The sequence below is a fragment of the Nesoenas mayeri genome, assembly GCF_963082525.1.
Source record: "Nesoenas mayeri genome assembly, chromosome: 10".
NCBI classification, from domain to species: domain Eukaryota; kingdom Metazoa; phylum Chordata; class Aves; order Columbiformes; family Columbidae; genus Nesoenas; species Nesoenas mayeri.
In genome coordinates this window covers 15,360,796-15,483,507 of record NC_137560.1, presented here as the reverse complement: position 1 = coordinate 15,483,507, position 122,712 = coordinate 15,360,796, and the positions used below count along the sequence as shown (strand labels likewise).

General features: G+C 44.2%; 1 protein-coding gene across 1 annotated transcript; it reads right to left on the bottom strand.

Annotated features, from left to right (window-relative positions):
- Positions 1–3,967: 3,967 nt before the first annotated feature.
- On the bottom strand, positions 3,968–86,150 carry FRMD4B (FERM domain containing 4B; the record flags this gene model as incomplete). The annotated part of the gene is made up of 23 exons (XM_080350772.1): positions 3,968–4,088; positions 5,549–5,681; positions 6,273–7,078; positions 8,234–8,359; positions 9,568–9,715; positions 11,041–11,097; positions 14,398–14,626; positions 15,892–16,011; positions 16,102–16,235; positions 17,053–17,194; positions 17,694–17,832; positions 18,912–18,988; positions 28,245–28,331; positions 29,270–29,327; positions 30,390–30,455; positions 31,667–31,750; positions 45,490–45,512; positions 46,509–46,565; positions 58,360–58,444; positions 62,117–62,209; positions 63,508–63,602; positions 64,388–64,453; positions 85,989–86,150. 23 exons carry the CDS (start codon positions 86,148–86,150, stop codon positions 3,968–3,970), a joined length of 3,108 nt encoding a protein of 1,035 aa, XP_080206898.1.
- Between the last annotated feature and the right edge of the window lie 36,562 nt (positions 86,151–122,712).

The window sequence follows — 122,712 nt, the reverse complement described above, 5'->3', positions numbered from 1 at the left end:
GGCTGGAGGCAACTCCCCCCGGAGTTTGTTCTCCCACATCTCAGAGTATTTCTGTTCAAAACAGCAGGAAAAAAAGGCAAAACAAAAACCAGGCAGCAATTAGAAACATCAGGCATGGCTTATTTTAGCACAGGGCCCTAATGCCTTTTTAAGGATTCCTAGCGAGGATTGTTTTTTCTTCTTCACCCATCTACTAAAAAGCACTCAGAAACGTTCCATTACTTATGGTTTTATGTGAGTTTTTATTTCCCCCTCTACACTCTCATCTGATCAGCAGCATCTTCTGCCTTCTAAAGAGAGAAATGTTTGTGACACTGTAAAATTGAACACTGTGGGTGTTATAAATCAGTGTTTCACCTCTTGGCTTTGTTCTGGATCATACTAAGTAAGAATTTCTAAATATTTCTTCAAACTGGAAGGGACAGGAAGGATTTCAGAGGAGTATGAGAGGCAGGAAAGCTCTTCTTGTTAATGCTGCTGCTCAGTCACCAGATGTCCTCACTAATCCTGGTGAGGAAGGGCTGTGGTTAAACAGCAGAAGACACAGATGAGGTAGCAATTCAAAGCACAGCTAATCTGTATTTCAGCTCTGAATAAATATGCTAATAATTACAAATATGCCTTTATTACCTCTTTAGCTACATTATACAGACCTGGTCTCCGTGGACAGTCATGCACATGCATCAAAATATCACTATAGAAACACAGTGCAAGCAAATAAGAAGCTAGAGGTCTGCAAAAAGCAAAGTTAAGGGTCCTGGGGAACAACTAGCCAAAATCCGGTGTTGCACAAGCCGAGCTGCATCACCAGCCCCCTTGCTGGTGATGGGCAGGAGGTCCCATGGAGACACCATGTCCTCTGTCTCCTCCCCTGCTCCTCCTGAGGGCAACATCCAAGAAAGAGAAGTCGGATCTTTCTATTCTCTCCTCTCTGGGCCTCCTTCCTCTGTACTTCCACCCTTCATGAAAGTTTCTCAGAGTAAAACCCTTGCAGGGCCAGGCATGCAGAGAATGACAAGAGGGGTTACAAGTACTGCATCCAACCACTGATTTCCAGGCTCCTCCGCAGCTCAGCTCTTGCTTACTTGAAGGTGCTGTCAGGCTCTGAATTCCGACCCTAGATGTTTTGTGCCCAGTTTCCCCAAATACAGCACACAGACCTCAGCCTAAACCCACTTCAAACTCCCACCCTCTCAACACCATCATCCAAAATCGTCCTGGTTCACTTAGAGCAAGCCAGGAGGCCAGATCAAGTACCAGTGTTGTGCCAACACGGATGTGTTAGACTGAGCTGCATCCTGAGCGCTAATGGAAAAGGCAATACAAAACTCAATGGGTATGGCATTAAACTAAAGGAATGCAAACAATGGTTTAAATGGGGCACAGACCTGGTCTCACCCCTCGTTTATTTTTCTAAACTAAAAGCTTTGAGAGTGATGATAAATAACTGCCAGCCTGCACCAATACCATTAGTTCTGGGTAAGGTATTGGACTTTGTACCACTCAGCTTCCTGCTCAAAACACCAGTGTTTTATAAGAGCAGCGAGCACCATTCAGTTAATAAACAGCTTCTGAACAGACAAACTGCAAAAACTACTTGGAGAAATGTAAAAGAATGACAACATGGGGGTATTTTCAGTGGGCACCTCTGTAAGTTCTTAGTAATAGCTATTTTCACCAGCAACCTGGAAATAAGCATAATGAATCAGTGGTGGTGATGAAGCTTATGGACACCACAAAATGTAGGAAATTACAAATAACTCTGAGGAGAGTGAGACTGAATAACTTCAACTGCTTGGTGACCAGGGTGCAGAAGCAGCTGTACATCTAGAAGCCAAGTCGTTCTTCCAGAAAGGTCTCAAGAGGGCACAAACTCAAAAGAGGACCCAGCAGATGAGCAACACAAACCCCGAAAGCCATGTTCCAAACAGGAAAGGCTGCAGCAATTTTTAGGTACAAGGATAGACAAGTAAGAAGTTATTTTCAGAAACACGAGGCCACCTCTGTCAGGGTGTCAGTGCTGAGCTGGGGCTGGCAGTGGGTTCAGGGAGAACAACCATCCCGCGGAGGTGCTGCAGAAGACCAGCTTGGTTCCTGGGGTGCAGCTCTGCTGGAGGGGCCCCACAAAGGCACCAACCACCATCCCTCCCTCCCCTTGTACCATTAAAAATTTGGACTAACAGATGTGTTTTGAGAGGGTTTGAACTGCACCAAGCCAAGCTTCCCCCAGCAGAGGCCAATGACTCTCTGCACCCAACACCACAGGCCAAAATAAATCAAACCATGGGAATTTACTCTCTCTTACTTCAAAGCCCTGAAATAACACACATTGCACTTTTCCAAGCACTCAAGTAGAAATAGGAGGAATGCTGAAGAGGTTTCGGTAAGCATACTTTTTAGTTTATTGACCTATACAAAATAATAGGTCTAAAAAATTCAGAAGTAGTAAAAGAATAAGCAAAAAGAGCTTTTGCATTTCTAGAAGGCTATACAAATATGCAAAACCAAGGAAATAAGTTATTTTTTATTTTGTTTTTGTTTGTTTAATTCCAAATCGCGATTCTAATAATACAAACGACTAAGTACCAGCTTAACAAGTGTGTCCTTCTGTATATATTACATGCTCTGGAATACTGGTAAAAAAGGTCAAAAAAGTTTATCAGAAACTTTTCTATTCACAATATGAACAAGGAGTAACTAATCCTTTGTATAAAAGAAAAAAAGAGCACCATTTATGGAATCCTGAAGCACAGTACAGCTGAGAAACGAGAGAGATTTTACCATATGCAAACAAGTCGTTGGAAATCACACAAGATAACCCATGCCAATTTGTTCCTACAGATGGATGACGTGAGGTAGGTTTATCCCTCTTACATCAAGACTGCAGTCGCACTTTTTTCCTTACACAAATGGTTTCGTGAAAAAGATGTTCTGTCACTTAGTGACTTTGCAAAGCACCTGGCAGTTCAGATGACTCGTGGTACAATCCTAATGCCCCTCATTTTAAGGCACCCACTTGGCTGTTTGTGTTTGCATCCACCTTAAAATACTGGCCCTCACCATCAGATTGTTGACTGTGTGATCACTGGAGCTCCCCACTGTGGATCCTTGATCCACTGTGGCAGAGCAAAATGTAATCATCACCCGCTGAATGGGGATCACTGTGCACCCACCGTCGAAATTTGCCTACTCCTCTGCACAGTGAAGTTGTACCATGGAAAGGTCATTAAACAGGAGGTTATTAATTACACTTTATCATGGAAAAGAGAGTTCAAAGTTCACTGCTTCTGTTTCCAAAATCCACACCGTCCATAGTTTTAGACAACATGTATCAGCAAATTACTTTCTTTCTAGAACTTGCTTGTGGTGCTAACACTCTTAACAATACCCCCAAAAATGGATAAACTCATTCAAACCTCCATAATTAAAAAAGAAAAAAAATCCAGCCTTCCTTCAAGTAATGTTCCAATACTGATTAAGTCACCCTTTGCCTCACACACACACTATCTATCCTTCATAAGCTTATGAAAGTCCTTCCAGGTCATCATAAGCCATGGCAGAATAAAATGTAATTTCTTTCAGACATCAGAATTGTGCTCCTAGAATTCTTGGTTTTTTTTTTTCCATAAGAGTCTCCTTTTCACAGTTTTGCCTTCAACACCTCCCAATCTTCCAAAAAAGTGCTTGCTAAATATAAATACTTCAACCAAGTGCTGCATCTAGTCATAGATTAAACTGTGGCTTGCCCTTGCTCGTGTAGGCTATCTGGATTCAGAAAGAAACACCATTCATGGTTAAGACTTTGTCATTTTGCTACAGTCCCTCTTAATGCTGAATTTAACCTGTACCAGCAAAACAGCCTGCTTCCTTTTTTTGTTCAGTTTGGAAGTTCCATCCGAGATCTGCCTCGGAGTCGCGGCATTTTGTGCAAGGCACACGAGGGTACGAACACGGGGCTGCGGGTCATCTACACGAGCGTCCCGGGCTTAGAGTCCTCGTGCCAGAACAACCTCTGCTCGTTGCTGTGCAAGTCTTCTTCCAACTGGCTCTCGTCATCGCCACCCAGCTGGCTCGTCTCCGCATATGCTCTGTAAGAGAGACACGGCATCAGGGATCAGTGGGAGCTGAGGGTCTTCTTCAGAGCCCCAAGTCCTGCACAAGCTCACACAACCCCCTTGGGCTTGAAGCTGGTTATCATGAGTTTACCCCAGTGTAATTTGGAACCAAATACAAACCCAGTTTTCATGCTGAAATCAGTCAAGTTGTGTGCAACGGGATCTCAGCTGCACAAAATTGTCAAGACTATAAGGGCGTACTGATTGCTCGTCTGCCATAATCACGTTAAAATAGAAAATAAAACAGATGAACAATCAGACAAGTGATTCAGAATATAGAAAATTAATAGCTAATAAATCTCAGTTAAATAAAGCTGCCAAAATAAGCAGAGTTTTCAAAGCTTAATTATGGGAAGTTAAGAATTTAGCAGAAATTTAGTAGAAACTGTATTTTTAAACAGTTAGTGTAGATCTTTTAAATCACTGCAGTAAAAAACCCATGGAATTTAGCTTAAAAACAATGATCTAGCAGAATTCTCTATATCTTTTCTTATACTTTCATTTATTTTAAATCAAAATTTAAAATTTGGTTATTTCACACAAGTCAGCCTGGCAGCAAGTACAAGCTGCAACTCACAAAGCAGGTGGCACAAACCTGGGGTACTTACTGCAGCTGGCTACACTTAGCAAAAGCCTATTTAAACACAATGGCATTTGTGGAGGCAGAGACATTCCCCTGGACAGGAGGTCTCTGTTCTCACTGGTAACAGCTGACACACAATAGCAGGGGGAGGAGACCAAAAACACCAAGTAGAAGCAGCAGGAGAGTTGCAGGAATCTCCTGAGAAGCAAGCAGCCCCCGGACTCCCTGCAGTCCCTGGAAAAGCCCCCATGAGCAGAGAGGTCCTGACAGCAGCACCACATCCCGTCTGGCGTCTGGGTTAAACTCTGCCAAGCTAGATGTGCTTGGCAGATGTGGTATCACCTTTGTACACCAGCACTCAGATGTGAGGTCGAACAGAGACATTTCCTTTCCTTGTTTTTCGAAAAGTTTATCAGCACAGGTGCTACAGCTTCAGAAATAACAAAGGGCTGTGTCCTGCCAGACTGCTGATGAGTGCAGAAGAGACCTCCAGTCACAGGGGTGAGAGGGACCAGGCTCAGCGGGTGCTCTGCCCACAACACCACTCTGAGCATCACAGCTCCCAGGGATTGCCAGATCTTTGATGCTCCAGCATCAGTCAGGAAAAAAGGCTGTGCCAAAAATGAGTTCATCCTTCACTGCAACTGCTCCCCTCTTCCTTGAATATTAGTGGCACAGTTAGTGGTGGTACAGCTGATTTACTCCACACAGAGAAGACTTGCTCTCACAAAGTCAATTTTCTAATTACTCTTCATCCCGGCCCTTCAAAATCAAGCTGATTTTCTCAGAAGCTTTAACAGCCTGTGAAATGCAGGAGGAAGGGCAGAAAATCTTGATGTAGTCTACTTACCGGCCCTGCAAAGGAAGGTTGCCATAAACGTTTCCGTAACAGCTGGCATAAGAGGAATGAGACAACGTATCATAGTCTGAAAGTCCCAGTGCAAGCGGGTTTCGCCAGTTCCCAGCAGTGTTTGCAGAAGATGCTGGAATTTAAAGAAAATAACAGCAAATTAGATCTTTCTCCAGCTAAATCAGCAGAGATAAATGAGGCAATCCTCATTAGCGATCTCTATGGCTTTCTGCAGGACACACAAGCAGACAATGCAAACACAAAATAGGATTTATAAGCCCTGCAGAGAGGACAGTGCTGTGTGGCTGGTATTTTGGAGCTAAGTAATCTCTTTAAAAATACTTTCTGACCCATTCGGTGATGCTCATTGTACTGTATATTGGAAGCCATCACAGCAACTCCATTTACATGGCATGAAGATTTGCACATTGCTTTTAGTTGGTAAACATGCTTGTTTGAACCCATATGGCTCTGTGTGCCTCTTTGTACTACTGTGGTTACAAAGAGTAAAAGGCAGTGTTACCCATAGGAGAAGGCAACAAGCAAGTTTTTTTTCCCAAGCATGGTAAAAGAAGATCCTACTCAGTTCCTCATCTGCCTTTCAGGACAGAGCTCTAGTCTTGCTTCTACTCAGCTGACTTGATCAAGGCAGCAGGTGGGAGTAGAATTTGATACACAGCAGGAACTTACAAAAACACTAAGTATAGAAGAAATAAGACATTACCCGAAGAGAAAGATGACACTCGACTGCTCGGAGAGCACGGCACCTGCAGACCAGCAAAGCCCAAACTCCTTTGAGATCCTCTGTCCGAATCAAAGCCCGCCTGCAGGCTATGACCCTGTTCCTTTTGACTGGAGGCACGTTGGTACCAACCACGGAGATGCTCTGCTACTAAGGCCTTGTGAATGTTTTTGGTTATATGCTCCGTTTTAGCAACTTGCTTCCTTGGAAGCCTTAGGGTTGCATATGGGTTGTGCGGTACTCTGTCCACTTCATCCTCGTGGTAAGACCTGAATTCCCTGTAACGGTCATATCCGTAATGTGCTGATGAGCGATAGGAAGGATTGACACTGTACTGTCCCTCCGTATCACTCTCATAAACATATCCTCCATTGTAATAAACGTCAGATTCGGTGTATGGGGAATATCCAGAAATATAGTAACTAGAGGAAGTCTGCTCCTGACTTTTGTGGTAGACACCATTGCGGACATCCTTCTGGGCAAGATTTGGCATACTTCCTGAATTTGCAGCAGAAATGTTGTGTTTCTTTGACCTTCTTCGACCCCTGGTCCTGTTATCAAGCGTCTGAGTAGCATAATATGGACTGGGAGCAGGTGTCACGCAGTAATATTCTGCACTTGACTGGCTAGTGTAGGATGATCCATCATCGAGGATCTCTGTGCTGCTGCTTCGCTGGGACTTTGAGAGGGTGAAGTCTGCCTTTTCAGCAGCAGTCTCAGACAGCAGGTGGGATTGGGATTCCAGACTTCCACTGCGCTGCCGGCAATGGTGTGGGGAAACATCTGGCCTGAAACAACAGAGGTGTAGGTTGGTTAAAGGCAGTGACATGCAAACAGAGTTGGAAAGAGTGCACATGTGCAAGTCAAACATGCTGCCTTCCCAACCAAAGCACAATACCCTATGTGGAAAGAAAAGACTGCATTTGTATCTGCATTGCAAGATATTAAGCTTGGATGAATTTTAGATTTGCTGCAATGGTAGGAGATCTCATGTAAAAATTTGTCATGGTGAGCAAGGTTAATCTGTCATAGAGATACATACAGCAAAGCTGACAAACTCACATTTTGTAATGATTTACAGGAGGGCTCTCTCAGTTTTTAAGTAGGTAAAGGCTACACAAGTAGATGAGGTAAGAGCAGAACACAGGAAGCTGGGATCCTTGTGGCTCTGTCTCTCAAGGCTGCATTACCCCAGCCAAATAAACCATGAACTCTTGATAGTGTTATAGTATCTATAACCTCTTTCCTTCCCCAGCACAGATTCTCAGCTGTCTAATGATACAGGTGAGCTCATGTTGCAGCTCTCTTTCCATAGTAAGGGCACTGAGTGGGAGCACTTTATCTGGCCATGTAGTTTTTCAGGAGGCTTGTTGTAGGAATGTAATCCATAGTAGACATCTGTTAGCTCATGAACAAGATTCTGCATGGAGACCATTAGCTGGCAGATAATACAATTTCATGAACCTCACTTTGTTATAAAACATGGCTACAAAGGAACCAGAAAATAAAATTCTGGCTATCTCACAAGTATTCTAAAGAGACTTTCTGAACAAGCATTACTTGTTAAAACTCTCTGTAGGTGCCTATCTGAAAATGATCCTTCTCATATTGTCTTTCAGGATCAGATAGGCAATACTTGTGTGCCAGCTTCCACGTCACTCCTAATTTTGCAGACACTCAATTTGTGTGTGCTGTTATTTGCCCAGACAGGGGTTTTTGCTCACATAAATGCTCACAAGTCACAAAGCTGGTGCAGGACTGTGTCAGAATATAGTGGCCAATATTAACCTTGTGCCTCTAATATCCAGAAAAGACATTTTGAGAGCCTGACCTTGCTGTAGGGAAAGCTGCAAGGCAAAGGACCCTTTGACCTCTTTATACCGTTTGCTTTTATTCTTCCGCTGTCCAAGATAAACATTGCACTTAAAACAAAGCTCCCTTACTGTAAGTGGCTGCTGCTGTAGGCATTGCGTGTGAGCACGGGGGTCGTAGGCATGCTTCTCCCCCCGTGGGGCTGGGGTGGCCGCTCCAGGGTTCGGTAAGGACTGCTGTGAGTTGAAAGAGGGTCCCTGTAATGAAGAAGACAACCCCACTTACGTTAAACACCATGCAAGTCACAGCACACAGAACATGTGCACCCTAAGGCTTGAAGCAACAAAATGAAGTACAGAAAACACAGGTAAGGGCATAACTGGATGTGCTTCTCCATACAAAGAACAGAAATGTTAACAGGAAGAAAAAAATCAACCCCTTCTTGTGGTTCAAGGGAGGTCCCTCACGATACATCTGGCAGGAAAAGCTGCTGCCAAAGGACAGAAGTATGAAGCAGAAGAGAGAGCAGGTAACAGAGGAGCAAAGTAAACAGGTTTTAAAATGAAGCACATCACAGCTAAATGGTTACATGTGGCAATAATTCAACTTCTGAACCTCATGTGGAAGAGTGTTCTGCTTATCTTGAGGGACAGACAAGAAAAATGCAAAGATATGACATCGCCCAAAACTTTGTAACATTTTTAAGCATGCCTTCGACAGCCTGCTCATGCAAGACACAGCCCAAGAAATATCAAGAGCAGCGGGAAACCTTCCACTGAGCACAACTAGTGCCAGATCAGACCCATACAACATGATTACACAACAATCAGCAGAGCTACTGCAATCAATGTGCTCCATGAAACTGTTCTGCTAGCTCAGAAAGTGCCCAGATCCCATGGATACATAGACGAACCTCAGCCCATCACCGCAGCTGGCACTAATGGTTGACTCTGCTCTTATGTGGAAAACTGCCCATCAAGAGTTATGCGAATTCTGTATGCTTTGACAATGTACCTGCTGAAATACTGATACCATCAGGAGAGATGTGTACAGTTTGGTGTTATCTGAGGCCATTAAGCACAGTCATCAGGGCAACTACAAGTTGTTTAATTACTACTGAAAACAAACCATAGAAACTGAGACAAAGGGTGACAGTACCCGTGTACATGAGCAATTCCTTAAATACAGGACTTGCTATTAAGTTTCTCACCTGTCTTGAACCTCTTCACAAGGGCTACACGACCCTACAATTTCAGGGATCATGACAACTACTCATGCATGCTCAACCACGCTTTTGTTACTGAACAGGAAACTCAGCTCCCCATCACCAAATCCTGCAGTGGCAGAGGAGTGTGGAGGCAGCCGGCTCTGCTGCAGTGCCTGTAGTAACAGGAGACTTGGCAGGAACAAGACGGAGCTCACACAACCAAGGTGGAGAGCAGGGCGGCAGTGAGACGTGCCTTACCTGGAGTGTCTGGTTTCCAAGAGCTGCTCATTTATGGATGACTTTCTGAGATGAATTCTCTCCACCCCGAGGGACTTTGGTGGGGGAAGCCTTGGAGAAAGCTGCGCAGAGCTGGGTCTCTGTGCTGGCACAGGAAGCGATTCACTGACTGTTAGAAAGGAATATGTATTTTGTTAGCAAAATCCTTGATATTTTTGCCCTATATGCAAACCTGGGGCCCCTAAGCAGAAGCACTTTGCACTACAGAGACAAGAAGCTGTGAACCTAGAAAGACTCTCCTGCCTGCACTGAGCTCTCCTCCACACATGCAGGACATCATGGAGGTTTGTACAGATCTCAGCAGCACCGACTCCCATGGCGATTACACACAGCTTGGGGCTGTGACAGATCACAAACTGGAACTTCCTTGGGAGAACACCTGTTTGCAGCACGATCCTTCCCAGAGCCAAGCAAGCAAGCTCAGCCTCTGCAAAGGCCAGTTCCTCTCCCTCACCTTCCAGCTCTTTACTTGAAAATGTCATTTTAAGAATTAGTTTTGAAACAGAACGTAAAAGGGACTGACTTCAAAAGCAACCAAATGAGCAAAGACAACTGACAGACAAATTTGTCTGAAGGTAAGTAAGACGACACTGGTTTGATCCTTGTTCTCACTTTGCTTAGGGCACAACCCAGGTCCCATCAGAACCAAGAGGAAACTCCAACTAATATCTATAAATGCAGGAGAATCACAGAATCACAAGCCAAAGCCCTGGCTCTACTTCTACTTGTACAAGCAGAAATCAGGTATAACTCCATTTTAAAGCACCAGATGGGTTGTATAGGTCTAAAACTGGGACAAAGTAAGAGCAGAATCCAGCCCTAACTGAAAAGTGAGTAATAATTTAGATAATGTTTGTCCCCAAATGATGATTATCCAGTTTAAGGGAGAGGCAAGCCAAGTCCTTTCCACCTTGTGGAACAGGGTGTGAATGTGTGTGTCTGTGGGTGTGTGTGTGAAATGAGTAAGCTGAGCAAACAGCATACCCATGCAAGATGCAAGCTCACCAGGTAACAGATAAACATAAGCAGATCATTAATATCTGTGCCTATTCTATTTATTTTTTTTTTTAAGTTTTATAGTAGCTGTGAGGACAGAAGGGCTGGGCAAACCCTCCAAGCTTATAACTCCTCCAGTCACTCATCCTCCAGGTCCTAGGGATGCAGCATTTGTTTGAAATGAAAATACTTCAGCTTGTAGGTTGGTCACATTGAAAACAATTGCCTTCTCTGAAGATGACTCAGATCAGCTCAGAGCAGACACTTTCAATAACTAACCCACGAGGAAGATAGACAATGAAAGTAGATCAAGGTCTTTTTGCCTCTGCTACAAAGTAGTTTGCCATTGAAAGACAAAGTAGCAGGTTAAAGGATAAAGTCAATTCAATGTCTCTGAACAGGCACACTTCAATAGGAATAAAAGGATAAGGAACATACCGTCATCATAGGTTGTTGTGTCGGACAAAGAACTGCTCTCAGATGGAATTATATCATCTGTGAATGAAAAAAAACACTTTAAGAAGGGAAGACCCAGCATTAATTTCCAAATGTTACATACAATTTATCTTCTACAGCTTCAGAGACAGCTGCTACTTGTAATGCTCTAATCTGTGTGCTTTAGCCTTCTCAGTCTGATGACAGTCCTGCTTTGGAGTATAGCATGACCCAGTTGTGCTCACTGCAGTTTAGCAAGCTCCCTATGTAATTATCAAAGGAGATTTTTTTTCAACTGCAGCAGGAATCAGGCCAAGATTTACAAAGGTGTTTTCCACCCAACTTTCAACAGATCTCACAGGGTGTTTTGGTGCTTCAATAGGAATCAGGAGCCTACATACACATGTAGATCTTGGCTGCTAGCATCTAGTCTCTTCTAGGTACACCTGAAACCTCACCAGGTAGGTATAAAATGCCTTTTGAAATTTGACTTTCACTTTCGAATGTTTCATCAGCATACAAATTGTTTCAATTTGATTAACATTGATGCAGAATAATTGCACTGATTTCAATCAAGTTATCACAAATTCCAGCAACACAGAGAGCAGTAACAGTTTTGAGGACATTGCAAATTTTTTTGTTTCTTTTACGTTTTGTCATTTATCCAAAATGCTTTACTGCACCTGCCTGTCCTCTCACCTTGCTATTACACACTACCACTCACACAGAAACAGCCTGTCCTTGCTGAGGTTTAGAATAGACCATCGGTGGTAGAAATATGAGGCTGGTGATAAAGAGCAGCATAAGAGATAATTAACCCACAGAAAAATCTGCTCCTAGGCCGTTTCTGGCAAGACATGCTGCTGGTGGGGTAAAAAAATATGTGAACCTCCATGCAAGAGGGAGGGAAGCAACAAAAGACAATGGTGGCAGCCACTTTGTGTATGACACCTGCTTCCCCCATCACTCATTGTGAGCACATGCAACGTATGCTGTGTACACTGTTCCCTCGCTGTCATGCTTTGCTGCGAGGAAAGGTCTGGTTACAAGTTTGTTCAACAGAGCAGCTTTTCAAGAACAGCAACACATCAGGGCTGGCCCCTGCCCTGAGGGGACTTGTCAGACCACTGAGGATGAGTTGCAGCTCTGCTTGCAACCTGACACTGGGAAAAAGCGTCAAGGGAGTTTATTCACATGAATTTGACCACATAGTGGTGAAATATGGAACTGGGCCCAGGGCAAAGAGGAAAAAAAAAAACTAACTAGAAGAAGAAAAAAAAACCCAAAACAAACTGAAACCCCCAAAACAACAAAAAAACCCAACCAAACAAGACAGCAAAACAAAACAAAAAAGACAGCCTAAAGCTATGATGCTGGCTTCAGGTAGGGTCTGCAATGCTGACATATGGGGGAGCTCTGAATTTAAATCTTAAATCTGTGCAACTGCCTTCAAAAGTGGAAGAAACTCTGGGCTACAGAGGAAGCAAAGGAATGGGAGAGTGGAACATGGGGAGTAGGAGACAGTCCAGTATGTCCTTCACCTCCCATCCCTTGGGAGCTCGAGTGAAAATAGCTATGGTCTGACTCAATAAATCAATGTTACTATTTAACACGTCATTTCCAACAAGTCATTCCCCAAATCCACAGCCACAAGTGACTCATGACTGTTCAGCTTTCTGAAACCCTGTCCCTTGAGAACCTGAGAGTACAGTCAGCAATGGTGAAAAGGTTACACATTAAACCAGTTATTGAAGCAGGTGACAGTTCTGCTTCAGGTAGTGTAAACAAACACATGCTGCACTGCAGGAGCCAGGAACTGGAATGGAATGCAGCTAACTCATTGTTGGCTGAGTATTAGCTGTCTTGCAGCCCCTACCTGCAGGGAGACCCCTCTGAGACACAGCATCCAGTCCCTTCTGGCTGTGTCCCCCTCTCTCAGACAGCAAACAAGGATGTCATGTATCAAATGTTTCAAAATTAAGGGCTAAATGTATAAAGACCAACTCCTAAGTTGCCTGTTTGCACAACAGGACAAAAAACCACCTACAGCAGTCAACAGTGACTGGGGACAGATGCTGCTGCCTCATGGGGCTCTTCTTGCTCACTGACCAGGAGCTTCCTTGTTGTTACTACACATCGCGTGTCCCAGGTAATGCAGGACCTCCCACAATTAATATCCAGATTGATAAGCAAGAGAGTAGAAACAGATGTTTTCCTCATCTCTGTCAGTCAGGAACTAGCTGGGCTACATTAAATAAGATCAGCCTCTCAGAATAAGCACTACGATGATGATGGATAGCCCAGTGCTGCTGTGGCTTATGCTGGGTAAGAATCCAAATCAAGCTCTCAAAAGGAATGGGGCATGGTAAAGGTTTCCCCAACAGAAACCTGGCAGTGCACAGGAGAAGGGAAAATAGATCACATCTCAAGGGTCAGTAAGGGGTTATCAACACAAACAGCAGAAAAATCTTGCATTTTCTTTCCCACGTTGCAATTCTCAGGAAACACCGCTCTAACCTCACAAAAGAAGATTTCCTCTGAGACAAAGGGGGTAAAAATAAATCAATTAAACACTAACAATTATCCATATATATTTTCAATGGAGAAGTAAAACATGTCCTAAAACTGTTAATCACTATGGAATATAGAGAACCTGCAATACTTATGAGCTTTTACTATTCCCAGACTCCTTCAGTTGGCTTGGATACTAGCAAGTTTCCATGCTTTATCCTAGGAAACAGCAAGAATCTCACCACCCTCAGGAAAGTCACACTTTCAGAATGGAGCAGCCAAGGGTATCTGCTTCCCCACGCTCATCACTGGCAAATGCATTTAGTTGAAAATCTGTTTGCACCTATTTGCATTCATAAACTCTTGAACTTTGCTTGTGTCTTCTCAGAAATCAGTAATTTTTAACCAAGAAACAAAGCCTTTGATCCTTATTTCCTCTATCTTGCAGCAAAACTCTCAGGTTCTAGCTTTGCTAGAACTGCAGTACTGCAGAAGGGACAAGGATCTTGCATGTGGCAGCTTAGCCATTCCGTGCACTCAACACACTAAGAATTAAGACACCACACCAGTTTCGGCCGAGATGCTCCTGCCAGCCTTTCTAAGTACAGCACCTTCACTCTGTACCGGTGCTGGAACGTGTCTGCACTTGTTCCTAAAGCTGCAGCTTATTCTGCCCTCAGCCTATAAGCAGTGCGCTTAGCGTATCAGATGCAGCAATTGCATCTCTTTTTTCTTACTTAACTGCCTTGGAGAAGATAAAAATCACATAGAGGAGATGTAAACAAAACTTGTAAGTGAGCCAATTTTTTTTTTTCTGTTTTCAGAGTATGGGTAATTAATGTTATTTACCTGGTAGAATAAGAGTAGATTTCTGGGTTGGTTTTTTGCCACACTTGATTCTATACTCATTTATGGAATTTTCTATCTCCTGCAGCTTTTTTACAGCATCAGCATACTCTTGTTTTCTTTTCTTCTTCACATTTTTGCAGAGGTCGGGCTCACTAGCAAGTTTCTTGGCAGCTTCCACCATTTTTTGCTGTATGATAAAATTGCTCTCCAAGTCCTGCAAAGTGGGATCCTGCAAATTTGTAAGATGAGTTATTTGCTTGTACTCTGGGTAGAAATTCTCTCAATGAAGACTGTTGAACAGAAGACCTATTTTTGTGGTAATGAAGTGAAATCTTGAGCACAAAACACAGAAACACAAAATTTTATACACAAGACAAACTAAGCATATGAAATCCTTATATCTTATTTCTCTGACAAGCATAAAATTATGAGATCTCTTGAGAAAGGTCCAAAGTTCTCAAGCCTGAGTGACATGAAACAGACATCTAAATTCAGGTTTAGACCCTCCTGTTACACAAGCCAACCTGCAGCCTGTTAAATCTCCTGTTCCAAGTCCAAGCCTGAAAAGGTCTGTTCAAAAATCTCTGCTTTAAACACAAATGGAAATTGAAGTCACCATACCTACGTAACAGGGATTTGGAGGCTTTAATTAATTGTTTGTAAACAACTTTGAGAGGCTCAGATGAAAGGTGCTGCCCAGATGCTAAGCAACATGTTATTAAATCAGGTCAGTAGAATTTAGTTTCAACAGCATTTAAGCAGTCTACATAAAATAAGTTTGCTGCAGACATGGATTACACCAGTCCTGTAATCCAGGGGAGTGAGTTTTAGGTGAAAGACAGATCCAAAGAACCCAACACCTACTTACTATTTGGATGATAAAACTTTTTAACAAATCTCACAAGGAATGAGGGAGAATGGTATGCGCCCAGAAACTACATATATCCTGACTCAGTGTCTGCCAGCAAAATTCACATTAGCTTCTTGAGCAACATATGGAGCTTTTACATAGGTGGAACTTGCATTAAGCCAGAGATTAATGTCCTCTTGCTGTCACCTGTCACACAAATATGCTCACGGACAGCTGATTTTGCAAGGAGGACAGTGCACACCCCTGCCACGTTCTGGGTTCAAACAATCTCAACATGACACAACTCAATGCTGGAGAAAAGCTCATAGTTATAGGTTGCCAAATGACATTATGCACCTGCTTTTCTCTAATTAGCAGCAAAATGTCCATTGAAATTCAAGCAGCGTGGCCAAATCTGGGGTTCAGGTCAGGAGATTAAGGCTTTTCAGCCAACTTCCTGGTCATTTCAAAGGCGGCATGGCTGAAATCAAGGCGGTACCCATCTATATTTCCCAGTCTATGCAGGCAACTGTCCCAGCTGCCTCCTCTTAAACAATCAGGGAAGAGCTGGATTATTTACAAGCAGCTTTGGCCACCGGTCTGGCCACCCCACCTTTGCTGTGAGAACAAACTGCAGCGCTCACCTCTTCACTGGGGAGCAGGTTGTCATCCAGCTTGAACGCCGTGCCAACACGTCTCCTGACCTGGGGAGGTTCCTCACCAGCACTCAGAGGATACTCCTTGGGCATCTTACCCGTCAGTTCCTGGGGAACAGAGAGGGCTCCATGTGAAGGTCCAGAGGGAGAGAAGGGCTCTCACCCACCCCGACCCCAGCGTAAGGTGCAAGTTCTCACCGCCTCTCGCAGACAGATTTTCTTCAGCTCCTCAACTTTCTGAAGCAGCTTTTCCTGAAGGAGTTTCTCTTTCCTCTTTAGTTCCATTATTTTCTCCTTCTTTTGTTCTTCACTGACCTCTGAATCCTGAGAGCCTGAAAAATACACTCTCTATATCAGAGGATTTGCAGATAAAAGCCTTTTTTTTTCTGGTCAAGTAAGCCAAGATCTCCCAAAGCAGTCCTGGCCAGCAAAACAACACAGTATTCAAAGTACAACATACAGCAAGCAGGTTTTTACGAAATCCGTACTTTTTCAAACCTCCAATCTATATCCTTGCATGATAAGTCCCACGTACACGCCCCCAAAAATACACTGCCCAAACCACAAACCATTGCATTAGTTCTATCTACAATACACTTGATATTTTGGCTTTGACTTTGCTTTCGAGACGGACATCGAGGCTCCTCACTTGGGCTTCACACCTCAAGGCACCCACATGCAGCAGTCAGGCTCTTCCCTTCCCGTTTTTCCCTTCCTCCACAGTCAAGAGAGATATCTAAAGTCCACTCCAGAGCTGAGCATTATTTGGAAGCATTTATCTTCTCTGCTCATTTTTGAGGAAGCTCAGAGCAATTCAACTCCTGGAACAGGTGCTTAAAGTCAGCCTGGATCACATTTCCTTTGGAGTTTGATGAGACTTACAAACATTCAAGGACTGGCTGACTGGTAAACATACCAATTTATTAACGGACCAGGAGTATATGGGTGCTTATCCATTTTTATCTCCTTATTTAGTTACAGGAAGCAGGGAAACAGCAGATTATACCATTGATGTTACCGTTTCAGATACATAACTAATATATGCCTTTACGTATGTCACTGTATTTATGGTCAGCTAACCTCGTTTTCCCTTTTAACATACACAAGCCCCACTGTACTTCGCTACCTTGCATTTACACGAAGTATTACCTGATGAGATCAAACTGCCGTTGCTGGCCATAATAAGCTGGTTCTTTGCCTCCAAAGTCACTAGCTTTGAAACTTTTGGTGTTCCCATCTCTGTCAGATCCATGGCGATATCATCCAAACTTCTGGCTGAAGGAATTTTGGCCTGAATGAGTTAAAAAAACAAAAATCCAGCCTGATCAAGTTACCTCTAATTAACTTCAGAACAAGGGGTCACAAAAGATGATGTTTCACACTTCATCTCCCACAAAATGAAGGGCTAAAGCAACAGCATCACACAAGGCTGTGCTGGCATTCCTCTCCCCCTCTGTCCCCAAAGCCAGAATCATCTCCCAGCTCAAAGCTTCTTTGCTGTTTGCACCATGTTCAAAATGAACATGAGAAGGAAACAAAAGAAAAAGCAGATTAAACACTGAGACATGGGAATTCCCTCTTCTGTAATTACACTTCCACAGCTCTTAATTGCAGGCAGGCTAAAATGGATCAAATAACAATACTGTCAGTCACAGACAGCTCAAAAAGCTGACAAAAATAAATTGTAGTTTTTCTCTGGAGAATAGTTCATTCGTGGAAAAGCATACACCAAAGGATATACAGGAAAGGTGTTGAAACTTATGCCCACAGTAAAATGCCTTATAACTTACTTTGCTTTGCTTTCTGTCCAAGTAAAACTGGTGTTGACTGATTGCCATTACCCAGATGGATTTGATCAGGGAAGTGTTTGCATACCAGGTTTGCACTACCAGTCCACTATGACCAAAGGTCCTTCTTGACACTGAAATTCTGAGGAGAAAATAAATGCAATTTCAAGACAGGTCTTTGAGGTTTAAAGTCTCAAATGCTTCTCTCTTTATCAGGTAAAGCTCAGCTGTTATTTTAAAAATGCAAAAACTCAGATCTCCTTCTCCCCATCACCTGGTGCTGCTGCCTTTCCTCCTTCCTAACGTTATTTTAATTCCACAAAGTTAAAGTTCCTCCTGGTTGAACTTTACAACATGGAGCAGTAGCAACTGCTGTGCTTTTTAGCTCAGCAGCGCAATTGTGCTGCTGAGACCAAAAGTTGGGTACACTACAAACCTAGAAAGGGTGAGCCATGGGATCCTGAAAGGAGTGACCAGGCAGGATGGGGGACCTGGGGGGATCAGCAGAGCATCTCACTGCTCCTCATGGGCCAGCTGGGAAGCACAGTGGTCCTATGCCAGAAGTAAAAAAGACAGCAGCAGGAGAAGCAGAAAGGAAGGTGGAATCAGAAATTCACCCTGGGCAAAGGCTCTTTCTTCCTGGGAGGGACCTGGAGGGGAAGGCAGAGTAACACAGCTGGCAGCTGAGCTCCCACCTTCCTCCCTGTTTGCTTTGCGCCCCTGCAGGCTCCAGCTCAGAGGAGGGAGAATCGCTGCCAAGGCAGGGGAGGGCAGAAGGTGAGCAACGAAGTCCTGCGGGCTGCATTCCCATGTCTCCTGCTGCACAGTCACATTATGGAGGCCTCTCGGAGAAGGGGCTTGTAAAGCGAGCAAATTTGGCGCTGATGAATAGCCCTCCCTCTGCTCTAAGAACTCCCTTGGTGGACACAATAGGAAATCTGAGAGAAGGATGCCCAGAGCTGTAACACATCAGTCACTCCAGCTTGCTCACTATGGCTGCAACATCACAGCACTACTTGTCCATCACCCACAGGGTGATGATCCAGCCCTGTTTTTTCTTTCAAATGCAGGATCAGGCTCAGCATTGCAAAGCCCAGAGTAAACTCAGGTCTGTGTTGAGCTCAGAGGCACCTCCCATCCCCATCCACTAACATGAGGTGACGAATCCCAAGTCTGGGTAAAGATTCATCCCGCTGCTGTAACTGCCTCCTCCATCCTCACCTGCGGGGATCGTGTACTTCCACAGCAAACTTCTTTTCACGGAAATAGAGATTTTCCAGCTGTTTCCATTGAAATAGCTAGGAGAGTTGGGAGAGAGAAGCAGAACACTGTCACTACAAGAATTGTTGATCCTTTCTCCACAAGGTTATTTAATTTCAGCAAATTACAATTCCTGTGTATCTTCAGCTATGGCATGAGCTCAGCAATAACACCACATATAACACCAATTAAGAACATAAATATATAGGATGCGCCTCACGTACAATGCATTGCAGATTCAGAATTTTGCCTGTGACAACATCCATTTCCATCAATAGCACGTTTAATTTCCCTGCTAGAAGATCAGAGATCTTGGGGAGGGCAGCTAAATTCTTTTTCTCTCTGATTAAATGCAAAAATCTCTAAACAAAGTAATTGCATAGACACCTCTGGTTTCTTCCCTCAGTGAGAACTTTCCAAGGGAACAGCAGGAGCTCAGGGAAAACCAAGACCTTTATTTTCTGAAGACACTGAGTGATTCAGCATGACATTTTGGAGCAGGAGTACAATATGTACTGAGAAAGAGCAGCTCCATGAGGAAGCCACCCCACAACACATACTTCTGTAAGGAAATCACAGATTTCCTGCAAAGTGCCAGCTAGGATAAGAGATCAAAGTCAACTAGGGCTTGGCAGCTGCACCCGTGGGATCAGAATTTCATATGAATCTGCTCTTGCTTTACCCCAGCATTAGCCACCCTCTGGGGATGATGATCCATCAGGGTTGGATCTCCTCAGCCCAGCTCTTCCTGAGCTGTTCCCCCAGCCCTGGATACAGATTTCTGCAGCACCACCTCCTGCATCCTCTCCGGCAATGCCAGGGTGTGCGGGCGCACATGGGGACCTGCAGAGGTGTCCCCAGAGATGTCACCTGAAGATCACAGGGTGCAGAAGCACATGCTGTAGTTTACAGCCAGCTACTTTCCAGAGATACAGCCCATGCAGAGTACCTGAGGTACTTCCACCTAGACTGGGCAGGCAGGGCCAGCATTAACTGAGAAAGATCAGCTTTCAATGCCAGTGATCCAGCTGAGGCACCGGGGCCATTACAGTGACCCCCTCCTTCCCCACAGCAGAAGTCCCCAGCACAGGTGACATTCCCGCTGGCCTCCCCCAAAACCCAACGCCCCACAGTCCAACTATGGAGAAACTTCCAGTTTTGTGAAAAAGTACAGATTACGCCACGCTTCATTTGAAACATTCTTAACACAGATCGTAATTGAAACATAACCCAGTGCATGTGTTTGTGGGGAAAACTCTGGCTCTTTCAGTGACCTTTCTCTTTGTTTAGTTAAAACTTTCCTTTTTAGTACTACAATTTATTATTAGATACTACTATATGAAAAAGGCAGCAAGGGGAAATGTCATTTACTAATGAGTCATTTTTTTAAAAGACTGTGGAAGTTTTACTCTGCTGCTCAAGTAAGTTTATATTTGTATTAGAGGCACCCTGTCCAATCACACTGCTTTCAGAAGTGCCCTCTTCATAACTTAGCATTGAACTTTTAAAGAAATACATTAAAAAAATAAATAAACAGAAAACAGCTCATGCAGTATGCCAGCACATTGAGCAACAGCACCCATGGGTGCTCCAGCACGCAGACATCGCCAGCATGACCCCAGCAGCTCAGTCACCTCCCTCCACTGCCCAGCCCACCATGAACGCTCCCATCCCCGCACTCACCTCCCCGCAGCACCAGCCCCTTCTCCCGGGCACCACCGGCCGCTCCAGAAAGCATTAAGGATGACATGAGAAGAGCAGAGCAAGAGGCGGCTGCCGTGCCATCCTTCTGTGCCACTGGCTCCGCTTTCGCCGCCTTCACCTCCCACTGCTGACACACGCCTGACATCACCGCCTCTCCCGGCAGAGACGCCTCCCGACCCACCCTTTCCCTTAGATAAAGACAAAACTGAATGGAGGAGAGAACCAAAGAGGGTTTTTACTGAGGGGCTGCACCCCTTAGGAGCACGCCAAGGTCTGTTGTGGGGCTGAGGTAGGAGCGAGCCCAGCCAGGGGGGCTGCAGCAGCAGCCTGGGCCCCCACGGCAGAGTCCTGGCCCTGACTCACACTCGACAGGCAACAGGTTCGACCAGAAGCATTGCTCCGTGTTCCCGGCTGTCCCGCTCCCACGCTCATAAAAACGATGGGCGTGCTTCAAACATGACCTCTGGAAAAAAAACTGCCTTGCTGCCTCTTATCGGTTGCAGGTGATGACTCCCCGTCCGCTTTATCACTTCCTTTGGGCTTTTCCCCTCCGGATGTGCTTGGCATCCCCGAGGGCTGTGGGTCACCTGTCCTTGGGACAGCAGGGGTGAAGGGGGACAAAACGCGGCTGCCCCACCAGCTTGAGCAGCCTCCTGCTCAGACAGAGGGACACACTAGCACCCCAAGGGTCTGGGCGGACCCTTCCATGAGGAGCTGCCTGTGCAAATCCAACCCCAGCCCCGGGTGAGATGCATCTCTGATCATCCGTGGTGCCAAGAATGACTGAAAAAAAGCCTTTGCATTTGTAAGGAAACCTTCATGGAATTGCCTCAGGATGTGGGTAGAGCTTTGCCCCATTTCCTCCCCACCCAGTGAGATCCACCCCAGCCCAAAAACGAGCTGAAGGTGCCCGAAGCATTTGCAGCCCGGTACATTCGGCACAAAGACATTTGCCACTTTGCCCAAAGACACACAGGACTGGGACAACTCCAGCTCCCCCGTCCTGCTGCTGCTCCAATGCAAGAGAGATGGAGAAAAGGTGCTTGAAATTCTGCACGCAGGACACATTTTTGCTCTTAGAGACTAAAAAGCACTCTGTCCTTAAGCTATCTCATGAACAACATAAGATCGTTACCAACCAACTCCTCTGACAAACCTTCCTGCAGTCACGTCTTCTAAAACAAAAAGACCAATGACTATTTGAATAACAAGTTGTAGTCTAATAATATTTAGATAGGTGCACTTCAAAATAATCACAAATGAATGCATTAAGAAGTTTCTGCCTAACATGTCTGGATTCATGAAGGCAAGAGGAAAAAAAAGCATCCATACAAACAAGGGGAAAAAAAAAGAGTAATAAAGAATAAACCAAAGTAAATAAAATGAAATCCTATAAACTCCTTCAAATAAAATTTTCTAAATTGTGGTCAAAAGGCAATACTCGGGAAACTGTCACTGCACTAGTGTTTTCCTACTCCCTTCAAATACTCTAACTCTGTATAGACATGTCTCTAACTCATTCAGAATTTCAATCTTACCTAAACTATGTGTGTATTAAAAGAGAAGAGTTGTAAAAGATATACATATATCTGGAAATCTGAAGCTGGTTTTTGAGGGCTGGAAGGACAATTAGAAATAATTAAAATGTTTTTGTGGAAGTTTTGCAATGTATGTTCCCTTTAACCAGATGATTAGGTCCACCAGAGCTAATTAATGTTTTCTTAATAGTCTTCCCATCCATTTAGATTGCCAGATCCTTAAAGGCTCAGGAAAATTCCACTCCTATTGAGCACGACTGACTCTCCAGGCAGAATGTGGTCTGGTCAAGGTTTGTTTTCTGGGTTTTTGTGGAGAAGGTGGAGGTGCAAAGCTCTCTGATCACACCTCATTACTCAGGCACTTCTGTGCACCAGCCAGACTTCTAGTAGCCAGCTACTACTTCTGCCAGACCATGAGTTTAAGTTTCCTGCATATTTACTGTGATCCTCTTTGAGATACTACAGAAAACTGAACAAAAAGATATCGCCATTCTAACCCTCTTTTCCCATACAAAAAGAGCTGTAAATTGTAGTCTAATGAGACACAAAGCAGACATAGACTGCTTAAGTAGTGAGGCACCTTAATAAAAGAATCGGCCGTTTTTTAACCTGGCCAATCTTGCATCCAGTTTTGAATAAAATGCGAGTTTGTCTGGGCCTGACAGCAGCAGCTCAGCTCGCTGGCTCAGAAAAACGGCCCCATCAGGATCAGAGGCAGGAGCTGGCAGAGCTTGAGAAACTTGTGAAAGAGCTTCTCAGGGGCCCTATGATTAATATTTCTATCAGCCCAATGCATTTTGTTTTTAAAAAAATATATTTGTTCACTTTTTTTTTAATGGAGTGTAAGTCTGGACAGAAGCTGGTTGCAGGGTTGTGCAGCCAAGCGCTGGTGCACCAGCCCCGGGCACAGCACGTGTCACGCTGCACCCACTATGTTTCCAAGGTTGATGGCAAATTCCAACCAAGAGCTAAATTACCCATTTTCCACCCAAGGGATCACTAGATAAGGCCAGCATGCAAGTGCAAACCATGCTGCAGCATTTGCAGCAGCCCTTCCCTTGGGAAGCACTTTGAAAGCACCTCGTGGTATGTGTGGTGCCTGCAAGGAGGTTCGGCAACCAGCATCCCAGAAATGGCTGGGAAAGGCAATCTCCAGACAAATCTGGCAATTCAGACCAAGGAAACATTAAAGATTTCTGCCTACAGGAATGCACCCCACCTCAGTGAAGGAAATTACCACCCTACCGGCAGTGCTGGAAGACGGGCTGTGTTTCAGCCTCTCTGCTGCAGTTTGCTGCCTGGCACGCTACCTTCAACCAAAATCTTTGTTTTAAATTGCTGTGCCTGGCCTTGGAGGGAAATATTTGAGGATACAGCAGGAGGGCCAAACTGCCCCACCTAGAGCAACTTCTGAGAGAGGGAGGCAGATGGCTCCCACCTGTGCCAGCACAAATTGGTAGAGCTCACCTGGAGGCATCCTTCATCTCTTGCATATTAAGCCAGTCCTCTAAAAATGTCTTCAGTCACATTTTTTCCTAATGCATTATGATCCGTCCTTGCTCAGTTCTCAGTAGCATCAGCATTAACAAGAATCAGAGTTGTCTTGGCACCAAGCTGTCCCAAAATGCATGTTTTGGGGCAGGTGACACTCAAGCAACTTTCCACATATCTGGAAGGAAGTGAATTTCAGAGCACTCTCATAACAGCTCTGTGTTTATTTTAAATAATTATGCAAGCTTGATATCTTACGTCTAAATCAACAGCTTCTACTTGGTGAGAAATAAACACCGTAAAAGAAATCTCTGCCTAATTAGATCTGCCTGCTGAGAAGCCTGTATGCATGCCATTGTGTTCTGAACCATTCAGCAAAGCAGGACAGCAAATTTACACTCAGTTATGGCACTGCAATGGAAAACTTTCAGCATCAGCTCTTCGTATATATCGAATCAAAAGAAAAATATCATAAATATTACCCATTTCAAAACTTGCATACGCTTAACAAAAACACTTCTGAGAACACAATGTGTTCAAGACAACCAGCATTAGAATCACAATTCTTGCAGATTTGAAACAATACCATCGCAAGATTAGTACTTCTCTTCAGACATTATAGTTCATTTATCACCAGGGAGTCGCCCACAGAAACACAATGAAGTGGGAGAACAAGTCAAAAAGCCAGCAAGCTGCCTTCTCAAATTCCTGTTCCCTAGAGGATCACCACATATTGGCTGAACGCAGAACAAACTCAATCCATACCGTAATACACGCTCCATAAACAAGACAATGCATTGTTTATCTCACCAGTGGGAAGAACAGGGCTAGAGATAAAAGGGAGATCTATTCTGTTTTGAAAAGGCATATGAAGTCCTGGGACCTGTTTTATGCTTTTCCTAATTGGTTCAGAGACTGGGGACAGGATCTTGGCATGCCACCCCATAGCAAGCAGGAGGCACCTCTCGGTATTAACTGCAGCTGAAGGGAGAATATGTTTGCAAAGCAGCAGGACTGTGGAGTTAATCCCAGGTCTGAGCTGAAATCTGAACAAGGGTTGCCAAACCCAGTCTTTTTAGGCTGTGTGAGACTTCAGGATTATCATCAACTCACCCAAGTGTAACCTCCAGTCAGTGTGAAGCCACTGCTTCTATCCACAAAAAAAGAGACAATTTTCATAAATGATACAAACCAATAATACTCCACTTTCAGTTTATCACAACGTTGGAACGCAATGCTCTCCTTGGCTCCCATCAGCTCACAGTCCCAAGCAAGGGGTAAAACATGGGATCGCTTCACTAGAAACTGCTTCCAAAGCAATATAAGCTTTCAGGAGTGACTTACAGCAACAAAACTCTTTTCTCAAAACAATCTCAGGTCAACCAGCAAAATATTAATAGCTGGACTCAAACCTACCCAGCCAGCTTTACACACACAGACAAACACAGCAGGTTCTCCTGGTCCAGCCCTGAGTTACACACGTTTCCCTGATGGATGACTGATGGTGCATGCGCAAGCATTGGCAAGGCTGGGCGATACGGATCTGGAGATTGCTTCATCCAAATCTATCTTGCAAGTTGTTTCCTGTGAAGAGTTCTCAACCTTGGACTTCACACAACAGTGTTGATCCAACCACAAAATCTTGGGATAACCACTGTGCTCCAAGGCCCATTTTTAGGTCTCTTTGCCTAAGGACCTACTTGGATAAAGCCATAAGATTTCACTTTTTGAGAAGGGTGGTTATATTTCATGGTATTTCATTGACAGTGCATTAATAGTGTAGTTAATTGTATATACTTTTATTATTTTTTTTAATTCCATTCTAAATATGGACTTGTCTCTTGCCAGATGCCTATAACAAATGCATTAAACAAATACAGCTATGTGTGACAACAGCCATTAGCACTGCAGAAAAGACACAGGTAGCAGAATAAAACTCTCTGGTGTGAATTCAGCTGGAGCAGAGGCACCGACTCCTGTCCAAAGGCTCCTACCTGAAACTCAGTAGATTTCCTACTGCAGCCACTATCACAGAGATTTGCACAGCTAGAGAGATTAGTTGTATCCTTAAAATTAGGAAAAGCCACCATAGTCTTCAATATGTTTGGACTCATCCTTCCCCAGATTTAATCAGCTACATGTATATTTAAACATAACTAACTGAAGAAGTGGAGCACCATAAGGATGCTCTTTCCCAGATGACCAAGGATAAACACAACAGCACTTTTGATCCTCAATACAAACAGCAGGATAACATCAGTGCATGGCAGTAGCGAGTTTGGCTTCATCCCAAAAAGTAAAACAAGAAAATTCTGCTAAATGCAGCAAATCTAGCAACTCTGCTCCAGAAGCCAGGCATAGTTTACATGCCTACTCCCTTCTCTCATGGGCTGCTTCAGAAAGGATTGTGTTTGCAGACTCCTTGGAGATTCAGGCAACCTATACAGACTCTTCTCCCTCTGAAATATATTCTGATACGTTAATAAATATGAACAAAACAACAATACTGGGTAAAATGAAACTTCTGCCTGCCACATCACAGGCAGCATCACCATAGCTACACTGAAATAAACAGCAGTGTGTCAATATTTTAACTCCCAAACCAAGTCTGGATGTGCCTCTCTAGACCCAGCATCTGCTCCTCCTCCTCCCAAAAGCAATCTGATACCAGTTACTTCCACAGATCTCATCAGAATTGCACTTCGTATTTCAAACCTTGAAACACCTTTCACGTAAAGCAACTGCACATTTAGCCATATGTTAAAAGTAGTCATGACTCAGGACAAGCTGTGGCTTATGTAATTTTTGTCCCCTCCTAACAACAGGGGACACAAATCCATACGAATACTATAGCCATATCCATCCCCACATTTTCAAACAGCTTATTGGCATTCCAATATCTGCATTCGGGCTCTTCTCTCCCACCTTCCCTTTTAATCTCTAACCTCTGTTGTATAATTACAGTAAAGCAGACAACTGTTATCATTTCCATTTTAACACTTCCACTGTAGAGGTGACCTTTGGTTTTTATTTTATTTTTCTTAAACACAACTGCTGCTGTGTTCAAAGGCAACACCTTGTAACTAACTGTAGCAGGGTGTGGCTTGGTATCTGGACCCTGCTGACCTTAAAATATCTGCCTGGTTGATGTCGTAAACTGAAATCCCACAAGCACAAAAACTGCTTGGCAAAGCAATGCTTCTAGCTAGGCAGGCTACAGTTTCTTGGAGAGCATAGCTGGTCACAGCGGGACATCCTGGCTAGAAAGTGATCCATGTTTGACCTGACCAGAAAAATCTTGTAGATGTTGCCTAAAAACTCGGAAGTGCTCAAGAGCAAGAAGAGCTCCTTGATGCTCTCCTTTGATGATCAATGGCTGCATTAATATTGACTTCATCTTCTAGGGTTCCTCTTGTATCACTGTCATTTAGAACATTCATGGTAAGAGAGATCTGGGGCTAAAATAAGTGCTTTACTAAACAAAGCAAATGAAGGATCTAAGAGTTCAACCTGGGAGACATAGATACATAAATATACCAAAAGGAACCAAGTGATAGCCTGCTCTGGAAAAAGAGATCAAGTTAGGAGCTTGAAGGGGAATTACTCTTAACAAGGAAGTTTTGATAAGCTGTGTTTTTTGGCACAAATACACTAAACAATATCATTTTGCAAATGTAAAATTCCCTGGCAAGCAGCACATACTTCACGTGAACTTCTGCCCAGATCATTCCTGGGGAAGGAGAACAGCAAAGCTCCAGGTCTCCATCTCCTCCCTGCTCAGATGTTCCAACAAAGACAAGACCAGAAAGAAACCACACACTCAACCCTGCACATGCAGTCCTGGCTCTTCCCCATTTAACCAAGCAGGTTAAATAACTCTTCAAAGACCATCAGGGCTCAGACCTGGGCTGACGGGGGCTTTGACAGAGCCAGTAGTACAACATGGTACCCTCTGCCCTGTCTGAACAACAAAGGAGGTTTGTTGGCAGAGTTGACTCTGCAGGAGACACACTGGGGAGCAGGGAGGTGCAAAAAGAGCAGAAGTACCTCCAGTATTTGGCATTCGCTCCCAATCCTCCCTTATAATTCGTCACATCATGAAAACATATAGTTGTCTAAATAGGTCTGCAGTTTCACACAGTTCCCTTCGTATTACAAGGATTATCAGTGGAGCCTTTTATCACTTCACACACCAAAAATATCTACAAACGTCAAGTGAAAACACTGTTTGAGTACCAAGGCTTGTAGTTCATGACATGCAGAAACCCACTTGCTTCATATTTCTGTAGGTATCCCTGGAGGCTGCCAAAATTCCGGTCCAGACTGTCTTGAGACCACCAAATTCAAGATAAAACATGAGCCAGAGCTCCTAAAGGGAGTTGTCACTATCCACATGAGAGTTTTACTGCCTCAGTGCCAGCAGAATTTCCCTTCTCCCTCCAACCCCTTCTCTTTTGCTCACTAGCCTAATATGCAACAGCTTAAAAAAAACCAAAGTATATTGTGACACACAACACCACCTGCCTCCCCCTTAAAAAAAAATCAGATGCAAAAAACTTACTTTTCTGGGCTTAACTTTGTCTTGTAAGTCGTACTGGCCTATTCCTTTGTAACTTATTCCAAGCCACCACGGGATTCCTTGTTTATCCTGAAAAATAGATATCTACATGAACAAACAGCTACTTAAGAATTAAGCAATTCCAATATTACAGCCCGTTTCATTCTGTGACAAGCACGGGTAGGTAGAGAACAAGGACATTTTTTGCAAACAAATTGACGTGAAGTGGATTGCCGGGGTGAATGTTGAAATGTTCTCCCCCTGCCTTCTCAGCCAGAGGGAAGAACCTATGTGATGGTTGTGCGAAGTGGACAAAAAAGCGACGGTGCTGCTGACACAAGGGGGTGTCACTTGTTGCAGGAGTGGCTGTGAGGGGAGGAGGATGTGGGACAGAAAAACCTGTGGCCAATGACTGTACCCACTAAATGCAGGCACAGACAGCTGCAGGAAGAGAGAACAGCACAAAACATCAGCTTCTCAGGTACCACAGTCTTGGCCATGACTCAAAGTAAGGAGAGATCATCTCTGCTGAGCTCTTCTGCACAAAACACTTTGGCCCAGGCTCTGCTCTACAAATGGGAATAAATGGTGTTTTTCCATCACTCCAAAAATATTTCTCAGCATTTTCCCACTCCAAGTGCACACTCACTAATCACCTGCCACTTAGAAGTACTCTTTTCTACATTGTATTCTTTTCTCTAATCTTGATTAGAAATGTCTCTGAGGAAACTATTAACTACTTCAGATCTACAAGGGATATCCAGTTTAATTAAGCTGATACAAATTTAGCTTCTGATAGGATTATAGAAGGTTTCAGAAAGACTCCTTTCAGTTTTCTGTGGGGCATAATGCTTTGCTGCTCTCTGGAAACAATTTTTAAAGAATATTGAAGGGGGAAAAATTATAGAGGCTGAAAAATGGGGGGGTTAATTCTGATAGAAGAGTACTGAATCATCGAACTACTCCTACAGGAATGTAATCACATGTAATAATCTAAGCAATCACATTATCTATGAGCATTTACTAACCTTTACTCTATAGTAATGAACTCCATATGTTGGCAAAGCTTCCACCACTTTCATGTACCTGTAGACAGATTTATAGCATATCAGATAATTTTCTCTGGAGGGAATAATATCTGTTAACATATTTTTTTCACACATATATGCAGGACATGTCATTTATCACTTGCATATTTTGAAGGTCTTAATAACTGAAGGCCCACGTTTTGAGAAAAAAACCTTAGCATCCTGGCTCAGGGAAAGATGTGGTATTTTGGTCCAGCTAAAGCTAATGGAAAAATTCTCATATAATGCAACATTCAATCTCTTATCAGAAGGTCGGCGAACTGAAAGTACGAATTTTCAACTGAACGTGTGAACTTTTTGGAAAATGTTGGCAGTAAAGACCTGCCTATGATCATTGCACTATGGGTGCTTTGGTTAGGATGGACAGGCTCCAAATTAAAGTGTTCATGCGGTTGTACAACTGTTTCATGAAGCAGTTCAGACAACAACCAGACAATTCTTTCCCTCGTTCCTATTGAAAGAAGCTCCTGAATTACTGAGACAGAGTTACAGCTTCAAGGTACATGAGAAAAACTACAAGTTGCCTGCATTGTGCAACCATGGTATTCTTCTCAAACTTCTTGGTTTGTAACACATCACACTGAGTTTGTCTGCAGGAAGTACGGTAATATTAAAGGTAAATTAAAAATAAAATTCCACAGGCTCTGTTACATATTGGAAGACCTTGTTTCTTGAGATGTACAGAATTTGGCTTTCAAAAGAACATGCATTTGTTTTTGGTTTTGTTTTTTTTTTTTTTTACAGGACCTAAGGTTTGGTGTGAAAACTAATTGATAGCAAGCAGGGTATGGAGAAGAGTCTTCCAATAAAGTAAAGTCCAAATAATTTATTTTATATTTCAGATATCTAAATGAGGACACACAACCTCAACCGAAAGTATGTGAAATCTGAAACTTTGAATAAGTTAACTTTGAAATATAACTCAAAAAAAAAATCTGACAGATTCAAATGGTAAAGCTTGCAAGCTGTAATGACCAAACAAACCAGCCTGCATTTCTACTTCTCAACAACAACAAAAGTAAAAATAATATCTTCACAAATTAACAAGTGTCATACTCACTGAACAATGGCTTGTCCTCTGGTCAGACCTTTTATTTGTGTATAATGCTCAATTACTCTGTCCTCACTGCAAAACAGGCACAAAACCCAACTTAGAGGCTCAGTGACTTTTTTCACATTTGACAGCATCTGTCAAGATTCAGATGCCTGCTCAGCATGCAGAGATACGTCCCTCTGTACAATTCATGCTCTGGTTTATATTCTGTTTCTTACTGATTTCTCCCCCACCCTTTGAGCAGCACAGAGATGCCCTGCTGATTCCCACCGTTGCACGCTGCGTTCCAGACTAGTTAACAAATTGTTTCAGATCAGCCTGCTCCGTTGCAGAATTACAGTACTAATTGTATAAATTCATTTTCACATTCTAAAGGACCAAATCTTCAAAGGATGGTTAATGGTCCATACATAAGACAGAAGAATTTAAACCAGAAATGTTTTCATTCCAGTATAGCTTTCCCCTGACATTTCACAGGTGAAATATATATATCTGTCAGCAATGACCTTTTTGTATTTTTCCTGTTATATACTTCAACATTTTGTTTTAGTGGAATGAGAAATAAAATATGCATTTAAGTGTCAAACACTTCAAAGCAAAGAAAAGCCCAGCAGTATTCATTCTGAAAATGAAAACAAAAAAAGCACAGATCATAAGCAAGTACCGGTATACTTGAAAATCCATCAGATATATACACAATAAACCACCATCACCAAAAAACAAATATAAACCCCACCACAAACACACAAGCGAGGGAGTCAAACTTGCACAAAGGGCATTCCAAGGAAACAATGTCATTGATTGATCCCAGACGCTGTGCTCCTTTACAGCAGATCCAAGCCACAAAACTGGACCGGCTTATTTTCTCCCCGTGTCCTGTTGAGGGGAGCAGCTGGGTGGGCATCTGGCCCAGCTGACCCAGTTGAGGTCAACCCACCACAGAGGCTGTACTGGGTGACAGCTGAAGAGCAAAGTGCTCTTTGCAAACCCAGGCTTGGCTGGAGTTCAGAATTCACCTCTTTCTAACCCATGGTCCCCATGTATTCCGATCTAGCAGTTTCTGATTCAGTAATTTAATTAGAGTGAACTTTCAATGAGGGATTTGCATCCAATCTTGTGTGATTTATAACCTTCTAAAAACTGGAAATGCTTGAACACAAGCAATTAACTCCAGGTCCTACGTCATGCAGGCTGAAAACTTTTAGAAGAGTTTGCAAAACTGTTTAAAAATGATCTTGTCATTACTACTCATAGCAATTTACAGTTTAAATTAAACAGCTCACCAGTAAGCAAGTGACGGATGCTCCTGCAGTGTCTTGGTAGGAAAGACAGGCAGCGTCTTCAAGTCTTTCCTAGTGTTTTCATCACTAAAAAACAAAAAACACACAGAGTCACTGCTAGTGAATCATAGATGCAATCATTAGCCTCAACAGGAGGAAGGTGCTGTATTTGCTACCCAAGAACATGGCGCATTGCCCCGTATCAGGCTCTCATAGCAATGTAACTCTATAGGCCCTCTCACATGACAGTGATGTATATGGTGTCATGCAGACTCCTGTTGTAACTCATTATACAGACACGTGATTCTCGGGCCACCATGGCAGAAGCACCGTATCGGTATTTATTTTGCACACACTCATTCTATTTGCTGAGTGCAGAATGAGCCCTCAACAGCTGCAGAAGAAAAGCCTGTGCTCAAAAGCAAGGCTTGTAGCGCTAATTTTTGCTCTGTCTTTAGCTAAAATCCTACCTCTGGACAATATATTTCACAAAGCAGCATGCTGTTTGTCAAATCTCAGAGTTCAACACTGATCTGACTCAAAACAAAGGGTTTCAGTTCATACACTTCAGAATATTTTCACTTAAAAGGTTTCCTGGACTGCTCATTCTACAGAAAGTTCAATTATTTTGGACTCCAGGCCCAGTCTGGAACAAAATAAAGGGGGCTGAAGTACGTGACTGCAATTTGTCATAAAAAACCCCAGTAGAATATTCAAAAGCCTATTTACAGGCATCAGTAAAATGATTAAGATTTAATTAATGGAGCATCGAAGAATAAATCAGCTGAAACTTGCACGCCTCATTTCTGCAGGATTTCTGCGTGCCTTCGCAGCAGCGCCAACAAGCAAGAACATGACTTTCCTATGCAAGGAATGCATCAGTCACGTCCATCAGCATCCGCCTTGATTTCTGCATCCAGGCTTTCCTCCTTCTGACCTCTGTTTTCATTAGATTCCATGAGATTTGATCTGAGCTACAAGCTCCCTCACCCCCAACACGAGCACCCTGTGCATCAGTAGAGTGGACCAGAGAACAGAAATCTGCTCCATGGGTACCAGGTATAGACCTTCAGAGACGGAGAAGGCAGCAAACCCCTACCACACTTCCATCTCACATGGCAGATGTCACATGGAAGGTACAGTAAATTAAAGCTTTTTGTTCTCCGCGAGCACAGGCTAATCGCTCTGCAAGCTTCTTCCCTGGCTTTGACAATGTGCCTCAACCCTGACTAAGAGAGACCACCTCTGGGGATGAGGAACCGGTTCAATCAACGGCCTATTTATTCTTCAGCGTCTTTGATGAAGTTGCCAAGAAGGGGGTCAATTAGCACCGAGGAGCTGTTGTTGCTGAGCTTTGCCGGGCCAGCGGTCTTCAGTGCAGGAATATGCACTTTTCTTTGCAAGCTGGCCAGCACCCAAGTGCCACAAAGGGGGACAGCTGGGCAGAAAAATCAGGATCTCTCCTCTCAGTGCTGAAATACAGCCAGTGCTCACAAAAGCTGAGGGGATTTTATTCACCCCTTGAAAGCCCATTCTGATGGGATCAAAAGGCTACAGGACATCCTAGCTTGCAGTGAGAAGGTAAACTACCAAGGTTTTGTAGGGATACATAAAAATGCAGATAGAGCACACCCTCCTGAGGCCTCAGAATATAGAGCAAAATAAATAAACAAACAAATTTCCTCAAATTTTTAAGCCTGACACATAACTGCAATGTCTGCTATAGCAGTCAGGGTTGGCAGGGAAATGTAGTGAAGTAGGAGAGGTTTTGGAAGGAAACAATAACAAAATACCTCCTTTTTACCAAACAAAAGGGATGTTCCTCCAAATATATATTCTCAAACCACAATATTCACAATCAGAGGTTTAATTGCTAGTCACTAAACACTTATTTAGCAACCTCATTGCCAGCAAACAACAAAATGCCCAAGCAAAGGCTGAAGCCAGGAGGTGAGAGCTGACCTCCTGAGGCAGCTGGGACAGGTGACCCCCAGCTGTCACCAACACAGTCAGCTGGAGAAGTCCCAGACTCTACTCTGCCAACCATTACAGGGCCAGTAGCCTCTCCATCACTGAGCCTCTGCAGAAATGCCACGAATCCTGGCAGCTGCATCCTACCATGCTCTGAAATGCCACTTTTTGTCCAATCTGTGGCCTCCAGTGTGGCTACTCACCTTCCTGTTTGGTTTTTGAGCCCCTTCCCTCTGGACCTGGTTGAGTAGCAACTTACTTCATCCTCATCAAATGACAAAATGTAGATGCTAGTTAAGCTTGATTGATGAGTAGCAACTCATCAAGATGGAAATGTTTGCCACTGAGTTTAAACCAAGCACTAGCCAGCCAGCACAACCCACTGCCTGACAAGGTCTGTGGGCTCTGAGCTGGGACATATAGTGACCAAAGGGCTGCAATCATGTCTGTGCCATGACTCAGGGCACGTCCCTCCAGCACTGACTCAAGACCCATTGACTCATTAGCAGGCAGAATCCATAGTGCTGTGACAACTTAGAGCAGAACTGGACCTTCCTCCTCTGTTGTTCTGCCAACCTACAAATGCACCCAACTTCCCACAATAGCAGAGAATACACTTCTTTTACAAGGCAAAGTTGGCCCTTCGGACTTGTCTTCCTGAAGGGACACAACCTTATCCTGAGGTTCAGACACACTGTCCTGTCTGCCTGCAGCTAGAGGGAGTTCATAAAAATGGACTTGTAAGGCCTGAAAGTCTCTGACAAGACACATAAGGATTTTATTTTTTTCCTGCATAATTGTAAGATAAAGCAGGAAACAACCCTAGAAAAATGTAAAAGACTTGGGAGAAACAGGGCACAGCTCCTTGCATGCTGGATGCCTTCAGACAGCGCAGGCTGGCACACAACAGCCCTGTTCTGCTGACTGCGTGCCCGAGGATTAGCATTTGGGGGTGATTCACAGCTTCAGGGATAATAAAAGCCTCAAATGGTCCTCCCCCGCCTTCCACAGAGTTCATTATCACTTCATCTGCACTGAGTAGCCCAAGCACATCTCCCCTTGACCTTCGGGATCACTTTCCCAAGCCCTCCAAGACCCAGCCGTTCTCTAGAAGTGACAACTCCAGATAGCAGGAGTGACGGTTTGAATTATTACCTGTTCCTGTTTGGTTTCACAACGGCCACAAGACAATACAGAATTCACAGGGCAGACAGCGCTGGCTCCAGATGTCCAACTGTCTACGCTATCTACCAGCCAAACACACCAGTGTTGTATTTGGCGTGTCCATGGGTGGTTCTCGTCAGGGCAGGAGGACTCGGCTGTCGGGATGGAGAGGCCCACTTGCATTTAATCTGACCTCTGCTATGGAGGGGGCTTCTTGATTGGTGGTTCTTGGAAAAATGTCAATACATAAACTTAAGCTGCCCAGAGTCAATAGGACGGAACATTTTTGGCAAAGCGTTTGTTTATTCCCCAGGAGGAGAGTATAGGAAATTCTCATCTGAAGTATAATTCTTCTCCATAGTGGAACAAAAGAAAACCAGACAGACACTTTCCTTCCCATTCCACCCTCTAAACTGGGAGTTTTCTCTCTGACAGATATTGAGCAGAACTTGGATTGATCTGAGGAGCATAAATTCAAATCTACAGCAGACCCTCCTTACGCCAAACTCCAGCTTGTATTCTTGGTACTGTCCATATTTAATTTACTGTCCCAATGTGAACATTGGGCAAGATGCTGTCCCCATGAACATTCCTCAGTCACCAGTGCCAGCTCTATGGAGATGGAAGGGCAGCATGTCTCCAAAATAACCAACAGCAATACTTAAACACGTACCATACTATGAGTAGACATTCCCACATTCACACTACTATCTGTAGCAGCAAACCAGCACCAATTTCACATGTTTCCGACAAACCACTGACATTTCAGTGAAATTATAGGCATCTTGCTAAAACCCCACCAGAAGTCTGTGAAGGAACCAAACCAGAGGATTGTGCCATGCTTTGTCTAAAGCACAGTACTGAAAATTACAAGAGACTTACATATTTATGTTTGCAAAAAGTGCATCTTCACAGCTTGTAATCAAGTGATACAACACCCCCTGCTAGGTAAAGATTTACTCTAATGTGCTAATTAGGACCATTTGTCAATGGCTGCCCAGGCTTCTCCCTGCACCCAGGAAATTAGCCTGTGGCTAATGCATGGAAGAGCTTAGATGTAATAAAATGTGGTTAGTGAGATTAGCATAAAATGTGAAAAGCAATAAACGCACCCAGAGCAGCAAAAGTTATATATTGGACTACCACACAAAGGCTTATTAGTCCACATCATCTTTGTAAATATTAACAACTTGATAAGGATGCGACTTCAGACAACTTTTAACTGACTGAAGTGATAGTAGGTGTGTCTGCCTCTGTTGAATTGTCCTGATAACGTTTTATAAAGGCAGGAATTTATCAGTAGGGAAAGTCCATTGTATACAGATTATCCTCTATTCTCAAAGCCACTTAACCTCTCATAAATACTTACTCTTATGTTGCTATGTGATCATTAGAATAGGTCAACTCCTGCGTGTTTCTGAATGTCACCATTTTATAATCGGTTAAATCTTGAAATTAATTTCAGGCACATCACTGGTAGAATTTAGTGTGGCCCTGTTTTTAGAAAACAATGACCAACCTCTCGAGTTGACCTGAAAGGTATTTCATGGACACCTAAAATCAGCACACGCTTCAGAGAATCACATGAGAGATACAAGGAAACACAGAGCTTCAAAGCTGAAGGATGACACAGTATACCCTGCATCATGAAGATGCTTCAAAAACTTTAAATTAGGATTTTTCTTCTTAATCTGTTTAAGATATTTAGGGCTACCAAACCAAACAGAAACAGCACACAATTAGAAACTTGAAAAACAATCTAAATTTTCAGATGGCTGGTCAGATTACTCAGATTATGTTAGTAACGATCCTATTTCTTGGGAATAACCACTAAATTCCCTTATTGCACGATTACAAGCAATGCTATAACAGTATGAGAACATCCCATGTCACTGCCCACACCCCAGGCTGGTCCTAAAATTACTTCCTAAAGTGACTGGACTTAGGGTAGCATCAACAAGGTCTTCAAGGTGCTCTCATTCCATGCATTCACAGATGAGAGCCAGCAACACCGACCATCACACTGCAGCTGGACTGCTTCAGCAACAGGTGCCTTTTCTGAAGGTTTTGTTTCCTTTTAAAATAAATAAAACAGTAGACTGTGGCAACCTCACACTCCCATGGAGGTTGGTCTGCCTTTCAAGGTACCACAAGAAACAGGTGTGAGGAGGAAGCAGCAAGGCAAGAGGAGAGAAAAAATGAGTGAGGTTAAAAGTGCAAGAGAAAAGAGTAGGAGGGAAGGAAGACAGAGCAGGGAAGGTACAGGAAGAGCTGATGGATTTAGCAGCTTTCAAGTATGTCAGAACAGCAGGATCTCGGCAGCAGGATTTTGAAATGCACTCTGACAAATCCTCTTTTGTGACAAGTGCCAGACGTTCCCCATCATTTCCCAAGCTTTCAGTTTATGGTCTGCTGGCACCCTCAAGAAAGTTATTTTTCTATTGAAGGAAGACCAGGATCTGGAAAGGCCATGAACAAGGGGCTCCCCTTGGCACAGCACAGCCAGAGCCAAACCTTAACCCACCAGCCAGCAGGGAGCTTTGCCCAGGGCTGGGCTGCAAAATCTGCCACTTGAATACCAGATAGGAACCGCCTGCTCAGAAAGGTATTTGAAGGAGCATTTTTAAGAGCCTTCCAACCCTGTACATGAAAAGAAACACGATAAGCAGTGCAGATGGCTTTTTCAATGCCAGGCTCGTTGTACATCTATGCTGCAGCCACGCTGTGGATTCCCATGCTGTGCTGCAACAACAGCTTTAGTTTCACAGCTTGAAAGGGACCTGCACCAAACACGGAGCATGGCTGGGGGTTGGCAGCCCTTCCCGACACTTAGCACAGGCTGGATCCCAGGCCTGACTTCCAGCTCCAGCCCTGTTCCTTTAGGCTAATTTCTCTGCTTCCTGAACCCTGCCTGACTCTAAGAGAGCAGCAGCAGTGCCCACTGATCTCATGGAGGTTTGGTGACCCAGCTCGTTGGCTTTTGGATGATGACCAAGAGCATCACTGAGAAAAAGCAACATTTCTCATACCAGCTATATGCATGTACCTCTCTATCCACAGACACGAGAGCAGACAAACGACGGTGTGAGCTGCTCCCAGATGAGGCACCATTTGTATTTCTACTTTGCAGATGACAAATGGGGGTGCTGAGGAAGCAGTTTTCCATGGCTACAGAAAATCTGTGTCCTGAACCTGCCCTAAATTCTCAGTTGCTCTTTTACAGCTCTCGATATGAAATATGAATATTTTGAAGATAAAACCCTTTGGTCCTTGAACAACACACCTACCATTGGTGATGGCTGACAGTGCCACGGGTCTGGCACAGGACACCCATGTTTACAGAGCTGCTCAGCCATTCCAACAGCGCGTGTTCGCAGTGCTTCTGTCAGATCAGACGGGAAGCAGAACAGCTCTGCTTTACCTGGGGATTTACTGCAGACCCAGAGCTGACTATTCACAGTTGATACAACGCTTGAAGGATCTCAAACTCTTCCCTCGCAACAACAGACTGTTATTTCTAACATTTACGCTTTCTTCCTGTTCACACAGAAGTCAGATTAGCCATATTAGTTGTAGGGTTTTAACATGTCTGAGTACAGCAGCAAAGTTTAAAGCTTGTTATCACAGCCTTGTGCTGATACAGAGATACATGGAACCACAAGAAAAATAAAGTATCCAAATAATGATAAAGACCTGACAAATCTGCAAAAGCAAAAAAGCTGAGGCTGAAAACCTGTCGTTTCACTTCCTCAAAGTGCAAAATACACCCCATGTGGTACATCCCAATCACTGTGGGGAGGATAGGCATTAAAAAAATAATAAAAAAATCTCTTAAATTTATTTTTAAAGGGAGGATGTTATTCTGAGTCAGATCAGAGCCCAAACTCCTGCTTGCAGCTGATGGTGCAAGACCGGAGAAACTTTCTGCAAGCCTGATGAAGTTCTCCAGATATGCAGCAGAAGGGAGGCAAACACATTATAACACAAAAGCCATAAAATCTAATTTTACAGTTGGAAAAGGCAACGCCATTTAATGCTGAACCTGTACTTGAAGGAAATTCTAAGCCCAAGGGGAATGGCATTTTTTACCTAAGGCTGTGGAGCTTTGCCACGATACTACCCCAAGCCTAACAACTATAACAGCAACATGTCTAACTTGTCCCTTGCATGGGGAACAACTTTGGGGATGGATTTTTTCTGGCACACTTGCCTCATGTCTCATCTGCTTTGGATGCTGAGCACACACAAGTGTTTCCCCTAGCCAACTGGGTTGTAACCACCATAGCATTGCTTCTGTGAGTTAAAAGTGCCAGAAAGGAAAGAAAATAGAGAAAAGAGGAGACTGCGGAGGGACACTTAGAAAAGAGTACAAAACACTATGATCCCTTCACTGCCCCTCAGGAAACTGTACAAACATCACGCATATGAAACAAAAATGCACATTTCTTACCAAATTGCCATAATTATATGTAAATATTAAAGTTACACTGCTGTATACAAGTAGTGAACCCCATGAGATCAGATGATTAAATTACTCAGAACACCCTTTTTTTTTGTTCTTCTCCAATTCTTTGCTCATTTCACCCACAGTGCTTTCACCTAATTCAGCCTAATTCATCTGCTGTGTAATAAGCACACTACACAGATTTCCTGGGAGCCCTTGCAGAACTGCTTTAAAATAGGAGATTGTAAAAACAAAAACAAAAAACCCCCAAACAAACAAAAACCAACCAACACTGGAATTGCATCATTGTTGATAACACATGTTGTCTGCCCTGAGCTGTACGAATCTACAGTTAGCACTAACAGGAAAAAACTCTCTTGCTGTTAGAAATCTAGCAGAAAGCATAAGTGTTAGCTACATCTTCTTCTGTAATTGCACCTGGTTTACACAGTGAATTTCTACTACTTATTGAAAAATAAAACACCAGGAGAGAGCTACATTTTAATCTCAGAACTGCTGCTTAAGTGCTCAGGGAGATACTCAGCAACTCCCTGCCCAGCTCCCCTCCACAGGCTGCCTTCCCTCAGCTACCCATTCCTCACAGTATTTTGGGGTGTAGAACCCCCAAAACAAACTGCAGTGACTTATCAAGAAAAGTGAGACTTGCACACTGCTGTAGAAAAACTACTGCAGTTTTCAGCCAGCTTTTCTTTGAAGAGGGTATACAATTCAACTAAGCAGTGAGCTTTCTGGGAAAGTGTGAATCTGATACCTGTCAAATAGGGAAATCATTGTCACTGAATGAAATACATATAAAATATTATTTTCCCTAAACATGTTTATTTACTACCGCAGTTCATTAGATATTACCAAATAAAGTAAAATAATCAACACCCTCAGCAAACAGGTTCAAAGTCAATAAATCTTTGCTCATCATGTTTCAATTCAGTTACTGCCAAAAAACGAGCTCAGGAAAGCCCGTAGCTGGGTTAGACCAAGACAGAGTTAATCGTTCACAAGCAAGTGCCTCGCAAGGTATTTAAAGAAAAAGGGTTCAAAGTCGCAGCTGAAAGGCAAAATACACAATGACTCACTGGGCAAACAAGCAGCAGTGGAGCGCAACCCCATGCCAGTGCTGAGCACTGATTTCCAGCAAGGCGGACACGGCCCATGGAGAGCAGTGGGTCCCGGTGGAGAAAGCTTCTGCACATATCAGTGCATGGGCATTTAAAAAGTGCCCTTGCATGGAAAAATAAAACCAAAACTAAACCACAGTGCTGCCTGTGACAGGCCCCAGATGCCTTGAGCATGAATCCAGTGGTGATCCACCAGCCCTTTTGTGTCACCCATCAATACATATGGAAGGAAACCCCCAGGGGCTGGAAGAGGCACCCAGGCTATGCTCATGTCTTTGGCCTCCATGTGAGGCCAGCACAGATGTCCCCCTGTAACCCATCCACAATCCCAATGGCTCTGGAAAAGAGCTTCCAAGCAAACAGTTCACAACAGGTCTCCTTCTCCAACAGTCCAGCTGAAGAGGAGCAGGTCTGTGGAGCAAAAAGATTTGTACTGGGGACCTGACACCCATACCATACCCATTCCAGGGCTTTCTTTAGGTTAGCTCTAGCCTGGCCCCACAGTCTGTTAGTGGCCAGCATGCAAGAGGTGGACTCCATTCATGCCACATGGACCCACCTTAAGCCCTCTCCAGAATGCAAACCTGAGAGGGGGGAGTAGGAAAAACTGGGTGATTTGGTCCAAATTTGTGTTTCTGCTCCAATACCAGTCCTGGACAGAGCCACACCGGAGTTCTGGTCATATGAACCTGGTGACATTTCCAAAAACAGGCTGGACAAGCTGCCTCCAATAAATCTCAGGTGTGTCCTGTTTCTGAAGCTGCTTTAATCTTGGGCTAAGCAGCGCAGTGAACAGGTGCTTTGCTATCAGACAATTATTAACTTCTCTCAAGCAGCTATTTTCTAACACTGCTCCATTTATCAGTTCCACATTCTTTTCTACCAAGAGATTTTCCAGTTTGTCTGGCAAAACTGTCATCTTCCCACGCAAATGCTACCCAAAAAACTAAGTGTGCACTCAATCCTAATTAGGAGCAAATTGTTAATAGCAGTTTTCTGCACCTAAACCAAGAACGTAATTTTTATCCTCAGTGAAGTTTTTAAACTCAGGAGTTTCTGAACCAATTACTCCATAGCCACAGTTTCCAGGGGTATCTTTCACACAAACCTTTTCCTTTTACAAACTGCATTTATCACCCATGTAATGATAAACCCTGGTGCCTCGCACATGTCAGCTATCAGGAATTCATTATTTTGTCTGTGTTATGTTATACCAGTCAGGAGTTATCTTTGCAGCCCACAGGCCAGAATCAAAATTGAATGTGTCAGCTATTTAAAGAAAATGGGAACCCTCCTCCAGCAATTTAATTAACTTTCAGGGAGCACGGCTGGGTTCCAGTCCTGGAAACATTACTGGGGAAAATATGATCCAAGATTATCAGTCAGAAAATAAACTTTTTTTAAAAAGTTGCTTTCCTTCTATAGTCTCTGTAGCTAATCTGATTTTAATAAGTATTTTTCTAATGCTAGAAGGACAGCATTTAGGACATCTCAGCTACAAACTGTTTCATCAAGCCACAAAGAAAAATAATACTATATAGTATTGTACAGCATTTTTGAGGGCAGACTCTTAGCCTGTAAACTAAATACAGCTAAATCATTTCTTTCCCTAGGAGGCAAGACTCTATATGTTGCACATTTACAAGACAAATAATTATCAGAATGATCTATTATTTTGCTTACCGGCCAAGACATTAGGTTACTTTAAAATTTAAATAAAATTTCTAAAATATGATTTTTTTTCCCCTCAAAACTGACACATGCCAGAAGCTGCAACTTGAATCAAACTATCATTTCAAAACTCTTGCACAGAATTTAAAAAACAAGATTCTGTAAAGCTAGGCTTGCAGCTTTTTCTGTTTCATTTGCAAATATGAGTGGAGCAGTGTAATCAACCAATACGGAGTTTCAAAACCACCGTTAATGACTAACGCTTTGCTTGAGGTTCTTATTACAGGAGCTGGAGAAAAACTGATGGCAATTCAGTTTAAACAAAGAAGCAGTCAACTGGAAACCATAGATGAGTTGTGAAAAGTGAACACAAGCACTTACATCCCTCCTCTCGAGCAAAACCTGCCCAGTGCAGCATCCCGGACTTGCTGGGAACATGGGAGCTGCAGGACCTTTGGGAAGCACCACTCTGCTCGTGGGAGCCCTGACACCATCCCATGGAAGGGGAAGAAGAACGGCTCAGTGAGCATCCCTATGGCGTGGTCCTCATCACACACAGCGGGGTAATTATCTTGGCTGGGATCACCAGTTCAGGAAACAGGAAAAGGAACTAGATGTGCGGTGAGCTACATTGTGGACTGCTCTCATCTTCATTAACTGTTCTTCCTGCAGCCCAAAGTAATTTCAGATTGCCTTTGAGAAACCAGAGCTGAACAAATCAGGCACAGATGTGATGGACATGCTGTGGGTGCGATTTTGAAGCACATACTCAAGTTTTATCAAGGAGTCTTAAAAGCCAGGGTCCTCTCAAAGTGGAATTTGGGTGGTTTATCTTACATCCAAATGATAAGGCAAATACCCTTGTGCTAACAGCCCCGCCCAGGACACTGGGGTCCTATTGCAAACCACCTGCAAGGGACAAATCCCAAAGACACTGCAGCCTGGTAGCACTGACAGTGTGAAAGTATCAAAGTCCCTCCAGAGTGACCTTTGCGGTGTAGAAATCAAAAGTTTTTACTTTCTCCAAGCGCCCACACATCAGGTTTGCTCACTGAAAATAAACAGATTTCAAAAGAATGTGCTCACCCACTCAGCACAGGGTAAGGGAGGGTGTTTCTCAGGAGATTGCTGCTCTCTGCCATCAAGACGTTATCTGACAATTTGAGCAGCAGATTGGGAAAGGGGTTACTGCAGAGCCACAGGAGTCTGAAGTGTTTGGACCCGGGTACTGATCTGCCTGTTCCCAGCTGAAGTCAGCAGGAACGCTGCATAGCGACCCCACTGCAGAACACATCCCCATGGAAAAACTCCCTATAGGATGTGTGGAAAATCAGCCAGAGATCATCGGTGTTGTCTGGACTGGCCCATTTCTCACTTCCAGAAAGCTAATCTCTAGGACTTCAGGCAATTCTTGTATCTACTGGGAGTCCACACAGCACTAATCCTATATATAAAAAAAGAATTAACCCGCATGTTCTCACGTAAGCAGAAATGGCGCAAGAGCCACATTCCAGAAAGTGATTCAAAGTGAAATTGCCAAACAACAGCAAAGAATGAACATGCCAAACCCAAGAAACTGCAAACGAGGGCAACCGCACTGCACAAGCAGCACCACTGCAAGGATGTATTTGTATCACAGGGGAGACCAGTCCTGCAGTATCTTTGTTAAGATATGCTCATAATTAAGCTGGTGCTTTATCAGTGGTGGTCCAAATGACCACTTGTGATATGCAGAATCAAATTCCTTCACTTCTGGTACACTCACTGGGCTTGGGACAGCTGGTCATGCTCATTTGCTATGGAGACATATGTTTTGTTTAACAGGGGAAACAATTGCTGCAGCTAATTTCATACAACTGTTAGGGGAAGAGTTGCACTTGGAAAAGGAAATCACTCTTGTAGCACAGTATTCTTCTCTCTAATTTTCTTTAAATAATTTTGAAGGTAACCACAGGCAATCTACTCCTTTCAACAAGTTTGTGGAGGCATGGAAAATAACCACGGACACAGTTCTTGGACATGTGAAGCAATAGTACAAACCTATTTATGGCAAATGATAAGGAGTCGGTGTTAAGTTTAAACCACATAAGGGAAGTTTCACCACAAAGGTAGCTTTTAATCTTAACCCCTTTTCTTGAGAATCAAGAACACCAGTTGCTACAGCTTAACAAGTCACTTCTTGTCAAGTGAATGGCTATCTATGCCTAAACTAAGTTAAGCTTAAGGGTGTCTTAGGGTGTCCTTGTGAGATCAGGTAAGATAAGCAGGGTCTTTGTAGAGAATAATGCAGCACACTGTGGCTATAAGCAATATACTGTGGGTCACAAAGCAGGTCTACAGCATGAATAGGAACAGAAATGTCTGTAAAGCCAGCCCAACCAGTCAATCTTAGCGACAAGGGCATCTTTTTGTCCCTGCAGGTGTGAGAGCACACCAACAAAAAGGAGAAACAAGTTGTGATGGACTTCACAGAACCTGTCCTTCAGTGAAAAAGGGACTGACATGTGGAGAAGGGGTCTTGGGCAGCAGCACTGACAGTTATTGGACACCTGTGCACTAAAGGAAAAGCAGAGCCTGTCATGCAGCAGGCTCTGGCAGTCAGACACAACTCGCTCCCTGCATTTCAGCAGATAGCTCTCACTGAGCATTTCAAAAACATGGTTCTTGAAAGCTGTTGTAGCTGAAGTGTAAACACACCTCTCTTCCTATAGAGAAACTCAGCAAGAAGTAAAATATTAACGTGATCAAAGCCAACCTTGCAAATTTCTGTTTGCTTAGAGAGATGTTTCTAAACACAGGTCTTTTCCCTTTGCTATAACAGATCCAAGGGCAACCTCACCTCCTACCCACGACACCCCAAGGCCAGTTATCATAACCAGTGCATGGCAAAAAGCCATTTCCAAGGGCAAGCCCAGCCTGCTGCTGCAGCTTCAGACAGCTAAAACCCAGCAAGCAGGTCACACACCAACTACAAACGCAACTGTCCGGCCAAGTGCAGGAACGGGGAGGCCCCGTGGGGCAGCTGCAGAAGAAAGTGGCTCATTGATCTCCGTCACGGGCAGCTGACAGGCTCAGCATCTCTCCGCATGTGCTGCCGCTGCACAGGCTGTGGGCAAGGTCGTCCAGATGGACCTGAGCTGCAGCGCAAAGCACCGGCTTTTCTCGTAAGAAACAGGGGGAGTTTTCTCCGTGTCCCACGTTCAAGGAGGGGAGCCAAGCAAGATGGCCTGAAAAACTGTTTTGACTCAGAGCCCGCTCACAAAAGGCATTACTCACCCCACGGACTCAGATTTTATCCAGCCCAGCAGCGCATTTCACTTTCTTCAGTCACTGCTCACGGCTGGACTTCACCCCCATTTTTGATTGTTTGCAATACAATGCCAACACAGAAAAACACATCCATCAAGAACACTGGTACTAGAAAGGAAAAATGTTATTACCTGGAATAGTCTCCTTTAGCTTCCTACAATTGAAAAAGAGTGACAGAATTAAAACATGATCTCTTCAAAAGTCCTCGATTTTCCCAGCATTGTTTGTTTCCCAGCTCCCACAGCTCCGTGGCCAGATCCTGACCCCAGTTACACTGAAAGCAAAGTACAGAGGCTGCCTGAATCTATTTAAAAATAAAAAAAAGAACATCGCCCTTTATGTTTCCAGCTGTAGATTATCCACCTACATCATAAATAAAACTACTTGCAAAACCAGGATGAATTTCACATTGCAAATCAAATGTCACCTTTACTGTACAAGAAGTGAAATACAATTCTCTCTGGCTGACCACATTCAGCTAAAGGTTGGCTTTCCAAGCAGGTCAGCAGTTAAGAGGAATTGTGCTCACTCAAGATGAAAACAGTTCAGACAGATCAAGCCACTGCAGCTTTGCTACAGCATTTTGTAACTGAGAATACAACGGGAAAAACAAACAAAACAACAACAACAAACCCCCCACATTTCAAGGGCAATATTTTTTTATCATAGAAAGTGGTAAATAACCAGAGTTTAAGTCTGAGGACAACAAAACTTGATTAAGACAAGACAAAAAAACCTGACCTGATATATATATTTCAACATAAAAAGGCACCAAAAACACATGCTCTGAAAGATTCACAGGCACAATAACAGATTTAGCTACAGTATTACAGTCTTTTCTTCCCATATCTGCAGAACATATTTAAACTACCATAAGTAACAAATTGAATGGAAACCTACCTAAATTAATGACTTCCCTTAATGAGTTTTTCCTCTTGCCTCTCTCTTCCAATTTAAAATTCCTCAAATAAATATTTCTCTCGTCTACGATAAAAATAACTCCCAACTGTTTCAGCTTCTCTTTCCCAAACAACCACCACTGTGCAGTTTTGTCTTTGTAAACGGGGAAAAAAAAACCCAGAAAGGCTAAATCAAATCCAAGTTACCGATATCAGAAACCCGAACGAACACAGGAGGAAGAGGCGCTTACCTGCAAAACCAGGGCTGCCAACTTGAAGACCGTCTCACTTTCCACTTCGATCTGTCCCTGTGCAGGGAGAGAGCAGAACATGAAGCGTGCGGGACCCTCCCGCTCCGCCCGCTCCGCCCGGCGCGGGGGGGTCGGGGGCGGCTCCCGGTACCCGGCGGCCGCTCCGGGGCAGCGAGTTCCGGATGCCCCCCCGCGTCCCCTGGGTGGAGCATGTACACGCACAGTGTGGGGTGCCTTTCCTCCCCAAAACCCCCAACTCTTCCCTCACCCCCTTTTTTTCCACGCCCTCACGTGTTTTCCCTACAAGTCTTTTAGTGCATTTTACTGGACAGAGTGCTATTGCATCTGTGCACACCCTGAGAGGGACCTGACCCTGCACGACACACAAAAAGCTGTCTGTGAACCGGGAAGGCAGGGCTAAACGAAGTATTTTCATAGCTTGCAGCACACCATCTCCTCAGGGCAGAGACCACAGATCTTTGTTGCGATGGTGGTACACACACTCTTGATGCTAGATATGTAATACTTATGAATCACAAGGATGGTATAACCAAGCTTCCTTTGCCTCACACTGACTGTATCTTACAATTTCTGATTCTTGCCAAGTACACTGGAGGTGCAGTGCAGCGTTCAGAAAAACTGCACAGACACCCATGCTGAAACTCTCATGTGTCTTGACCCCAGTCCTGTCCTGACAGCTCTGTGCACTCAGTGACTTCAGAGGCACATAGCTGATAAATGCCACACTAAAACTCTACAAGGATCCTTTTATTCTTGCTTGGAAGCCAAACTATAGTCTTTCAAAGTTAGTTTCCTACAAGCAAAAATCCTGGTCTTGGTTGTGTACTGGGACTAGTAGTAACAGCGGAAGAGTAAAGGAGATGCACTTACAGTTGGACTCTTGTCAAAGCTACCCCTTACACACACTGCATCCTGCAGGCTACACATGAAGAACAAAACTGAGCCCAGGAATACAGAAGTTGGTTGGTTGGTTGTTTTTCTTATTGACCTTCTGCAAGTAAAGGTAGTAGACATGATGCCTGTCACCAAGCCAACACATCCTCTGTCCCCAGGACCTGTTGACTGAGTGAGGGAACACAGCAGACTGAAAGCTGAAATAGTGCCAAAACCAGGGTAGCAGGAAGATCTACAGAATTACATACAGATACAGGGAAATGACATCTCAAAATATATAGGGTCCATCTGCAGCTGAGCTAATTTACCACAGCTGCAGGTCTGACCCACAGAGACTAAAATTCAGAAGTGAACAAACAAATAATTCAATTTTCATGGAAAGGAAGTTTTTTCTGCCAGCTTTGTCAATAAAACATTCCAGCAGCAATGCTCCCCCAGGCTGCTCTGCAACAGCAGACCAAGAGGAATTTCCCCTTCCCAACAGGTGTGGCAACAGCTATGCAGAAGTAGCCTCCAAAACATTCCCAGACATATTTTATTAGAAGAAGAGGAGGGGCACATCACAAATTGGGAAGAAAAAAACCCCTAGTTTTGAGTTCATCCATCCTTCAGATCTCTTTTATGTTGGTGCTTAAGAGGAAAGACAAGGATCGCAGCCTAGAAACTCTTCACATAGGTGCAATTTTAAGGCAGTTTGTTACTTCCAGGTCTGTTTCATGTTAGTCTTTGTCATGCACATCTGAGCTGCCTTTTTTTAGCTTAAATTGCATCTGTTCAACAGCCTCTGAGGCCAACTAAGGCAGCAGGAAGATTACGAGAGATCAGGTCATCCCAGCACTGCACTCTCCTGCATCAGGGAACCCAGACATGAGAAAATGCTATCTCAGGGAACCCTTTGCTCAGCAGGTAAGACTGGCTCTAGTTCAGCAAATCTGTTCCTAGACCACCAAATCCAGGAAAACAGGGCCAGAAGGGACCTTAAAAGCTCATCAAGACCATCTCCCTGCCCCAAGGCAGAATCAGCTACATGCAGCTCATCACCTTTTAAAGGTACAAGAAACTCATGAAGATTTAACTATCCAAATGCAATTCTCACATCAAAGGTCCTCCTTGTTGCTGGCTCCAAAAAAACCTCTGCATCGCTCCATGAGCTACTTCAGCAGCGAGTCTCTGCTGACCCATAGCAATAGCTGCTGTTACAGGGGTGTTCAGGACTTAATAACCAAGCACCTCTTCATTTTTCATCTTCAAAGCACCTCACAGCCATTAACTAATTAGCAATAGGAATTACAAGGCTGCTTTTCTGTGTTTATTCACTTGGCACTAAATACAAGTGTTAAGAAACTCTGGTCACTTCATTAGACTGCTGTGGCACTGCCACAAATGTTAAAATTGACCACATAAACTACTTCATGTATAATTTTAGGAGACCAAAGAGGCTGAAGGGGGACTGCCTTCTTCAGACAATAAATTTTCCATCTTTGCTTTCATAATGAAGGTTTTGGTGTGCCAATGTCCTCAGTTTCAAGCACATTTGTGTTGAGGAGCAAACAGGTAAAAAAGGTCCTCGCTAACCTGACCTCTCTCAAACAAGAGACTAAAGGTGTCTTGACCAGAGCAAAGGGGACAAACAGGACACCCCATGCATGGTGTCACCACCACAGCTCTGTAGCTGTGCAAACCTCAGAACAGAGTGGACCATTATCACATATCACTGTACAGTAACAGTGGCAGGAGACCAGGGCCACTCTGAAGGAGGCCCTGCATGTAAAGAAACAAGGTAAAACAAAACCCCCAAAAACCCCAACAAAACCCAAACCCCACAACCTCAAAGGGCAATCAGGAGAACCCCTACTCTTTAAAAAGGGCTAAAAATCAAAGAAGAAAAAAGAAATGCAGAGAGGCAAAGGGTCTGCCCTGAGATCAACAGTCACTAAGTAGCAGAGCAAGGATTTGAAGCAAGGGATCCCACAGCTCAGCCTTTAGCTAACAAACTAACGCTAGAAAAGTGACAGTCTCTTGGACAATTCCCTCAGAGCCTGGAATTATTTTCCATCATAACGTTTTTTGCCATCTGGTTCCCCAATTGGCCATTGTTGTAATGTAATCCAGCCCTCGTCTGTCAAAGCCCTTGGCTCGACACAAGTCCATATAGTGATACATGTCACTCAGACTGGGCTCTTCCTACTCAGCCAACATTTTGATTTTATAACCATCCTTCTGCCCCCAAGACTTGCAAACAGGGGTCTCTGTTTTAGCATTGCTTTACTGGAAATGTCAAATTTCAAAAATAGATGGGGAAAAATGGCTGTAAGAAGATTAATTTGTAATGCCTACAATTGCCAGGGTGATCTAGGCAGAGACTTCCACAAGCAGTTGGGGGGGGCCCTGGGAGCCAAGGCAGCAAGCACTCTCATGCCCACATGATGATGATGATGAAGATGGTTTTCCTACATTTACCCCAAGTGGGAATAAGGTCACTAGTGCAAGGTTAAGTAAATGGATGTAATTCAGATAATGGAACCTAAGTCTTCTACATTTTAGATGCAAATAAGTTTAAACAGACTAGGGGGTGCAGCTCCAGGGAGAGGATGAAACTGATATTTTTCAATTAGAGTTTACACAGGAACCAATCATTTTAACCAGCGAAACAGATTCAGCCCCTTGTGTAGCTCTACAAAAGGCCACAGGCTTATCTAGATACTGAATTTGGTCTGGCAGATTCAGGTGGTGGCTTTTGTCATACTGACAAACATCAAAATAATAAAAGGTTGGGGCAGATGTTCAACCCAGGTGGCAGTTACTACAGAGCAGGAATAGGTCACTGTCACAGCAGTTGGTAAAACCAACTCCTTGCTTTCAGTGCCCATGGGCAGAATTTATCCCCCAATTCAGATAGGGGCTCAAGTCTTTTGCTACACAGACATAGACTTATGAATGTGATAAAAATCACAAGCTTGGCCATGAATAGGGCAGTGAACCTTCATTAGAAAGAGCAACAACACCAGAATTTACTGTTGTAGAGATACAAGTCTGAAATCCTGATGAAAACAGAGATCAAGAATGATGATGGTCAGATAAGCATTAACTGTGCTAAGCAAATCTTTAGACTGTAAACTCTGATTAAAGCAGATTAAAAAAAGTAAGCAACACACAGGAACTGTCATCTTTAACTCTTTAGCAAGAAATGAAAACCAATAGGGTTTGTTCAAGGCACATATAACTTTGAGAGGCTAAAGACTGACAAAAACATTTCACATGGAGATTTGAGAATTAAGACACTAACACACTCCTTCCCTCAAACCAACCCCTTTACAAATTTATATTAACCAAAGACACCCTCAAATACACACACTATACTTGAATAGCCTCAAGACAGCCACAATATGTAATATAATTACCCATGATTACTGAAAGGTGATTAAAAAAAGCTGAGAGAAAGAGGGATGCAATTATACAGAGGGAAAGGAAGGATCTGAATGCATACAACAAGGTTTTCCAACTGAGGGAGGCAATTAGTTGGGTGTGGACCCAGCACAAGTGAAGAAAGCAATGCCAGTGCCCAATCTGGTACCTAGCACCACTGAGACTTCTCACAAGTGTCCCAGTATCCCCCTGATATGTCCTGACAGCCAAAGGGTGCAAAGACAGGTCCCTGCAGCACAGAAAGTTTTGCAGCTTTTTAGTGCTTTTTAGGTTTCTTTGGGCGCAGAGGCTGCAGCAAGGTGGGCTGAACTCCTGGGACAGGCTGGGAAGGGGTTGTTGGCCACAACCTGTTACACAACACAAGTTGAGCAGCACGGGAGGAACTAGGTCAGGTAAATTCAACAACTTGCTCTGTCGGTTTGACTGTGCTGGGTAATTATAGCAAAGAGACAAACAACAGCAGTAAATGAATAACTAGCCAACTTTAAAGCACCTGTCCTGATTACCAGCATTCACACCTATATCACATTCCTGATGGTGTCACCTGCTGTTCACACTGCCCTGTGATGCACTGGACACTCCATCCCATTCCCATCTGCATCACAAGTTCCAAACTTTGCTGAGTTTCTCAACTGGAACCATTTTCCCAAAGACAGAATTGCCTGGCTAAAAAAAAAAAGCACAGCAAAGTAAGAGTCCAACTCCAGCATGTTATAGAGGGAAAGTAAAACACTAAACCGGCAGGAGGTGCAGAATAGGAGCAAATTAAAGGCTGGTCTTTCTGACCCTACTCAAAAGGACACTTCAGATTTGCACTTATGCTGCATTTACCACATGGGGAGCAGAGTTTGGATGGCTCAGGAGGCCTCACAGCTGCTTCACACCATTTATATGGTCCATGACATCTTTTATTTCATCCACTAAGCCCCACATCCCTTCTTACCCACACAAGAACATAACCTGAGACTGAACACAGCTCAGTGCATGTGCAGCAGCCACTGGCTCTACCCTGGCAGGACAGGCTGCTTCCCAACTCAGTGGCTTAGGCCAACCCAGACTAAAAAAGATCTAGTAGTGCCTTGTGGTGAGCAAAAGCTTCAGGTGTCTGTTGCACTCTATTTTGCTGTCTCTCCCAGCCACCCTCATCCATCTCCCTTGCTTGTGTTTTTGTGCTTCAGCCAACATTTACATGAAACTCCAGGTACAACAGCAGCTACTCCGAGATTTGTCTACACAGTTCAGTGCAACAGAAGCACATTTAGTGCTGCCTTTTTTTTTTTTTTTTTGCATTAACAGGCAGAGAATGGGGGAAGGACATAAAGACTTCCCTGTTTGCAAGCCAGGATATATGGCGTCGTTAGACTTAACATATAATCACGACAGCCTTTCGCTTTCCTGCCACAGCACTATGGTGAGATATCCAACACACACCGACAACAGAACCAGCTGAGCTGTCACAGCATCTTCACCCCGTGGCCAGAAGATCAAAGGTGCAAAACTCTCCATGATTAACGCCAGTAGTTAGTCCCAGGAGGAGATGAGTATGTCAAGAGATGCGAGGTATAAAACTTTGGCTGCAAACCAATTAAGCCTTCATATGCCATAAGCCAGCCCAGCTGAGACACAACCTACACCTCCCCTTGTCAAGAGTCTCAACAGGTCCCTGGGGCACCATCACCCTTTACAGCAGGCAGCCTTGGACCAACCCCAGCCGCTCTCAGAGTTCTGTATAGAGTCCCTTACTATACCCACACTGTGGCCAAGTCCTTCCCAAGCCACCAGCACAGCTCCATGTGAGGTCTCATGGGGTAATAAATGTGGGAGGCCCCATGGAGTTCTGCCAGCTTACATCAGCATCAGGGTCCTGCTTCCTCCTGCTGTCACATTTTGTTCCCAGCCATAGCCATGATCCATACTTCTCAACTGCTGACATGCTGCTGGGGAATGTGGGCCAAGGAGGTGGCTGCCAGCACCCATGGAAAATAACAGCCCTGAAGAGCAGAATACCCATTGGTCCTGCTGATCCTCATCCTGGACTTTACACATCTTGGGAAGCAGAAGAGCAAATACAGGCAATGGACACAGCATATTTTAACAGCCTTGGCTAGAATCAGCCTATACTGTGTTATGAGCCTGTATGGGAATGCTCCCCTTTTCCTAGAGATGGGGAGAATTAGGAAATATCTGTCATAAAACTTTCGAGAGCTCTCTGATATATGACTGCTTTGCTTGCCATGAGCTGGAAGCCAGCCAGACTTTATGCTCACACCAGGGGTCTGTTTCAACAGCTCTTCTTGGTAAGCACTGGTCTGCAGGCTGCCAAGGGCTCACAAGCATTGCTGTTCACAGTGCTATCACAGATACATACTCCTCTGAGGACTTCAATTTCCTTTAACTTTTTTATTTTCCTTTTTCATTTTTTTTTTTTTTAAGAAATTATTGCAAGTCTTTGAAAATAAAAGGTGGGTGAGGGGAAGGAAATAACCCCCTTGATACCCAAATATAGAGAGGAAAAGGGGAACACAGCCAATTTGACCAAGATTTTAGTTTACAGAACATATTTTAAGGACTGGCAAAGAGTCAACCCTATGGCTGCAGAGCTATAAGGAGGTTAGCTCCAATGCATAATAAGCTTGGCAGTGCTTTGCTAGCCAAGTAGGGTATTATTTTTCCAAACTTGGCTGTTTTGAAAGAAAAGACTAATTTATCTTTCCAAATTTATCATCAACATGTGCGTGACCAGTTCTGACCCACCTCCTTAAAAGTACCCCAGCTCTGGTCATGGGCTGTGCAATAACACACTGAACATGTTACAAAGCTCCCAATCCCTGTGCAAATACACGGATTCTGAGATACTCATTTCACCTGAAACTAAGTTCTAGGCTTTCACTGTTTTAAATTCCAGCTGTATTGTAGATTTCAGAGATCACTATAAATCTAAACCAAACTTCTTACAATTCAGCAACAGGAAAGAAGGAGTTTAAATTGAAGTTGTCACCACTGAAGGCAGCAGCTCTCAAAGACTTGAAAGAGAGAGGTGCGTAAGAAAACAGGTCCCAGACATATACAAAGCATCCTTCCAGCCATTGCATTCTCCCAAAATACACATGATAAACAAGCTTATAACTAAGTCCCTAGGAGACCCTTCTACAAACCTGGAGATTTAAGTATTACCAGCTTCCACCTCCTGCTTGGTGGCCCAGGCTGTTCCTGGCAGCAGATGCGGCTTCTCCAAGCTCCAATCCAAAGAGCATGAATGTTGGAGAGCAGGAGCCAGGCAGCTGGCTGGACTACACAGGACAGAGAGGGCCTGGAGACTGCAGCACCAGACCAGGGGAAAAAAATGGGCAGCTCAACATGAAAAGAGAATAGGGTGAGAGCACTGGCAGCATTTGTTATATCGGCTGGAGGCCAAGGTTTATGCACACAGCAGTGGTGAGGAAACACCAGGCACTCTTATGAGTGGAGCCACAAGTGTTGCATTCAGTTCATATGCAAGGAGACATGGGGAGGGCAAGGCCAGCAAACACTGAATGGCTCATGTTGATAAATCCACAGAGGAAGCTTATTCTCCAAGTGTGTAAAGCAGCATGATATTATGCTGTACAGAACAAAATGCTGGTGTTGATGCAGTGGTGGGTTGAGATGGGGTGTGGTGGAAAGGAGCAGCTGTGCAGCAATTCTTTGGTCCAGATGCAGAACAGTGACACTGCTAAAACATGATTCACAAAAGTAAAAATAAGGTCTCAGCCCTCTTGTGCTTTGGGCAAGGGGGAGCCCTTTGCTCCCCAGCTGCTTGCAGGGGATGAGAGCAAGGCTGAGGGGCACCATGCAGGTTGTAGAGGGTGCACAAACCTGGTGTGTAGCATCAAAGATTCCAGAGACACAAAGGAGCTTCAACTATTGTCAAGGTTTAAAAAACAGGACAACCATATAGAAAAGCACAAAGGTGAACAAGTAGGTGGCAAGTAGAAAGAAATAAATTTTTTGCAGCAAAGACTTTGTCTATCTTGTCTCTACCTTGCCAAAATGTTTACAGAAACTGAAGAATGCACAAGCCCCAGATTCTTACAAGCCCTGGTAGGGGCGAATGGTACCAGATACGCAGAAACGAGCAGAGAGGTTTGCAGGAAGGAACGTAGAGTTGAGAGGTGAGGAAAGAGTGCGTGGTCATGCACTGCAGAGCACCAAGCCAGCATTCATCCTTTTCAGGACTGTTATGCAGGTTATTCAGAATCCATGTTTTGTATAATTAATATATTTGATATCCTATATTATTTACTCCGAGTTTTTATTCAGTTAGAAGAAAAGCCTCTCTGGAGTCACCTGGGGCAAGATGGCCAACACACTCTGCCCAGTGGCTTCAGCCTAAACTCAGATGCCAGACTTGATTAGGTAGATCCCATTCTCTTTGATTAAATACAGCCACTTACAAGATTTCACACAGAGGATTGCCCACAGATCTCTCAAAGAATACTGTAAATACATTTATGATGCAGCCTCTGGACCTCATAAGCCACAGATAAATCCCCTCCAGAGGAGGGACTGGCATGAGGCTTCACTAACATACCAAATGTATTTGTCCAAGCCTTGGGTTGACTCTGGTGCTGTGTCCGACATGACAGCAGGAGCTTCGACATGCACCATCTCCTACACAGGGCAATGTCACCTGCTCACCCTGTGCTCTGGAAAACCATCATTTTCCTTTAAAGCACAAAAACCATCGAAGTGCAGGTGCCTACACACTGATGTACTGTCAACATATGCCAATGCTCAGGAATATCAAAAGCGCACAAACAGAAACTCCTTCAAGCATCAGGCATTTGCACCACCCTGGATTTGGGCTTTTCACACACTGTGTCCCCTGTGGGGAACAAGCTACTGTGAAAGCAAAAAACATGACCAGCTTTTAAGCAGTCTTATCCATGCAGGTCTTCTCACACCCCAGTATTGCAGCATTTACCCTCTGAGCTACATTCCCGGCCCACACAGAGCAGAAGCTTCATGTAAACATCCAGGTTAGGATCTGGCCCTGGCAGGGCATCCTCCAGCACACCTTGTGCATTGACGAGCAACCCCACGGTACACAGGTTGGGCATATGTGCTGCTTTTTAAGACACTGAGGTTTCCTCACCCATGCAGCAGGGAAAGGAAAAGAGGAGATAGGGGTAGGGGGAAAAAAAAGTAAAAATAAAAAGCTAAGCTGAGGCAGGTCTAACCTCTCCAAGCTGGATTGACAACTGAGGAATGCCAGAGAACATTCCATGCTGTCATCACTGCACATCTGCTCATATTCAAGAGACTCCTGCCCATCCTGCGCCTCCTTCCCAGCAGCACAGCGGAGCCTGGAAACACCACAGGAGTGGACACACTGGACATCTTCCTGTCCACATGCCATGGGCTTAAATAGAGAACTGGTCCCATGTGCACTTCATGCACTACGTAAAACCTAGAGATTGACTGTAAGTTTATCAAGTAGGATAAGGAGACCTAATTTGAAGGTTACAAGCCACTGGACCAAATGAATCTTGAAAGCAAAAAAACTGCAGTGGGCTTCTACTGAAGCTGGACTGCAAAGCCACCCAGCACAGAAAACACTGCAGACAAGACTGAGGGCTCTCAGCTTTTCCTACATGCTGAAACACTCAGCGCTGCCCACAAAGACTTTCTCTCAGGAGGAAGCAATGCTCCTCATCCCTCTGTTGCCCACAGCAACTGGACATGACTGAAAACCCTCTCTGCCTCTGATAATTTTGCTTGCAGGAACAGGGAATCTGGCACTTTGGGTTGCTACCAATTAGAGCACACACCTTGCAAGCCATGGCAGGGGGGGAAATAAGAACCAGTCTCCATTCAAACCTCTCCCAGCTCCCAAAGTCCTGAACTCAACTGGATGACACACAGTCTGCTTATTGCAGCACTCGCTGCACCAGCAGCACTTCACCTGCTATCAGCACCTCATTTCAGTAATATGAAGTTATGCTGCTTGAATAATAATATTTATCCAGGTCAGAAGTGTCTCCTTATTGATCTGATGAAGTGCATGTCTATCACCAAGTGAGGGCCATTTTTTAATGCTTCTCTTTCCCTTTGCTTTCTCTTATGCTTTATGCATGCACATAAACACATATACTTGCACTCAAATGTTTTAATGTTGACTAATATTTGTTTCAATAGCAGTAGCACTTTTCACATTCCATCCTAAAACCAGACCCATTTCCAATTCCAAAATTATTTGTGCTGTTTCTCTAGTTAAATTACTCCAAGTTTCCCTGAAAGGATGACTAGAAGTTGCCAAGACCCTTCATTTAAAACGCCAGATATGTCAAATAGAGATTTGCTTTTCATTAATCTTAACCAGTGAGGACCCAAGTTCTTCAAGCTTCTTTAAAGCTTCAGCATGTTGTAAAACAGCACCAATTTCCTCTACTCTTCCAGAAAGCAATTCCTGCACAAAGCACAGTCACAACTTCACCATTAACCACTTCCACATCAAGTTTCTGATCCCACCATAAAATAATGAATTCTGGATGCTGAATAAGAATCCTCTAAAATATGAAGCATATTAAAGGTGAAAACCTTGGCCAGCTACACAAGCTCCACCACCAGCTAATGATGCTGGATTGTCTTCCAAGAAAAGGTTGTAAGAACCAAGTAACCCTCTTAGACTGATTGAACCATTAAATAAAAAAAAAAAAAAGCTCCAGATGCCTGGGTTTGACATTAACTGGAAAATCTCAGAAACATCAGGCATTGCTAGAGTAAAGTTCATAGAACTGCAGCTGCTATTGCACCACCAGTTACTGGGGGCATGGCAAAGGTGGCTCTTTTTTTCAGACCAAGATGTATCTGCAGCAGATTGACCTTATTTTTTGAAGTTACTTCAGGATATGGTAACCAAAATATTTAAAAATATTTTTCCAATTTGAAAATTTCAATGAAACAGTGGAAGCTTCTTAACCAGAGAGTAGATACAGAAATTTTAATAACTAGTTTTGATTACTACTTTATAGGCTATATTACTTTGCTAGTTCACTGAATTAAGGCAGGAAATCAGGGAAACAGGAACCAAGTTCATAGCATAAAATCATCCTCATGGGTCTTTTCTTCTCGAGACAAGTTTGACACAAGATGTAAAGACGTGCTTGTCTTGAATGTTTGCTATGCAGTGTATAGGAAGGATATGTCACTGAGACAGAGCCTACCTGCAAAGTTACAACCTAGATTTCAAACAACTTTAAAGCTTTTAAGGGTTTAAGACTTGTTCTAGTTCAGTGAGCAGCCAGCATGGCTGCAAAAAACAGGACCAGGAAACCATCAGTCTTATCAATCTGCTTGAAACGTCAGCATTTAAGTGTAGGAGGAGGGTAAGCATACCAAGTTTCTAATCCTTCAATAAGATCTAGAAATCAGGCACAGGTCCTAGTGAGTTTGCAGGACTGTGTAGGTGGCAGAGGAGCAATAAAGGGGAGATGTATAACAGGGATCTCTGAAGGATGCTGAACCTTACCTGGTGCACACAAGACTTAGCATTCAGAAAGAACAGCTCTACTGTAGTTTTGTCCTTGAGAAAGGAAATGCTTTCAATGTAGAACCTGAAAATTAAAAAAAAAAAAAAGTTACATTCTTGAATAGGTTTCCTCATTTTATTTCCTCAGTGTTTTGTTCTCCAGCGATAAAATGGCACAGAGGAACTATGAGCTACTGCACTTAATTTCCTGCCTATTAAGAGGGAACAAGAAGAAACTCATGGGCCAACAGTACACAGAGAACAACAAACTCCTTGTTCAATTATAGATATCTGGTGACTCTTCATCTAATTTGAAAACCCTGTTGAACACTAAAGGTACAAAGCCCATCCCTCCTACACAAATGAAGCCACAGATATGGAAAATGTAACTCAAAATGGCCTGATGCAGGTCAGGACACCAGCCCAGCACTTTGCTGGAGGAGAGAGGCAAGAGGAACAGCCACCAGCTGAAAGCCATTAACTTTCCTCAAAGCAAATGGGGACAAGCAAAGAGCCACACAAGGAACACTTTGGGATTTGCTCTATTCTATCAGGCGTATCCATCCCAATGACCATGGGAATGCCAAAAACAGGGGTTTACATGGAAGGGCTGCAACTGGTCCAGCCTTTCAGGGACCACTCTGCAACATGCTCACTGCCTTCCTCTTCCCAGGGCTATAGGTGCATCACAGAAGCACACACCAACAAAAGCAATCCCATTCCTGGTTACTTTGACTCAGCCAAAAGGTTAATAGATGGGCTCCAGTTCGCTATAGAGCTACACCAAACAGCCTGTTTGCCACTGGCACTCTGCAACATCATATACAACCTATGTGCTTCTCCAGCTCACTTGGAGCATCAAGCCAAACAGCACTGAGGTGCATTAAATGGTGCAGATAAAACACATCTATAATTTGAGGAGCGTAGAACTGCCAAGTCAGTTTTAAGAGACTAATTTGTGCAAACTTGGTCCTGTCAATCCTCCTTCAGCTGATTCTGAGAGCAGGATACCTGTGCTTCAGCTCCTTATGAAGGCTGAAGGTGTTGGGTCCACACTCTCCCACCCAATGCTAGACAGAAGGTACACTTTTTACTCCAGCCAAAGACTTGGGCCACCACCACCACTGCCCCTGCAGTGCAGACCACAGCAGGGCTTCTCCATGTCTTGCCTTAGATAGCAGGAGGTTTGGATGGCCCATACAGGGCATGCAGCTCACTGTTTACCAAATTAATTTTAAAGCACTCCTCAGAAAACCTCTGCAGAATAAGGTGACAATTCACCCATTTTACAGGCATGCAACCTGTCCAAGGAGCAGACCCAAACACAGCCTTCCCCAGACATATGAAAGGGTATTTTACATTTCTATGACTCACTTTTCATCAATAACTGTAGGACCCACAGGTATTTCAACCCTCTTTTGATTGCACTTGATGTAACTTCTTTTCAAGCAGCTTTGCTAAACTTCATTTTCAATACACTTGAGTGTTTCTCTCCAGAAATGCAGAGCAGAGGGCAGCAGCCTTACTGTTCATCCTTTCCCAATCTGCTGCTAGGCCAGCCCTTCATGGCAGGGACCTTCCTCAGCCTGCTAAAGCCTTCCTCCCTCCACTGCACCAAAAAGGTGATTTTCCCCAACTAATTATCTCATTTGCACTTGCACTTTCACTCAACTAAGAGTCAGACATGGCTGACTTATTCCCAGGAGCAGAATAATAATCCTGGCCCTGATCAGAGGCATGTCCTGGTTACTGATGGTACAGGGCAAGAAAGCAGTAGGATCTATGGATTTAGGGAGAGGGCCTCAGGAAGGCATTGCCCCCTTCCCTGGCCAGGTCTGCATGTGCCATTTCTTCCATGGTACAAGCTGTACACTCACACAGGACAGATGGGTAACACTGGACCACAGAGATAAGGAAGTCCAAGGGATGAGAGGCAGGTTTGGGAGCACCATGCAGCCACTTGTTATGAGAACAGCAGCTCAGGTCTACTTGCATCTCAAACAAAAGTGACACTGAAGCAGTGTTTACTCTGTCTGTGGTTGAACCTATTTCCCACATGCAGAAGGCATGGATTGCCCCAGCAGGAGGGCTGGCCGAGCCCAGTGGACACCCCATCCCTGCAACAGCACCCACCACTGGCACACCACACACACGGCTGGAGACCGTCCAGCCCTGGGGGACGAGAGCCAAGCACTGGGGCTGTCAGATCATCCCCTCCACACCACCTGCCCCACACCCAAGTATGCTTTTCTGTTCAAACCACACAGCTGCAATGTGTATTTCAGCTGCTCTTTTAAGAGTTTAATTAAGGAATAGGCTACAACAAGGCAAATGTGCTCACATGAAAGAAGTATCTGAACTAACCACCCAAAGGATATGCCATGGAGTGAAGTCCTGTAGTCACTTACTTACCCAAAAAGTTGTAACAAAGTAAAGAGCTGCAGGTTTTGAAGTGGCTTTTCTGATGGAACATCCATTTTCTACAGAACAGAGTTTCTAAAACTGCTAATTATTTCTGTATCCTCCTCTGCTTCTTGCTCACTGCCCACCTCCTTGGCTCCTAATTGTTTGTTTTGGATCTCACAACCCCAGAGTAGTCAGGCTTAAAACTAACTTCTAGATGTTGATCTTTGCAAGCCCACTCCTCACACTTTAACTCTTGGATGGGTCTCCACACACCCTGTCCTGTAGAGGATCATCTTACAACAGAGAGGACCAAAATGAGCCAACAGCATTAATCTCAAGGAAATGCTCAAGTCCTATGTTTGCCTTCAAAGCTTTCTTGGGTAGTCATAGATTTGAGCTTCCCAGATCCTCAAGCACAGTGAATATACTGAGGAGTACATAATCTCTTAAAATTGATTTTTTAAAATTTGCGTTGAAAATGAGGAAGGGAAGAAAAACTCTAAACTCCATCACAAATAAGCACATATTCAGCAAAAACAAAGCGCTGCTTGTTTGAACTGCTCCCTCAATGTCCAGGGTGTGGAGGATGTGGCGAGACAACTGGTCCAACCAACCCAACTGCACAAGAGGCTCTGCCTTGGAAGTGCTTCAAATAATTAAGCACACAAGGCATAAATTTTCTGAGATATGAAAAGCAAATGAGGTCAGTCTGCTCTCATTTTCCTCATAGACTGTAAGGAAAACAAAAACTCCAACAATATAAAGAATATGATGCTTGCTCCTTTCTGCCAGCACAGCTCTGTCTCGCAGGACATGGTTTTTTTTTTTTCAGACTCTTAACCAGCAAAGTTTTGCCAGTAAAATCCCTAAAGCAATGCAATTATATTGGCCAAAATCATCACTTTGCCAGGGATTTTATTCTCTCTTGGGGACTGGCTTGAGCTGTGTGAACAAATAAGCCACCAGCAATCCCTTTCAAGTACAGACAACCCCTCAGTACACATAAGAAAAATAAATAAGATTGTGTATCAAAATTTAGCACTATTAAAGGCAAGTCAGGCAAAGATGATATTTAAAATACAAGGTTTTAAACAAAAAAATCCCACAACCACACCCTAAGAACAATATCCTAGTAAGAGCTTACAAAGTAGCAGGTTCCAAACTACTTTACGCCATAGTTAAATACAAAAGAGAGCAGCACTTATCCAGGTCCTAATCTCCTTCTAAAAATAACATATCACTTTGACATTTATTTCCTCTATCAAATCTGTAATCAGTTCTTTTAAACAAAAAACCCTGGAGATGAATAAACCCAAGTGGTAATGTTTTCTTTGTGGAAACAATTACTCACCTAACGGCGAAGTACAAAGTTGCTGGGCCTGGTTTCTTGGGCAAGTCATGGTCCAGGACTCGGTGATCCAGCTGCAGCCAGACGCTCTGACCTCTGCGGAAACAGGTTGGCGAGGCAGTTAAAAACCGGGCAGGAAATACAGAAACAAGGTCTTGTCAGTGCTCGTGTTTACTCCAAGTGTTACTTTAAAAAGCGTGAGATTCAACTCTGAGGCAGGCAAACATAATTTCCTTTTCTCCCAAGTTTCAGATTTTGATGTAATTCGCTTTTGGACAATAGAGAACTCTCTTTGCAGTATATTTCCAGCTGCAGCATGAAATTCATAGCATGGCACCCAGCAAAAATAATTATTTAAATGACCTCCTTTGCTATAGATGGGGACACTTCCATTGACCTCATGTTTTAGCAAGGGGGTCTGATCTGTAGCAGAGGCTGGTTCTTTGCCTGCAGCAGAAATGGGTCTGATCTCTTCTGCTGCCTGGGACCACACAGCTCTGCAGCCATACCCCCCGCCTCCCCTCCTGTTCTGCACCAGTCCCACCCCAGCATCACGTAAAACCTCATTTTGGAACTGAAGGCTTTACTGCAGGCACACTTACTCAATGAGGCAGCTGTATAGAACTGTTCTCTCTGCAGTGGCTGACCTGATTGAAATTAGAAAAAATCCAGAAAACAAAAAATGCCCCAAATAACCTCCTTGAGGACTGCAGAACAGCACAGAAACCTGTGTCTGCCCCAAAAGGCTGAGGCATGGGTGCCCTCCAGAGGCCACACACTCCCTCCAAGCGCCCAGCCCAGTATACCCAAAGGAGCCTCTAGAGTCTCACTGGTGTTTCTGGAGATGCCAACAGATTTTAGGTATTCCCCTGGCAGCACTTCAAAGCTCACCACGAGGGAACAGCAGCAACCAAAAACACCCAGAAGAATTCCATGGCAGCTCTTCTGGGGGGAAAAAAGTAAGCCAAGTGCAAAGAGCATCCCCAAGGGATTTACAGAAGACCTGAAAGGAACTATTTTTTCAACACTTGAAAAGATAAGGATGTGGCAAATATATTTTAGGGAGAGTCCGAAATGAGAATTGCTAGTAAAAATAATATACTGCTGTGGTCAGGGCTCCAGAGTGAGCAACTCCCACCAGCTCCATAAACACCAGAGCCAGTCCTGCAGCTGCACCTCGGCAGGGTGGCCCCAAACACAGCTCCGACGGGATTTGTAGGTGAAGCTTCCATCCAAGACACCGTAAAAAGCAACAACAGAGAGCAAAAGGTAACAAAACTTTTCCTCTTCCAAAGAGAATTCTTTTTGCCCTGACACTGACTTGCCACGGTGTCAGGGACAGGTTTCACATCACAATAATCACACAGCTGTTCAAAATAAATCAACATACTTACGTATCATCTATAAATGTTATCCCAAAATACTCCTTTTCTTTCAGGTTGAAGTGTGAAGCCACCAGATCCAGTAACTCCCGAGACAAAAGTTTGGGCTATTGAAAGAAGAAAAATAATTTAATTCATTTCATTCCAGGCTTTTCATAGATAATAAAAGTTTTCTCTGCAAGTAGTGACATTTAAATACACACAGCCAAGTTAAAACCCTGTTGTACAACTCAATATGGAAGTGGCTCCATCAGACTCAGGGCAGCGGGATTCAGTGTCTCTGTGGAGCTGCATGGGACATTCATAGCACGGAGAGTCAACTATGTACTTAACCCACGACATCAAGCTGAAATACACAGTCTGATCACTGCTTTCCTCTTTCTAGGGGGGAAAATGTGGCAGCTCTGGCTTTCCTGCACTTAAAGCAGGAGGGATTTTTCAGTAAGGAAAACACTGAGTAATGGAAGACTTTGTGATTTGGGTTCTGTTATGGGAATTAAACGCATCCCCAAAAAGACATACTTTGCTGTCCTTCTAAATTACAAAAAAAAAAAAAAAACAAACCAACCAACATCACCACAAGGGGTGCATTTAATACATTTGATGAATTTTGGTTAAAGCAGATGAAAAGTTGAATGCAGAACTGATGGTAGATATTTTGTCCACTGTGCACAAACACGCAAGGGAAACCCACCCACTATTTCAGGTCCGAGAAAGGGCATGCGTACTGAAAGCATGACTGCTTATTCCACTTCTATGAGTTGTTCTAGTAACAGATACAACTCGTCTTCAAACATCACTTATATTTCAGCCTCCAATAGCACTACTAAAGAAAATAAGCAGAGAAATCTGGCACCCTGCTACCGGTACCCAAAAAAAAGGGGGTCTGTACCTGAACCAGCAGCTCCAAGTTCCTGTCATCGAGGAGATGCACCTGGCAGTGCCGGCCCTCTGTCATCTGCAAAGACAGCAACACAGCCCTGTGAGGACAGGCAAGATCTGTGGCTTTCCTGGCTTGCCCAGGACCATGTGTAGTTCAGGGGCAAGGACAGCGTGTAGCAAACCTCTAATCTGTGCTGATAAGGGAATTGACTCTATACTCGAGCTGAGTGTCCTTCTCCAAGGACTCGGTCTGGGAAGCTGCCTCAGCACTCTCAGCTCCCATCAACTTCAAAGCTGGAATTAAGGGTGCTTAGCAGCACTCAGGATTAAATAAAAACATAAATGCTGTGAGAATTTAATTTGAGGATGAACCTGCCTGGCTAGTACCATAGCCACAAGCAGCAGCAATGGCCTTTTGCTCTGATGATGAGCAAGAGATGACCAGGGACCCCTGAAACCTCCATGTACCCAAGCCTCCCTACAGATGAGTCAGCCTAGATTTGGTCCATTGACAGAGGACCTGGTCTCTACCAGCACATCAATATTCTCCCTTGGATAACTTCTCATAAGTATTAGAAGTCATTGCCTCTATGGATTTTTATGTAGGTGCTTGCACACATCAAAACAGGTGCTCAAACTGAATGATTAAGAACAGAGTGAGCTTTGCAACCTCTAATGTTATATCTGGACCATCTATTTCATGTCACATTTCTCTTGCAAACAAAGTGTCTTTCTCTCTTTAAGAGGCGAGAAATTCGGAAATAGCTGCACATTATGACCTTTTAATATCTGCCCTTTGAAATCTAGTACATTTCCATGAAAGCTTTTACATTATTTAAAATTTGTTCTAATTCTGGACCTCTCAGCAGCTTCAGCAAGGACCAGCTTTACAATGCTCTCCAGGTGAGAGCTGGTGAAGGAAACTTGGATTTTATATTTATTCTCCCAGTCTCAGAGTAACTCATTTTCCTGACAGCACAAGCTTCTCATGGACTATAAATTCTGAGCTGCGAGCAGAGACTGAAGGTGGTTTGCTTAGATAGGGGGTCCCAGAGGGATTAGATGGCAACACACAGCAGTTTCTCCTTTCACATCCCTCAGGCTCCACAGGGATGGGGACAAGGACATGGCTGAGCTGTACTGCCACCAGCACCCCCCATCACATCCTGCTCCAGGATGCTAGACATCCGAACCTTATAAAGCCTTAAAAAATAAATACAGTTTATGCCCATATACAGAATATCGAAAAAGAGACCTCCAGCTCACCCTCAGTGCTGCCCTCATTTCAACATGCGGCTCTTTGCACAGCAAGAGCTGCCGAGACACAGTCTCTTCTGTCACTGGTCAGCCCATTTCAGCTGCAAGAAGCCAAGTTAACAAAGCTTTATTGTCTCAACTAATTGATCTACTTTTGACCAAAATCCAGGAGGGAGCCCCTTCCTGAGGAGCTCTGCAAACAGGACAGAGACAAGCATCTGAAGGCACAACTTTGTCTAGTGTTCAGGAAAACAGGGCTTCAGCATGTGGCACCAGCACTGGCAATTTATGGCACTGCTAAATGCGTACCGTCCCATCAGTCACCAAAACAGCAATACTGCTAAAAGCAACGTTTGAAGAGCAAAATGCTTAAGAAAGCCCAATGAAATCCCTTCCTTTTCATTTCTCCTACTCCTATGAATGTGGCTTTGTACAGAAGCACCAGATGAAGAGTGACCTGTCATGCATGCAGAGGTGCAGAGCAGGGACCGCACCATCATTGAGATCATCCATGCAAACCATGGCTGCACCCCTTGGTGCTGCAACCTGTGGAGACCTCATCCCAGAGCTGTACCAGACCCCTGCCCTGCACTCCAGCAAGGTGCTGCTTCCACTGCTTTATCTTTCAGGTTGTGGAAGCAAAGCTGCTGCATCCCAATTCCAGCTTCTAATGTGCTTCCTGCAATTTACCCACTCACTGAACAGGCTGCCTGGAGCCCTTAAACCCATTACAATCTGATCAGGGGTCCATTTGTTCCTGGGAGCTGAAGATCTGCCATCGTGCACTCATAATGAAGTCACATGTGACCATCAATTAATCATTTCATCAGTGCACCCTTCAAGGTGCTGCATATTTCTGGCTCTGACATACTGTTACCAATCTGCCCCTGTTGTGAAGTGTCTGATCCAATAGTGTTTTTAAATCATTCCCCATCTGTTGCTCTGAGATAGCACAAGAGTTGCCATTATTTAACTGCTAGCTGCTTTAGCTTTCACCCAGTGAAATCACATTAATCACTTCTGACTGTTTTAATTGCCTCGGTTGTCTATTGTTAAGTAAAAAAGGTTTCTATTACAGCAAACACATCCACAAAGCCCTTGTGCTGAGGAGAAAGGAAGGTTGCCAGGAAGATTAGAACATAAAAGAAATACCAACCATAATCTGTGCTTCTATTCAGCTATCCAAGGTAATTGCAAAGCACCTTAAAAGTAATTAAACCTCATGACACCCCTGAAGATAGGCAAGATATAAGTATCCCAAATTTTATTGATGAGGAAACATAAGGACACAGCTTAAAAGTCTGATTTACAAATATAGATACATATAACAGTACTTGAGTCTCCAGGAATCTCACCTCAGAAGAAATCATACAGCTGCTGCCCAGAGTACTGCAAAGCTCGATCAAGAAGTTGCAGAAGATGCCAAGGGACTTGGCAATAAAGCACTATTAAATGCCATTGATATGACAAACCTGTCAGCTTCCACCTATATCCCCAGGGCTCCATGTGGCAATGGGCTCATGTCACCCCAGGGGTGCTCTGTCACATGGTGGGATTTGACAGCAGCATCCAGGGTCATGAAATATCTGCTGTTGGCTGTAGCTGAAGGAAAAAGGGGGCTCTGGAGCCCTTTCCATTTGCTGCTTGCACTCCACCACCCCTCCAGCCCATGCACACACACCTGGGGGCTTCATCCCTGCTAAGATACCTTCACCTGGGCTGAGAGGCACAACATGGATACTCACTGCGTGGCACTGCAGCCTGGTCAAGGAACACAAATCTGCTGGAGTGACTACCAGCTTTGCATTTGCAGGCTCCAGTCCCTAAACTAGAGCAGTCCAAACATCAGCCTTTCTGCTCCTCTTGCAGACCCAAAGCTTCAACAATCAGCACCCTGTTTTTTCACAGCTGTGCAAGAGCTCACTCCAAGTATCCCCACCCCATTCCTGATGGGGCAGAGAGCACTTCACTTGGCTTACTCCATACTTAAAACACAATCAGAAGCAAATCACTCCCAGTTAGTATCACAGAGCAACACAAGCCCATCCTGCAGCAGGAATGCCGCCCACCAGAGAGGTCATCTCTAGGAAACAACTCTCTCCTCATATGGAGCTGCCTCCCCTGTGCAGTCAGGGCTCCTATATACAAGACAGTACTCACATTTTGCAAGCCTCATTTGTACAGGGGACAGAACCAAAAGCTTCAGAGCCTCTTGCACCAGCCACAAGATGACCTCACAAGCTTCTGAGTATCAATCACTTTCCACTAGCCCCATATTGTCCCAGCACAGTGACACAGAGGTGTGACATGACTGCAGAACAGCAATGCCACACACTCCAGCACAGTCACAAGTATTAATGGTCTGGTCTTCTCCTCTTGCCTGAAGAAAACCTGGAGAGCTTCATAGAGAGAACTTCACCATCATAGTATCACTGAATACATCAAGGATTTTGGCCGTGGAATAGTGCTTTGAGCTCAGCTACTAGAGACCCTGAGCTCCTGGAGCCCAAGCAGCAAAAAACTCATTTTTTAACTCCCCTAATAACACCGCTCTGATTTATTTCCCTGCAGCACATCCACTCACAAGAGTCTTTCCTCAGGCTCTGGGAAGGGACTCATACTTGGCTATCAGGGCACTGGGCTCCTCGAAGACCCAACACCCTGGGATTCCTCTTGCAGACTAATTTTCTTTCATCTTTAATTCAGTATGCCTTGCTAATCTGAACAATATAATTGATTTTCTATGTAGTTGGATCAATCCATCACAAGATGAGCACAGCTGTCTGGCTCAGTTAAGAGGTGGCAAGAGCAGTATTGAGATATATATATATATATACACATCTATGCTTTCAGTTTATTCTCATTGATTTTGTATTGTCTGTAAAAATGAACAATTTTCTTAAATTTTTGCAGCATGTCCCCAAGTTGGTCTTTTTAGCAGTTATTTTTAAAAGCCTGCTAATATTTAAGCTATTATCCAGTATAAGAAGTAGCAGCCTAAAATTCATGAAGTATTCCTGTATCCCATTCCAAATAGGAAATTAGGAGGGTGATGTAGTGCACAGCCCCATTTTTGGCAAAACTATAATATACTGGGATGCCAGATTCTTATTTGTTTTCCAAAGTCACTCTGCACACAAGAAAGTCATAAAAACTCAAAATTAGAGAGGAATTAAAGGGAGACAAACACTGTTCAATGCAGAAATGCAGCAATATCAAAATATTGAAGCCCTCCTGACTAGAGACAGGTATGGACAGTGGGCTTCCAGCAAGAACATGATTGACCCCAGATCTTCAGTAAGGAAGGTAGATAATTGAGAAGAAACGTACAGTCCATATAATCTCCATGTGTGAAAATGAAAGCATATGGTGAGATCATGATTCTATATAGCATATTAACATGTTCAGAAAGGTTTCATATAGCTGGCCAAAAAAAAATAATAAAAAGATCACAAAAAAACACATCACACATTTTTTCCTCTGTCTAACTTGTGACACAAAAATTAAGAGAAATTCTCCACTTAAAGTCATCAAGGCAGCTTTTCCAATACAGGCCTTTAAAAAGAAAAAAGCATAGAAACAAACCTACTTCTTGGCTGCTTAAACCAATTCCCTGTGATATCCTGAGCCTGAATGTTTGTTTGGGAAAAAACACATATACAAAAACCACACACACAGGATATTTATGCTTTTTCTCTTCACAGAAGCATCCTCCCCATTCGAAGCTGGTTGCTACATGCAATATTTTTAGACAGCCACGTGTGTCATCCAATTAGGAAAAAATAAGAAAAATAAAAAAGTAAATAGACAGGGTGTAAACAGGAAACCTCAAAAAACACTTAAGCAAAAAAAAAAAGCTGACAGAATAACATATCTCCTTAAGCATAGCTTAGGAATGGGAAATCCTGAAGGGTTTGGGTCAGAAGCAAACCCAAATGTGTTGCACTCCCTCCAGACCAGATGTCACCTCCCAGAACTGGGCAAATTAGAGACATCACATGGCGTGGCTGGCCACGTCTGTTGCTGACTTCTATTTTTAAAGCCTTTTTTGTTTTAAGAAGATCTGGAGTCTCCACTACCAGGGAAAGCAAATAAAACCCCAAACCCTAACAACTCTGTGGTCAGAAAGGAGAGGATTATACATTAGCTGCACATAGTTGAGACAAAACTGGGAACTGTTTCTACCATCGAAATGCTCACAGGTCTGTACACACATCCCAGGTGCTCTCACTTGGGATGTGTCATGATTTGGGGTTCAGCAGCCCATGTGCACACACTTCTGGCACGACTGTGTTGCACCAATGTGTAATTCCAACCTGCCCAGAGAAAGGATGACTGTGCCAGGGTCCTGCATCCACATAAATACACATTGCTGGAAGCTTTAAAACAAACCCCTTCCGTCCAGCATAGCTCCACATCTTTATTATTTTGAACCCCACAAACCACAAGGAATCTTTTGGAAATGGCAACCCTCTTCCTCTCAGGACAAACCCTTTTGTTCAGGTACTGGTGTTACTGGGCACCCAGAAGGGCTCTGCCTGGAAAACACCTTAGCATGACATGAAGGATTTGGTCCCAGCTGCAAAGAACTGCACATGTTATTGCAAGGGGCTCCTTGCAGGGTAACCATATGAAATTAAACTTCACTGACAGGTGACTAAGCTCCAGAAGATATTTTACAGGAAGAAAAAGCTGCACTGATGCATCCAGTGATGAAAGAGAAAGGGAAACCATTTTCACTAAATGAATAACTGGCACACAAAGCCTTAAACCTGCAGTTTTAAAAGCACAAAATTGAGCTGTGGTTCATTATTAGAATATGGATTGTAAAAACTGTATCATTTATTCTTGAAACAGGCACATCACATAATCAGAACACCAAAGAAAGCCATATGGATAGAGAAAGCAAAGAACAGAATTCCCACTCACAAGATACAGGTGGTCAGTTAGGAAATGCTGTCCCTTTGCCACACCGATCCAGTGGCCACAAAGCCTGTGGCATGGGGGGGAGCCCAAAATCCTGCCCCATCCTGCTTTCAACCAGTGACTCAGGGAGCAGTGCTGCTTTGCAAGCGTAGGAGCCCAGAGAACCAGCTTTGCACTTAAAGAACTTCATCTCAGAATCCCTACCTGAGCTGCAGTTAACCAACTATAAAACATCGCCAGTAATTTCCTGTAAGGGTTCCTTCCACCCCCCCATTCTGTAACTCATAAGTCTGTAAGAGATTTCAAAGCTTCATATTGAAGCCCCTATACTGATTTCATATTTCATTGGCATTTAGGTGGGGGTTTTTCTTCAGTTCTGAAGGCATTTAGGATCAGCTCCTCAGCTGCCTTGGATCAGCATTGCTTCATTGACTTTGATACAACCAGGCAGCTTACGTCTGGCCCATAAACATGTATGGTTTGACAAAAACGTGAAACAAGATGCAAGAATGTACTGCAATATTGAGTTTCTCTAAGTAGACACATCTCAGGAAAATAAAAGCCTTTGCTTGTCCTTCTGGAAGGAAGGGGCCTGCATGCAGCTGGGGGGAAGAGGGAAAAAGTTATAGTGCTTGAAATGACCTCAGTTTTATGGTGTGCCTGTTGGGAGAGAAATCCTCATCATGTTCCAGGACTTGGAGTTGCTCAAAGCTTTAAGGAATAAGCAGAAAACAAACGAGAGTTTTATACCAGTATTTCTACGGGAACTTTTTAAAGGATCTGCACAGGTCTCAAAAAATACCTTGATGCACACTTGTTAGCCTGTGTGCAGCCCACGGGTCCTCCCTGACCCAGCATAGTTTTCCATCACTCAGTGTCCCACAGTGGGAGGCACGTGGTGGGGACACAGATGGGGGGTTGGAAGCACTCCACCCTCACAGAGGTGTAGATCTGGGGAAGGGCAACACACCCACATCTCACTCTGCACCTCTCCATCACATCCTTTGCTAGCAAGGGGTGCAGTGCAAGAGCCTCCAAGTGATGCCTCCTCTGCCTGGTCACCCTCCCCTCAAGGAAGTCTCCTGGGCTCACCAATACCTCCTGCTAAACACAAAGGGCTGGCTCTGGGTCTGAAAACTCAGGTTTTCCCCCTCTGGTCTCTGCACACATCAGTCTGGGCAGCCAGTGAGCTGCCCACTATGGCACTGCAGCCTGGCTCATGCAGACACAATAAAATTGATGCAATCCCTTCAATAGCGACAGCAGAGCTCCCACCAGATTTACAGGGGCGGACCATGTCTCCAGACATACTGCCTTTCCTTCCTAATCTTCATGTCGTAAAGAAACCTTTGGCTGAAGTCCTGGCTCCAAAGTAGTCAATGAATTTTGCCATTAGCTTTAATAGGGCCAGGACTTTGCTTTAAAGAATTCGTTATCTTGCTATTAACCTCTACAGAGCCCAGTATATGCTTAACGTTAAATAGCCAGCAATGCACTGAAGTGGCTAGCTACGTCTCTCACCCTTCATGCTATGGCAAACCACCTTGCAGGACCCATCTCACCTCACCAAAATGACTCCAAGTACCACCCCTGTCCTTCCCAAAGGCTGCAGAGCCACCCTGGCTCTGCACTGTCTCTTCCCAACACTCATGGGCTATTTACTGTCCAGGGCCATTCCCCACCTCAGGGTGTTCCTGTGCTTCTTGTCTCAGAAGCAGCCAGACAGAGACAGGCACTAGAAGATCAGACTGAATACAACATGCACACAGCTAGTGTCTTAAGAGGAGACCGACTGGAGAAAACTCCAGCACAACCTGGTACAAATGGCCCTTTGATAATGCTTTCCATGGAAATGCTGGCTCTGCTGAAGTTTGGCAAAGAGTTAGAGATGAAACATGCTGCTTGGAACTGGGGGCTGAGAGGCTCTGGGTTGCATGACACCTTACTAAAATAGCCACATGGACTGAAGATATGATGAAAAAACTGGCTCCTGCAGAGCATCAACTGACTTTCATGTATCCCCACCAGCTGAGACAGTAAAAAAAATCTGGCAAAGCAACAGCCCAAGAGCTTTCCCTCACTGCAGGCGCTGAGGCCTTTCAGGGCTGAGTGCCAACACACTTTGCATGCAATTCTCCTTTTCCTTGTTTATTCTACTATTTCTCATTGCAAAGGGTGGCAAATCTAAGGGACTTTTTCACTTGTTTTATTGATGGTTTGCAGATTTGTACAGGACAACAGGCACAGCCTCTTGTGGTCATTAGAAAGATCCCACTCACTAGAGCAGGTTGTGGGATTCTAAGTCTCCTCCTCCTCCTCCTCTCCTGAAATGCTCAAATGCAATGCTCAGAAATAATGGTGAGCAGACTGAAATTTGAAAAACAAAACCAAAAAAATCCCCACACTAACAAACCACAAACCCAAAGAGCAGTGATAAATGAAAATACAGGGAACAAGTAAATTCAGTCTTCCTCAAAATAATAAATACATTATTCCAGCCAGGAGATAAACCCCTTGGCCGAGAGCAAAACATAAACAGGAGAGCTGCTGCTTCTTGGTCTCTACCAGGAGCATGCAATGTGAAAAACTAACCCCTCTACTCCCCAGAAGGACATTTTGCCATGTGGCTCCCTTTCCTGATGCTACCAATGGCAGTTTCACCTACTCGCTGCTGCTCCCTCCCACACAGCAGCACAGGGAATGTTCACTCTCTCCAACCTGTGCATCAGTGGGAGGATGAGGATGCTACAAGCTCACAGGTAACATTGGTTCCCATGGCACAAGGCAGAGGGATGTAGAGCTGCAGAAGAGCTTTTGCCAGCTGTGCTGGCCCCATGCTTTTCAGCTGACAAGCAGCATCCAGACAGCATCTCACCTCTCCTGACACTGTCAAAGGCCACAGGATCTTGCTGGCAGTGTTATCAGTAGAGGCTGAGTCCCTCTGACAGAGGGGGAGAGGTTAGCTATCTTTTTCAAGGAACAGCCCCCTCGTTGCATCAGTATTCTACTGTTAAAGGCATCTTGTACTCAAAACCAAAATGTTTCTCAAAGGGGTTATGTCATTCCACAGGTGCTAATGTTACCATTCCTACCACTTTGCAATGTTTTTAAAATAACAGCAAGAAAAGAACAGACAGGCAACTCTACAGCTAATTCTAAAAATCAGGAAAATTAATAGAAAACAATCACTGCAAAGCTGCCACAAATACCAAGTCAATTAAATACTTCATACAACATCTGCTTTCCTTGGCAGAACACAGCTAATAAATTAGTGTCTGGTGGAGACATGCTTATCAGCAACAGCACTGAGGCACTGCATTCAGGTCATCACTGCACACGAGCCCATGGTGATGTTTTGTTCCAGTGCAATCTCCTGGGAACTCACTAGGGGGAAAATCCTATGGGATCAGAGTTTTTCTGATGCTACCCAACGGAGCAAACACTGTGTCAGTCCTGGCAAGGGCACTGCATGGGGACAGCAGCCCTTGAACAAGTGGTACCCACCATTGGGCAGGTCAAGACACCTGCCCTCCCACGACTGTTCTGTTCTGACCTTCCCTTCTCAACCAGGAGGTTGGAGGCAAATCAGTTAAGCTCCTGCTTCTTTGCTTAAGTCTCTACAACACAAATCTCAGGAGATATTCTGTGCAGAGCTTCTGGTAACTTTTCCTGTGTTTTACTCCACTCCAGAAGCCGTCCCTGACCCACTTGAAACAAACTCAGCCTTCCCTGTTATGGGAATAGTAACAAAAGATTTAAAAAAAGAAGTATATATCCTCTTGGCAAGGGATTTCCCAACCCCAGAGACCTGCATCATTCCCTTGATACCTCTTTGTCTCTCCCCAGCCCTGAAACTTTCCCCCATCTCTTTGATGGCTTCTCACAGGCTGCTCATCTGTCCCTTCAACTGCACCTTTTGCTTCCCCACCACCTCCCTGCCTACCCTTGGGTTGGGATTTTGAGGGAAGGCACCTGAGGCTGCAGACAAACACAGAGCAAGCCATGACTAAATATCTGCCATCCTCTCCAGGCAACATCACATCCTCCAGGGGCATCTTTTATCTCTTCCTCCCTATGCCCCATTAGTGTCCTTGCACCCAGCTCATCCCCCATCCAGTCCCCACGCTCCCCCCTGGACTTTTCCAGCCACTCTCATGCTTGGCAGCAGCCCCTCAGGAAACCCAGACACCAGCCTTGAACAGACATTAGGTAAGCAGACAACGAAAAATAATGTATTTGAAAAAGGTCTATACCACAAGTCCATCTGAATTGCCTTTAACTTCTGTAACTCTTTATTAAAAAAAAAATAAAAATGCAAAGAGTAAGCAAATAAACACAAAGCATGAAATCCTATGCTCTTTGGAAGAAGTCAAAATAGCAGGTCCTGGCTTCAAGGGGCACTGAGCAGCGTTTCTGGGGCGAGGAGCCAGCCTGCCCAGCCACCAGCATCTTTGCCAGGCAAGGGCGGGGGGTTGACTGGTTTGAACTGCTCCACGCTCCACTTTTAAAGCAAAACAAGCACTTTGGATCAAAGGCTCTTTTTTCAACAGCCGTTAACAAGCTCCATGTGCACTGCTGCATCTGCATCTCCAGTGCCAACCTCTTCATGAGCTTTTTTTTTTATTTTGAGCAAGAGAGGTAGGGACCTTATTGATGAGACATTTAATAGTTACATGCTGAAAGGAGCTACTGTACCAAGCACTGACTGCCTTTTCTCTGGACTTATGAATCTGTTCTTTGTTTGGTTTAAATTATATCTCAGAGTAGCCTATAGGGTAATCTCTGAAGATATGTTTTCTCTCTGATCAGAAATTACAGACCTGCTCTCCATCCGCAGCAAAGTTACCAGAATCAAGCTTGGATTTAGCACTTTAGGGCAGCCAAGGCAGCACTTACAAAGGCAGGAAAAAGCAGCTGTAAATGCTGGAAGTAAACAAACAGCCCCTTATCTCCACAATGGAGTGCAAAAGATACAAAGAAATTTTTTATGGACTAATCTTTCAGGGCAAAAAAAAGAGTAAGAAAAAAAAGGATTCAGCCTGCACTACCAAAGTACCCCAAAGTGAACTCACTTTGCTCCATGCTGCTTTCCGGCTGCCTGCTCTCCTGCAGTCACAGCTCTGAGTCCGCATGATGTTTGAGGTGGGGCACAATGTAATAAGCACTAAACAACATTATCTGTCACTGTTAAGCATCAGAAATTAAAATATAGCCTCTTACCTCCAAGCCACACGCCCTGCTGATTCAAAAGTACTGGAGAAACTCAAGAAGCACTCTGTACATGTACTAAGCTTTCACATTTTCTGTACATTTGGGCTGTGAGAAGAAGGGAGACACGATCCCGGACTTCTTCCGTTGCCATATAATCTGAAGGAAGTGACCTTCGCATTTGTTGCTTTGATTACAGATTCAGAAACAAAAGCCCTTCCAGAGTGAGTCAGGACACATGAGAGGTTGAAACACAACTGTTAAAAATGGAGGCAAGCTGGGAAAGCATTACAATTATTTTTATTTCCTTTGTAATATTAACCCTTTTATTATGAAACAAAAATCAAGTAAAAAAAACAGTAGTTACTGACTAAAAGGCATAGCACAAGGTGTCAGCCCCAGGGCAGTGGGACACCTCACTGTGGGACCACAGGTCTCTGCCAACCCCTGTGGCACAGTAGTTGGCCAAGGACCCCCAGGCCAACAGCTCTGTGCTTGTTGGGAGCTGCCACCAGCCCCTGTGGCTCTTCCTCTCCACACATCCCCATCCAGGGAACAGAAGGAGCCTTTATGCTAAAACTTGGCACAGTGCTAAAACTCCAACAAGCCACCTCCACTTTCCAGCCCTGGGAGTGGGGGCTTCACCCTGCAGCAGCAATCTGTTGCCAGGTATGTGAGTAAATGAAGATGACCAGAGCTTGTCATCTCAACACACTCATCCTCATTTTGCACACACACATCTCCATAGTTCCCTGCTGCAACAGGTACCCCACGTAACAGTGTTTCACTGGGTTTCCCCAACTTCTTTCCAAAGCACACTTTGGGCCACTGCCACTGATGTGGGTGCATGTGAGGGAGGAAAAACCAGGAGTGCGGATGGAGTTTACACCCTGGGCCACCAATCTGAACTAGTTCTGAGGCCAGGGTAAGTCTCCAGGAGCGCAGTTTGTAGCTGGTAGAGGTGCAGGAGTAAATCAGCCTGCTGCTCCCTTCTCAGGACTGCTTTCTGTGTGCAAAACATCAGGTTATACTGAAAGGACACCCAGCTCCTCTCCCTGATTTCTTCTGCCCTGGTGCATCAACCTGCAAGGCTTCAAACACCTCTGGGATTTGACACAGCAATGCTGTGTCAGGAGTAGCATAGGTTTCATGCTACAGTGCAAAATACTGAGGTCTCCTCCAAAAGGCAACATCAGATGACTACATTACACTGCTTTCATCAAAACAAAAAAAACCAAACAAAAACAAGAAAAGCCCAAACACATACCAAACAGAAAACCAAAGACTATGCACCCAAGTCCAGAAGGCTGTAACCTTGAGAGCTCCAGTCTCACCTCCAGGAAGGTAAACAAGGGGCATAAAACTTCAAATTTACAATTACAGTTACTTCAAAATCTAAAATACAAGCCTATTCTACTTTCACAAACATAGCTCAGCATTATTAATCTCTTTTTATGTGAAACAAGTATGGATATACTAGCTTTTAAATCACACCACTGACTCACAACCTCTGGCTTCACAATTTACGTTAGGAAGACTAATGCCAAAGGAACAACACAGCCCAGGACCACAGCACCCAACATGGGCTGGAAGATACAGGACAGGGAAAACCTCACAAAATGCTATCAGAGCAGCAAAGAGCTCTTGACATGCACCAAGACAATCTCATCTGGGTTTGATAACAACCTCTTCCCTTTAGCTGGATGTTCTCCTTTGGTTATTTATGGTCCCAACTGAGCAGTCACTGCATAGAGAGGACAAACCAAGATAACTTTTCCACTCCAATTTTGTATAATCCATGGATCTATTTTAATAGAAAATTTAAGTTCAATTCCAGGAACAAACTAATTTACTTTTGTCAGAATGGGAAGCAAGAACCTCAGGATCAAACTTCTGAAAGCAACACCCTACCAGAGATACATAGCTCCCACTTCTGAGAAGTACCAAGCCCACTTGGTCCAGCTGAACTCCCCCAAACAGAAGGCTCTATGTACCAACCTCTGAGGCCAACAACAGGCTCCCTTAAGCTGCAGAGCACTCTGTAAAGCCAGAGCATTCCTGATGCCGCTGGGAAGAGAAGGGCTGCCTGATCAAAGTTGTTCTCCCCTTGCCTGGGGCTGCCTCCCTAAACCATCAATACGGCCACCTCCAGAAGACAGCTCACCCCAGCTACCCCAGACACCTGGGATACAGTGAGGTGCCAGAAATGTCTTGCCTTCCTTGTTTGATGCAGAGGAACTAGCTTTGATCAAATATCCACCTTTTAACTAGCTGCAGACAAAGTGGGGTTTTGTGTGGGTTGTTTTTGTTTGATTTTTTTTTTTTTCCTCCTCCAAAGGTTACTTTATAAAAGCTAACATTCTTATAGTCATGAGACTACAATAGCTCTCCACACAACACTCAGTATCACAGGTTTCATGAAAAACCTGTAAGTTGGCCCCACATCAGGCAGGAGGATACCAGATCAGGTCCAGACAGCTGGTCCAGACTGTACCAGCAACCCGGGTAGCAGATGAAACAATTTAGGGAGAGTATTTCAGAGTAATAAACTTGCATTTGTCTCCAAAACACAGACTCCAAAGCACCAAAATAAGACAGAAAACAGACAGTGAGTCATTTTTCCTCAGAGAAATGACGTGAAGGTTACCTGGGTGGTGCCAACTTCTGCCCTGCTGGGATGACCACAGGGACAGGAATAGCTGGAGGAGGAACAACACAACTCCTTGGAGGATCCAGGGCTTCCAAACAAATACAGATCTGGCCTGTGTAATTCATCTGTGCTCTCACCCACAGCTGATTTTTCTAAACCAGAAAAATCAGAGTTTACAAGTAATCCTGCACATCCATAAGAGGTTCCAGCAGTGAGAAGCTGTAGGAGAAGCAAGAGTTAAACAGGGACAGGTCTCTACAACTCAGAGGCCACCAGAAGAAGAGTTTCAGGCTAGGGTTTGGGGACGGCAGGACTGCGAGTCCTCACCAAAGGCTCTGTAACCACAGAGTGAATGCAGCACACCCCAGCCCCTCTGAATAAGGTGAACAGATACAGTGTGCTCAATATCAGAGAGGAATTACTCGCTCCTACTTTCACTATGGCTTAGCAAACACCAACTTACATGCCTGCCAAGCGTACCTGCCCAACCAGATTCCTGATGGGCTTCATCTACACTGACATACTTGCTCTCCAAAAACAACTGTGGCAACCAAGCACGTCCAGCCTGGTGTCAGCCAGACAACTCTACACTCAGCACGATGGGAACCTCTTTGCCTAGGGCAGCAACCTTTCTGGAAAGACTTCTCATCTCTTAATTGTTTTCCTGTCCAGTTATAACCTCAGTTTTCCTTTCCTATTGCACTTCTGACTTTTTTTTTTAACCTAGCTGTTTGTTTCCCCACCTGTTTGTTTTCACACACTTCCTTGCAAGATTGTGCTCAGTTTCGCACTTTTGACATACACCTGATGGGGTCAGAATGTTTATTTATTCTCTGGTCTCTCCACTCTCTTTCCTTGCTTGCACAGCCAGTACTTTTCGTGCCATGCAATTCTTGCACTGCCCTCTCCTATTCTTCCAGCTTCCTCACTCCCGTCATCCAGCCTTTTGCCTTCCTTGCCCATGCACAAGCCAGTGACCTGCCTACACCAGACACCAACCAGCGTGACCTTCTCCACGTCATACACCATCTGCCCAGCCCACATCACCCTACCTAGAAACCACTGGCCCAACAACAGGTAAAACCAGGATGCTCAGAAAACAGCCCATAATTAGCAGTGGCCACACAGTGTAAGTGCCTTACTACAGTAACTTCCCCATCACCACCCCAGCTCTGTTGGCACCACACATTTGCACCCAGTGACAAGCAGGAAGAGGAACACTGGGGCACCCATTGCAGGGACAGCACCTCTTCTACATAAGCTGAAAAACCAACCACAGAAACATCAGTCTTAAATCTAATGTTGCTTGGACTGTCAATGATAGCTTTTAATGGCTAAACAACATCACCTCCAGGCTATTCTCAGCGTTTTGGTGACCCTTATTCTCCCCACATCTCCTTATTCAACATGCACATTGAAATGAGTGACAGTCCAATTAGCAGGGAAAAGTGTATGTGTGTATTTGTGTGGGAGGGTATTTAAGCTAATATATTCCAGCACTGATAGCTTTATCCTCTTTGCAGTCTCTCAGAATGAACTGGCCTCCATCTGTAGAGAAGATTAGTAGAATTACTAATCACTAATTATGACTCAGAGGTTTTAAGAGCAATACAGACTGTGCAAGGGTGGCCTGATTTTCAGAAAATGAGGAGACAAAGATAGCACAGTGTTATTTTAAGCACATGGACAGTCCATCCAAGACTGCAAAGAACTGCAGTGACAGCACTAGCAAAAGGAGTGACAGAAAGCTAAACGCTCATAAGGACAGGAAAAAAAGAAGTATGGAAAAACCAGCGTGTGCCCGAAACAGTTTTAATTTGCCTTTTCATAAGCCTCTAGTCCAGTCAGAACAAGTTGGCCAGCCTCTCTGCACAAGACCAAAATGGAGATTTATCCAGGCAATTTCATGCAGTGATACATTTGTACAGGAGCCTGGTTCTGAGAAGTGGCGCCAGCGACATTTGAAATCTAACGTATTTTTTTTAACTGTGTCAGATCGAAGAAAAAATATTTATACAGGCCAAGCAGTTAGTGAATAGAAGGCACTGTTTGAAACTGGCACCGTAACACCCTGAAGGAAATGAGATGAAGTTCAGAGTCTGGTTGTGAAGTTTGTCTGCTAAGGAAGAGGGAGGAGCAGTACCAAAATTGTATTTTTGTTTGAATGAACTGTCTCAAACAGAAAACGTATCACGAACTCAAATGGAAATATGTCTGGCAGAGAGCTTTGGAAAGCTGACGCTGGAAGCACGTAAAGCCAAGTTTAAGCTGTTGGGATGTAGTGCCCATAGCTGGTCCTGTCCTCAGTTCTGCAGGAGTCTCTCCCAAAGCCCCAGCCCTGGGGAAACCTGTCATGTTCAGATGTAACAGGGTCTTCAAGCAGAACCAAAGTTCTGCAGGTGATGTATGAGCAGATCAGATCCCTTCAAAAAGAAAAATAGCTGGATGAAGGCAGTCAGAGCAAGTCTTTTCCAGAGCAACAGACAACCCCTGGTACCTAAGTTTGAATCTTTGAAGGGGCACATAGTCGGCATCCTCCAAAAAGGTCTTCAGGCTTCCTTTGGAAAGCCCTGGGATGTAAGGATGCCAGAGATGCTTCCACTGAGCATCACTCCCAGAGGAAGGAAAGCTCTGCCCTGACAACACAGCACTCCCACTTCGTGCTCACCCTTACTGTGCCAGCACACCACCCTTCACCATTGTGAAAGGGGAAAAAGGCTTCTGCAATTTGTCGTCAACATTTTTTATAATGAAAAGTTTAGGTGTGGTAGCAGAGGAAACATGGTCCTCGCTATCCAAACCAACTACGTTAGCAGCGTAGGAAACAGAAGTCAGCCGCTTCCTCTCTCGCTCCTCCACCCCAAGTACATGAGACAGACACATGTATGAAGTTTATTTATCGTGCTTCATCAGCAAAATTTTTTCACTTCATACAGAGGAAGTGACCTTTCAGAGGTTAAAAAGCACTGTGTCTAAAAAACCCGTGTGAATTCAATTTACACTTTTACACCAGAGATTTTTAGCCAAATTACCAGCGTAACTGAATAGCTTAATCACAAAGATGCTCCCATACTTGGCTTTATGTCCAGCAGATATTAATCACATGTCATTCTGCGGGGAGTTTGGGGACAGTTTGCCTTGTTTCTGTTTTCCCCTTTGGCATGAGCAGGCTGACTGACACGCACTTTAACCCTAACACTAAAGTATTCACTTCCCCAGTTTTTACTTTATGAAAAGTTAGTTGCATTATCAAATAGACTTTGATGCAATTTTCTTTTATTTTTTAATGCTTAAGGCATAGGGGCTAAAGAGGAATAACTGATGAGGGATGTCTAGGTGAAATTTTGTATTCATACCTCACGGGATGACAGGCACTAAAGTATGGTAGTGTTGACATCCTAATGAAAGTCAGGCCAGTGATAACACAAGTAAGTGAACACAGGATGAGTGATCTTGAAAGTTTTTGGCTTTGCCACTGCTTATTAACCACATTTATATATTAATAAAAATTTCACTTTCTGTTTTACTGCTCTATAATTAGATTTAAGACAGGTGGCCTATAAAACCAGCATGGGAGAGCCCTGCCAAAAACTTTATTTTGGAAGAAGTGTCAGGACACCCAGAAGTGCCACATTCTTCAACTGTGGATGTTGGGGGATTCTGGGAAGACCCCATCAAAGCTCAGCTGGCAGTCTGAAGCACTACATGCCAGTTTTCCACAACAAAACACAGCCCTGACTCCTTTCCTTCGTAGAAAACGGGTACCCTTGCATGAAGGCACCTATGCCAAATTCTCACCTAGTTATTTTCCAAGCTGTAATAGCATTAGCTTGTATTGACTTGCTGTAGTTAAAAAGAAGATCTGTGCCAGCTCTTCCATCAGCTGTCTCTGCAAGTCTCTGGTTTTTCTAGGACAGGCTTTCAGATGCTTTCTGCCACAGACAAGACAATGTTCCCTGGCATACAACCCAAGCACACAGAGAGGATAAATTCATATACTGTACAACCCTCTTCCCCTCACATGGGTTCAGAGGTTATTTCAGGGGGAAATGGGACACCCCATGAGCACTTTGGCTCTGAAACTCCTCCAGATGAATAGGCCTGGACAAATAGGACATCCTTTCTCCTTTGGCGGTAGAAGCGGATAATGGCAAGCACCCTGGAGCAGAGACCAGCTTGGGAAAGTACCAGAGCTTGGCTTGCTAGGCTGGGGCTGAAGTCCCTACACTGGTGACCAAATAAAACAGCAGCCTGTAAGACCTCAGGAGATATTTCTTATACACATATGGCTAGAAACACAAAGGCTAAAGAGGAGGTGACTGACAAAGGCTGGTTTGTTCTAGTTGGGTTTTTTAGGGGTTTCTTTGTACCTAAAGGTACTAAGACAGGTAAAGGCTTTATGCTGGCAGAGCAGATTTCAGCCTCCCTGGCCAGACAGCTCTGCCTGTGTGACAACCTCTGCACCTTCAGAAGATGTAGGTGAGAACCCTGTGTAGAACCATGAGGGTGTTAGTGGCCTCTTTGTGCTGAGACTCAAAAAAAACAAAGAACAACAACAAGGAAAAAAAAAACAACAAAAAAAACCCCCAAACCAAACAAAAAAACAACATACAAACCAACCAACCAAAACTAAACCACAACCAATCTCAAAAGTTACCAGCCCAGGGAGAAATCCTACTGGCTTTCATTTCATCACAATAATGTACTGATGATTAAAAACTGAAAATAGCCACCCAAAAATAGCCACTGACACAACAAAGTGGCGTGAACTGCAAATATGGATCAAAGCAAACTGAAGCCTCCAGGGCTGACCAGCAGCTCAAGTGCCCATCACCTCACCCCTCCCTGTATGTCCCTTGCACCTAGCTCAGTGATAAAGTTATGACTTGTCTCCTGATTTATTACACCATACACAGCCCAGGGAGTCCACCCAGGGGGCAAAAGTGTAAGTTCAGTCAAGTAAGCCTTTATATACAACCTGTGGTACTTTTCACACCTGGAATATTAGTGTGAAGTAGCTACAGAAATATGAACATTCTTGATGAAGCCAAGTTGGGAAAGGACCTGGTTAAGCACCTGTCCTGGTGCCAATATTAATAAGAACACAAGGCAAAAACATGCTTTCATCTGGTTGCACTAACTACAGGGTTTATTTTAGCAGGAGCTTAAACAGCATACCTGCTAGGTAAGAGAGTGGTATTATATCCATTTTATAGACAAAAAAGGTACACAGAAGGAAAACAATTTTGCTCAAGAACAGGCAGGATGTATGGTAATGACACAACGCATCTCACATCCGAGATTAGAGCTCAGTCCTATAGACACTGTAACATCGACCTTCACATAGAAACAATCTCATGGAGAGCTCTGCACTGTGTATTTTGCTCCTGTATTGCTCCACCAAGCCCCAGGTGAACAAGCATAACAGTGTAGCTCAGAGTATTATACATCTCTGTATGCAGAGGTCATGCAACTACTCTCTCTAGATGTTCCCATAGCTTGAAGTGTTTAAAAAAAAAAAAAAAAAAGGAAAAGTCATATTTGATTTGACCTCTTACAGGGCTCCAACATCCAAACAGACCAGTGATGTTTAATCCTGTGTGCTCAGCCCTGCACCCACCAGACTCAGCTGGGATACTGTCAGTGGTTTCAGCAGCAAAGAGCCCAGTCTTCAGCACAAAAAGCAACACTTTATGTAACTCAAGGAAGAGCTGCAGGGCATTCGTTAAACCATCTCTCTTTTATACACCCCAAATTACCACTAGGAAATTCCTGATGTTAAAATGTGAGAGTTGCCTGATTCCATCTCCCAGGGATGACCCTTAGAACTGCGAGCCTGGAGCAACAGGTCACTGTGCATCCCCAGCAGTCTGGCTGTGCTCTCCTCATGGCTGTGCCAGGCTGTGGGCAGATGGGAGTGGGAAAGGGACACACTCTGTTCCCCCTCTGGTTTAAGGACCACCTTGAAGGATGACAGAAGGACCAGTCTTCTCTTTTTACCAATTTTCGCACCCCAGTTTAAGACACAGGCAAAAGTCAGTGATGCTTTTCATAAAGGTGACAGATTAATGCACCAACAGCCACTAAAACGTGGTAAATTTGAGCAGAGGTACAGTCACACTTCGTTTAAAAAAAAAAATAAATCTCTTTTCACTTTGAGGCAACCATTGGAGAACTGCAGCTGAACAGGCTGAATACAGCTGTTGTCAGAGCTGGTCCTTACTGAGCCATTATTCTAGCCCTGGAGGGCTAGGATTTGATTCCATGGGGACACAGCAAGAAGCGAAGGCAGTCTGAGCTCCACACTCTTTACATGAGTGGACTGCAAAAAGAACATACACATAATACAGGTGTAGCTGGACTTTATTTATAGAGAAAGAAGGGAGCCAAAGCTGCATCCCACATTTCTTCAGATCAGTAAAGGTGGGCAAATGGGGAGCAATGATGCCTGTACCCCTGCATTCCCTCACTATACATGATCTGTGTTCCTCAAGTGACACGTCACATATCAAAGTGTTTACATCCATCATCTGTGCAAGATGGCAAGATGCATTCAAGCACTTGGTAGCACTGTCACCATAAAACTGTTCTCCCACTCCTAGGCATACTTTAAAGCTAAATAGCAACAGATCCTTTTGGGATTAAATAGAGACAGATGTCCTTTTAGCATGACTTTCCCATGGAAGTTACATCCTGATGGGTCTGCAAAGCTGTTTGTTATGAGCTGTGTTATTCTCTGTATTGCAACACACCAAGGAGAGGGGAGAAGCAGCTTTGAAATACAATAGCACAATATAGCAAACACATTCACTGACACTGTAACCAGGCACAAATCACAAGTTTACACGTGAGACAAAAATACAGACACACAAAAATAAATAACCACCAGCAAAAACAGGCTCCAAAAAGAGTGACACCACCCTAACTGCAGCTGGGCACCACAGTTACTGCAAGTAAGGTGCTGTATTTTTTGCCTGCAGGAAGAACCACCTCCCAATACTTGTTTCAGGACTCATTGCAGTCCACCCCAAATAACAAATCCTTTGCAATGCAAAGCATTATCACATTACAATCTGCCACTATTAAATGACACAAACAGCAGAAAAAGCTACAGCTGGTCTCTCCCACAGCAGCATAGTGCTCTGGGTGCCTGATGGCAGCACAGGCTGAGAGCTGAGCTCTGTCTCCCAGATCCCAAGCACAAGGATGGTGACAGCAGTGAAATGGGCTCTGAGGGGCTGTGATACAGGGCAGTCATCTATCAAAACACTTCTAGATAAACTGGCTAATAAAACACATTTAACATAGAAAATACCTCTTCCAAACCCCAAATTTAAGGCACACAGCACTGGCTGTTTGAAGGCAATATTGGACATGAGCTCAGACCCTGATTATAAACCTGCCAAATATTTTTGCAGCACAGCTGAGTGGTGGCTCTGGCTCGATGTTCCTCACCTGGGGTGTCTGCACTTAGGAATCAGCCAGGTGACTGAGCACATGTCCATCAGGTGGCACAACACCTTTTTTTCTCCTTAAACAAAACCTGGAGTGATAACTGGGGGGTTTTTACCTGGTAGATGTCCCGGAGGCCACACCACGCTCGCAGGGCTTGCCGGCATGCCCGCAGCCGGGCAGCGTACCATCTCCTCAGCGCTGCCACCGTCACCGTCCAGACGAAGCGGCTCCCGCTGAAGAGCAGATCCTCCACCCCGCACATGAACACCGAAGCCATGAGCTGCTCCACCAGCAAAACAAACTCCCTGTCCCTGCTGGCTGCTGCTGGCTCTCGCTCTCCCGTTCAAACGCCTGGCATTACGCAGCCTGGCTTTATACGGCAGGCGGAGGCCAGGGGTGTTGCACAGAGCCAGGGTCAAGCCTTAAAACAAACTCCTCTTTCACAGCGTTTCCTGGGCAGATTCCCAGGCGTGCCCTGGCGCCTGAAGCAGAGCCAGCGGCTGCACTAGCTCAGCCCCACCACCAGCTCACACAGCAACCTTGTCCTTCTTAACAGCTTACAGAAATCTCTGTTAAGCTCCAGTAGCTACCACTATGTTTTCTAATTAAATTTTAACCCGTTTGCCATGTGCCCTGACAAACACCCCATTTAGACACTGCAGGAAAAGAAGGAAACCACTTGAGAGCATTAATCGCCGATGCTCTTCAGTAAACTGGGCAGGCACTTCGCACAGCTCCTGCCTAATGCCCGGTGCTATCTGCCTCTGACACCTCCTTATCTGCTGTGCAGGGAACAAAGCTGTCATCATTTTCTCCTGGCTGAACCCGTGCTCAAATCATACACTAGAAATCTTATTTTAAAAAAGCATCTGTGGGAGCCAGCAATTGGAAGTAAGAAATAAAAGATCGGAATAGCTCATGTAGAAATAGATGGACTAACTTCTCTTCCAGCTCAGATTGTGACAGATGCCCACAGCATAGAGCCATCTCCATGCTCCACATCTCCCGCCGGCTGTTGCATTTACCAGTTAAATGCTGAACACCTGCTAAAGAGATGATTTTGCTCCACTCTTGAACATAACTCCATTAATGCAGTACTTGCTGCATGAGAAACAAAGCTGCCTGTGCTAGCTGAGTTCTTCACAAACAGCCCACAGCAAATAAACACTGACATAATAGCCCACAGGAGATTCCAGCCCTGCCTCAATAGTCAGTACAAAATTAAGCAGCACCTTGCCCTTCTAGGGATTAAACTGTTAATGCCAGCAAGCTGCACCTTTCATTTGTGAGCTCTTCCCTATTAAAAGCTAATGGAGAATGGGGAGTCAAAGGGCAATTAAATCTTTCTAAGACCCCTCAGAGGGTTTGACATTTCCTAAGCTTATTTGGGACAGAAGATACGGGGGCCCCACATGCCACCATCCACACCTTGCTGAAGAAACTACTCGAAGTTTACAAACAAACAAGAGACCAACCTCTCCATAAAAGTAATCTCTTGTTCAATGAAGTGAATGAGCAGGGGGCAGGAACATTTTGCACAAAGGCTGCATGGGAGAGGTAAATCCCAGGGTGTTGAAGGTATTGCTTCTCCAAAGGCATCAACTGCAAACAGCCTCTACATCAGAGTCATTGCAGCCCTGTCCCAAATGCTGTTCGTAGAAAGAAGACATTCTGCATACCCACGGTACAGTGAAAATATTCACTAAGCTTATTTTATTCCCCATTAATCAGCCTTCTTCCTATTGCAATTCTATTCTCATGCATTCGACTCCTGTGTCATATTTGGGGTGATGTAATTCTGTAGACAGATGACTGCATATTTCAGACAGGCTTTGGACCTGTATGTTTGCAAGAATCACACTTTTTCCTTTTATACATAGAAAAAGCAAGGGTGGCTCTGTTCCTCATGGTGCCACTATCGATTGGCTGTGCAGATGCCGGGGAGCTTAAATATCTCTAAGTCTTGCTTTCACAAGAGGAAAACAACAACAAGTGTGTTTCAAATATTATTAGAAGCTGCTAAAGTGAGCTGGTGCAGAAAGACATACAGCCTGTTATAAGAAGAGGCAAGTAAAGACTCAGGGTCTGCATTGAAATCCAGCATGCATATATCCACTCTGTGAGTTTTATCACCCCTTTGAATGCTGTCTTAGAGCCTGTAGCCACAAGAAAGTCTTCCATCTCCTCCTCCAATGTTGCCCATCATCACCGTTCTACGTTTAGAGAACTTTATTGTCAGCATGAATGTACGAAAGGGAAAAACTTTTCATCTTTCACTGGAGTGGCAGCGGCAAATATCTAGAGAGAGTTATTCCAATGACTTAAGCCCATACCAGTGCCAGGCTTGGCAGCGGGTAATTACCATTCTTTCAGATAATGCTGCTTCAGAGAAGAACAGCCAGGAAAATCTCCAATAGCATCTGTCCATTATGGTCAAGTCATACCCAAATTTAAATGCTGAAAGATAAAAGAAAATCCAGTTTTCCAAGTTCCATTTCTAAAAGAAAAGAAGCTTTGTAGTTAAAGAAACAGTGCAGGGAACAGCCCCGTCCTGTGCCAGGAAAATCCAACCAACCTACTATGAAAAGTTCAAATGCTTCTGCTCTGGGTCTGCTGTCCTCAGTACCTTTGTTTCCCTATCACCTTATTAGAGTGAAAAATTAGAAGAGAAAATCCTCCTCCTTAACACTGCATAAGAGATTTTAAAGCTGGTCCATTATTCATAGTACCTTTAAGTTGAACTTACATGTTCAGCACTGTTACTCTTCATGCTTTAAAAGTTACTGTGTGCCTGGGTGGTGGCCTCAGGTGACTCCATCTCAGCAAGCAGGGCCATAGGTGCTCAGGCCCTCCTTCAGCTCTCCCAACCACTTTACCCATCAATACTTTCACTACCTCGTGCAGCCTTCATACTCTTATAGTAAAGTTATAGCTCCACATGTAGGCTAGAGCAAGGCAAGAACCTATTCCCGACTCTTATTTATGGTACAAGGACTTCAAGTCCAGTCTCGTGAATAAAAGCTTCAAACGCATCTTGTCATTCCTTCTGCAGACAAAGTAGGTAATAAAAGAAATAAGCAGCAAGTGCCATCTGGACTTCACCTTCCTAGTTGACCCAAGAACATGAGGCACTGGTCACACCATGGTGCACTGTCCCTTCAACTTGGGGAACAGCATTGAACACTCACAAAACAAAAAAAGAGTAAAGAAAGCTTATGAAGCAAAAAGCAGCTAAAAGCAATTTAGAATAATTTTGGTGTTTCATTAATAATATGCAGCTAGTGATTTACCCATTCAAACTGATCTCAGTTTTTATTGACTTCCACTTTTAGAACCTGATTCCAAGTGGGTTAATTGGAAATACCTAAATAATATACAGGACTCCTTAGAGTAAGAACAGAGATGACAGAAAATTCAGCAAGGGAAAGCCAGTAGGATACTCAGATGGCTTGCCATGGCTGTAGAGTATCTAGATCTCTATTGTACAAGGAAGAAGGGAAGACAGATATCTTAGGAGATGTCTTTGTAGATGTATGTTCCACTTTCAGGCAAGATGAGAGACAACTGTTGCAAATCTATTTGATGTACAGTCATATGAACAACAGGGCATTCATTTCTGATAAGAAATAAGCCTACAGAACAGGAATCTAAGGGGAACATTGGTTAAAAAGAAGACAGAAAACTTGGTGTGGCAGATTCATGCTTTTCCTTACATTGATTGCAGTTCCAGAATAATGAGTATTAAAAGAGAACAAAGGTTTGCTACCAGCATAACAGGAAAAGATGATCCTAAGTGGATTCTCAGGCTTCCTTGCATGTTATCTTCTGTGCCAAAATGAATGGAACAAGGCTTAGCCAAATTGCTGCTTTTCCAAGTAGCTTGTATGAAGTTCACATGAATAGAGAATTCATCTACCTGTGAGACCACAGGACAAGAGCATCAATCTTTCCTTATATCTACAAAGCGGTATTGCTTCTAGGTACAACTTTTGATTAGACATATAGGAAAAAGGACACACACACACAAAGACCCTAGCTGCAAGCAATGAAATAAAAGCTCTGATCACTTTTGGTCTATGAACCTTCAACAGTAAAAAGTGAGGTATTGTACAGATGCACAAAATACCTAATTATATCAGCTAGCAGATGTCTGTGCCCTAGCTGGTGCTTTAAAACACACTTTAATCCCTAATTTGTCCTCCTATATTGACTACACATAGCTGCAACCAATATCCATAGTATTCTATGGTAATAGAGTAAATAGTAAAGTTCAGCAAAGATAAAAAACAAATAAAAACAAAAACCAAGATGATCCACAGAAGGTTATGAGAAATGGTTCTTTTAATGGCACACACCATTATTTTAAAGTCTTGCTGTTACCTTAACTCCCAGGGTTCAAACCCTCAAGCCCTGATACCCTGGGCTGGTCTTAAGGCAATGCTCAGCATCACTGAGGTCCATGCTAGGACTCCAAGGGTTGTGGTACCACTTGTCCACTGAATTCCCACAGGAAACCAGCTACAGTCCCAACTCATGCTGCTGCACCCAGACATTCCTCCTTTCTGCACACATCTGTGTGCAGATTTTTGAAATCTTCCAATTTTGCTCCATTTAAAAGTTGTATAATCATGCATTGTTAGCTTGTAGAAATACATTTTCAAAAATGCCTGGAATTGCTGATTTTTAGAGGTTTTCATGAGCATGAACAACAGGATTACTTAGGAAATAGAACTTTCTCAGACAATGCTGAAGCTGCATATCCCTATCACCTTTATTTAAAATTCCCATCATGAAACAAGCCTGTCAAGCTGTGAGCATTAATACAATTAACCCTGAATAAAGATGAAGTGACTTTTCAAAAATAATTCTTGCAACACTCTGGCCCTTAATTACCAATTTAATAAAGATAAAGTGAAATATGGTCGTCGGTCACCCTCTCCTTGATGTTTTAACCTCTCAGTACATAAGATGCTTTAAAAGCAGCACGACTACATAGGATAAGTCTGTAATCCAACCTGCCCTGATCAAGAGCTTTTGAAGCAACATTCAACCTCTGGTAAAAGGTGTTTGCAAACCAATTTTGTTTTTCAATAATCTCAAAGAACCAACAAACAAAAAACCTGACACACCCAAAATATCCCTAACCTACTTCAATCCTTTATATTGGCACGAATTTTGAGGACCTCTCATAAGTCTACAGTTCCAGAAACATTTGTCTACCATTCATGTTACCAAACTTTAATTTAGAAAGCAAATAAAATCTGCATGAAAGGCCCATGCCACCCTTCATCAAGGCTAATAACGGCATTTGATGCAGGTATTTGGGCACACACCTCCCCCCCACCCCAGGTGCTGTACCAGGAATTTCGATTCCCAGCTTTTGCCCACTGACCTGCCCCAAAGTCAAGTGAAGGATGCAGCTGAAAACCACAACTACACCTCAAACAATCCACTGCAGCAGAGGGAGGCTTTGGTACCCCGTGCTCTTCTCTGGATGAGGCATAACCTCTAATAAGCTCCTTTAACAGCAGCTTTACCTACTTCTACATGAGGTGCTGCCTTTTTCCCTCCTCTCAGAGAGCTTCAGCTGTACACATATTGCTCTGTACTAACGATATAAACATAACACCATGACAAATAAATACATTTTTGAATATGAACTGTCACTGTGCCAGAAACATGAATTTCCTGTAGTCTGTATCCCATAGTAAGCTAATTTGCACTTCACATCAGAAATGAAGTGCCACTGCCTTTTAACTTTGTAAATGATTAAACAGTTTTCAGTCTGATTCTTCAAACAACAAACTTTCATACCTGCTATACCTAGACCTGCAAAATCAGGTCAGGTTCAAAACAAGTAGCATATGCTCCAGTTTCACAAGTCATCTCTCATTACCATGCTATTGCCATCAGTACTTGTCACCCAGTTTTTGTAACACAAAACTAGCTCCTCCAGTACCTTACGGCCAGTGTATCAGGGCTACAATTTGGCAAAGCTCTGCTGACCTCAGTTAAAGCATATGGACCTTGTGTCCAAGAAGTCTACGTGCAATTTGGCAGCAGTGCACACAACTTCTAATGCATGTTGCTATTTAACGTTTACCTATATACGAATTAAATTCATACGCACTTATTTCTCAGTCAATAGACGTGTATAGCATCATAAAGCCAGTTTGCACAGAGGAGATACATAATAAGGGGAAGCAACACCCCAGACTTCTGGGGAAAAAATGATGAAAATACATGAGAAAAAAACTTGATCTCCATCTGAAAGAGGATTTGTTTCTATCACACACATGAAGCCTGTGAATGCTTTCAGACAGACTGATCTTTATACCCTTTCTTGGCAGGGCAGGTTGACAGCAAGCTGAGCAGTCTGGGAACAAGCAGGAAGGTTGACATCTACCCAGTCACCAGCAGCACTGCCTGCAGCTCTCCAGGCACAGAGACCTGCCCCAGGGACCCAGTACAGCAGGTCAGGATGTCTGTGGGGTCAGTGCAACACTGCCTTTCCCAGTCCAGGATAGGGCAGGAGCCTGGAGAGTCATCTTCCTCTTCTCTGCATGGTGGGAAGGGCTTCCTTCTCAGGGAAAGTTTAATTAGGAGGGGAAAGTCACCACTGGTGACATGGGAAATCATCGTGCACTTGGTGCTACTCCCAAGTCACATCTGGAGGAAACAGGAGAGCAAATGAGCACAGGGTGGAAACCTGGAGCATCCTCAGAGCTGCAGAGAAGTGACACAACCACCACCACTGCCGCCTTGCCCGCTGAGGGCTTCACCCAGAGCCACAGGGTGATCAGGCCATGGTGGTGCTGCTGAAGGAAATTATTCATCCTGCACCAGCCCAGGCCCCTGCAAGAGAGAGACACCCCCCAACCTCCATATTTGCCAGGGGGACCTGTGGGAAGTGATGGGACAAAGGAGAAGCCGTGACTGCCTTTGGAGATTGTGGCAGGAGGAGCTATTTCCCTCCAAGCTGCTGATTTTGCCTTTCTAATATTCAGTCCTGTAGCCTCTTGCTCACACATAGACTGTGCTTGTGGCTCCTCTCCCAACAACTAGGCCACAGAGATGCTGCCTAAGCCTGAAAAGAGACAAGGAGCCTCTACAGAAGAGGTGTTGAGACCCTATGGAACAAAAGGACAAACAACTGTCACACACCACAAAAAAAGTTATAGGAAGGGACAAATCCATATTTTCCCGCTATGACTGCAGTTTCAGTGGTCTCACACCTCTACCTCCCCTGAACAGGCAGAGGAGCAACAAAGTGCACTAAATACCTTTAGCACTGTAATTTTGGTGTTAAAATCTTAGGAGTTTTGGTGCACTGACACACCCTTCTGACTAAATTTCCACCTCACATGTCCAAATATTCAGGTGGGTCCCCTTCACCTCCCACCTAGACCTGATACAGCATATTCCCAGCAGCTGAGAGCAACATCACACACTTCTCTGGCATTTGCATTTTAGTAATCAATGTCACCTTCCCATCTATCACCTCACTGAAGCTTTAAAATGCCTCAGGGTCTTATCAGAGGAGCAGCAGGTTCAAAGCCTGCTCCTCTGAACCAGTGGCTGGTGCAACATCTTGTTCCTCCAACCAAGGGGATGGAGTTCCAGGCAGGGCAACACATCCAGCCCCACCAGTTTGTCCTGTGCTTCCCATAGCTCCAGCAGCAGCAGGAGAGTTTCTTCCACAGCTTTGCTGACCAGTCACTGGGACAGGCACTGCACTCCATGACAAGTACCAAACCTGCTCATCTTCCCTCAGGCAGCAGCCTGCAATGGGTGCTGGCATCACCCCACAGCTGTTGCAGCCAAATATGGGGCAGCAACTCCTGCATTTTGAGTTGTCAAGGAGTATTAAACAGAGCCTAAGAAGTCAGGTAATTACTTTTGGATGAAGTATTTCATGGTAGATATAAATATGTGAGAAGCATGAAAAACCAGGGCTACCCCTGCTTTACGATTATTTTATAGCCTAGTTAATCAATGACAAATGGGGTAGAATTACTACATAACCTAAATACCAGGCAGAGATCTACAGTGCTGTGAGAGAAAGCATAAATGAGATAGTAAAGTTTCAGCATTTTGCATGATATTTATGGCCACGAACACAGAAATAACAACCCAAAACCTATCACTCTCCTGACAGGAATCTTCTAAAGACTGAGAATAAATGATGTCTAACTATTAGAATTATATCCTCAGTGCATTCATTCTCTCAGGATGAGTAACCCAGGGATGCTGTAGCCTCCAGAAAAAATCATGACGCAGAGCAATACTCTGCCCTTGATTAGACTTTATGGGTCATGCCTGCCCAGGAAAGGTGTACACCCAGCAAAGGGCTTGTCCTTCCCTGAATACATGCTCAAATGACAGAGTTCAGATAACTAGATCCTATTAAACATGAACTAAGAGACCATCTTGGATGCCTTTGTGCTTCTTCTCCCTACCTGCAGTTTCAGACCATAGTACTTTAAATCTATATACTAAGTTGCCAGCACTCTCAATGCTATGGAATGACATTTTCTAAGAATACAGGTATGCTGCACTGGGTTCCTTGAGCTGTGAAGCAAAAAAGCCATCACTTCACAATGTATCATCTCTTGTTACAGCAATTAGTGCCTCATCTTACTAACAAAGTACCTGTACAATGCACGTTTGTCAGCTCTGAGCAAATAAATAGGGAATAATCATCTAGAATTTGAGAAGAGGCAAATTGGTATGTTTTGTTGTTAGAGCAGATGAGCATTAGCAGTGTCTTTCTTGAAGGTGAGTCTCAGTGCTGGGTGTCTGACCATGGAAAGTCACATAGCTCATGGCATTTCCCCACATTGCTCATACAGAGCACTAAACATCTCTACAAATAAGACTAAAGCGAGCTTTCCAAAGCACAAGAGCTGCTGGCCCTTCAGAATGTCAGTGTATACCCAGCATCACAGAGCCAAGGGGTGCAAGGAACAAGGGAGAAGGAGAAAGAGCAGCCATTTAAAGGGTGCTTTTGTCCTCAAAAGGCCTCCAAAATAAACAAACAGCATGGCATGGGCTTGATCCAAAGCCCATTCAAATCGGTGGAAAGCCTCCAGCTGCCCTCAATAGGCTCACAGCAAGGCCGGGCATGCCACAAGAGCTCCACGTGCTGCCCCACCAACACACCAACCCCCAGCAGCGATTCTTCACCACCACATCCTGCAGCTCCTCCTGCCATTGCTCGGCTCTTCTCTCCTTGGCCTCAGCAGGCATTTTGCAATCATTAGCTACTCAAGCCATCCAAAATTTTTATTGTATTAAAATACAGACTTCGAAATAGTACTTTTTTTCTACCCAGTTCTGGGAATACAGGAAGATGAATGGGTCATAAGTCAATCAGCCACATAGCTAGGGCCCTCAAGATCTGTCTCCACACCAGAAGCCTAAACCATATCTGCTCTGTACTTTGTGAGGTTTCTTCTGGAGCCACCACAGAGGTCAGTCCTCCCCCAGCTGCCACTCTTATACTTGACTTTGGAGAAGAAATCTGCACTGATACTACAGTAATTCAAAGTTTCCCCCACCAAGAAGGATGGGTCAAGTTACAACAACATTTATTTTGCATGTTCAAGCTGAGCAGAGGCCCTCCAGGAGCAAGAAGACTCAGTACGGGTTTTCCCTTCCATTTAAAAGAAAAGCACAAAGAGAAAGGTCTGATGTCAGCAATAGCTATATCAGATGCCCTTGGGGTGGGAACAGTGACATAAGAAACACAAACAATGAGAAAGGAAGCAGGGAGGGAAAGGAAGCCGGGACAGAGGGGACAGCAGGATGGCTGTGGCCCCAGCTGCTGAGTCAGCCTGGTCAGGTCAGCAGGACATCACCCCTGCAGAAAGCAGAGTGCAGGTGCAGGACACAGAGCCTTGTCCCTGCCATGGGAGATTTCCCTATGTCTCCCACCAGACACATGTGGTACAGCACTGGGGTTCTCACCCACCCTGACGCTCCACTTGCCAGCACATCTGCCACCACAGCTGCAGCCAGATCCAGCTGTGCAACCCTTTATCGGGTTATAGGCAGAGGGTGGTGACATGGGTGCAGATGAGTGGGTCACCCCAGCCTGCTACTAAAAGCAGTAGAATCACTTAGCTTGTAGCTTACTGGGGAGAACAACTGAGAAAAGGTAATGGTAGAAAGGAAGAGTTGACTTTACCAAAGGGCTTTTAATAGCATAGATTGTTAAAAACTCATCTTCAGTCAAGAAAAAAAAAAAAAAGAAGAAAGCAGCTTTTAAATATAGTTTGGATCCAGTGTTTTGTTCTGTTCTGTTTAACCTCTTTAAACTTTTCTCTAGTCACCTTGGCAGTGCAGGGAAGCTGAGCAGGCTTGCTGGGAGCAGGGGTTCATCCCAGCCAGGTTCCCCACAGTTTCCTCATCTCTCTTCTGGCTGTCCTGCAACAACATATTTTTCCCAATGGAGGTCAATTGGAGACCATTTGTGTGCTTAAAGTTTATTCCTGCTATAACAGACACAAATGAGAATTCAGCATTTGTTAACAATTATCCTAGGCAATAACTTAAGTGTCCCCTCTGTACTTCAAATGGAACCAACACAGTAACTGAGCATTACCTGTTGGCAGAGAAACATTTAAATGGATGGATAAGAGTGGCTGAAATGGCTTCTTGAAAGAAAAAAATTCTCATTTCTTTCCTTTTCCCTCCCACCCTCTCCCCTTTGGGACATAAAGCAGGCTTGCAAACTGCCCTTGCCATTATGAGAGCTGTGATTCAATCAGCATTTCATAGTCCTAATTAACAAGTATTTGTTTTCATGGGCATGATTCCTCATTTGCCAAGGCTGAAAAATTATAATGCATTTTTCCCCATCCTCCTTGGTGAGGACATGAGAGCTTAGCCAGTGAAAGGAAGCCATTTGGAACAGCAAAATGATGCTTGGAAACAGAGCTGGAGTGCTTGTATTAGGCTCTTTCTGTAGTGAGAGGATCAAATTGACATTTAAAAAAATAGCTGTTATTTGCATTTAGGTTAATGGCCAAAACTATAGCACAAAAAACCCTTTGCCTGCCTGTTCCAGCAGGTCATGCCATCCTGCCTGTCTGCTCCTGGAGGCTGTTTCCCAGGAGCTTTGCTCCCATCCTGCACGTGTGCTTAGAAGGGAAGATCATAGGGGACATCAAGCCCAGGGAAACCAGAGCACCCAGTACTTCTCCTCCAATACTACATCAGGAAGAAAAAGGACTTCCAGCTACTGCTGACTGTGCCCTGCTACACCCCATTTCATTGCCTCCTGTCCGATATACCTGTTTCTCAAGTTTTGAAAAAACACACAAAGAGGGGTTAAACTTCCTTCTCCTTACATTCACCTGCCCCTCTTACAGTATGGAACACTGCGTACTGTGAGATACTGGGTGGCTCACCAGGTCCTGTCCCATCTTCAGCATCCACCAAAGCTGAGGTTGCTCTATAGCTCTTGCCCGCTACATCCTAAACATGTTTTTCTTCCCTCAGGGAGGCAAACCAGGATATTTGGGCCACAGCAGGAAAAATGGATTGAAGGAACTGTCAGGAGACAGGCAGTATCTTTAGGGTGGGAAAAACTCCAGGACTAGGGTCTTTGGGGAGTAAAGCAAGCACAGCTGTAGGCTGAAAGGGATACCAATGTACCATAGACTGGCTGTAGAGAAAATAACATCTCTCTTTAGGGGCACAGATAGAAGGGATTGTCCCCCCTCTACAGTAGCTGGCCTTGACAGGACATGGGGGCACCTGCCCCATCCGCAGAGGCAGTAAACTCCCTCAGCACACAACTCATTCCTAGGATTCACATAAATGATAGTGGGAAAATAAATTCAGTGATTCAAAACCAAGTTTAATGGATGCTGTATTTCTAAATCCTGTGGGAGTAAAAAAGTTACATATAATATCCTTCACCCCTTTCTCCTGCTGATTTGTTAAACCAAATAAAAACTCCCACAAGAACGTAGCCACCACTGGAATACAATTCATGTTTCTGTATTGCTAAATTATGCATTGGTCTTACAGCATGTAAAATAGTAGCACAGCACCATCTGTTTCTCAATATGCTTGCTGCCAGCTACCATAGCAGGGATTTACTCGCATATCCCTTTCGAGGTACGGCTGAGCTGATGGGCAGAATGTCTGTCAAAGAGATTAATCCCCTGCCCACTGCACATTTGGGATATACCCTACTGAAAAGTGGGGACAAATCGGTTATGTTCTGATATACAGGACAGACTCACAGTGCCAGCTCTAGTGAATAGCGCCTGATTATGTTATGCATCCTTAAAATACTGTGAGAGAAAGCACATTTTCCAGCTGTTTGTGTCTTATGCCAGAGCATATTCATACCAGCAATTTCATTTTTAAATATTCCAAGGGTTGTTGCTAGTTTCTACATTATGATAGATGAAGCGTAAGGAGAATAGCAGACAACATTTCTACATCTTTATACTTGAAATCTGAGGGGCTTCTACACAAGTACACATGAAAGTCTCAGCTCTTAATCAGGGAGCTTTCAACTTATTGCATCTATCTGTTCAAGCAGACCTTAAATAGTAGTCAAAGCACCAAGGAGCTCATTATAGAGCAGATTCTGAAACCAATCGTCCCCACGGGTGGTACACTTGGTGCCCAGGCCCAGTGATGTGGACACAGGGTACAGAGCCCTGCGGCTCCCTCAGCTTGGTACAGAGTTATTGCTAAAAGTCAGATGTGGCAGGCAATGGAGGAAACCCCACACACCTGATTCACCCAAATTCTTGCTCTTCTGTCTGCAGAGCAGCTGCTGAGACACCGTGCCCAACAGGGACCAAGTCCAACACAGCCTGGAGCAGCACTGGCTCCTGCTGTGGTAGCAAATGCTTTCAGCCTGTAAAGATCTCAGTACATGCTCCAGCACCCACCCAAGGCCAGGCAGCACCCCCACATGGTTAAGTCTTGGTCCCCTCAGCATCCATGGCAGACATTGCATTCAAGTGAATGCTTGACCCACCAGCCAGCCCTGCATCAGGAACAGGTCTGCTACTGGCAACACTCTCACAAAGCAAGCTTAGGAGAAGCTTTTGAATACTTTTCATGCTCAGTGACTTCTGACCTGAGCTCCCAGGAACACCTCCACAGACCACAGGAACATACCCCCCAACTCAAAAGGTAATAACAGTCTCCCAGGCTCAAGCAACTCAACAAGTTTCTCTCACCTGAGACTCAGGAGACAGGAACCTTCTGGAGGTGAACACTGCTTGCACACCTCACCCTCTACCACATGCCATAAAAGCCTTTCCTTAGCTCTGTATCCAGGTGCTCCACTCAGTCCCCCAACCTCAGCTCGTGTCTTCTGCAAAGCCTCCGTGGAGCTGCCACCAGTCCAAGGCTGCTGGCCACACACCACGGCACCCGAACCGGTGGCTGCAGGCAGGGAAATTCCTGCAGGGCTGGGAGAAGCGGCCAAGCACCTCCCAGGGTGCCTGGGACAAGAGAGCACCTGTCAGGAGACAAAAGCAATGAGCAAACTGGTTCAGCCTGTTGCTGCCTCTGCTGAAGGCCAGCTCGGCACAGGAGGTGTTTAAGTCATGTGTTCTCTCCTGCCCCAGCTTGGAAGGAAAAGTAAAGGAAAGAAAGTGGCTTCACAGGATTTTTCACTTAACCATTTTCAAAGGGGATATTTGATGACTAAAAAGAGAACAAAACAAGAGTTGGAACTTCTATGCCAAAGTCGCAACAAAACAAGCTCTTCATTCTCCCAGATTTTGTTTTACATATACACACCTCCTCTTCGACAGCCCTCGTTTTAGTGATCAGAGCCAGAAATAGGGAGACTTGTTTCCCCTTCTCTCCCCTTCAGCCTCAACTATCACACAGGCGATAAAGAACCCAGACAACCAGCACCACTCCACATGAACAGCCCCCACATCTTCACTTCCCATGAAAGTAAACAAGATGATCTGTGAATGATTCAGAAAAGTTTAATCTGACCTTGAAATACAACCTGTGATACCTTTCTTATGCCTTACATATCTCAGTTCTCACAGGTGTAGGTTTCAGTAGCTGTTGAGTTGCATACAGGATGCACCATACAAATGCACCAAAATACATAACAACTGGCTGCCACAGCTGATCCTGGGCTGAACTGGTCAGGCTGCATTCGGTGCCAGGGAGGGCAGGAGGAGCCCAGCCCGTCCGCAGCTGCAGGGCTCCCCCTCCACTATCAGAAACATGCTCAGGCTTCAACTCCTCAGGTCAGGTCCATGAGCTCAGACTTTGAGTCACTTTTCTTTATTTCCTTCAATAAAATGACTTCCTTGGAAGAAATTGAGGTATTAGGTGTGTCATTCTTCACTGTTGCGTCCCTGTTAGCATCTGTGCTTTGCTGCACTTCAGCTAGCACTGCCTTCTAGTAGAGAACTATTATTTGGGAGAGATTCATCCACTTTACTGTGCATCCCAGGAGGACGTGTGTAAAATTAGCATCCCCTACAGTAGCCACTGGCTCTCCTACAGCATCTGGGGTTCTCAGCTTGGAGAATGCAATACTCAGAACTTGGAACATCTTGAAACATCCCCATGTAGGTGCACATCTGGCATGCTATTGAACCACTTTGCCTCCATTAGTTTATACCTGCAGTTGTGGTACAGCCTTTGCTTAATCTTCCCATTACCACATATGGATTTAATCCTTTCCATCATTCCACTCTTCTTTTTCTCCAGTCCCTTTGCTAGGGCACCACAGCACAGAGAATATCTATTTTCCCTTACAAAGAAGTCTCATGCATCCTAACCTGTTACATTTTCCCATTTTTTTTTACCCACAGTCACACAGAACAACCTCCCTGTCCAAACTTAATAGTAGGCCTGGTCTACAGATGAAACCAGGTGTATTTTGCCAAGAGACTGGTGCACAGATTGAACTGTAGAACGGCTTGCTGATAAGATTTCTGGTGCTCCCTTTTCTAGCAGCTATAAGTGCTGTGTGCCGTGGTTCATTCCAGATGCAAACCCAACCTTGCTTAACATCTTTTAAATTCATGTCTGCATAATCCCTCCCTCCATTAGATTAATGAATGAAGTGTTTCCAAGGAACAGAAGTATACACATTACCTAATTAGAGGAGTCAGGCTGAAGCAGATCCTTTAAACAAACACATCCTGACTAAGCTCTTCTAACTCTTACCCAATCCTACCCCCAGGTATCCCCTACAAGCAGCAGCACTTTGCTGCTGCAGGACCAGTCTTTCAACAGCCCAGGGCACCGGTGCCTGTTTCAATCCAGTTTTTGTATGGGGAATCCATCCAATTCACCTCCTGGGTGAATTTTGCTACAATTCCCCACCTGCATCCACACACCTGCACTGCAGAGAGGGCAGCTCTAGCACTGGAACCATCCAACACTGCTAAGATCTTCTGCTCTCTCTGGCTTTTCTCCTTGGCAGGCTGCAGCACACATTGCTCACAGTTTTGGGGACCCTCACACATAAAACTCAAGCCTGGACGACCTGCACAACACACTGCCTGGGCAGCCCCACAAGGATTTCAGTGTTGCCAACCACATCTTAACAATGTGCTTTGAATCGCAGTGATCACAGCAATGATGGGAGCTGCCAGACAGGGCCTGCACCAGTTTAACACTCTACATCCCCCCCCATATTGATGACAAAATAGAAACAACCAGAGAAATACAGGATTAAGTAGCCCACCCTGAATGATCTCCCCTCTATGAAAACAAAGCAAAGCCTTTGCCAGCACAGGAATGGCACAGAGGGATGCCAGCACACCGGTGCTGGCTGCCTGTCTCCCAGGACAGCACAGCTGGGGTGGGACAGCACACAGCTTCCGTGGGGCCTCTCACCACCAGGCACAGCAGCCTGCACATGGGGCACACAGTGCTCCAGCCCACTGAGCCGCTCCTGCAGCTGCTAAAAGCCACCCTACACTTTTATCATACAGATAGAAATGTGGTGCAGAAGTCTGCCATTCACTTCACCCAGCAGTTCCTCCACAGGATCAGTCCCCAGCAGCACAGCTGTTCAAACCAAAAAGCACAGGGCAGTGACAGAAACAGGTCCACTGACAGTGAAAATAGAGGTTTGATACCACATCACAACAGCTGCCTTCCTGCAGATGCGATACTCTCCAGATGTGGAAAATTTAACCCCTCCCTCTGCTTAACACACACTAATTGGTCAGCAATCAAATTCCTACAAGGATGGTGCATCATCATGTTGAAATTAAAAGGCTTACACTGATCACAAATTTTAGGAGACTATGTATGGCGAACTGTAATCTTTGCTCCTGCAGTGATTTATTGTGGGCAGCATCTCACTAGAGGGCAGCCAGCACATGGCTCAAGCTCCACCACCCCGAACCTCTGCAAGCAGAGAACCTCACACCACACAGCCTTAGAGAGCTCCAATATAAACATACAAACAGCACAATAAAATTTGCTTAAGTAATGGTGTGATGAGGAATTAAAAATTAACCCTATACTATGGATGTGGTGGCTCGGACAGGCTTGGGCTCTCTAACAGACACACGCCTTGCTGCCAGTGCCTTGATTGTTCAAATCAGATCACCAGCTCCAATAATTCAAGCCTACTTTTGATAGTTTTTGCTATACAAGTGTCAAATACTTAGTGAACAATGGAGGGCTTTCACTAAAACTTCTAAATTTGTCCTCCAGACAGAGGCAGGGAGTTATTCAGGTACACAAAGAAGGGAGGAAAAAAAAAAAGCTGCATTTTTGTTTTCTTACTTCCGCCAGGCAAATATAAATCAATGAACCAACAGCATTAACACCACAAAAACATCCCTTATCCCCAGGAAAGTCCTGCTCTTGCATGGGAATATCCACAACTTCATGTACCAAGCTCCTTCATGCCAGCCAGAAACAGCAAGATATACCCCATTAGTGGGAGATTTGCTCTGTGTTTTAGGTATTTTCTTGATAAATTCTTTCCAGGGTGTAATTGCCTTTGTATGGCAATGAACTATTATCCTATTAGGAAATACCACAGGAAGAAGGATTTAACATAGGTAGTGTAACTTCTCACCAGGCTTTAATAACCTCCAGTGGGACTGATTTGCTTATATCAATAGTTAATCAGATCAAATATTCCCAACATACCCTTTTCTGATGGCACATTATTTATGTGAAGGACCAGCAACCTGACCTAAAGCTTACTGGAACCTTTCGGTGCTGGATCAGTCCCTCAAATGCCAACAGATGGTTCTGCAGGGGCACGAACCCAGCACAGCGCCACAGATGACCCTAGCTCATCTCAGCAGTGGCTACCCTTCCATCAGTTCTGCTCCCTGTTTTAACTGACCTAATTGTTTTATTATAGCCCAAAGTCTCCACAAACTGATACCTAATAGAAGAAAATTGATCTCTGACTAGAAAGGAACATAATTTAAAATATATCACAAAAAAAAAAAAAAAAGGATTGAGTCTTAGGAGAAGAATGATTTTCCTCTTTATTTTATAAACTGCTCTCAGCTCTTCAAGGTCACCATGGTTCCAATTCCACACACAGACCTAATTTAGACCCCAAATGCCTCCTTGCATTTAAGGAGCAAAACATACTGCATCCAAGAAATTCCCTGTGAGAAACCAGTCTTGTCCACAGCCACTATGTAATTGACCTTTTCCTGCTTTGTGTATTTTGTGTTGGCAAGCTAGAATTTGTTTCATACACATTTTTCTAGTCTGTCCCTTAATTCACCTGAAATCACAGTAAGATGACAGGACAGAGGTCACCCTTTACTGTCACTGGAAAGTGAGCCCAGAGCAATCACACTGTGGGAAAGAGTTTGCAGGGCAGCACATGAAATCATTGCTGGAGACACCTGTAGCAACTTAAACCCTTGGAGATAATGAAAAGTTAGCCCTTTCCCAGGATGGCCTATTATTATTTTACCATTCCTTGAACAGGTATTTTCACTCATATTGACATTTATGTATAGATTAGAAATGAGAAAGCAAGCCAGTTTGAATTAAAGGCCATCCTACCACTTTATAAGCAATACTCACAAGCCAAAGCCTCAGATTTTTTATTTGACTCTCTAACTCCAGTAATTTAGCAGCACTTATTGATTTTAAAAGAATGGACAAAGCTAAGTAAGCAGGATGCAGTGGCAGCCAGGAGTAACTGCTGAGCAATAGAAAGGACTAAGGAAATATAAAATCACTTAATCACTGAAAGATCAGAGAAAGAGTTGATGTCTTCCCCCACTTGAATGGCAAACTTCCCAGCAGTTTAGAGATACCACTTAAAACCAAAGCGTCTTCCACTGGAAGTCTAGGCAAGCCTGGGTAGAAAAGGAAAATTGGCCTGTATTGTCCAGAGGCTCAAATATTATTTTAATTTATTCTAAAGACAATTTTTTATTAAAATGTAGGAGGGGGAGGGGTGTGCATTTTGTTTGTTTTACTGAAAACATAACATGGCAGTTCCTCTGGTGCTCTCATGCCCAGTACAGAACCATGGACACTGCCAGGGCTAACACAGGGACTGCAGTGCCTGGACCCACTGGGGAGCCAAGTCCATCCCAACATCACCCCCTTCACTGTTCTCTCAGGGGAACCCCACCAGCAAGAGGCCGCAATACAACAGTAGAGGGCTGACGCAACATTTCAGGGAAATCTTAAGTTTCACATGTTCTGGATAGGCTTTCTGAAAACCTAGCTCCCCAAAAATGATCTCCTGCACATAGCGAGGCAAAACCTCCCCAGCCCTGGGGTGAATGGGGACAACACAACCTTCTCCCTGTTGTAATACAGCAAAACTTGTCCATCTTCTCCTTGGAACAGGGCTGAATTCTACTGTCTAAAAACCAAAAGAAAAAAGAAACAGTGTATGGGGAAAGGATTAGTGTTAGAAATTAATTAACACATAATGCCTAAACAAATGAGTTTCATCCCAGTTTTATTCACTCCATCCCAGAGGGAGAATATCCCTCTTATCAGAGCAGCAGAGAAAGTGAAGACAAGTCTAATAAAAAGACAAGCTGGGCTTCCGAGAGTTGTTATTTTTAACTAATTCTCCCTTTTTGTTCCACATTATTTTAATTAAAGGGTTGAGATTGTAGTAAGAGCCCAATCATGCACCAGCATTAATCTGCAGCACCCTGCAAGGCAACAAGGGTCTTGGCTCATGTTGCTAAGTGCAATTTCTAAAGAGGCTGTTTTGATACACAGCACAATTTGAAGTCTTTGCCACATCACCTCAGAAGAGGAAAAGCCCATGTTCCTGCAGAGCCATTGCTGTTGTATAAGTTACCTAGAATTATGTTATCCATATGATGTTTTCTAACCAGGTACAGAACAAATGTGTGGCAGTGGTGAGGCTAACGAGATACCTCTTGCTTTCTTTTAACAGGACACATCCAGAGTTAGGGGTGGAAAAGAAATACTGAAGTTACATCTGCTCAGGATGAGAATCCTGCATCAGCTGGGGAGAAGAGGGAGATCTAGAGCACAGTGACAAGAGCTCACACATGTACAGACTTACTTGACATCCTTAGCAGATTCCACATCCCAGCTGCTCCCAGTTCAACCCAGGGTAGGAGACTTCAGCTGGTCTCAATCCCAGCTGCACCAGACAGAGCCCAGAAGGATGTGCTGGGACCCCAGTACAAGTACAAGGTTTCACAAGAGACAGGAAATCTCAGCAGTCAGTGGCCTGGGGTTGTCATCCCCAGGACAGGTGATGGTGCCATTTCTGGGAAGAGATCACATCATATGGAGAAAGACAAATGTCCTCCATGCACCCAACAGAGAGTGAGTGTTAGAAGAAACCCCTCCTTGAGGCGGTGTCCCCATGACAAATCTCACATGGGAAGGGCACGCAAGGGCAGTCACTGTGCTCTGGCTGCTCAGAGCTCTTCTCCTTGTGTCTCATCATGATGGAAGGAAACAAGGGGCCTGATGCAGTCTCCATCAGTTGTCTAACCATCAGTCAGGAATGGGCCACAAAAGCTCCTACTAACACCAGCAGTGAACAAGCTACATAAAGTAGCCGTCCTAAAAATTAAGGGAAGGATGTGCCCCAGCCTTGCACACTGTAAAGAGCTGCTTGGCAGGAGGAGCTCATGGTCCTGCAGCCATACATTTTCAAACACTTATCTCCTCCCAGCACAGGAAGATTTAATGCGAAGAGCCAGAACAGCTGCCCTGGGAATCCTCCTGCCCAGAGATGCAGCCTTGCATTTATGAGCTGTTACTTTCCAAGTTGGGAAGTTATCTGGGTGAGTTCTGGGACAGATCCAGGCTGAGCAGCAGCAGAGCTCAGGGCTGCAGCAGAACTCCCAGCACCCTGGGTGAGTGGCACCCAGTCCCTGACAAGGAAAGAAAACTGGAATTGAGTGGTTTGGGGTAATTTCAAGTGTTTTTCTCAGTTGGCACTGTCTTCTCATTGCCCACACTTTAATGAATTTTTCAACAAGCCCCCTTCTAAACAAAGCATTGCCCTGCTCTCCACTAGTTTTAAAAAGCTAACCATAAAACCTAGATTCAGACCTAGATTTAACAACAAGCTGTTCCCAAAGGCCATGTTGCACCTCAGGAAAAGCAGGGGCGTGTGAATACGGCAGTAGGGTCCTTCCCTGACACACATCTACACGTACCCCCATGGAAGAGCTAGTTTGCAGTAACAGGGTACAAAGGACCCAAACTCGCAGTTTCTGGGGCAAAAGGAAGGAAAAGATTGTGACACAGGAGGGCAGAGGTTCAGCTGCAGGAAGAGATGTTCTCTCCAAAAAAGACTGCAATAGTTTCACTTCTCCATCTCCGCATCAGCCAAATTAATCCCTGATGCAATCCCAGTGGGTTTCTGGTGCTTATACAAGCACCTCTGACAAGCAGGGCTGGCCAGTCTTCAGCCCCTGACAGCCAGCAGGACCCTTCAGAGCATGTTGAGAGATTGCTCTGCCAGAGCCCTGGTGCAAGTGATAGCAGGACCTTGCTGGAAAAACAAGATAACACCACACAGCACCCTATACCTTAGCTAAGGAGTCCTCAGCTGGAGACTGCTATCTTTAATTCAGATTCTGATAAATTATCATGTTCTTGAGCAATAATCACTAAACCCATAGGAGGAGAACTTTATGCCAACAGCAGTGAGTCATCCCCCTTGCATACAGTCCCCAATTCCTTTCACTCCCCCCTTCCAGAATTTGATTCAAACCAGCCCTTCTGTTTTCAAGGCCTCTTATCTGTTCACTTTAACCCACAGCTCACAGGGCTGCTCTTTTTTTTTCAGGGGGGGGAATGCCACATACCATCTTGGGCTGTGGGTTTAAGCGACAGCAGGGAGGTACAAGGAAAGAGTTTCTGTAATCACTGGTCTGACAAATATCTGCAACCTGAATCTGAGCTGCTCTTTGCAAGAGTGTCCTACAGAGCTGCAATTTAATTCAGCCTGAATAAGCACCTATTCCCCCTACCACCTGTTTATGTTTTAGGATGAGCCATACACAAAAATAAAAATGGACATATTATAAAACGCATCTAAAATGCAACATTTTTATTTAAGATAAAAGGAAATTTCAGCTGTGGGCTCTGTTCATTTTCTGGGACATGTATGAAAAGTTTAGCACTTTTTGCAAAAAAAAAAAAAAGGGGGCAAAAGAACATGGTCATGGAGAAATACACTCAACACAACTTAAACCGAAGGAGAAGGTGGGAAGGGCAAGCAGCCCCCTCCCACAGCACATTACTTAACCATCTCACTTGCAAATGAAGAAAATCCTGTTAAACAGGCTCAAAGCTAGTCTCTCCTAGTACAGTTCACTGAAACTATAGGAATTTGCCCTCAAAACTTTCCTTCTAGTACCAATGTCTATACTTTGAGATCAGAAAAAGCATTTAATAGATAAAATTAACACTTTCAAAAACTCACTTTGATTAAGTTGCCCACAGGGAATCACATAATTACAGGACGAAAGATAAATCTTTGTCTGGGATAATTCACAAAGGAGAAACACATTATAAAGTTATCATCATTTGGGCTCCTTTCCATTTGCCCTCTGAGATTCAGATCTCAAAGATCTCAGCTACCCTGAGAGCTACAAGCCTACCAAAGGAAGAGCAGCTATTGCAATATCAAGACTCCAGGAGTCTGCAATTTAAGACGTGAGAAGAGAAAACAAAACTAAAAGGGCCACAAGACTGTAAGAGCTACAAATGTGAAAATATTAATTCCCCACCATTACAAGGGAGGGCAGGAGCTACAGCAGCCTCTAGAAACCCAGTAAGACAGTAAGGGCATACAAAACCCATTCTTAAGGCACAGACCAACCACTAAATGACAAGGGTCAGGATAAAAACTTCCTCTATGGACTGGTTAGCCCATAGTTGTTTTGTATCAAGATGCAATTGTCAGCTGGTTCCTGTGCCTTAAAATTACTTCCATCTGCCTTCACCCAGACCAATAGCGAAGCTTCTGGCATAAACAAAACCCCTACAACCAAACATCCACTGTCTCCCCATACCCCACCATGTTTTCCTTACTGAGAAGGGCACTTTCCATGCTGCTCTACAGCTCTGCAGGCAAGCTTAAACAGTCCTGCCACATATTTTTTGCACCATGGAAGACGGTGGAGGCAGTTGCTCTCCAATGTAATCCTTCTTTGTGTTATAGGGAGAAAAGTTGAAGGATGGCTCCTGCCTGAGTCTTGCCAACTTCACTAATAGACGAAGGACATGTCCCATACAAAGATTTGCAGCAAAGCTAGCCAACACCTGGGAAAGTCACAGGAATTTTCTATATAGGAGATGCTGCTTCTCCATCCCACCTGTTGTCGTTCCCTCAGACACAGGAGCTTTGCCCTCAAGACCTCCCACTACACACCAAGGATTCTTGCTGTGTCTTTTAAAGCACTCAGCAGCCAGATTCAGAAAAAGAACATAACCTGTTTTGCTCCAGGGCAGCAATCCTAGAGTGCTGGACTAGATATCTGAATTACAGAGTGATATTCAGCTTCAATGTACTGTGAAGATGCTTCTCAAAAGACTAGGTTTGAGTTGATGTATTTTGCAACTGAGTTGTCACCAAAACAAAAAATAGGAAGAACCATATTCAACATCTACTCCTTTTAACAAAGTATTTCAAAGATAAACACTTTCCTACTCCACTTACCAGATAGATCATGGGCTGCCCTGCATGGAATGGTGTAACACAGAGGGACATAACCACCTGCATCACTTGAAGCTGCAATTCACTTCCCATTGCTCAGGAACTGGTTTGTAGATCATCCATCTGCCATTCCTCCTGCAGCAGATTCTGCAACATTTAACCTACAGCAAGCCAAGGCAGATATAACCCTTTCTACAAAGGCATAAGTGCTTAGCTTTTGCATGTAAAAAGTGGAGTGTATTTTCAATCCAACATACCAAGCCAAAATAGAACACACCTTGTTTCAAAGCTAGATCATAAATGCTGTTCCACCACTACAAAGACCTTCTCACAGACCCCACTCCTTTCTCTATGGAGGAAGTGAAGCACAGACCAGTGGCCTGATTCTATACAAAAAGCAAGTTTGAGAGCTGGGAGCACAGCTATGTCTCAGCTCAGTGCCCCATCCAGAACACCACCACCCTCATCCAAACAGCTGCACTGTACTGAACTAGCATATAAAAAAATTCCTGCCGTAATCATGCCCTTGTAGCCTTTTTGTTACTGTATACTCCAACTGCTGTTGAAAAGATACTACTCCTGATGCAGGCTCTAGGTTCATTTAACAAGCCAACTAATAACTGTATTTCATTTCTCAGACTATTTGCATGTAATTGAGCAGCAGCAGCCTGGGCTCCTGCTGTCTGGGAAGAGAGAGAACTCATGCCAAGGGGTAAGTGCATTGCCTTGAGCCAGCTGGTCCCTCCAAATCCCAGAACACATCTTCTAGGAAGCGGGAATCCCCCTGTTCCACCCTCAGCAGGAACTGGAGCTTCCAGTTGCTCTTTAAAAGACAAAGGAAAAAGAAAATAACCAACACGTTTCCCAGTACTTACTCCCTTTCTGTTTTTCCCCTTTTGTAGTTCTCCGAAATAACAGAAAGACACTTCAATGAGATGTACACACACATAAACCAAGTTAATTAATAGCCTCAGCCTAAATTGGTGAAATCAGCATGCCTTAAGCGATGATTTAGCAGTTCACCACACTGAGCTGCCAGACTTTCTCCTTCCAAGCAGTCCCTAATCCCCATACTAACATTCAGCTCCCTGCTGAGGAGCCACTTCCACAACTCAAGCTCTTCAGGGATTTTGTTCTCAAGACAAAAGCAGGAGACTGTGGAAGACATGAGCTCTCCAATCCATCTTCATCTTCTCTTGCAAGATGTATTTTCTCATCCTATATGAGGAAGGAAGGCAAAGAGAGGAAGGCTGGGAAGGTGGAAAACTTTTCTCAGAGCTACACAGTTGTGTTTATCCAGCACACGTAGATTCCAATTTTTGGCAACTCCCGTCCCCAAATATCTATTGTGCACACTGGAACAGACTGATGACTACTCTGAAGACCTGAAAGTCAGTTGCTGTCAGGGTGATCATCACTTCTGCCTGGGACAGGTCCACATAGCAGAGGTGACAAGGACGACTAGAAAGACTGGTGAGCTGTGCACAAGTAACAAGGAGCCTCCTCCAGACACTCCAGCCACCCAGAGGAGCCTCTGCAGACTTTACAGAGGTTCTTCCTCATGCTGAGCAGCAGGCAAGGAGATTAAACTCAGGGAGAAGAGGGGAGAACTGGAGCTCAGCCAGGTCCTGCTCAGCCCATCAAGGGTAAACTCCTTCCCCAAGACCTGGTTGATTCCTGGAGATGAAACCCAGCTGTTTCTCACCACATGGGGAAGAAGCAAACCAGAGCTCTGCCCACATACCTGACTCTGCTTTCCCACTTCATTTCCAAGAAGAGCAACATGGGCAGCAAAACCCCTGTTCCTTGCCCAGTTGCAACACAACCAATCTTTGCTGGGACACAGCCAGTTAAAGCACTGGGTCAAGGCGTGGACATGGTTACAGCAAAACTCCAGTTGACATAAGGCAGCACTTTGGTACACTCTGACTAAAGGAAGCCATCAAGCAGTTATGCACAGAAAGCTGCTCCAGCACTCAGCCAGTTTTTATCTGGTTATGAGATGTTTTTTTTTCCTTCCCCAAGAGGATTAAAGCAACAAAGAGGGAGCACAAAGGGAGAGGTGGGAGGGCTGCAGCAGCATGAGGGAGATGAGAAACCAGGGGCTCCTGGCCTTTGATGTTTGGATGATCACATCATTGCAATTATTATGTTGAGGGCTCTGCTGTGTCACTGGTAAATAAATCATCCAAGGAAATTAACTGTGCAGGGAGCTTACACCACAAGTCACAGCGGGTAAATATGATAACAGAGAAGTCAAAGCATTTCAAACAGAGGAAAAACGCCAAAATGCTAGGAAAACAAAGTAACATATTTCAAATAATTTCTGTAACAAATATAAAATCCGGGTAAGTGCCTGAACAGGAAAGATCATGGAGACTTTAGATTCATTTGCTGTTCTTTGGGAAATGAAGCCATCAATTATTCATATGTACTCTATTTGAAATAGAGAGAGAAGGAAGAACTCCAGAATTTGTCTTCTACAAGGATGAGTCTGGCACTTGGTTTTCTGGAGACAGCCATTCTGATAAAGCATTAAACACCACACAATGTTAATTATCTTTTTTATCCCCCAGAAAACATATGTTGGCACTTCTCCCTTTCCCCTCCAATCACAATAAATGAGGTGATGCATAATACATCATGATTACACAGTATTTCATACTCCATTGTTTCACAGACTGATCTAAAAATGTCATCTCAAGTACTTAATGATGATCAATTGATATGAATTCTCTACTATGGCTGATGCTCATTTTACATGCGAGTAAACAGATCCATATAAAGGTTAAGACTTTTGGCCAAGACCAAATAGCAAGTCAACGTCAGGGCTAGGAGCAGCCAGGGCTTGCACCTACTCCATTCATCCACGGTACCCAACACAAAACACCCTGAAGCCCATCAAGCAAACCAAGCATAGGAAACATCACTGGCAGAAACAGCATATAGGAGCAGATGGGATGGAGCAGAGGGTAAGGTACTGCTGACCCACGGACCTTTGACCATTCTTGGATCTGTGGCCTCCTGCTCCCAGTCAATCTCTCCAGGCTCAGCCAAGTCTAATTTCCTCTTAGCTACTTGCCCTAAGCACCACCTCATCCCTCCCTCCATGTGCTCCCAGCGCACAAGGCTCCAGAAATGCTTTCTAAATGCCTGCTTTGCAATTCAGAACATCCTTAAACTCCTCCATCAGCTCAGTATTTGCCTATAATCCCCTTCAGATCTAAAGTGTTTATATAGTATTACTTGCAAGATTTAACTCAAAGATGATTAATTTGGTTCTGTGATTTTTGGCTTCATTTTGATTTCAGTGCAACAACAGAAAGACTAATTTTTAGTATCTTTTGGACTTTGCCTTGAATCAAATCACTTATGAATTTCACAAGCAGATTTACAGCCCTGAAGAGGACTCAGCTTTTTTTTTTTAAAAAAAAAAAACAAGCTAGTTCTACTTCTATCCACCCCTCTTGTTTAAACCCACCTAGCAATGGTGAGAGCACAGATTCTATTATCACATTCATAATAGCTGTATCATGTTTATTTTAGATCAAAATCCATCCCATTCTACTTACAAGTATGTAAAACCCAGAGCTGGTGTAGGAGAGCAAACTAAAATGAGAACAGCAGTTAAAGCGATGGCACCCACCAACATGAGCCAGCACAGCACCTGCCACTGCCCTGCACCCCATGTGCCCCACGGTAAGGGGATGCAGAGGGAGCTCCTTGGCACAGCTCTACACCCCCAGGGCAGGATTAGTGCAGTGATGTCAGGGCCAGCTTTTGAAAGAGCTCATACAGATGCCGCAGCCCATTCCTGGGAGCAATCAGTGCACTGTGGCCAGCACAGTGCTGCTCCTACCCATGATAAGAGCTGCCATGAAGGGAGGATACACACACAACATATTACACCATTTAATACCTCTGTTGGGTGGAAGACTAAGACTATTTATACAGATTCATGCCTCTGCCTTGAGCAGAGCAGGAGTTTTACCACTTGCCTGTCAATATCCAGAGCATTCTTCCAACAACTTCAGAGCAGCTGAACCATACTTAGGGTCAGATGTGTCCCCTCCTGGCTCAGGCTCAGGCTCTGCTCACACTGGTAATTCGAATTCACACTTTGAGGCATGAAATGGTATCACATATGGGGTCATGAAGAAATGTTAACCCACAGACAGGGTCAGTAGGTGTCCTTCCTAGGCTGAGCTAATGACACCAACAACTATCCAACCTGGAACCATAGATGATGTTCTCCTGGTTCCTAGTTTTCCACGTTGCTTAAAAAATAACCAGCTAGATTCTTAGAAAATATTACCTTTATGGTTCTTTTTCCTAGAAAAGATTCCTGGTTGTACTATTACAGGATCATAATTGGAAAACAATAGATCAAATGATGCGAATAAGTCCAGCCACGTTCAAATGAATCCAAGTAAAGGTGAAGTCAGAAGTGTAAAGTTCTAATTACCTTGAATACAAGCCTACTAGCAACAGAGCTTTAAGGTACACGATGCTGGTTTCAGGGTGAACCTTAAAGTATATGGAATGAGGATCTCTGTTTAACTTCACACTGCAGACCCCTGGCTATATATACCAGCTGCATACATACACAGCACTTGTTTCAAAATTTGTACCACTGGTTCAAATCTAGTAGTCCTTTTCCTGCCAACTTCTTGGCTCCTGCCATGAAGCTGGGAAGTTCTGGGGCTGTTTAGGTGTTGCTGGCTCACAGTCTTAGCTAGGTGACCAGGGGCAACCAAGTGTTCCACATGGATACCTGGCCTGATGTTGCTACACTAACACCACAGCTCAAAGTCTTTGCAAAGATCCTAAGTAAGAGTACAAAGAAGACAACAAGAAAACGAATGAAAATGTAGCTTTAATTTGTTTTCGACTGCATGCTACAATTAGGGTAACACAACAAACACGCATTGCAACATTATGCTCCCTATGACCACAGCCTTGGGAAAGGTGATGCTCTGAGCTCACATCTCTACTTTCTGTCCTGAGTGGCTCCACAGACAAACCAGGTACTCTGCACAGGCACAAAATAACTGCAGTCAGGCTCTATGCCTGCTGATAGAAATGTTTTAAACATTTGCTCCAGTAAGAAATATGGCAAATGAGTCAAAAATAGTTTTTATTCTATTCCTCTACCAGAGAAAGAAAAGAACTTGCAGCTATATTGCTTTTCTGCATTACTGTCAGCACTTGCATGCTGAAAAAAACCAACCCTTTAAAAAGTGTCTATTTTGTGGAGTTCCCATCCATCAAATAGCATTAGAAATACTCAGGGGACTCTGCTTTGGTTTTACTGTTATTTAACATGGAGATTTGTTTGCTCCACCCCACTCCGCACTTTGTATTACAGTTTTGGGTAGCATTACACTTTGAGCTTCAGTAGCACCAAGGGGGGCTTCTATTTAAAACCTTCTTTACTGCAGGAAATTCTGTTACATGACATTTTTCAAAAGTATTTTTTTGAGGAGAAAAAGGTGTCAGATGATTTGCTGCCTTCTGAGACATGCAGATGCAATGACCCAGAAAAAAAGCACCCTCTAATGTTTAGGAATACAGAGCATCAGATTGGAGAGAGGAAGGAAAAATTTCAAGCAAAATATTAAAAATCCACAGCTACTGGTAAAGTAGCAGGGGGAAAGAGGACAAGCATGGAGATGTGACAGCCAAAAGATGGGAAATTCTTCGTTTTAGCTTACATGTGTACTACTAAAATATACACACATAATCACACACAATATTTCCCCTTGGGAATCCCAAATTTATGCCTAAACTGTACAAGAGGACAGCACAGCTGTAACAGAGAACAGGCCTGTAATTAGGTCTCTGTTGTGCCATCAACAAATACAGCATTTATGAACATACGTCCCCAGAGATACAATTCCCACACATATACAGTTGAAAGCTCATACATCTCCTGTTTGCAGCCTCACCTTTTTATGCATTTCATTTTGGGTTTGATTATTAGATGCCCACAAGCACCTATTAAGCAGTCAGAAGAAACCATGGCAGAGCAAATCCCAGCTCTGCTGTTAGACAGGTCCAATAAACCAGGAACAAAGAGAATTTGCCACAGCACACCCTCACCATGCCCCTGCAGAGATGTGCATGGATACAGGAGTGAGGGCTGTGCGAATCCGTGCAAGAATATGGCACAAGGACACTTGCTCCTCCTCAGTGGCACACCAAGCATCACATCTCTGCTTTAGTAGAACTTATGAAATGCTTTACCATCTTGCTGCAGGGGCCATGGTATGGGACTCGTTATCATTGCTGAAGATGCAATACTTATCGCAACGTCTCTTAAATAAGAGATGTTTAAGGGACAGCCCAGGCAAACCAGCCAGGGCTCCTTGGGGTATGAGGCTGCTCCCCAGACTTGGTATACAAGGCTGTTCCCCAAATGGGAAAATAAAAGCCTACCCCTTTGCAAATCAGGGAAAGAAAGCACGACTGCCAAAGAACTGGGGATGAGGTACAGGAGCAAGTGCATGTCACAGCCCATCCAAAGCAGGGTAGATGTCCATTTGGGCCAGATGCTCATGTCCAAAACCAGAAAAAAGGAGCCTGTCCATGAAATGCTGTAGCCCCAGTGCAGACAGCTGTAGACATCCTGAAGACAGGGTGTACAAACAGGTGAGGTATGGTTTCTACAGTTGCATCATACGTGTTTCCTATTGTGGTAACCTACTTACCTGCCAGGGCAAAACACCCTGATTGTCAACAAATCAGAGCAACAACAGACTTTGTCACAACAAATATATATAGCCCTTTAACAAAAAACCCAGCTCCAAGATTTGTTTGCAGCTTATATTCCTTGTCCTAACCTAAATGAAGTAAAGAGGTTATTAAATCCTTTTTTGGACCTGCCTTACAAAGCCAGAGCCTCTCTCCTCCTTCTCTCCAAACATCCTCATAAAGTAAAACCCTTTTGGGAAAAAAATCAGTGACCTTGTTGCTCTTCCCTGCCAGTGGCTCAAGAAACACAAGCATGATACTTCTCTTGTTTCTGCCCTTGGCAGATACTTCCCTGGGGTTACGTTGTACCTACCTGCATTGGACTCCGTTGCACAGCTATGAGAATTCATATTATGTAAATGCACAGACATGAAAACACCAACTGATTTAATGTATGTTTTTGCTCTTCCCTTTACAGTAAGTGGCAGTGCAGTAGTAATTCAAATGCTGTCATTTGGTGTTCCTCTTTTTGAAGTGCCCACACCAATTTTAAAGCAGGCAGGCTTGGCCTGAAATGAGCCCCACAGAGGTAGGTTTTCCTTTGTCTCAGTAGCACAAGAAACAAAACAGCTACAAAAAGACCCAGAGACCACATGGTGATGGTGCAGGGGTGAAGAGGGAAAGATTAATCTGAAAATATCTTGACAGTTTCCAGAACAACATAAAACAAGGAGGGACAAGATAACACAAAAGTGAAGATTGTAAGCCACAAGGAAAAAAAAAAACCACCAAAAAAGTAATCAATGAGAAGATGAAGTCAGCACAGCAGATCACTGCAGGAAAGCAGAGGTGCTAAAGGAGCTGTATACCCACAGCTGTACTTGCCATGCCCAGGAGCATTCATAGGAGCAGCACATACACACACCAGAATAATGTGGTTGTAACTCACAGAAGCATGAGCAAACGGCAGTTTTCCTGCACACTGCAATAACTCCTTGGATAATTTAGCACAGACAGACACTGTGCTATCATATTTCTCCTCCCTCAAAGCTGCAACGTCACTTTTGCTAGGGGTGTGTATTGTTGTTTTAGATCTGGCTTTGGTTTTCTTTAATAGAGAGAGACTACACAAGAACGTGTGCACCACGATGCACACAGTGCTACAGGTACATATAACAGATTAAAAAGTCACCTCTGAACTGTTATAAACCAGATGCAAGGACAAATATATACATGTAGCTACCACACTGGCTAGCATTTCAAATTTGAAAACCCAGTGTCTTGAAAATTTGAACCTAAATCCCAATTGAATCCATCAGACTTTCCTGAACTATGGATTCAGCAACATTTTTATAGAAATAGCAGCCCCAGGTTCATCAGTTCAGAGCAACTCTGAAAGTCAATAGTGAAACCTGAAACTGTTTGCAGCTAAGCAGCTCAGATGAGAGCACCTTGGCACACACCCCCATGTATCAGCATCGACATGCCTGGAAAGCCTCAAGAATTCACACTAAATTTACTACTACCAGGTACTGAACAATCAGCTTTCAGAAATACAGGGACATCTGAGCAAGACTGTCTCCTTATGCACAGGGCTGTGCAACCACCACAACCCTTTGCACAAGTGACTACATTTATGGGAACTGCTGGAGTGCATCCATGCAGTTATTCCTGCATGTAGGTGTGCTCCTGCACACACCGATGTACAGTCCCCATGGAGCAGAGGTGCTGTGCATCCTTACCTCAAACATCCCAGTGGTAGGTGTTTAGCTGTTAAGAGAAATTGCCTTTACTCTGAGGTAGTGAAAGACATTGTCCGAAAGTCTGGGGCTTAGTCCTGGCTCAGAGCCCACATTTACACATCTGTTTTTGGAAGGCAGGGACCAAGACCATTGGATTGGTTATTCAGATATATTATCAACTGCAACTACAGAGCAGCACCAGACAAGTACCTGCCTGTCAATTCAACACCAACATGGAAACTCCTCCTTTCCTGTCTCTTCTGCTATTTGCATTCATTTCATGCAGCTCCAATTCATACAAGCCTCCTGCTTCACTGCACTCAGATCTGGGGAGCTGCACCCGTCTCACTTGGCTGTCCTCTACCCCCAGGTAGGTAATAGACTGCCAACACCCCCAGGAGTGCCAGGATCCATCAGCAAAAGCAAATCACTGCTTGCCTGCCAGTTATTTCATCAGCTATGTCTCCAAGGCCACTGAACAAGGGGTCATGTGCTGTACCTTCTGGTGACACCTCTCCTCCAGGACTTATCTTCCCATTTAATTTTAAGCAAGCAGGAGAGGAGAGTGCAGGAGGGTGAGTTCAAACACAGCACTCTGCCTAACATAACGGCTAGGTGAGGAATCCAGGTTTACGTGCAGAGACTGTCAAAACAAGGGGCAGAAGAATTAGTTTACACTGCAGAGCTGTGCATACATTTTAAGAATGTACAATCAGCTTTATGTTAGCAGTTTTTCCTCCTTTAAATGAATCTTTAAGATACATCTGAGCGGGGGTTACTCCTATCTGACCACCTATCATTTTAAACCAGACCATCCCTGCTCAAAATATGCTTAATCCCAAATAACTTGTATGGCAAAAAAAAGGAGATGCCCAGGGCTATTTCTGGAAGTGGGGCCTCAAACCATTTTGCAGACAGGCTGCTGTTTTCTGGACAGATATCTCAAACAAGCACCCCTGTGCTCATGCAGAAATGCTCCCCTTACCTGCTCCTCCACATGTACCATTTTCATCCTACTTGTATACACAAAGAGGAACAGAATTGGGAAGATTAGGTAATACCCCTGCCAGGGTATTCTTGTTTGTTTTTTCAATATTTCTGTGAGCCAACTAGGACTTTGTTTGGTAAGCAATGACAGTATTTAAATGGTGCTGACTAAAATAATTCAATTAAGACATCATGCCTTTAAAAATACTATCTATGTTTAATTCATGCTACAGCTCTTTTTTTCCCCCCATGCTGTGGATTCAGCTATTCAGACTGTGATCCTCCACACAAGCCAAACACATAAGAATTCTTGCACCTCCAATGCACGGAGACATGACAATATTTGGCCTTTTTCCATGGCAAGGCGTAAGTAAATTGGAGTTTTACCAGGACTCAAAGCCATTTGGATACTTCGGGACACAAGCCAGTTTCTAACTAACTGGGAATCAAGAAAGAAAATTTATTGGAAAAAAATCATCCAAACACACACAGGACTGCTGAAATATCAGCTTCTGAAGGAGCTGGTACAAGCTGCTGTTGTAAATGGGATATTAAACTACCCAATTCATTCAGATTGTTTTCTATAGGCTTCACTTGAGACTTTAAATTTTGTACAAAGTTCTCAACACCTTCACAGTGGTCAAACCAAAAGGGCACTTAACATGAGAAGCACACAAATTTAATGGTGCACCAGTATAGCAGCACAGAGCTCACTATAACATAAATATTACAATCTTGCTAAGGCTCCCAGGAAAATGCACCGAGTTAAAGCTACTTGTTGCTTCTCACTCAAACGTTGTGGGTTTTTTTATCTGAGAAAAGGAGTACCTTGCTTTGAGGCTGTGATTTCTTGAGAAGTATAGTGTCTCTCACTAATTCTGTCCCACAGGTAAAGTCACCCAGATCCATTTTCAGGGCACAGATAATACAGAGGGACACTCACTTTGGTCTCTCTCTGCTTTTGCTCTTCCAAACTTGCTCTCAAACCACCTGACACCTCTTCTTTTATGCAAACTATCAGATTATATGCATGAAAATAAACTATTTAGCCCCATAGTGGCAATCTGCTTGCCCCTCCTGACCAGCAGCTAACTCCACACTGCCAATGGGACATGCTTATCAATCCTCCCGAAACAAAGAGCCAACTAGACCAACCTTTGTTGAACCATGGCACAGCCCTTAATGAAGAGAGGCCACCCAACAGCTGACAGAATGATCTGTCAAGGCTTTTTCTTCAGGAACAACATGATCTAGTACCAAGATAAGTGTTTAATTATCCACTGCTATACAATAACTTCCCACTTTGCATCACTCAACTCTACATTTTGATAAGGAATCTGCAGCAATCCAAGACATGAGTCTAGTTTGATGATGATTTGACCAAGCACTGTTGGAGGAAGAAAACATGTTCTGCCCTGACAAGAATTAGCAACACCAGCCTCTGCACCCAGCCCGCAGTACCATGCAGAACAAGCTTAACATTCTGCTGCTTCTACTGCTCTTGGTTTGACAGAGCTGTGCAAACAGATAACCAACCAGCCAGCTGACTTCCAGTGTTTCAGAAGTTGGAAGCTAAAACACTGAAGGTCTCAAACTGCTTCTAACTCAGGTCAGTTCCAGGAGTTTAACTGGTCAGGTAAAATAATTGCAAAATAACTGGTCTGGGACATCCCCCCTGTACCAGAGCCTCTGACCAGCTTTGGGGTATCTCATGAAGACAAGAGACATAAAAGCAGAACAGGAGCAGTACAAAGAGCTTTTGGAAATGTTTTGACAACAACAGTTACAACCCATCACACTCTTGTGTTACCTCAGCTTTAACAAGTTTCTCCACGTCAGCTCCCCTCCCTGCCTTCAGCCCACAGCAAATGTTACGGCTTTTTTTTTTTTCCTCTTCTTAAGACCATTCACTACAGGCTAGGAGCTAATTTATGGCAATTCATTAGGCTACTCTAATCTGGGCAACAACAATTCATGCTGTAACTTTATGAAATGAACGCTTCACAAAAATACTACCCCACCCTTGCAAAAAGTTAATTAAGGATTCTTTTACCTGCTCTCAGAAGATCACAGGGCAGATGCTGTCAGACGGGTTTGCCTTCTGTTACTACCAATTTCAGTAGCAATTCGTCTCTCCTAATCCCATTCTGAATATCAGGTACTCACACAGACATATTAAAATTAAATAAAGAGGTTTGTTGTAGCCACCCAGGCAGGAGCATTGGTTCGGATGGAGCTGGCAGAGAGGAAAACACAACTTAGCATATAGGGATGACTGGCTCTTCCTAAAATCTCGAGGACATGATGTTCTTCTGAAGACTCCTGGCCCTCCAAACATTTGCTTGAGGTTACTTTATGTGCACAGTTTCCTAGAGGAATGGGGAGCATGCAGAGCACATTCCTCTGCTAAGTATCTTCTTCAAAATTTGGGTAAATACCAGCACATTCCTGCCCAGCTCACACAAACAATTAGAATTCTAATTTCAGGAGCAGAGTTTGAAAGAATATCCTTGCTGCCTGGTATTCACTAAAACTGAGCACAACTTAACTGATTTTGTCCTCTGCTAACCAATACTGTTAAACTCTCAAGGTGGACACATTTATCCCAGTAAATGATTACTCTAAACTGTATCATTTAGACAAAAAAGGTAGCTGTAACCATGCCAGGAGGTTCTAGCAGGTAAAAAATAGTATCCTGTATGTAGAGAACTATCCTTGACAGTAACGAAGCCATTGCTAATGTTACTGTCATTATATACTGAGAATTTATTGGAAAGTGGTACATTTTAATTTGTCTTCCTGTCTTGCTCCATCATCCCCTTGTACACAGGTGCCACAGCTACAGTTTAAATGCTTACCTGAAATAATCGCACACTGAAATGGCAAATGCAAACTTTTGAAATATTTTGTTCTTAAGAAGGGCACAAAGCACCATTGATAGATGCCTCAGAATCCTTCCTCACACAAAATAAGTCCAGACCCTTGGATCCCATCACTGCCTATTCCAAGCTTAATCTGCTTTAAAGCCGAAAGTCTGCCTTGGACACTTCTCTGCTATTTTTTTGAAACAACTTTCTGGGGCCTGGCAAGGATTTTTATCTGAAGAATTCCTTACCACAAAGCAAGCCCAAATCAGGTTTGTATCAGCTTTCTCAGCTTTCTGTGCTATCACTCCTCCTTACCCTGTATTGAGTAGTTCTGCCTTTGGGTTTGCACCCATCAAACATTTGTCATGGTGGGTTTTTTACACTGCCCTGTGCAAACCCCCTCTTGCTTTGATGTTTATTTGCAGACCTTGCCTGTGCTGTGAGGAGCCACTCTTGACTCAGAATTGCAGTTCTCCGAATCATTTACTCTAGGAGTTTCCACACCAGTTACAAGAACCAGCTCGCATAAGAGACCACTGAAACATGGAAGTATTTCAAGCAGATCTTTCCAGCTCCTCAAAAAGCAAAAGCACAGAGATTTCACTTTGATTTTAGCTTCCCATGATTTTACTCCCTAGGCACAAGCGTCTTTCACCTTCTTTATTCTTCCACACAGAATTACCCTCTGAATTTAAAGTCACAGACCTCAAGGACAGCCTCTAAAGCTCCACAAACATGCAGAATTCCTCACTAAAAATAAATCAGTTAAGATGGGCTGACTCCAGACAAGTCCTTTTTTGAGGGGTAGGCTGTGCTAAACCAACATAAGCAGCATCAGGACTGACCCTGGGATCTCCAGAGCTCGGAAGGGGTATGGTGTGAGTTGTGTGGGCGCAGGCAAGACCTGCACAAGAGCCAGTGATATCAGGGACTGAATGCAATACGCAGCCTTAAAATAGAAGTCCCTCCAGCCTGAAGTGATGGTGTTGTTGCTAAAAGCTACTCTTACATGTCTTGCCCCAGAGGAAGAAAGCAGGCTACACACAGGTGTTACGATTCATCTACTATGGACTTCCTAGTCAGACATCACCTTCTCCTCCCAAACCTTTTATTCTCTTCCAGAAGGAGATATCAGCTGCTTTAGGCAGAGCAGTACCTCAAGCCTTATCAGACATCTTCTCCTGTACAACAGGAATTTCCACTCCCACCTGCCCCAGGAGGCAGAGCCGCCCTCAGCCCCCCTTCCTCAGACCTGGGAGAGTCCCCAGGGTTTGAGGGCTCCAGGGTACATGACTGGGAAGTGCTGGGAGGAACAGCTGGAGCCAGCGTAAGACAGAGATCCCACTCCTCTCCATCCAGCATCCGTGCACCTATACTCCTGCGCACATCCCTGACACCTCCAGAGGC